The sequence below is a fragment of the Podarcis filfolensis genome (genome assembly GCF_964270895.1).
Source record: "Podarcis filfolensis genome assembly, chromosome: 11".
Taxonomy (NCBI): domain Eukaryota; kingdom Metazoa; phylum Chordata; class Lepidosauria; order Squamata; family Lacertidae; genus Podarcis; species Podarcis filfolensis.
This window is the reverse complement of record NC_139613.1, coordinates 28,739,936-28,879,046: the sequence shown is the minus strand read 5'-3', so window position 1 is coordinate 28,879,046 and position 139,111 is coordinate 28,739,936. Positions and strand designations below refer to the sequence as shown.

At 42.0% G+C, this 139,111-nt stretch overlaps 3 protein-coding genes and 3 long non-coding RNA genes across 22 annotated transcripts; 3 read left to right on the top strand and 3 right to left on the bottom strand.

Moving 5' to 3' along the window:
- Positions 1-28,440: 28,440 nt before the first annotated feature.
- Positions 28,441-30,961, bottom strand: LOC310745268. Its single transcript, XR_014540051.1, has 2 exons — positions 29,222-30,961; positions 28,441-29,191 (listed from the first exon to the last, which is right to left on the bottom strand). It is a non-coding gene; the product is annotated as an uncharacterized lncRNA (long non-coding RNA).
- A 1,124-nt stretch (positions 30,962-32,085) lies between these two features.
- GCNT4 (glucosaminyl (N-acetyl) transferase 4) lies at positions 32,086-52,877 on the bottom strand. 3 transcript variants are annotated; one of them, XM_083577416.1, is made up of 3 exons: positions 52,591-52,877; positions 40,730-40,915; positions 32,086-34,786 (listed from the first exon to the last, which is right to left on the bottom strand). In XM_083577416.1, the coding sequence occupies exon 3, from the start codon at positions 34,783-34,785 to the stop codon at positions 33,430-33,432; it is 1,356 nt and encodes a 451-aa protein (XP_083433542.1). In that variant the 5' UTR covers position 34,786; positions 40,730-40,915; positions 52,591-52,877; the 3' UTR covers positions 32,086-33,429. The 3 variants fall into 3 exon arrangements, with proteins under 3 accessions (XP_083433542.1, XP_083433541.1, XP_083433540.1); XM_083577415.1 differs by lacking the exon at positions 52,591-52,877 and adding an exon at positions 51,540-51,676; XM_083577414.1 differs by lacking the exons at positions 40,730-40,915; positions 52,591-52,877 and adding an exon at positions 51,540-51,662.
- Positions 51,461-55,145, top strand: LOC310745260. 2 transcript variants are annotated; one of them, XR_014540042.1, is made up of 2 exons: positions 51,461-51,600; positions 52,874-55,145. It is a non-coding gene; the product is annotated as an uncharacterized lncRNA (long non-coding RNA). The 2 variants fall into 2 exon arrangements; XR_014540043.1 differs by lacking the exon at positions 51,461-51,600 and adding an exon at positions 51,708-51,784.
- A 975-nt stretch (positions 55,146-56,120) lies between these two features.
- ANKRD31 (ankyrin repeat domain 31) lies at positions 56,121-105,679 on the bottom strand. Of its 10 annotated transcripts, XM_083577315.1 has the most exons (25): positions 105,353-105,679; positions 96,603-96,634; positions 94,716-94,759; positions 93,269-93,320; positions 92,760-93,160; positions 88,192-88,457; positions 87,760-87,887; positions 85,051-85,233; positions 83,706-83,848; positions 82,049-82,193; positions 80,221-80,279; positions 76,189-77,518; positions 74,626-74,862; positions 72,955-73,146; positions 72,052-72,194; positions 69,698-69,857; positions 69,295-69,407; positions 68,309-68,396; positions 67,155-67,251; positions 65,853-66,288; positions 65,273-65,587; positions 64,243-64,383; positions 63,619-63,712; positions 61,776-61,964; positions 56,121-59,017 (listed from the first exon to the last, which is right to left on the bottom strand). In XM_083577315.1, the coding sequence occupies exons 1-25, from the start codon at positions 105,454-105,456 to the stop codon at positions 58,866-58,868; spliced, it is 5,244 nt and encodes a 1,747-aa protein (XP_083433441.1). In that variant the 5' UTR covers positions 105,457-105,679; the 3' UTR covers positions 56,121-58,865. The 10 variants fall into 10 exon arrangements, 9 of the variants coding, with proteins under 9 accessions (XP_083433441.1, XP_083433437.1, XP_083433439.1 ...); XM_083577311.1 differs by having other exon boundaries at positions 92,760-93,320; XM_083577313.1 differs by lacking the exon at positions 105,353-105,679 and adding an exon at positions 104,877-104,954 and having other exon boundaries at positions 92,760-93,320.
- LOC310745261 lies at positions 105,320-109,983 on the top strand. 2 transcript variants are annotated; one of them, XR_014540044.1, is made up of 3 exons: positions 105,320-105,436; positions 105,802-106,099; positions 109,969-109,983. It is a non-coding gene; the product is annotated as an uncharacterized lncRNA (long non-coding RNA). The 2 variants fall into 2 exon arrangements; XR_014540045.1 differs by lacking the exon at positions 109,969-109,983 and having other exon boundaries at positions 105,802-108,397.
- Positions 109,984-116,421: 6,438 nt separating this feature from the next.
- HMGCR (3-hydroxy-3-methylglutaryl-CoA reductase) lies at positions 116,422-138,823 on the top strand. 4 transcript variants are annotated; one of them, XM_083576380.1, is made up of 20 exons: positions 116,422-116,760; positions 120,684-120,871; positions 121,600-121,711; positions 123,141-123,228; positions 123,893-123,977; positions 124,523-124,628; positions 126,602-126,708; positions 128,252-128,368; positions 129,158-129,309; positions 129,891-130,135; positions 130,229-130,401; positions 132,216-132,410; positions 133,026-133,184; positions 133,319-133,476; positions 133,607-133,712; positions 134,625-134,795; positions 135,184-135,324; positions 135,414-135,572; positions 136,714-136,868; positions 136,956-138,823. In XM_083576380.1, the coding sequence occupies exons 1-20, from the start codon at positions 116,595-116,597 to the stop codon at positions 137,008-137,010; spliced, it is 2,838 nt and encodes a 945-aa protein (XP_083432506.1). In that variant the 5' UTR covers positions 116,422-116,594; the 3' UTR covers positions 137,011-138,823. The 4 variants fall into 4 exon arrangements, with proteins under 4 accessions (XP_083432506.1, XP_083432509.1, XP_083432508.1 ...); XM_083576383.1 differs by having other exon boundaries at positions 116,641-116,914; XM_083576382.1 differs by having other exon boundaries at positions 116,658-116,933.
- The last annotated feature ends 288 nt before the right edge of the window (positions 138,824-139,111 follow it).

Genomic DNA, 139,111 nt, shown 5'->3' with positions numbered 1-139,111 from the left:
TTTATGCTACCTTGTTCCTTATGATGTTGCCCTGATGAATATACATGCACACTCAGAGTTCATTCTCTATGAAGTGTGTATTCAGAATTTCTAAGCATTGTGAACAACTTTTTTCAGGACAGTGTTCTGCTGCCAAGCAGAAGTTTTTCCTAGCATTTAGCCAGTCCTCTTTCTTGTAATTTTGACCTTTGGTTCAGGCCCCACCATCTGGAACAACAAGACAAATTTGCCCCTTCAGCTACAGGCACGTACACAATGCTTGTGAGTTTGCTTCCCCCCCACTGCATTTCAAGTCATGTTTTACATTGCTATACACACCATTATCTGATTTGTTTCGCTGTACTTGCACATACACACACACAGACACCTCAACCGAACTCTAATTCAGTGAACCCATCACATGTTCATGCATTGACATGTAAAACAGATGTGTGAAATGCAAACACGTTAACTTCAGCTTGTGTTTTCAAATTGGATGAAAGCTGGTTTGAGGGGAAACGCATCAAACAATATTTCTTGAGAAATTGCAAGGATACATATGGTTGGTTGGTGGGTAACATCATGTGTACTTGGTTTCAAAGACCAGCAGAGGGAGCACACTGGAGCTGCAGCAATGGCAATGTGTACAGAACCTATGCCTCAGCCCTTCAAATATTTAAAGGTGGCGATCATCTTGACCAGACACCCCCAAACTTGGCCCTCCAGATGTTTTGGGACTACAATTCCCATCATCCCTGACCACTGGTCCTGTTAGCTAGGGATGATGGGAGTTGTAGTCCCAAAACATTTGGAGGGCTGAGTTTGGGGGTGCCTGATCTTGACTATTAAGTCTTCAGCAAGTGTTCATGGAAAATAAAGGAACTAGCACACAAATTAGCTGTCAAAATGATTTGAGCATCCACACATATACTAATCACATGGGTTTTGGTAATGGTGTGCCTTTTTAAAATTTCACTTTCCCAGAGATATGCTAGGCCTTCACACACATACCACATTCCATTCATACCTATACCATGCCACTTACTTTATCATTCTTTTGCAGCCATACACAAACACGACTCATTCACCTATACTCAGATTCCATTCCAAAGATCCAAACTGTTCTTCACGACTTGCTGTCTTTCTATTCAGAGGAAAATAGATAAACAGATGTGCTAGATGAGAACTCCATGCAGTCTTATACCTCAGGTTTGAAGAAAGACAATACCACCTGCTGTTTTTGTGTGTTTAAGGTGTGTGAAAGCTCATGTCTCGGGGCTGTTCATGATCCTGCTGCCAGCATGTGGCAATCACGGTCCTGAGTGTCGCCCCAGCTTCTTCTGAGGAGGAAAAAACTTAAACACGATGCAGAGTGCCCAAAAATGGACCAGAGGCAATTGTATTTCATCCAGCAGTGCTTTACTTGCTACTGAAGGCAAATAAGCATAATGGTCACAAATCCAGTTCATTCGGGATTGGCACAGTGCATAAGAATCCAGTCGCAGCACTTACAAAAACCTGTAAACTTATAACAAGACTAAACCTTAACACCAAGCATACTATGTACAGAATACCACACCAGAAGGAAGAGCGAGAGAAAGAGAAAGTAAAACCCAGGCTCCTTCTGGCCTATATTTATAGTCAGCATGACGTTAATTGGAAGAGATAAGAGAACCAGTTCAAGCCAGCTGTACTCAGCTTCTCTGAGGTTTAACCCAAACAATCATGAAGCATCTTTCATACAGAGCAGCTTTCAGAACCCTCTTGAATTAATCAGAATAGGAAAGATTTCTACACATCAGATCAATACTTTCTGTACTAAGAAATGCAAACTGACACTGAGTCAGTCCGTTCTAACTTCCAGCCTCATGAGCATCTACCAGCAAGACATTTCTATGCTTGCTGATCCCATATGTATAGCTTTCAGCCTGCCTAGGAAGGTCTGGGGTGGGGTGGGGAACCAAAGACCTCTATACAGTGGTACCTCTGGTTACGTACTTAATTCATTCTGGAGATCCGTTCTTACCTGAAACTGTTCTTAACCTGAAGCACCACTTAGCTAATGGGGCCTCCCGCTGCTGCTGCGCCGCCGCCAAAGCACAATTTCTGTTCTCATCCTGAAGCAAAGTTCTTAACCTGAAGCACTATTTCTGGGTTAGCGGAGTCTGTAACCTGAAGCATATGTAACCTGAAGCGTATGCAACCCGAGGTACCACTGTATATGTTTTTGGGTATGTTGGGAGCTGCCTTGAGAGGGGCAGGCAATTCTGAAAGGCAATCTATAAATGCAAAAAATCATCATCATCATCATCCCATCAGGGGTGATTTATAAAACCCAAAGTGAGATCTGAGCATGTTTTCAACAAACTCAGCAGTGGCTGACCAATTAAGCAATAGAGTAAGTGCTTTAAAATCAATGGTGTTAACTTCGTTGGCTTTGATGGGTCTGCTTTGAATATGACTTAATTGGATCTCACCCAATGAATGTTGAGGTGGGTCACATGATAAAATAAATGATATTCTGATTGCTCTGCTTGGCCATATCAATTTCTAGCCCATGTTAAGGTCAACAGGAAACAATTAATTCAATTCCGTGCTTAAAACTTCTGGCCACAAGGTGGAGCTATCAGCTTAACAACTCTTCTTCCCCGGCAGTATTAATGTGCATTGAACTTCCTGCCCATTAGGGTTAATTTTAGTTCACAGACCCTTATGAGTGGGGTATGCATCCATCAGAGGATTATCTGAAAGCCTATCCAAGAAGTGATCCAAGTGAACCACGCCAATGTGGTGTGGTTGCTGCTTCTGTTGGATCAAATGCCACACTACTAGCTTTTATATACAGATATATTGTGATATAAGCAAAGTGGGACTAGTTCCCACTTTGTTGGTTGCATGATATTGGCCTAAATTGGCATGGAGTGCATGTGAGCATGATCACCTACTAATACTGGTCTGATGTCCAGATATTAAAGAGACAGGAATGGGCCAGAATGCCTTCTTTCAAGTTAGCTGGCACCCTTATTCCTCCTCCTATTTATTTATTATAACCCATCTTTCATCTAAAAAGCTCAAGGCAGTTTTTGGTTCACTGTGCTTTTGGAAATTAGAACTTTAAAGAGAGCTTGAAGAAGACACCAGAACAGCAACAGTAACTTCCAGTCAACTGTCATAGCTCAGCTAAGCTACACGATCTTAGGCCATCATACTATGCACCACCATTCGAAAACTGAATTATTGTTTAACTAACAAAAATATATTAACTTACATTGATAAGGAAAATAATTGACATAAGGAAGGAGGAGTGCTTTGTCATGTAAGGCGCTCCATAGGATTTAGCATTTGGTTTTTGTGAATCACTTGCAATAATCAAGTTGGTCTGCAGATGGTGCACATGTCTTCTTTTCTACGATTACCAGTTAAAGCAGGATTCCTTAACCTCGGGCCCTCCAGATGTTTTGAGACTACAATTCCCATCATCCCTGACTCCCTGACCACTGGTCCTGCTAGCTAGGGATCATGAGAGTTGTAGGCCAAAAACATCTGGAGGGCCAAGGTTGAAGAAGCCTGAGTTAAAGCATTCTACTTCCTAATCCTTATATACAGTGCTATTTTTCTAGAAAAAGCACCCCCAACGCTTCCCTTGTTCTCTTATAATGGCAATGGTGCCCACCTGAAAGATGCCAGAACTGAGTTCCAGCTGGAAAAAAAAGCCTTGCTTATATATATTTTTAAAATGCACAGCCCCATTCTTAGGGTGCTTCCCAGACCGTCACTATTTTTGGATCGGATTCAGTCACCAGCAAATCCAATTGTACCATAAACAAGGCCCTCACGGCCCATGCATACCCAGTGCCAGTGGTCAGCCATGTCCTTGCCACCCTGGCTGGGTCGAAAATTTTTGGCAAGCTGGACTTGGCCCAAGCATATCAACTGCTGCCAGTAGATGAGGCCACAGCAGAGGCACAGACGATTGTGACGCACAGAGGAGCGTTCAGGGTAAAGCGGCTGCAATTCGGTGTCAGCGTGGCACCAGGCATATTCCAGAATCTAATGGACTCTCTCCTTAAAGGGATTCCTGGTGTCACCCCCTTCTTCGATGATGTGTTGATTGCCGGGCCCACACCAGAGGAGTTTGAGGACCGCCTCCGCACCGTTCTGCACCGTTTCCAGACGGCGGGTCTCAAGGTGAAGCGGGAAAAATGTCTACTAGGAGTGCCTCAGGTGGACTTTCTGGGATTTATGGTGGACGCAGAAGGGGTCCACCCGACTGGGGACAAGGTACGGGCCATTTGTGATGCCCCAGCGCCCAAGAACAAGACTGAACTTCAGGCCTTCTTGGGACTATTGAACTTTTACCATTCCTTCCTTCCCCACAAGGCAGCGGTAGCGGAGCCCCTACACAGACTCCTGGACAAGCGGGCCCCTTGGGTGTGGGGCCAGCGCCAGGAGGCCGCATTCCAGGCAGTCAAGGACTTGCTTGTCTCAAACTCGGTCTTGGCACACTTCGACGAGAGGCTGCCGGTGATGCTAGCATGTGACGCCTCGCCCTATGGCATTGGCGCTGTCCTGGGACACCAACTCCCGGGTGGAAGAGAGGTACCGGTGGCATACTTTTCCCAGACACTCAACGCAACCGAGCGGAACTACTCGCAAATCGACAAGGAGGGTCTGGCAATCGTGAAGGGAGTAAAAAAATTCCATGATTTCTTGTACGGGCGGCCCTTCACCGTGGTGACTGACCACAAGCCGTTGCTTGGCTTGTTTGCCCCCGAAAAGCAGACCCCCCAAGTGCTGTCTCCTCGCGTCCTCAGGTGGTCAATTTTCCTTGCCAGCTACCAGTATGCACTGATTCACCGCCCTGGGAAGGCGATGGGCCATGCGGACGCCCTCAGCAGGCTACCACTACCAGAAACAGGCCCTGACCCAGCACCTGCACAAGAGGTTATGAGCCTGGAGCTGCTTCCCGACCGCCCCATTCAGGCACAAGAAGTTGCACACCATTCCAAGAAAGATAGGGTCATCTCCCGGGTCCTGGACTGGGTGTGGAGGGGATGGCCCAGCAGCAGCCCCGGGCCAGAATTCGCCGGCTACACAACCTGCAAACATGAACTGTCGGCCCACAAGGGGTGCCTGTTATGGGGAAGCAGGGTCGTTGTTCCCCAGCCCCTCCGGAAAAGGGTCCTCACAGCCCTACATGAGACACACCCAGGGGTAGTAAGAATGAAGGCCCTTGCCAGGAGTTATGTGTGGTGGCCGGGGATCGACAGAGAGATAGAGGCCTGGGTCAAACACTGCCAGGCCTGCCAAGAATCCCGCCCAGATCCCCCAAGGGCCCCAGTCCAGTCCTGTGAGTCCGCCCGAGCACCATGGTCATGCCTGCATGTGGACTTCGCTGGCCCCTTTCAGGGGAAAACATTCTTCATAGTGGTGGACTCCTACACCAAATGGCTGGAAGTCGCACTGGTACCGTCCACTTCTACGTCCGCAGCCATCCGGGTACTACGCAGGCTGTTTGCAACCCACGGGCTCCCTGACACTCTCATCTCAGACAACGGGACTGCATTTACGTCAGGAGAATTCCAAACCTTCACAGCGCAGAACGTCATCCGCCACATCCGTTCGGCGCCATTCCACCCTGCCACCAATGGCCAAGCAGAACGCATGGTGCGGACCACCAAGGACACCCTTCGCCGCATGATGCAAGGGGATTGGGAGTACCGCCTTGCCACATTCCTTCTAGCACAGCACAGCACCCCCAGCTCAACGACTGGCCGGAGCCCCGCTGAACTACTAATGGGTCGGCGCCTTGCAATCAGATTGGACCGCCTTCACCCCGATAGAGCTCAGGATGAGGTAGTGGTGGGGGAAGGCAGGAACCCCCGGACCTTCGAGGCCCAGGACCCAGTGTACGCAAATAATTTTGGGGCAGGCCCTGCATGGGTACCCATCAGAGTCACCAGGGTCACTGGCCCCGTGTCGTACGAGGTGCTAACAGATGGGGGGCAATGCTGGCGCCGCCACTGCGACCAGATACGGTGACGATTCCCGGGAGAAAACCAGGAGGCAGAGGAGAGGTCAGGGAACAGTGGGGCAATGAGGCCCATAGAGCAGCAGGGGCAAGCAGGAGAGGCAGAATCAGTAAATACAGAGGGGACCCGTGAGGCCGAAAGGACACCGGAACCAGAACCACGACTGAGCGAGCCGGTTGCGCCAGACCAAACAGCCCTATCACAGCCAGCATCCTTGGAACACGAGCCAGAACCTGAACCCCGGACCAGGGAACACCCCAGGCCGCAATGCACACGTAGGCCGCCGGCGTACCTTGAGGACTATGAATGCGACCTCCCAGGCAGGACTGGAACTTAGAGGGGAGGGGTGTTATGTACTGAGTTGAATAGGATCCAAACTGCAGCAGTCTGATTGGTCCTAGAACAATAGGATTCAGAATGCAGCAGTCTGATTGGTCCTAGAACAATGCAGCAGTATGATTGGTTGGCAGGAACCACCCAATCATGCTCCAGATAGAAGTGAATCCACAACCTGATTGGCTTACAGTAGAATTCCGGAATTAGCCAATCATGTGCAGCCCATTGTGTAAATAATGTATATAAAGCAGATACTTTGAGGGGACATTCATTCATTCCTCCTCACCACTATGAGCTGAATAAAGAGCATGAAATCACTTTGCGACTCTGAGTATATTTCACCTTCCATCTTTCCCAACATCAGGGTCTTTTCCAGGGAGTCTTCTCTTCTCATGAGGTGGCCAAAGTATTGGAGTCTCAGCTTCACGATCTGTCCTTCCAGTGAGCACTCAGGACTGATTTCCTTAAGAATGGATAGGTTTGATCTTCTTGCAGTCCATGGGACTCTCAAGAGTCTCCTCCAGCACCATAATTCAAAAGCATCAATTCTTCGGCGATCAGCCTTCTTGATGGTCCAGCTCTCACTTCCATACATCACTACTGGGAAAACCATAGCTTTTACTATACGGACCTTTGTTGGCAAGGTGATGTCTCTACTTTTTAAGATGCTATCTAGGTTTGTCATTGCTTTTCTCCCAAGAAGCTGGCATCTTTTAATTTCGTGGCTGCTGTCACCATCTGCAGTGATCATGGAACCCAAGAAAGTAAAATCTCTCACTGCCTCCATTTCTTCCCCTTCTATTTGCCAGGAGGTGATGGGACCAGTGGCCATGTTCTTAGTTTTTTTGATGTTGAGCTTCAGACCATATTTTGCGCTCTCCTCTTTCACCCTCAATAAAAGGTTCTTTAATTCCTCCTCACTTTCTGCCATCATGGTTGTGTCATCTGCATATCTGCGGTTGTTGATATTTCTTCCGGCAATCTTAACTCCGGCTAGGGATTCATCCAGCCCAGCCTTTCGCATTCAGCCCAGCCTTTCGCAAGGCTGTAATGTACAATTGGGAATGTACCTTGTACCTAATCATAGCTCGCATCTTGGTAATTAAAGGGATGGAGGTAAATATAAAAGCAGTCTTTCTGTGATGTTTCTTGAGACACTGTCAGAGTGTACAAATTCCTCTGCTACCATACTTTAGATATTTAGGTCACCGTCCAGCTCATTTAATACCATGTTCTTGAACAACTCCTACTCATTTTGTGGAATAACTTTTCTAAGAACATGCCTGTGTCTTGCCAAATGCAAGGTGGTTCTTTTAAAAGAGATTCAGAAGCAATACAAAACACAAGTGAGTGAGAAAAAGAAGTCCATTTGACTTCTGAAAACGTTTGAAAATCAAGGCGCAGCTTCCAATTGGCTGCAGGAGCTTCCTGCACTCAATTGGAAGCCGCGTCGGACGTTCGGCTTCCAAAAAACGTTTGCAAACTAGAACACTCACTTCCGGGTTTGCAGTCTTCAGGAACCAAAACTTTCGAGAACCAAGGTACAACAGTATAAACATACTAAGCATGCACTTCTACCTGCCACTTGGAAGCCCTCAAGAAGTGGTGAAGTGACTCCCCCAGGTGGCCTCAGTTTGCATCAGTCCGTGCATGAGCTTCTGAAAAACTCTGCCCAAACCATCCAGATTTTCTAGGTAGCCACCTCCTCCCAGTGCCTCACTTTAACCATTTCCAACATCAAATAAGTTTTCCAGCACTATCCTCTCAGACTGATTAAGGCTATATTATTTATGTATTTATTTTTAATTTACCAGATTTTTAGACTGCTCTTCATCTCACACACACAGTGATCTCTGGGGTGGTTTCCAACGTAACAGATGCCTTTCAATAAAATTTTATTGAACGATGTGACCAAACCTTTTAGTTTATTTATGGCTTATTCCATTTTTTTGTGTTTTTTTACGCTGAACTAAAAGTTTCAATAAAAATATTTTGAATATATGACTATAATATAATATAATACAGCAATATAAAGCATTTTTAAGAACAGATAAATAAAATTCAGTGTGTAAACCAAGCATTAGGAAAACACAGCTAATTATAAACATTAGCTTAAAAATGACGAGAGCCCTAGAGCAATACTGGACAGTAGTGTAGCATGAGAACGCGGCCACAGGGGCAGTTGTCCTGGGTGCAAAAATTTGTTAGGGGCGCAAAAATTTGACACGTGGCACTGCTTCAATACAGCTGTGTGCTTCCGTTGCTGGGCTCCATTGAAAACAGCTTCTCCATGTGAACCAGGAAGTGACTTCTCCAGAATCACTCTTTTTATCTCTGCGGCTGTGATCTTCTGGGTGATGCGGACCTCATTTCCCTCCCTCTCTGCATGGCCCTGGGCGCTAGCAACCCACTCTACACCACTGACACTGGAAGATACATCTTTTGAGCTTCCACTTAGTGATTGGTCCAAACAATTGGGAGCAATTACAATAACAAATAAATTAGTGTTTTAAATACAGTATGTGAACCAGGCAATATGTCAGGTTCCTTACTATGTGGTTTGCAACATCAGTCATACTCAGATTTACCCAATTGAAAAAATAATGACAAGACCAAACTAGGCCCATTTATTCCAGTGTCAGTAAAACTTAGACCCAACCCTAGTGTAAAATAAACAGGTGTGTCAACTTAGCTGTTCCAAAAAAGGTGACAAAAATATTGTGTGTATTTGCTTAATTTATTATAAAAGAACTGCAAGATGGGAAGTGGGAGTGAACTGAGCAAGAAGAACAAATAGTCCTGCATTGTGGGGTTTCTATATTTACTGAGACATTTTTGCCAGCACCTGCTGACTGACACCTGCAGACACCCCAATAGCAACCCCTGCTTTAAGGGTTCAGTAGGCAAATACTGGGTTGTGTGAAAAACTGGATCAAGAGAGAGCTAGTTAAGGGTTATCTGCTACTACGCCCACACATCCCTCTCCCTAAATTTGTATTAGGGGCTAGTGGTTGTCTTCGGTTTTGCATCTCAGGGGCTGCCATTCCTAAGTCCAGGTGAATGACCGCAGAGAAGTGATTGCTGGGCTGAACTTCTTACTAAAGATCCTGAATGCACAGGGCGTTTTCTCCTTTAATCCATGGAAACTGATGGCAATCTCCTCACCTTCCCATCTAGGGAAGAGGCGAGTGTGGAAAGGAGAGGTGGAGCAGGCTGCTGAAGCAATTAGCTCTAATTATTTACATGCAGAGACACATCGATACAATGCTCCTATTAGGAATAGCCACTTTGCTTGATTGCAAACATGCATGGCCAGCGATTTCAATAACAGCTGAGTTTAGATCTCGAGATAGATTTCTGGGAGTGACACAGATTAAGCCCTGCCTAATTTCAAATAAACATGTGTAGGAATGCATTATAATAATTTCCTAATCATTATTAAATGTGTATCCATAGATAACCCTTTTCTGCAAGCGCAGCTTTTACTCAGTGCTAGATGTTATACAGTTTTCTCCCCTGCTTCCTGCATATTTCCTTTCCTTTGTGAAATAATGTGATCAATCCTCTTCTCAACTCTTTCCAAAGGTTTTTTATTTTCTCCAGCTATGATTTAAAAAAAAAACAACAACTCCAGCTTTGAATTAAATTTGCATTCAATGGTGTGATGCTCTCATTATCTTTACTAATATATAGATATCTGAAAAACCACACATCAACAATGCCAAACTGCGAGCAAGACAGCCGCACAAACCAACACCTGAATGTATCAGACAATAAATAATCTATTGCTGTTCTTGTTATCAGATATTAGGCTGAAACTCAGTAACGCTCATTTTCCACAACAACTGCTAAGCATTCTGCGTGTCCTCAAGAAAGGACACCAAAGGGTGCCAAGATCTCCCTGGAAATGTTCATTGCACTGTTTGTATATTGCTACTAAGGGCACTGGAAACAAATTCCATTATGAAACATACTGCAAATGAAATCTGTAGAAATATTGTCTCAAATTCTAAAACTATAATTCCCCCTTCATTCTAGGGCTTGTGCTGTAGTATTGCTTTATTTGTTATCTGCTCGCCTTTGGCAAAACTACAAATAACTTATGTTTGTATACAAGGAGGATATTTTTAAAAAAAAAAACCCAGGGTACACATTTGTTTTGCTGCACTGATATGACCTCCCAGCCAGAATACTGCATGACCCAGTGACCCTCTAACAATCTCCCCCACTGCTCTGACGGGTTCGAGTCGTAGCAGTTTCTCAAGAGCTCTTGGACAAGAACTCACTCATCTCAGGTTCTTATTTCTTCCATGACGGAGCCCTGCCTGAAAGCTTTTGCAGCTGTTTAGTTGAATGCTTCTGCTTACATTTGAAGGCCCAGGAATAGGGAGCCTCTGGTGCCCCAGGTTTTGGTCAAGTCTATACACAGTGGCGAAGCAAGCCAATCAAGAACCTGGGGTCGTGGCCAGCTGGGGCAGGATGCTCCGCAGGGCCTCCAAGGAGTCTGCCTGCCTCCTCCACCTCAGCCGCCCTACAGCTGTGGGGGAGGCAGTGGTGGAGCTTCATGCTCCGGCACCAGGGGGGGCGGAGAGCAGGCGGGGGCAGGGCTGGTGCATGTCCCGGGGGTGTGGCACGCCGTCCACAGGGGGGTCTGCCGCGATTGCACTCTGGGGATTGTGCTGCCGGGGACGGTGTGCTCCCCCCGCACTCCTCTTCCTCTGCCAGTGGGGGGAGGCGGAGGGTGGATCGTTTGGGGTAGCGCGGAGCCTGCGGGTGCCCAAGCCAGGAGAGACGTGTGGCTCTCAGGAGAGACGTGTGGCTCGGGCGCGCTGCAGGCCCCGCGGTGAGTGCCGCCCAGCATTTTGTCACACACACCCCAGTGGTGACGCCCATGGCAGCCTGCACCCACCACACACCCCTTCCTCTGCCCCTGTCCATATGACCTGTTTAGTGAGCATTCATCCTGAATTGTTTGAGGCGAGGTTATACAGCATTGTTCAAGAATTATGCTATTTCAGTGCAATTTCCAATTACTTGGCGCAAAATGTTCAATTCTTAGGGAAAGCTGGCTTCTGGCACACGACCTCCCCCTCAGCTTTAGGCTGCACACACACTATATCTTTAGAGCACATTAAAAGCACTCCCCCTCCTCAAAGAATTCTGGGCCCTGTAATTTAAGGGTCGCTGGGATCTGTAGGGGGTAAACTTCAGTGCCCAGAACTCTTTGAGGGGGTAAATGTGCTTTAAATATATAGTGTGTATCATGCCTTTAATATGCAGCCTGAATTTGCCAGGATGCGACTGAATCCCAAGCGAAATAGTGACAGTCTGGGCGTGTCCATTGCCGGTCGATAGCTCTCATCTTCCATGACCATTGGCCACACTGGCTGGGCTTAATGGAAATGGAGACCAACAAGCAGCTACCGGTACAGTGGTACCTCGGGTTAAGAACTTAATTCATTCCGGAGGTCCATTCTTAACCTGAAACTGTTCTTAACCTGAGGTACCACTTCAGCTATTGGGGCCTCCCGCTGCCGCCGCAGCACAATTTCTGTTCTCATCCTGAAGCAAAGTTTCTGGGTCAGCAGAGTCTGTAACCTGAAGCGTCTATAACCTGAAGCGTCTGTAACCCAAGGTACCACTGTACTTCATGGTTCCCGTGCCGCTATTGTGCCACAGGACACAAGTCTCTCCACCCACTCACATAACCTTAGAATATATTTTTCCCCTTATGATTTAAAATGCTTCCTAGAAATCCACACATACACCACTGAAGTGCAGCATGTTCATACAAGTTCATACAATGTAACTAGACAAAGGCAACCCCTTTTCTCTCAAGAAAGGGAAGAGACTGCGAGCCCGTGCACTAACCCCCCCCCCCCGGCCTGGGAGCCAACGCATAAATAATGAGACACGACAACAGATACAGATGTATGGGATAAAATGGGAGAGGTGGGTCGGCTGGAGCCCTGCAATACCTGGTCCTTGCTCCACCCCACAGCCGGCAGCCAATTGGGTACCAAGGGAGGGGGCGCAGCAACAGCCAGCAACCAAAAAGGGGGGGTCACCCTGGCACAGGAAGCCCAGGATTCCAAACCCCACCCACTGCCTTGATGAGTGAACAGTAATTATAGAGTTTTACTTATTTATTTATGCAGGGATGTGAGGGCATCTGGACTGGAGCCAAATGTGGCCTTATCCAGGCCTCTCTGCCCAGACCACACCCTTCCCCACCTATGCTCCGCACCTTCCTCAGGTGCTTTTGCCTGGCTAGATGTGTTATTAACTGTAATAATGAGTCTTGCTAATGCAGAACGTAGAAATCTCAAGCTTTTGCCTGGCTGGAATGTAGCCTGTTGGACAGTAAAAGTCATATCCTTTGCTACTCCCACTTTTGCCTCTGGCATGATATGGCTCTTGGAAGGCTGGTCCACAAGGGAATGTAGGCTCTCTGGCTGGGCGAGATTCCGTACCCCCCCTTTCAAAAGTTCAGTTCATTGAGAGGAGCACCTACACTTCCACTCCCTTCCAGTGTGGTGTAGTGGTTAAGAGCGGTAGACTCGTAATCTGGTGAACCGGGTTTGCGTCTCCACTCCTCCACATGCAGCTGCTGGATGACCTTGGGCCGGTCACACTTCTCTGAAGTGTCTTAGCCTCACTCACCTCACAGAGTGTTTGTTGTGGGGGAGGAAGGGAAAGGAGAATGTTAGCCACTTTGAGACTCCTTTGAGTAGTGATAAAGCGGGATATCAAATCCAAACTCTTCTTCTTCTTCTTTGAGGGCTGCACACTGGCGGCTCTTTTGAGCATGAGTGAGCAATTCCCACAGTCTTTTAAAGAAATTCCAGAAAGAAATGAACAAACAGATTATTTATTATCTTTTACCCAGCAAGGCAACTTCTCCCACCTGTTCCAAAGAAGAACACAAAGGGAGAAAACCTCTTTAAAACATAATATGAAAAGCCACACTCTTCAAACCACTTCTCTTGAAAAACAAAACAAAACACAGGCCTGCTCTGAAGTTAGACAATTAGGTGAAGCAGCCTACCTTCCTTATGTAAACCTGCAGGCCTGTGTCAACAGATGCATCCACATTAGCAAGAAAAGCTGCAGATTCTGCCAGGAGAATAATTCCCTCCCTTTAACGCTCACAAATTCAAATAGAAAGCTGTTCCTTCAGAAGCATGGCAGACTTTTTCTCAGTCTCTGTTGCCTACAAGGAAACCATTAATCTACACCAGCTTCCCACAAACTGCTGCTTTCCAGATATTTGAGACTTCCAACTCCCATCAGCCTCAGCCAGTGGATGGAGTCCTTATGCCTTCATTTGTACCCATTAGGACCCACAGTACAGAGTGAGCTTTCCTCAGAGCAATGAAAAAGAGTCAGAGAACATGTCCTCCAGAACTTCTCAAGAGCTTGCTCACTATTGTGTGACATTTTAGATGTTCACGCTAAAGCAAATTTTGGGTAATTTTTCTAACCACAGCTGCATTCCCATTTTTGTGCATCTCTGAAGAATAGAGGGTCATTGAGCAGTAGGGGGAAGAGCAGGACAATGTGGATTTTGTTCAGGGTTTGAGGGTGTCTGGGAGAAAAGTAGGAACTGTGAACCCTAAGCCCCTGAACTAGGGAGGGTAGCTCTAAGCCCCTAAAGTTTAGGAACCTGAAAGCCAAATCACCTAAGAACCCGCATTCCAATGCACAGCCTCCTAAACTTTGCTATATATGCTTGATTTGATTTGAAGAAATTCTGGCCTTCTTTTCAAAGCAGTATCACATGCAAAATATGATGAAAAGCGGTAGATATTGTTTGTTACTTCAGTTTCTTTGCTAATTAATTGCCTGTTGGTATAGCATAATTTTATACTTTACCCAAAGTGGTAGTAGCATGAACCAGCTCCCATCTAGTTTAAGACATTAAAACCCACATAAATTCATGTTACTTTTCTACACATTGTTGGTTAGGTAGAGCTTTCCACAAAACTACTTAGGATCAAAGAAACCACAATGGCACTGAATAGCAAGGAATAGCACTTTTAATCTCTTGCCCCACTCCCATTCCAATTAGCTGTTGCCTGCAGGTCCTTTCCTGGAGATTACAGTGGTACCTCGGGTTACATACGCTTCAGGTTACAGACGGTTTCAGGTTACAGACTCTGCTAACCCAGAAATAGTACCTCGGGTTAAGAACTTTGCTTCAGGATGAGAACAGAAATCTTGCTCCAGTGGCGCGGCAGCAGCAGGAGGCCCCATTGGCTAAAGTGGTGCTTCAGCTTAATAACAATTCAGGTTAAGAACAGACCTCCAGAATGAATTAAATTCTTAACCCAAGGTACCACTGTAGTTCAAGAAATTGCCTTAATCCCACCAGCTACAATGGGACTTAGTTTGGACCAAAAAACACATAGGATTGCACTCAGGTCTTTAAGGTTGGGCCTCTCCTTCTTTTGCATTTCTTGCTACAGACTAACAGGGTTATCCTGAAACAAATAAGTGAGTACTCTTAGGTAATTAGGTAAATGTTTGGAGGCTTTACAGTCTGTTAATCCAGGCTGTACATAGCATGTCTGAGGAAAAGATGAAGACCAAGGAAAGATCAATACCTTTTGAAAGTAAGTTAGCAAATATGTAGCCTTCTCAGGCTGTGTACACATTATAGTGTGGTCCCCACTGCTGGAGTTTGAAGCTGTGTACACGTGACATCAGCTGCAATCCATATTTGTGCTGTAGTTTCTCGAGAAATGCTGCTGTTTGATACCTTTTCCTTAAATCAGCTTACATCCAGTTTGAAAACGTGAGCCACATTCACGTCGCAGGTAAGCTGAAGTGTGTGCATTTGAGACAGCTGTTCCATATGCACATGCACAATGCACAGCTTCGTGAATAGGAGTTTTAGGGAGGGGTTGCAGGCAAAGAGAAACCACATGGGGGTAATACGTATGGGGTTAAGACATCACTGTCTTAATGGGGTAACTGTGCCCCTTAAGGACCAGGTGCACAGCCTGGGAGTCATTTAGACTCACAGCTGTCCATGGAGGCACAGGTCAATTCTGTGTCCAGGGTGGCTGTCTACCAGCTCCACCTGGTACGCAGGCTGAGACCCTACCTGCCCGCGGACTGTCTTGCCAGAGTGGTGCATGCTCTAGTTATCTCACGCTTGGACTACTGCAATGCGCTCTATGTGGGGCTACCTTTGAAGGTGACCTGGAAACTGCAATTAATCCAGAATGCGGCAGCTAGACTGGTGACTGCGAGTGGCCGCCGGGACCACATAACACTGGTCCTGAGAGATCTGCATTGGCTCCCAGTACGTTTCTGAGCACAATTCAAAGTGCTGGTGCTGACCTTTAAAGCCCTAAACGGCCTTGGTCCTGTATACCTGAAGGAGCATCTGCACCCCCATCGTTCTGCCCGGATGCTGAGATTCAGCGCCGAGGGCCTTCTGGCGATTCCCTCATTGCGAGAAGTGAGGTTACAGGGAACCAGGCAGAGGGCCTTCTCAGTAGTGGCGCCCGCCCTGTGGAACGCCCTCCCTTCAGATGTGAAGGAAATAAGCAGCTATCTTATCTTTAAAAGACATCTGAAGGCAGCCCTGTTTAGGGAAGTTTTTAATATTTAATGCTGTATTGTTTTTAACACTCGATTGGAAGCTGCCCAGAGTGGCTGGGGAAACTGAGCCAGATGGGCGGGGTATAAATAAATTATTATTGGTATTAGTATTAGTATTTTTATCACTGCCCCCTCTCTGGTTTGGACAGGAATATTCAAATGCAGCTTGAAACAATACGAGCGGTGGTGAGCGACTTCGCTGAGTTTTAAGCCACTAATGTATGTGAACATAGCCTTAGTGTTCATTAAAAAAAAGTTCAGAATGAAAACAAAAGTTAGACAGAATCTGTCAACACAATCACAGGACCTGTTTAGACACACTGAACCAATTATGTGCATAACAAAAAATATCTCAAGAGTTTTGAATTCAACTAGTTTTGAATTTCTAATGCAGTTTTCCACGAAGGAGTGAGGGATTCTGCTTGGAGCGTTTGTGTGCCAAACTCCAGAGCCATTAGCAGAATCATTAAATTGTTTTCTGGAAGCTGGCATTTGTCTTGAAGCTTGCCACTTCTCTTTCGCTTTTAAAAAATGTGTAATGATCAATGGACAATGCAACCATTCAAGTGTTTCCATTTGCTCATGAAAGCATGAATTGTACACAGTTTAATGCATGGAGGGACGGACATGCAGCCCATTATTACTAGATACACACACACACACACAAACACAAACAGCAGATTAGAGCTGGAAAGTCTCATCCTGCTACAATACAGTACCTATTTTCTCCCTGACTGTGATATTCTTCTGCAGTGCCCTTGCTTTATCTAATCCTGACATAATTTTGAAGGAACTGTCAATGCATTTGTATGTTAATATACAGTAAGCCCTCAACAGTTGGGACGCGGGTGGCGCTGTGGTCTAAACCACAGAGCCTAGGGCTTGCCGATCGGAAGTCAGCAGTTCAAATCCCCACGACGGGGTGAGCTCCCGTTGCTCAGTCCCAGCTCCTGCCAACCTAGCAGTTCGAAAGCACATCAAAGTGCAAGTAGATAAATAGGTACCACTCCAGCGGGAAGGTAAACGGCATTTCCATGCGCTGCTCTGGTTTCGCCAGAAGCAGCTTAGTCATGCTGGCCACATCACCCGGAAGCTGTCTGCGGACAAACGCCAGCTCCCTCAGCCAGTAAAGCGAGCTGAGCACCACAACCCCAGAGTCGTCCGCGACTGGACTTAACGGTCAGGGGTGTTGGATCAAGCCATATCTTCAGAGGAATTTGGCCACTCTCCGGGTGCCCGGCTTGATTCCATGTTGACCTCCCCGTCAGCGACTCCCGGCAAGACAAGGCGAGGTCTTTATCGGCCGATCCTTCTTCAAACGTGAAAGAAGAACACAGCCACTCTCCTCCTCCCTCACTCCCTGCCATCCCCAGGGAGGGGAAAGAGACAGACAGAAATGTATTTACATGCCTTTATTTCTGTCTTTCCTCAGTGCAGAGAACAACATGTCTGCACCCTCTGATACAGCAACCAGAGAGAGAATAACTCCACCCATGTACTTCCAGTACAGGGTCATGTGACACTCTGAGCTAACATCCGGTGCTCAGAGCACATAATAGACTGTCCCTGGTTCCCACGGTACAGTCCCATAACATAAACATCCTGTTTGGCTTTCCAGCCATCTGGAGCACTCAGCAGCATTGCTCCTTTTTCGTAACAACCTCCCCCAAAAGAATCAATGCGTGTTGCGGCATGCAAAGCGTGATCCAGAGAAGAAAACAAACAGTTGTTATACACATAACACTCCCCTGTTGTTTCAGTTCCACCCTTGGAACTCCCCGCCACTGGTTTCCCCAGTGTACCTCTCTGGTTGTCTGGTTTCCAAGGAACGAGTGCATCTGCACTCCCTTGGCTAGCAACTCTCTGTTGTGTCTTTGTCTCTGACTTAGACACAGCTCCAACCTGTCCTCGGTTGTTTACAACAGCAACACATGCAACAGCTAAGTTAGCATACTCTTCTGAGTACCTTTTGGGTGGTTCACCCTTTGAAACTCTCTCAGACCTGCGCAAGAGGTGCTGATCCTCTCTGCTCACTGGTTCAGTCTCAGGACTCTTAGGAGAACCAGTTCCAATAGCAAACAGTGGTTCATCCTTCACCTGTGAAGGTCTATCCAATGTGTGAGATTTCCTCTCAATGACTGTGACAACTGAGCTCTCTGAGCTATCACTGTCACTCTCAGTACCACTGTACTCTGTGAAATCATCATCATCATCTGAATCGTCCTCTGTGGGAAATGTGTGAACTATCACTCTCTCCTTTTCAGGAGCACTCTCTAGAAATTTTGTGAGAATCACCTGACCAGATTCAGACAAAATTACTCTGTAGAGACCCTTTTCATATCCCACAAAAATGCCTCTGGCATTCTTTACTCCACCTGGAGCATCTGTCCTCACATGAGACCCAAAAACCTTGAAATGGGCAACAGAAGGTTTTCTCTGGAACAGTTTCTCAAAAGGAGAACTTCCCAACTCTTTCGAAACCTTTCTCACCCATGCATGACAAAACGACATGAGTGACTCCGCCCAGAACTCATGTGGCAGATGTGAACTAAGCAATTGCGCATTCATTCCCTTTTGCAATTCTTTGTTCACTTTTACACAAACACCCCTGTTCCACGCTTCCGCTGAAACAGCAATCTTGTGTCTGATCCCCTTCTTCTGCAGGAACCTCTGGAAATCCTGTAAAAGAAAAATCTGCTTCTCATCTGTCAAAAGACAATCAATGTTAGCATCATGCATATCTTTAACTTTGTCACAAAACTCCTGAAACCTTTCTAAGGCTTCCTGTGGCCTCTTTAACACATAAACCCAGACAAAGTTAGAGAAATGATCCACACACACAAGATAATATCTTGCATTGCCTCTAGATGGTTCTAGAGGACCAATCACATCAGCATACACCCGCTGAAACGCTCTGTCGACCCTGGCCACCTTCTTGGCGCTCGTTTTGGTCACACCTGCAAGAGAAATCAAGTTAGACTCAGAATTACATTCCATGTAATCACTTTGGTCAAAGTCCAACAAATACAGTCCACCTTTCTGTCTGGCAGAAAGATATAACTCTCCATCTTTGAAGATCTCGCAGCTCCTATCATCATAGGACAGTCTCAGTCCTTTCTTTGCAATCTGCGAAACACTCAGCAGATTGAACTTCAATTCAGGAACCAAGTAAACATTGTGTGTTGTCAAGTTCAGACTCTTAAGATACACAGATCCAACCCCAGTCGCCTCCAGCTTCTGACCGTTGGCTTGTTCCACAGCGAAGCTTTGCTTCTTAAACGTCGAAAAGAGTCCTCTGTGTGGGGACATATGAACCGTCGCTGCAGTGTCGATAATAAACGCGTTCCCAACATCTGGCGTGGTTCCTTTCGCCATCAAAGCCCTTGCAGGTTCCACCATAGGCTTGGTATGACCTTTGCCTGCTGCCTCAGGCTTTGCTGAGCGGCCCTTCACTCCTTTTGGCTGACGTGGCTTCTTACAGTTCCGCTGAAGATGCCCAGCCTGTCCACAATTGTAGCACTGTACAACGTTCAAAGCTACAGCATCCTCTCCAGTAGCAACATCAGTGGGGGAATTAGAACTCCGTTCTTCCCTCCCCCTGTCCTTGGCATCCATTTTGAATCCAAGTCTCAGCTCTCTCACTCGAGCTAGTTAAAATCCAAAAGCTCCTTTTGAGCTGTTTTTCTGCCTCTTTCCCAGGCAGGCAATCTCCACAGTCTCACAGTCAAAACAACTTTCGCTTTCCCAGCTCTGACTGAGCCAGCCCCAGGTGTCAGTAGTTTTCCACTGCCGACTGTCGTTGCTTAGCAACCTTCCCCGGGACGGGAATCCTTATCTACCACAGGAATTTCTGGTATGTAAGCCTTTCTTTCAGAGCTTGTTTTTCCAAACGCAGCTCTCGTGAACCAGAGAATAAATCAATCTGCATTCACACTTTTAGCCCGATATTCAGCATACCTTTTTGGGGCTCCGTTGCCTGGAAAACACCCCCTCTTGGGGCCAGCCGTCTGTTCAGCTTCTGGCTGCAATTTCAGACGTTATCTTCTTTCCTTGGTGCAGAGGATGGCACACGATCCATCAACCTCTCACCTCTCATGCTGATTCCCATGGATCAGATAACCAGCAGCGTTTGCTACCATATGTTGGATCAAGCCATATCTTCAGAGGAATTTGGCCACTCTCCGGGTGCCCGGCTTGATTCCATGTTGACCTCCCCGTCAGCGACTCCCGGCAAGACAAGGCGAGGTCTTTATCGGCCGATCCTTCTTCAAACGTGAAAGAAGAACACAGCCACTCTCCTCCTCCCTCACTCCCTGCCATCCCCAGGGAGGGGAAAGAGACAGACAGAAATGTATTTACATGCCTTTATTTCTGTCTTTCCTCAGTGCAGAGAACAACATGTCTGCACCCTCTGATACAGCAACCAGAGAGAGAATAACTCCACCCATGTACTTCCAGTACAGGGTCATGTGACACTCTGAGCTAACATCCGGTGCTCAGAGCACATAATAGACTGTCCCTGGTTCCCACGGTACAGTCCCATAACATAAACATCCTGTTTGGCTTTCCAGCCATCTGGAGCACTCAGCAGCATTGCTCCTTTTTCGTAACAAGGGGTCCCTTTACCTTTAAGCCCTCAACATAACTTGCAGGCTTACTGTAAATCATTTTGAAATTTTCCCTCTGTAGCTCTTAACAAAGATTGGCTTTAAAAAAGGAAAGCTAACAACACAAAATGCAAAGATATGCAAACTATCAGTGTGTGCAGTTCATCCACCCATCTGTTCTAAGTTTTATAGCACACACAAAGCTGAGAATGCAAGGAGTGCCATTAACCCTTTCAAACTCACCACCCTACTGCAGCCATGATGGAACCCCCCCCCCCCCAATTCAAAGCTGCTATTTGCTTCCCTCCAGCACCAAGTAGCAGTTTTGAAGGGGAGCAGGATTTTCATGAGGACTACAACATGGAGAAAGGATTAGAGTGTCTGCCCTTCCTATGCCCATATGCCATAGCCCCAATCCTTATTAAACCCCTCACAAAATATTCTGCTAAAAAAAGACCAGGCATGTATTAAAGGCAACCACGCGTTTCATGCATCATGTAACTTGTGAGTTGCCTTTGGTTTGAAAGGGCAATTCCAGGCCAGCCTTGACATTTACAACCCTTCTGTGCACAGCTTATGTTTCTCCTACGTGGCCTGACAATCTGAGAGAAATTATTACCCTAGTTTAGCAGTGCGTAATAATCCTTCCAGACTGAAGGTGCCCTGAAAATGCCTCAGGCAACATTTTAATAAGCTTTTGCCGGATTTTCATACACATTAAAAGCAGAAGCCTAATGGATGTTTATTATACTTTCTCCAAATAAATGTATCTGTTGTGCCTTCTCTAATTTCAGCCTATCAGGCGCTTTGAAAGCAGTGATCCTCTAACCTTCTCTCCCTCTCCATATTTGCAAGCATTTTATGCAACACCAGCAGTGTAAAGGCCTTGAGGGGCTAAACAGACATGGGAGGGCATGAAGGCCAGGGGAAATTCTCCCCCTTGTTCTCATTCTGCTGCACCACTGAGTGCGACACTTCCTTCTTTTAACACAAACAGGGCCCAAAGGTGGCAGGGAGAGAGGTCAAAGGCTGCAATCCTCTATACACACTGTTGTACACACCAGGGAGGGGCCAGATATGTCTGCAGATTACCTGCTTGTTTCTCCACCCCTCACAATGTACAGAACTCCTGTTCATGATGCAGTCATCTGCGTATGCACAATGAATGTCTCAGAATGTACACACCTCAGATTAACTGCAGGGTGAATGTGGTTTAGGTTTTCCTTTCAGACTGAAGCTGGTTCGAGGCAAAATACACAGATCAGCAGTATTTCTTATGAAACAGCAGGATATCTCTGCATTGTGTGTAAAGTTGTGCACACAATGATTCAAATGTGTATGCAGCCTAATATATTCATTGTATATTTGTTTACCTAATTTCAGAAGGTATTGGTTTTCCCTTGGTTCCCATATCAAACATAGCCAAGGATGATTAATTGGTTGCAAGTCCTTTCAACATAAAAATGAAAAAAGAAATCAAATATTTACCTAATTGAGAGTTCTCACATATAACATGTAACATAGCCCTGCTTGTTACAACAAATGCAAAAAAATAGGGGGAATGGCTTGTGGAATCTTAAGAACCTTACTGCAACCGTATAATTTTAACCCTTTACTGGTTCCAGGAATTGTGGGGATTCTGCCCACAACCCACAAACTCATAACAATATAATGAGCAGCTGCCTTATATTTGTATTCCTCCTTTATTCTGTTATTGAACCCTAAGGAACATGCATGCAGTTCCCTCCCAGGCAGACGGCCATTCAGGTACTGACCACACCTGCTTAGTGTCTTGGGGGTGGCCTCATTCAGACCTTACTAAAGCATAAAACAGGTTTTTGCCTGGTCTAGTTCATCTTTGGGAAACAAGGGTCAATTCCCTCTCAAACAAGACAAGTAGCTGTGGGATCTCCTAAAGTCTTGCTTGAGAATAATCTTGGATAAATCATAAAAGGTGCTGTTGAGAGTGAATTAGTGTTGTCATGTCAAATCAGGACGAGAAGATCTTGCAGTAGGGCCATTCACAAAAGGGAAAACAATGTCCACATGAAGCACTGCAGTTGTAGAGTCCAAAATGGAATGAATAACACCACTTTGGATGCACTAAGAACAAGAGGAAAATATGGGGTGGGTGTTATTAAAGAGCACAGAAAGAACCTCATAGTGACACGGCAATGTGACAGGCTGGCTTTCCCAAGGCTGATGTCCAAAGATAATTCATTCACATACATTATTGAAGCAAGACAAACTTTTTGCTTCCCAAAATAAACATCCCATTAGCTGTTCCATTATGTACAAAGTGTGTGTCACTTGAGGAAGCGTGCATTAAAAAGAATGAATCAAGTCACAGAATCATAGAATCACAGAATGGTAGAGTTGGAAGGGACCCCAAGGGTAATCTAATCCGAAGTCCTGCAATGCAGGAATCAAGTGTTTATTCATGGAAAGCTATACATCCTGTGTGGGAGACGCAGGGACACGCAAAACATATGAGCTGCTGAGAGATCTTCATTTTGTTTTTGTTTTTTTATACAATATTTAGTGGTGAGAGCTTCCTTTGCCGACTTTTGTATACACCGCTCAAGATTTCATCACCTGATTGCCCAACACCCAGTGATTCACACAGCTGAATGTGTGAAATGTTGCTATTAAAAACCATGGAAGTGAGAGATTATTCATAGAAAGTTATTAATATATGTGATGCCAGGTTCCCTAGGTGCAGCAGTAGCACTAGGAATTTCAGTCACTGAGTGACAAGCATGTTTGTGTGAACTCACACTAAGAATCTTTTAATCTTTTAAATTTTTTTTATTTAATTAGCACAAGGCCAAACAATAGAACTCTGCCACGAACATTCCAGCACTTCAAGCTGTCATGAGCTCAGGGACTTGGCAAAACTTTGCTTGTTTTGTGTCATCTCTAACAAAACTGTTTCAAGGGTTTCCTGTTATGTTGGGCTAGGAACTCTGAGTCAGAGAAGCTCCACAGTCACAGAAGGTGGAAAGTAATTGGAGGGAGTGGTGGTCAGTGAGCACTATTGGCTCAGAAAAAAAGGATGCAAAGGCAACAAAAGGGTAAAAGGGTCAGGCTGCTGATCAGAAAGCATTGCTGGACCTTTAAACCCTCCCCAAAAGCAGGAAACCCAGCAGCCACAATTTCTCCCCCTATCCTCTCTTACCTGCTGCAGTGAGTAGGACCCTAGGTATGTCACATAGTAAGTATTTTGGTGGGAGTGAATGGACAGAAGCCGTTAATGAAAGGGGCAGTGGACGAAAGCCAGAGGTTAGCCAAGCCAAGGTTACAGCTGGGAAATCTGTTCAGAAGAGAAAGAAGCTTAGACTGGGAAATAGAGAAGATTATGAAACTAAAGGCAAGCAGATAGATCAAGAATGTAGAATGGGATGCACATAGCCAGTGTTTGACTGTCACAAAATTTTACAAAATACATGGAACATGCTTGGGTTTTGGTTTTTTTTTAATGTCAAATCTTCATCTCAGAATTGAAATGTTGAAACTGAAATTTCATGTCATACTTCAAAATCCAGCTCAGTAATCAATGAATGACATATGGAGCGTACCACATTCTAGCATACTGAGTTGTCAAATACTGATTGCTACTGCATTTCTGCTGTTAGATGCTGTCAGATACTGATGAATATCTTTGACTGCTACTGCATAGATGGTCAAAACCCAGAGGAGCTAAGCATGAGTAACATTCAAATCATTTTGTCTGGGTAGAGAAGTGCCCTCACAAAAAGTGTATGGGGGAGCAATGGAGACAAATCAGAGCTTTTTCAAAAAAAAATAGTGTTTATTAAAATGATATAATGAACAGCAATTTAAATGCTTAACTATGAAGCTCTATAAAGAGAGAGAGAGGAAAGAAGGGAAACAAGTAGGGTTGATATAGATGTATGGTTTGGCTTTTGACTTCAGAGAAAGTGAAGGACTTCTTGGACACTTTAAGTATCTATACGTTTTAATTAATTCACAAAACATGTCTGACTGATGACAAGCAGGATTCTGAATCCATTTGTTTCTGTGATGCTGCTGCTTAACTGTGTCAACTGTCAAATATTAAATGGCACTGTCAAACACTGTTCCTACATGTTAGTTATCAAATATTATATATACTGTATGTGTAAATAAAACCATATATCATAAATGGACCAGGGTCTCTAGGGACCGTCACTCCAAGGAAACCAACCCCAGAGGAACCTCTAAACTCCAAGTGCTTGGAAATTATTGTGTTTTTCGCTCCATAGGACGCATTTTTTTCCTCCTAAAAAGTAAGGGAAAATGTTAGTGTGTCTTATGGAGCGAATGGCACTGCGAAGAGAGAGGGAGAGCTGCGCAGCGCCCCTTCAGCGAAGTGGGAGGAGGAACGGAGCCCCTTCTGTTCCTCCTCCTGCTTCGCTGAAGGGGTGCTGCGCAGCTCTCCCTCTCTGCACAGTGCCTCTCCTGCGAAGCGGGAGGAGGAACAGAAGGGGCTCCTTCTGTTTCTCCTCCTGCTTGACTGAAGCGGCGCTGCGCAGCTCTCGCTCTCTGTGCAGTGCCCCTTCAGCGAAGCCCTCTCCTGGCTTCTGCCTTAGCCACACGCAGCCTCTTCGGGCAGGGGGAGCCTTCACCCCACTGCCCGGGAGAGGCTGCACGCGGCTGTCCCATAAGCCAGGACAGCAAGAGGGATCGCTGTGCAGCGATCCTGCTTGCTGTCCTGGCTTCTGCCTTAGCCCCTTCCGGGCAGAGGGAGCCTTCATCCCGCTGCCCTGAAGAGGCTTGGTGCGGCTATCCCAGAAGCCAGATCCCTCTTGCTGTTCTGGCTTCAGGGATTCAGAATTTTTTTTCTTGTTTTCCTCCTCCCAAAACTAGGTGCGCCTTATGGTCTGGTGCGTCTTATGGAGCGAAAAATACGGTATGTACCTGCAACAATATTATCCATAACGGGATTGAATTCTAGCCATCACAAGTATGGTTCCTCTCCCAGAATAGAGCTCATTCATCCCCTTCTTTCCACAGCACCGCAGCATCGCTCCACCAAAAAACAAAACAGTTTCTGAGGGATGGGGAACCTTCAGCAATGGTGTAGAGCAGGGTTTATCTTGCCTGGGTTTATCTTGCAGCAAGTTTATCTTGCCTGGGCTGGATCGGTCCCGCAGAGATTCCTCTGTGGGCTAGATTGTGTGCCACTTGTGATTTTTGGAGTGTCTGCATCTGCCCAGATGTGATTTCCGGTACCACGTAAGTGAGTCCCTGCGCCGCGCTGCGCCGGTTTAGCACAGCACACAATTGGGCACCTTGGTACGGGGGCGGCTCATGGACCGGTCAAACAACCTCCGTGGGCTGCTTCTGGCCCATGGGCCTTAGATTGGTGACCCCTGGTATAGAGGCCGTCATTGAAGGAAAGAACTAATGGAAATTAGACTTCCCACTCCCTACTCCTTTGTATTGAACTCAGATTTTGAAAGTTTGAGCCAAGCCTTCATCTCTCAAGATGAAAGAATTAACTCCAAATCTTTACAAGTTAGCTTTGCACAGGAGCAAAATCCAGTTATGAAAATTAGGAGTTATCAGCTCCATGAAACATAGTTTAAGAAGCCTGTCTTACTCTATTTTATACAGTTTGAAATAGTGGTGGAAGTTGCTATTTTCAGGGGCATTGTTTTGAATCTGGGAAGTCTGAAGTGAAAGTCAGGAAGAGGATGTTGGAAGGTTAGGAGCATATAAGTCTGTGGCACAAAAGAACAATGATTTAACTGAGCACTTCCTTTCCTAACAATAAACTGTCTTGTTTCAGAACCTTCAGTGGCAACTGTGTTTTCAAAGGTCTTCCCAAGCCACAAAACCTTAAATACCGCATAAGAAAGAAGAGGGTTAGATTGTCAGGTTTGCCTTACTAAAGTCTTAGCCATTTCATTTATGCTCTTAAAGACGTTGCAAAGCATCAATATTAATGTCATCATGGGATTAAAAAGCAAAGTTACACCATTAATGCACAAGAAATGCCTTTCATCTCATCAGACCAATTTTCTTATTCAAATAAAACACTCTAATACAGTAGTCTTCAATAGATTTTCTGAAACCAAGGTGACAATTCAATCCTAATATTTTCAGTGCTAATATTTGTGTAGTTCTCTTTTACTATCTGTTTAAAAACTCTTTCATTCCCAAAGCAAAGTAAATACTAAAATTCCATTTTCTTCTCCCTCACCACGCTAGGCATATTTTAGTTCCATTATAAAATATATGAAATCCTTTTTTCTGTCATAAGTGATACTTTGGTTGCCAAAAGCTTTCTTTCACTTCATGGAAAGGAAGTATGAATATCCCAATTTGTTTTCCATTTGGACTGAAGCTTTTAAGTACTAAATGTTGAATCTGATGGTGTTAATGAGAATTTGACATTAACTTTTGTGACACTCAGTTGGGTTGTAATCAGAGGATGGCAGCAGCCAGTGGGCAAAGTAAATGAAGGAGTGTTCCATACATCTGTTATTCAAGCTTCTGGATTCATTTCTAAAAAAGGGGAAGTTCCACGTTAGCCAAAAGTTGACCGTGGTTTCAATTGTGATATCGTAAGAACGTAAGGAGAGCCTGCTGGATCAGGCCAATGGCCCATCTAGTCAAGTATCCTGTTGGTCAACAGTGGTCAGGTACCTGTGGGAAGCTGGCAAGAAGGACCTGAGGACAACAGCTCTCTCCTCTCTTGTGGTTTCCAGCAACTGGTATTCAGAAGCATAGTGCTTCCATCCGCGAAGGCAGAAGATAACCACCCTGCTCAGCAGCCACTGATAGCCTTTACCTCCATGAATTTGTTGAATCATTTAAAGTTGGTGAGTTCCATAGTTTAACTAGGCACTGTGTGAATAAGTACAGTGGTACCTCGGGTTAAGAACTTAATTCATTCCGGAGGTCCGTTCTTAACCTGAAACTGTTCTTAACCTGAAGCACCACTTTAGATAATGGGGCCTCCCGCTGCCACTGCCGTGCGATTTCTGTTCTCATCCTGAAGCAAAGTTCTTAAACCGAGGTACTATTTCTGGGTTAGCGGAGTCTGTAACCTGAAGCGTCTGTAACCTGAAGCGTCTGTAACCTGAAGCGTCTGTAACCCAAGGTACCACTGTGCTTTCATCTGTCCTGAATCTTTCGTCTTCATTGGATGTTCACAAGCTCTAGCACCATAAGAGATAAAACCTTTTCTCTATCTATGCATTGCTTTATATACTTCTTTCAAGTTACTTCTTAATCACCTTTTCTGTTTAAACTAAAAAACCCCAAATGTTTGCAACCTTCCTTTTTACGGGACTGGCTCCATCTCCTTGACCTTTTCGGTTGCCCTTTTCTGAACCTTTTCACAACCTCACAATGTCCTTTTTGAGGCAAGGTGACCAGAGCTGTACACAGTATTCAAACTGTGCAGATCTGTTTAACGGCATTATCCTGTAATGAATGGCTGGCTTATAGAAGGACTGGCCACCAATGTGGCTGCAAGCCAGCTCAATCCAGGAATTTCCCCGACTGAATGAATTAATAGAGGTGGCGGCCAATGGACCCCACTGTGAGTTACCCCCTCTGAGTTAGCTCTCAGAGGCAACTAACAGAAAAATGCAAGGGAGAGCAAGGGGTGAATGGAGTGCTATCTACCCATTAGTTGTGTTTTTCACTTGTGCATTTAAAAGTGAAACAAAAAAGCTTAGAATTAGCATTATTTATAGGCCTTTGAGATTTCCAGTGTGATAGGAACCTTATGGGTGAGTATTTGAGTGTTAAGTAGTAGATTCTGGGAAAGCACAAAACACTGAGTTTGTGGGGGCTCCCATTATCTATGCCTGTATAAAGAGCCAAGAGGAGAAATCAACTCACATTTGTAGGCAACATCACATTCACATCAGATTTATTTTGGCATTTACAATTATTTCCCACAATAATATCCAGGTAAAATCCTGAACAAGGCCAATGTTCACCAAATGCTGCACAACAGCAAGATGTTCTCACCATAAAAATTCTCAGAAGCTTGACATTTTATCTTCACCTCACATACAAAAACACTCCTTAGAAAGAACTAGGTGTGTTATTTTCAAAGTTGCCACCATTTGTCACAATTCCTGCAGAATAGCCCTGATTGTCGTCATCTGCGCAATGAATAGCTTTCACCATCTCCTGAGCAATTCCTGAAAACTATACTGGTTGATTTATCCAATGTTTGAGTTAAAGTGAAAGTTGTGTTATGTCTATGCACCTGCTGCACTAAATTCTTTAGGGGACTCTCAGAAAACAAAGCATGGAAATAGAAGAGGGGCTATGGAATAAGTTTTGAGGGGTGCATACAATTTCCACTTAGCCTAGCAGGATTATTTGAGCAGAAGGCTTCACAAAGGTAAGACGGACCACTCTATAGAGGCAATGGCTTATAGGTGCAAATACACCTGCAGTGCATTTGCTGCATGAGCCACGCAGCAGACATCTAGCTCCATGTGTACAAAATAAGATGCCTTTTGTGGGCAACCCTCTGCGTTTATTTTGTTAGTTCTGGAGTTCAGGAAGGGACACAGAGGAGACAAAGGAATACTTTTTTATGAGGTCAATGATTTGTTTTATTTAAATAATCCAATAAACATGGTACTTTACCTGTTTTGTAGAGTGCACGACTAAAACCACCCTTACCCATTTTTCCCTCTGAAAGAGAGAAAATGACCTTTTCTGCTGCTCTCCATTTCCTCTTGATCTGTTTGTGCAAAGGGTAGGCACCATTACTTGGAGGCTGCTTGCTGCCTTTTCCCTCCAAGTAGGCTTAATAGTGCAAGGGATGTGCCTCAGACACAGGCAACTGCTCTGAGTGCAAAAGGTTATTCGTCTTCAAGAGAAATTAAAAGGGGGGAGGATTAAAAGTGCCCCCTTTCCCCAAATACAACCCCAGCAAGTCACTTGGCAGCTGGGTTCAACTCATGCCATGTGAATGGCTGAGATTTGGTGCATGGAGAAGGTACACCCAACCTCCTCCTCTTCAATTTATCATGAAAAACGCACACACAGAAATGTTTCTCAGATTCTAACCTATCAGTGCCACAGAAGGAGGGCAAGAGTGGCCCTGCAAAGAGCAGTGTGTAACAGGAGGCTTCTTGAAAACTGAAAGCTTCATACAGTGAGCTCATTGTGTGCAGTGGCAAACCGTTTGAATAAATTGCTGGCGTGGCATGTATTTCTCCACCCGGCTTATTATCCATATGAAGCATACCTAAGACACTGTAGCAGAAGTCGCTCCTGTGAAGGTACTCTCTCTCTCTCTTGTGTTATCCAGTAAGTAACACTATACATAGTTGTACTCTGCAAGATCCCTGCTGAATTAGCCCAAGTCATCTATTCCAGCACCTCATTTTCTACAATGACTAGGCTGAGGTGTCAAGCAAGAAACTGTCCTCTCCTGATTTTGCTTGAAGCACCTGGTATTCGTTGGCATACTTTATTTCCTCTTAAAAAGTGCACATAGCCATCATGGATCTTTATAGACACTGATAGACTTATGTTCATTTATCTGTCTAATCCCCTTTCAAAGGCAACTAAACTACTGACCATGACATCATATTGTGGCAGCAAGTTCCATAAATTAATTAGGTGCCATGTCAAAAACCTAATTTTCTTTGTCTATCCTGATTCTCCTGCCAATCGGTTTCAACCGGGTTCAAAATCTAGTATAGGAGAAAACTCTCACAGTTTCTCCACACCACACATAATTTTGCAAATCTTTTTCATGTACCTCTATAGTCGCTTTTCTTCTTCATAAGGAATATGTTCCAGCTCCTGGTGGTTTGGTTTCCATACCTTCCAAGGTTTACAAACACCCCAGTCTGTTGCAGTACAGCTCTGGATCTGTCTCAATCTCAGTAACAATATCATCATTGACTGTACTTTAATAGCTACCATATTCTACCTGGAGGGTTGGAAGAAGAGTGGATAGAATGAACCGTTACTCATTGAGTAACTGCTACACAAAATTATGGCACAAGCAGATGAAAACTGTATTAATTTGGCTTTTAAACCCTAATAATCACTCCAAAATAAAATTATGATAAAGAAAATACACAGAAAGGTTTCACCTTAAAGGGAAAACCCCAGTTCCAGCTAGGGGTCCATCTGATTTATTATTGCTCTCAGGCAAGCTATCTATCTCTCAAACACACTTTTTAAAATGTTGAGGGAACTCAGATTGTACACATTGTTCTGTAACATACACTGGTTCTTGGAGGCCTTATTTTCGAAGTGTCCACCAGACCATGCCTTATTTACCATTGATCCATAAATGGTATAATTTACTTGTATGACAACTTATTTTATTCCCTGTGCTGTAGATTTCATTTCCTGATTGTCTTATGCATATTTTTTTATTTTTGTCACTATCCATATTGGGTGGGGGTTTCAAAACATTTATGTGAACATTCATTTATATGTTCTTTACAAGTAAGTTTTAAAGAAAAACAAGAGGGTTTTTTGTAGGGAATCTAGATCAGGCATAAGCAAACTCAGCTCTCCAGATGTTTTGGGACTACAGCTCCCATCATCCCTAGCTAACAGGACCAGTGATCAGGGATGATGGGAATTGTAGTCTCAAAACATCTCGAGGGCCGAGTTTGCCTATGCCTGTTATAGATAAATTATTATTGCTGTTAAAAATGGGAGTAACTTCATCCTTATTGCTATGCTTTTTCTAGACCAGATCCTGCACCTACATTACAGGAAACATAGTGCAAGGCTATTAAGTTTATCCAAGAAACCTAAATGAACACAATGGAGAAAGAAGTAACTTTGATGGAGGGAGGATACTTTGATGAGACAGGTAAAATTGAGAGGGGAGTGTATATCTTTCAAAGAAACAAAGATAAAGCAGGGGAGAAGGAATCCTTGCTCCTGTTTGCAACTTTTGACTATATAAGCACTCTGTATAAAAACAGTACGCAAAAATAAAATAAACCCTAAGAACTCCTAACAAGATTTTCACAGGCTTGGCTAAGAAGTGAATCTTGTCATCAGCGATGCTCCCATGCACCGTCTTAATAGATGCCCATGACAGTGGTACCGTATCTCACGCATCGAATCTCAGTAACAGTAACAGTGCTAGTAAGGGAATTACCATATTTTTTGCTCTATAAGACTCACTTTTTCCCTCCTAAAAAGTAAAGGGAAATGTGTGTGCGTCTTATGGAGCAAATGCAGGCTGCGCAGCTATCCCAGAAGCCAGAACAGCAAGAGGGATTGCTGCTTTCACTGTGCAGCGATCCCTCTTGCTGTTCTGGCTTCTGAGATTCAGAATATTTTTTTTTTCTTGTTTTCCTCCTCCAAAAACTAGGTGCGTCTTGTGGTCTGGTGCGTCTTATAGAGCGAAAAATACGGTACATTTAAAAGTCAAACTGCAGCTTGCATGCTGGATTTCCAGCAATGGTGGCAGAAGCTAGAAGAGAGATACCTGTATCCCCCATACCTGAACAGTTACAAGTATATCATGTCATGAAATAAAACACGTGTACAAGTTCTGGGCAAGAATTATTATTGCACAGGGAAGATGCATGCTGAATTATATATATACAAGTTGGCTCAAAGAGATGCTCACCACAAGAGCCTCACTGCTAGACTACGATTTAAACATTTTACTGTACTATACAGTGGTAATGCAGGTTACAAACACCTCGGGTTACAAACACTTCGGGTTACAGACTCCGCTAACCCGGAAGTAGTACCTCGGGTTAAGAACTTTGCCCCAGGATGAGAACAGAAATTGTGTGGCGGCAGTGGGAGGCTCCATTCGCTAAAGTGGTACCTCAGGTTAAGAACGGACCTCCAGAACGAATTAAGTTCATAACCAGAGGTACCACTGTACTGTGGTGTGCATCTTTTTTGACCACCTTGTAGATAGCATGCTCACAAGGAGCACAAGCACCAGGAAACACTATTCCAAAGCTACTCAGCCGGCTTCGAAGGACATAACAGCTTAAATAATAACATTATCAATCAAAGGCATGGCACAGAAGTTTAACAATGAGGCAATTGATTTGGTAACATTTTACAATCACTTTGCATAGGAATAGTCAAATGACCACACAAAGTAAAAGATAATGAAGGCTCAGTATAGGCATAATCATGAGCAGAATCTGACACAGTGCCTTATATGGGTTGAGCCAGCATTTTTCAACCTATGAGGTGGGCTCCTCCTGGAGGGGGTGAATTTAAGAGAAAGATGTGGCGCTTATTCCTACAGTCAATAGCAAAGACCTGGGTGGGTTGAATGGCCTTAGCAGGCGACTGAGCTTCATTCAATTTGTGGATGTGACTGTTCTACTGTACATCACCATCCTAACCTGATTTGGAAATAGCGGTTGCTTTGTTTCACCTATGCATCCCTGCGCATAGTCTGGAGTAGGCGTGGTCAGAGTTGTCCTCTTCTTTTTTCTTCTAATGCTGGATTTGGATTGGTACTCCTTGTCTATAGATCCTTGTATGCAACATGCACACATATGACAACATGCAAGAACCATCTTGTGTTGGTCAACTGTTTGGGTTTCCCTGTGGCAGAAAGCAGAGTAAATTTGTAAAGGGGTGCCGAGTTCAAAAGTATTGAGAACCACCGGATTAAGCCAGGGCCCTTCATGGTCTTTTGAATTGCTGTAGAGTGCCTCTCACTTCCCACAATCCCACCTCTACTCCAAGGATCTAAACAAGCCTTGCATTTAATTGCACGTATTAGCAGTGTACTAGAATTCCACTGAGACAGATCAGAGAGATGCTTTCAGGAGGTATTCCAAGGAGTGATATGGCTCGATCCAGCAATTCCACATTTTAAAAAATGGCAGAAGTCCAACCATAGGTATGCTGTATTGCTATGAGACATCTGTAAATGTCCTGTGCATAAAAAGTTTTTCAGAAGACAACTCAACCCATTCTTTCTGCTGGTCTGCAAGCATTTCTGCCAAACATTTTATTAAAACCGGGTCCACTTTTGAGTCAAATTTGTTAGCAAACCAGTGCCCGTAGTTTATAAGCCACCTCAATTCTGCAGCTGCATAGATGCACACACTACGGAGATGTGTACCAGTACAGGGAGGATAGAGATGGTCTTCAAGGTAATTCCATTTTACTAAACGAGTTTTGCTCTGAAGATCTGAGATATCCTGAGCTGTCCTTGAAATCCCTCCAGGTGCTCCAGGAACACGAACAAGGGTTGCCCAGAAATGTTCATCGGGCGAATAAGTGTCCTTTGACCATTCAAAAAAATCTTGAGCAATGGAACTTTCTAGGACATGCTGTACAAAAGCTCGACATAACACAAAATAGGCACTGCCTACAAAAACTTCAATATTGTGGGGTGGTGGGTCCTTAGAGATATTGGTTTTCACAGGCATCTTCATGTCATAAGGCATTTTCTGAAGTTCGTAGTGATAGGTAAATCGTTCCTTTTTACTGCTACTGGGTTTGGTTGTCTCCAGCATGTTTCCTTCATTTAACTTCTTAAATTCAGACACCAGCTCGAAGTTTGATCTCAGAGGGAAATCTTGGCCACATAAATTGATTACATACTTCCATGGGATGGAGGACTTAAGCAAATCAGATAAGCAATTCAAATCTGCCTGGAGCCTTGAAATATGGGCATATTCCACCACCTCCAATCTGGACGCAATGAAAATATTGGGGAAACATTTGGCCAGATTATCCAAAGCATTCTTAAAAGTGCTAGAGGACTTTTTGTCATAATGGATACAGTAAACATTTTGACTGCTGTATATTGTATGGATGAGCCTCTCAACCATTATTGCATCTTTATGAACAACCAGAGAATAAGCTAATGGGAATTTTTCCTCTTCCAGAGAGACGGGCTTTAGGTGATATCCTCTAATTGCACGGTACAGCTGACAGTTACTAGTCATTGTTACAACATCTTCATCATCTAAATCGATAATGGATTGTCTCCTTATCTCTAAAGTTTTCCCAATCTCCACAGGATCCTGATTGTATATGGAGGAACAGTTAATCTCATACTGGGTGTCTTTTTGGGAAAATGTGTATTTGTTTTTCACAAATGATGAGGTGCTTAAAAAAGGTTCTACAAAATAAATATTTTTGTGAGGGAACAACTCAACTCTGAGAAGTTTCAGCAGCAAGAGCAGCCACGCTGTTAAAAACAAGATCAAGAGATGCCGTCTTGTTGGATAATTAGAGGAGCATTTATGTCTCTTCATCCTGTGAAAAGAAAGAAGATACAGGCAGGGAATTAAACACAATTCTATACTTTTCACATATGAGACAAACACTGACAAGACTGCAGCTCTAATGGGATGCTTCTACAGTTCCTTACGATCATCTCAAACCATCACCAATTAAATATGATTCATTAACTTTACACAAAACCAGTAAATGAAATGAAGTATCAGCTGTCATAATTACTGCTGGGGTTACTAAAAAGGTAAAAAGGTAAAGAACCCCTGGACAGTTAAGTCCAGTCAAAGGCAACTATGGGGTTGCAGCGCTCATCTCGCTTTCAGGCTAAGGGAGCCGGCGTTTGTCCACAGACAGCTTTCCAGGTTGTGTCACCAGCATGGCTAAACCACTTCTGGCACAACAGAACACCGTGATGAAAGCCGGAGTGCACGGAAACACCGTTTACCTTCCCACCACAGTGGTACCTATTTATCTACTTGCACTGGCATGCTTTCAAACTGCTAGGTTGGCAGGAGTTGGGACAGAGAAATGGGTGCTTACTCCATTGCGGGAATTCGAACCACCAACCTTCCGATCAGCAAGCCCAAGAGGCTCAGTGGTTTAGACCACAGCGCCACCCACATCTGCTGGGGCTATTATGCTGAACTAGTGAAGTGCTCACTGATTTGACAGACTGAAGCAGAAACCAGGCTGTCCTAAGTGTGAGGAACAGCCACACTCCATCCCTCACTGTGGCTCCTCCCTGCCCTGTCCTTCTCGGTGATGAAACAGCAAAGTTACACTTGACAGGGAGCCTCCTGTGACCCCTCTCAACAGTGATGCTGGTGCTATTGCTGGACAAGCAAGAAAGAGAATGAAATTTGGTACTCTGGAGGCTGAATGTCACAGTTAAAATTTTCCCAGTTTGGGGGAACATCTACATAGGTAGCACGAAGGATTTTGCTGATGCATTGAATAAAACTTCAAAAGAAATGGGTAAAATAGGCCAGCTCTTCACAAAGAAGAATGGTGAATAATCAAAATCCGTATTAGCGCAATACCCTTAGTAGGCCAACTAAAATGGCCACAATGCATTTCTCTTTCACAAGAGGCAACCTGAAATCTGCACAGCACCTCACAGGAACATCTGCCACCCCCCACACTGCATCTGAAGATGCTTTTAATGGCAAACACGTCTACCATTACTTTTTGTGGATACATCAGGGATGGCCCCCACAATCCCATCACTGCTGACCATGATGGCTGGGGCTGATGGGAGTTGGAATCCAACAGTTCCTGGAGGGGCTACAGGTTCTCCATCCCTGGTAGAAAAGCCAGTACATTGGCCATGCAGACTGGGGCTGGTGGTAGTCTAAAACATCGGGGGGGCACCACATTGGCTATTCCTGCTATATAAATTGATTAGTGAGGATTACAGTTGTTATTTGTTGTGTTTTCCCTCCACTGCAGTATTTTAAAACCCTGCGATTTTTAACATACTGTGCTTTTGTACAGTTTTGATCTGGGTTTACTTTTCTTCTCCATTTCCTTAATAATAAGACTTTTCCTTTTTATGTGCCAACGTGCATATTTCAAAAACAATTTTTGGTTGTTGTTGTTTTTAACAAATACAAGAACCATTAAACACTTAACCAGCAGCACATCTGCTGGTTTTTGTTTTATCCATTGTCTCTAGATATACACTTACATGCTCAACATCAAACATATTACTTAATGTAACCCGTCCACTGAGAAAACTGAGCAGTTGGTATAAGAAGGTTTTGATTTTTGACATTATCATCGTTAAAGAAAGGGGTCCATGTTTCTTGGAAGCTGTCTCTATTAATTATGCCTTTAATTGCCCTTCTGTGTCAGGTGAGACGCTCAGAAATTGCTGTATCCCATATATTATTTTTCTATAAGTTCAGGGGTATTTGTTGCTGAAGGACATCACAGCATTAACAGATAACTGCTTTGTAAAAACAGCCATGTGGGGCAACAGATGAATGGTATACTTGCAGGTATAGTGCGGTATATATGGTAAATTCAATAAATAAATAAAACAAAATTGTGCCAATATTTCAACTTCATGAAGTATTTGTGGGGTGGGGGACAACACAACACTGGGTGTTCCTAAAACTCAGTAATTTTGTTACTGTAAACAAGAAAACAAAGGCATGAAGTGATCCACACCCAAATATATTGCTTTTAGCAGCAACATTGCCGGGAAACATTTATTGTTAGATGAAACATACTGAGGATGCCAAACCCTCTGCTTTTAAATGGAACTATGCATAAAGGCTGAAGCCTCAAGAATTCCTTTTCTTGTGAAAAGGAGTCCTCTCACATCAAGTGCCTGGGCATGCAGTCAGCAGCAAGGGAAACACCAGGCAGCTGGGTTGGCTCCTCACAGATTTGTTGAAAGAGACAGTTCAGAAACACACCGTCAGCAGAGGATACACATGCACAGAGATTGGCAAGACGATGCCTTGTTCAGCAAATACTGTACAGTGGGTGCATTGTACAGTCTTTATTATGCAAAACCCATTACAAATTGAGAGCTCTGCCCTCAAACAGACCGATGAATACATAAACAGTGAACCAACATAATTTCTGAATAGCTCCAGAATAAGTGTTGGATATAGCCATATATTTGCTTGTAGCTAACATCATGTGGACTAGCAGGCCACCTCATTTTCTAAACCCCAGAAGGCTGAGTTTTAACTACGAGGCAAAATATTCTAAACACAGCACCATCTTCAGAAACCCTGGTGTACTGAAAAACCATAATGATTTAGCTGCAATTTCTCAAAAGGTTTTATGTGATGCATGAGATCATGCTAACTCCAAACGCACAATCTCTAATCAGCCACAGAATGAGGGTCTACACTGTTCTTGATCCTAGGGCTACTTTGCCTTTCAAAATGAGAGGCACTAGTTTTCTGGTTTGCATCAGAACCTTCTGTGTTTAGTACAGGAGTGAGGAACCTCAGGTGTGCAGGGGGGAGGCAAATATGGCCCTCTAGACCTCTCTGTCTGGCCTTTTGGACTCTCCCCCTCACTTGACCCCAAGTGTTTTTGCCTGACTAGAATGTGTCACTTGCCTCTTCTTTGGTGTGATTATGCATGTGGATAGAGATGAACGTTGATAGATTCAGGGCAGACAAAAGGAAGCACTTCTTCATAAATCACATAGTTAAACTATGGAATTTGCTACCACAAGATGTACTGATGGCCACCAACTTGGGTGGATCCATAGAAGGATAAAGCAAATTCATGGAAAATAAGACTACTAGCCACAATGACTATGTTCTACCTTGACTGTCAAGAGGCAGTGTGCCTCTGAATGCCATGTGCTGGGAATTAGAGGAAGGGAAGGGGCTGTTGCACTCAGGTCCTGCTTGTGGGTTTCCCATAGGCATCAAGTCAGCCATTGTGAGAATGGGATGCTGGACCAGATGGAGCAAGACTCTTCTTATCTTTTCCTCATTTGCAAAGTTGCCCCCAACTTGTGGAGGTCAATAGGAAAGAGATTTGGGAGGTGGACTAGCCCACCTTACATGTTGAATAAACTCAGAAGATGAATGTGTTCAATAGAGCTTATTCCCAGGTAAGGAAGGATAGGATTGAAGCCTAAGAATGCAATCCTACAGTCATACCTCATGTTACGTCTGCTTCATGTTACGTTCTTTCAGGTTACGTCCCGCGGCGACCCGGAAGTACTGGAAAGGGTTGCTTCCAGGTTTCACTGCTCGCGCATGCGCAGAAGCACAAAATGACGTCACGCACATGCGCAGAAGCAGTGAGACGTGCCACTGTGGGTTGTGTTCTTTTCATGTTGCGAACGGGCCTCCGGGATGGATCCTGTTCGCAACCAGAGGTACCACTGTATTCTCATTTACCTGTGAGTAAACCCCACCATGCACAGTAGACCATATTCTAAATAGACATTTGTAGGGTTGGGCTGAAAGCACGTTTACTTGTAAGTAATCCTCACTGAACAAAATAGGGCTTACTTTGAGTAGACCTACGTAGGGTTGGGCTATAAGATGGCTCTCATTCTTTGAAGGATTCCATCTGGTTTCTCACGTAAGTTTGAAACACACTGCATGATGTAAACAGGCATTTACACCTTAGATACTTTTCTGGGCAAGAGGTGCTAAGTGACATTAAAGTATTTTAATCAAATTATCACCTCAGCTGAGTCACAAATCTTTAAATAGCCCAACTGGTACCAGGCAAGATTTCTTGTAGTTGCACACCCCCACAAATGAAGCACCAAACATTTTGTGCAAATGTACAGGTTATCCGTGTGTGTGTGTGTGTGTGAGAGAGAGAGAGAGAGAGAGAGAGAGAGAGAGAGAGAGAGAGAGACAAGGCTTCATGAATCTCTTGTTTATAGAAACGAGCAATAATTAACTTGTCCTTATTTCAGGAAAAGGAGAGCATGAAATAACTACAATGATTAAAGCAAATCTACTGCAAATTTCATGTGGCTTGTGTCTATAGCAGTTTTATGGATTTCCATCATGCTTCCAAAAAAAAAAAAAGTTTCATGTCTTTTCTCCCTGCCACATTTAGAATGCAATTTATATGGGAGAGGAGAAGAAGTGCTAAAGGATTATCAAATCCTTGCTAAAAATTATAAATTTGTCTTGTTTATTCCAGGTCTACGGAGATACCTAATTACCTGGAGATGCTTCTGCATATATACAGTACATACACAAGGCCTTGTTTCAAGCTAGGACTGGGCTTATCTCACTTTTTACATTCTGTTGCCTACAAATCACCTTTAGCCCTTATAAGGTCTCAACACTGACACTCAGGGGTTGACAATACTAACAGGAAAGCCTCACAACTCTAGAGCTAAGCATGTCATCTTCCAATTTCATTATTACCATTATGGTTCTTTTGCTTCTTTGGCCTACCCAATTTTATTCATTTCAAGGGCATGACTAATATGCTTGTGCTGTAGTCGTGCAAGTTTACCAAGGACTGAGGAAGCCTATAGTTTGGCCTTTCCCTGTTAGGATTTATACAAAACAAAGGAAATTGAGTCATACACGCTTTCCTCCCTGCATGAATGGCTCACTGCACAGGCTGTAAGCATTCTGGAGTTCCCAATGCATAACTGGACACAGGAAACTTCCATGTAAAGGCAATATACCAGCACTATAAGGGGTTCTGCTTATAAAGCTAACTATCAGTTAACAAGAAGCCTCCGCATAGCTACTTTCCTCTCCTAATTGCGTGTTTACTCACAATGGGCCAACAAAATTCAAACCTGTTAGCTCGCCTTCCTGTTGTTTCCAAACATCTCTGAGTCACCCCCAAACAGGTTTATTCCTGCTGTCATGAATCTGGACATGCTGGTTTCATTTCAAGAAAAGCAACATGCAGCAGACAGAAGCAGTGTTAGAAACTCAGCTAGGTGCCAAATGGCTCCTTAAACCAGGGTTAACCTCACCAAAACATAATGCTTAGTTGCCATTTTGGGGCCAGACGACTTGAAAGTCATATTTTTCAATACAGCTTTTTGGTTCCTGAAATTCATTCTGATTGTGCACATAAAATATAACAGAGAGAATTCTATAGGATGTGTTGCTATCATGGGAAAACAGTCAAGATCCAAGGATCCCCAGGCATGCACCTCCAGATGGTGGAAACATCAGGTGCTATCCTGGCACCCAGGAATTTTTGTTCGAATCCATGTGACGGGGTGAGCTTCTGTTGCTCTGTCCCAGCTTATTCCAACCTTGCAGTTCAAAAGCATACCAGTTCAAGTAGATAAATAGGTACCGCTGCGGCGGGAAGGTAAACAGTCTTTCATGCGCGCTGGGCACTCGTCACAGTGACCCGTTGCACCAGAAGTGGTATAGTCATTCTGGCCACACGACCCGGAAAGCTGTCTGATGTTTGAATATCCCAACTTCAGTTTCAAAGAGGATTCTAGAGAGTTTAGACCCACCGCATTTGTAGACCTACCTTTTGTATCTCTCTGTATCCTGTTCCCTTTGTGCTGGGTTGTAGGATACTTTGCAGTCACCATGTAAACTGATGGGTTACATCCAAATAGTTCTTTCCCATATTTGTATCAGCTCTGCTCTAGACCAATCTCTCTTTTCAAGTATGCAGCCATTCTATGCAAGTATGAAGGAAAAACACTTCTTTCTGTCAAGGTCAAAGAAAAAGGGGGTTAAGATGTCTTAAAATAGTTTCCTGCACTGACATAACAATCTGAATTTTGAATGCCACTGTGAACTCTACTTTGGGAAATAGCTTTTAGACTTCAAATACATAAATACATCATGTGGACAATGGCTCTGGCCTACATTTTACTGTATGGTGCAACAAAGACATTTCTGTGTTTTTACATGAAGTAGCACACGGAATGTGATGAGGCAAGGTGTGCTTCGATTTCAAAAAGCTTTCAACAAGGAACTTCATCAAAGACTCCTGAGTAAGCTTAGCCATCATGGAATAATAGAAGTCCTTTTGTGAATCAGTTATTGGTTAAGTAGCAGGAAGCAGAGAGTAGGAACAAATGGACAGTTCTCCAAATGGAGAGATAGAGAGAGAGTCCTTCAAGGATTGGCATTGCAACTTTAACTTGTTCATAAATGATCTAGAGTTAGGAGTGCATAGTGAGGTCACCATATTTGCTGACAATACTAAATTGTTCAGGGTCATTAAAACAAAGGTAAAGGTAAAGGGACCCCTGACCGTTAGGTCCAGTCGTGACCGACTCTGGGGTGGCGGCACTCATCTCGCTTTATTGGCCGAGGGAGCCAGAGTACAGCTTCCGGGTCATGTGGCCAGCATGACTAAGCCACTTCTGGCGAACCAGAGCAGCACACGGAAACGCCGTTTACCTTCCCGCCAGAGCGGTACCTATTTATCTACTTGCACTTTGACGTGCTTTCGAACTGCTAGGTGGGCAGAAGCAGGGACCGAGCAATGGGAGCTCACCCCGTCGCGGGGATTTGAACCACCGACCTTCTGATCAGCAAGTCCTAGGCTCTGTGGTTTAACCAACAGCGCCACCCACGTCCCTTATCATTAAAACAAAAGGAGGTGGTAAAAAGAGCTTCAAAAGGACCTCTCCAAATTGAGTGAATGGGCAGTACAATGGCAAATGGAATTCAATGTAAACAGGTGTAAAGTGATGCATGTTGGGGCAAAAAACCTTAAGGTCACATGTTCATGGGGTCTGAACTGGCGATGACTGACCAGGAACGAGACCTTGAGGTCAGACTGGATAGCCGATGAAGATGTTGACCCAGTGTGTGGTAGCTGTGAAAAAGGCGAAGTCCATGCTAGGGATCATTAGGAAAGGAATTGACAATAAAACTGCCAATATCATAATGGCATTATACCAATCTATGGTGTGGCCCCATTTGGAGTTCTGTGTACAGTTCTGGTTGTCCAACATCAAAAAGCAGTACTGTGGAATTGGAAAGAGTTTGGAAAAGGGCAAACAAAATAATAAGATGGCGCAACTCTCCTATGAGGAAAGGCTGCAGGGTTGGGGCTTCTCAGTTTGAGAAAAGGTGAGGGAAAAGTGACATAACAGAAGTTTAGAAAATTATGAAGAAAGTGGGTAGAGTAACGTTTTTCTCCCTTTCGTAACGCTAGAAATCGTGGACATCCATGTTGGAAGATTCAGGATACAGTGGTACCTCAGGTTAAGTACTTAATTCGTTCCGGAGGTCTGTTCTTAACCTGAAACTGTTCTTAACCTGAAGCACCACTTTAGCTAATGGGGCCTCCTGCTGCCGCCAGAGCACAATTTCTGTTCTCATCCTGAAGCACTATTTCTGCGTTAGCGGAGTGTGTAACCTGAAGCGTATGTAACCCGAGGTACCACTGTATATAAAAGAAAGTACTTCTTCATGCACTGCAGCTAAACTATGGAACTCGCTCCCACAGTAGGTCAGCGATAACCAGCAACTTGGATGATTTAAAAAGGGATTGGACAAATTCATGGAAGTCAAAGCTATCTTTGAATACCAGTTGCTGGGAATGGCATGTGGTCAGAGTGCTGTTGCACTCATGTCCAGCTTGCAGGCTTTCCATGGGCATATGGTCAGCCATTGTGGGAACACTATGGATTGTAAAATCTCCAACTAATTATCAGCCAAGAAGGCTGCAACCCTAAACACACTTAACAGGGTCCAACTGAAGTCAGTGGGAGTCACTCCTTCTGAGTAAACATTCTTGGGGTGCTGCTGCGATGCTTTAGGCAATACCTCAGTGTTCTCTGTTTTCATTAGCTTTGTATAACAGTGTAGAACACGCTTCTAAAGTTTCCAGCAACTGTAACTTTTCATTCAGTCCAGTTTTCTACTTTCTGAATTGCGCACATCTACTCATAAGTCTCACTGAGTATAATGGAGCTTACTCTTAGGATAGCGTGTACACACTGCAGCCTTGAAAAATACTGCTTCCTCATCATTTGGTCAATACCACATAACATTTATGCCTTTTAAAAACAAGCATCTATTTTTTTGGATACTTCAACTTCTCTGCGACTCGCACTGGAATTTCAACCTGGCAGCCTATCATTAGTATCTTTGTTTTACTGTTCCAAGGAGCATGATGGATTATGTTGCATAAGACAGCTTTTAGAATTTTTTTCTTCACCCTTCCCTAGACAAATAAAAAAAAGTATCTGGCTTGTCTTAGACTAAAGTTTCCTTCTGTCACAGTTACTTGCACAAGCTGACACCATGCTAACATTAAATCTTAACTTTTAAATTTAACATTGTATTATTATTTTTTAAAAATGTTTATTATTTGTTTAGTGCTTAAAACACACAAAAAATAAAAAAGAAGAAGAGTAACAGAAAACGTAAGTTATGGGGGTATAAGAAAAGCAGGAAGAAACCATGTTGTGTGCCTATTTTATTTCAACAAACTTTATATGCCACTTGATTGTAATATAAAGCAGTTTACAAGAAATATTTTAAAATATCAGCAAAAAAATTTTATAAACATTTTAAAAATATCATCCTGGTTGCAAAATTTCTTTACTTCCTTTAAATTAAGAACTATAATTTACATCATTGCCTGAATTTGCTTTCCAGTTTTCAGCCTCCTTGAGACAAAATATGAATCTATTTTCTTGTTTCCACTACTCAAATCTAATTAAACCTTCATGATCATAAATCAATTTGCAATATTCAATTAACTATAGGAAAAGATTACTGTCATGGCTACAACAATCTCTTAGTTCATTTCCATTATTAATGATTAAGTTGTCCCTTGATTCCTTCAAATGATCAACTGGGCAATTTCATTCCGATAATCAACTAATTAACAGTTAAGAATTTCCTTCTGCAACATATCCCTTAATTCCTTCAGACAGCCAGTCATATATAGGAACAGTGAACTCTATTCTCCAAATGCCTTTTTTTTTACGTTGCCAAAATAGCAACATCCGCACACTTAAGGGAGGTTATTGAGAAATCCTAACATTTGCAAAAGTATTTTTTAAAATTGGGGAAGTGGCTCAAAATCAGCCTGATGAGGACTAAGAATACTTAATGGCCACAGAATGTTGGCAGATTCTTTGTGATGTGGAAAACCAGAGGGGGGTGGTAATGGAATGAAGTATCCTGAAAGGCAGTGTGGCTCTCTGGCTGCAACCCAAAGCAAGAGGATTCATTGAATCATAGAACTGGAGAGTTGGAAGGGATCCCAAGGGTGATCTAGTCCATCCCCCAACAATGCAGGAATCACAGCTAAAGAATCCCTGACAAATGGCCATCCAACATCTGTTTAAAAACTTCTCTAATGAAGGAGGCACTCCGTTCCCACTGTCGAACAGTTCTTACCATCATAAAGTTCTTCCCAATGTTTAGTTGGAACCTCCTTTCATTTGAATACATGAGTTTGGGTCCTACCCCCTAGATCATCAGAAAACAAGCTTGCTTGCTTCCCATGGGACAGCCCTTCAGATATTTGAAGATGCCACCCTGCAACATTTTATTGAAGGTCCTACATGTTCACTCGGTTTACAAACAGAAGGAAAGAAGGTTTTAAATATTTAGAATTGTCCCCCAATTATAAATTAAACAAACTGACAAAGGACCTGACAAATGGGCACAGAGAATGATCACAGGGCATACGGAAGACTGCATTTTTCTCTCACCCTCACCCAAATGCACACTTGAATCTTGGCAGAGTGATTAAAAGGAATAGGAGGCCTGTGGGCATATTCATATCCTTATCTAGCTCTCCACCCATGCTTAAAGCACTCTTGTACCACTTCATAGGCTTCCCCCAAAGAATCCTGGCAACTGCAGTTGGTTAAGGATGCTGGGAACAGTAGTTCTGCGAGAGGCCTCATAATAACTCTAGCAGCCTTAAGAAACTGCAGTTCCCATAATTCTTTGGGGGAAGCAAAGAATTGTTGAAAGTGGTGTTAACAGTGCTTTAAATACATGGTGTGGTCAGTCAATGGAAAGGAGCAGGCAAACACGCTGACGGTTCTGTTCCACCCTATGGATACTCTTTCACATGCAGGAGCTGCGCCCTTAAGGTTTGCACCCACATTACCATAACACAGTGTGTGTGTACTTTGGAGGTGGGGGGTGGGTGTATAATGCAGTCACACATGTACAGAGCAAATTGCCCATAAAACCCTCTCCTTAAGAGAGACAGACACACCTACAAGTTCATATCTGCCAAAAAAGGAGGGAGTCGTTTCTGTGGAAGGGTGGTTTATTTACAATCTAAAGATTCTCACAGTTGTAGCCAATGTTAGTCCTACTCAGAGCAGACCTATTGAAATTAACGGAAATGACTAACTCCATTAATCTCAATAGGTCTACTAGGAGTGGGAATTAGTTGGCTACATAATAAATAAAATTATTATTACTATTATTGTTATTATTAATTTATACCCCACCCATCTGGCTGGTCAGCTCCCAACAGAATATTAAAAACACAATAAAACATCAAACATTAAAAACTTCCCTAAACAAGGCTGCCTTCAGGTCAGATAGTTGTTTATATCCTTGACATCTGATGGGGTTCCACAGGGCAGGTACCAGTACCAAGAAGGCCCTCTGCCTGTTCTACAGCCCTTAATAAAGGTAAAGGTAAAGGGATCCCTGACCATTAGGTCCAGTTGTGGCCGACTCTGGGGTTGCGGCACTCATCTCGCTTTATTGGCCGAGGGATCCGGCATACAGCTTCCAGGTCATGTGGCCAGCATGACTAAGCCGCTTCTGGCGAACCAGAGCAGCGCACGGAAACGCCGTTTACCTTCCCGCCGGAGCGGTACCTATTTATCTACTTGCACTTAATACTTGCACTTAAGGGCAGTTGCTTTCGAACAGCCCTTAATACCATACATTTAAAGCACATAGCTTCCCAAAGAACCTTAGAAACCATAGTTTACTTCCCACAGAGCTACAGTTCCACACACCTTTAGCAAACTGCAGGATTCTTTGGGGGAAGTCACTGTGCTCTAAATATCTGGAGTGGATGTGAATCTGTACTCTCTTATACCTGCACAACCCCCACCACTGGCTGATTTCCCCCTCATCGGTCAGGTTTGTCTCTAGTTTTGGAATCCCAGCTTGAGAACAGGAGATTAAAAATTGCTTGGCAAGCATTCACAACATACAATCAGCAGATGGGGAAAGGATTAAGCACCCACCTCTTGCTTGCTCCACTTTTGGAATCCTGTTTCCCTTGCAATGTGTGGTTCCATCCTCACTCTCAACAGCCCTCCTGTTCAATGTGAGGCGTAATACCAGGGGTGAAACCAGACTTTATTTCACCCGGGTCGAAGACCCAGTTTGGCACACGCACCACACACATTTCCATACACACACACAAGTTGGGAGCCTCAATGGCACCCCTTTGGAGGCTTCACCCGGGGCAAAAAACCCGGATAGCCCTCCCACCCCTGTAGCTACAGCTCTGCGTAATACTATGTTACTCCCCCTCCTCCATTCACACACCACTATTTCAGAGAAATCTTCTGGTTCTAAAAAAGTGATAACTACATTAATGCCATCCCGGCAGTGCTATTCTATGCATGTCTACCCAGAAGTATATTCCACTGAGGTCACAGGGACTTACTCCTAGGGAAGTATGTACAGTGGTAACTTGATTTAAGAACAGTCCGGTTTAAGAACCATTCAGTTTACAAACCCTGTAAAACCGGAAATAGTGTCCCGGTTTGAGAACTTTACCTCAGTCTAAGAACAGAACCTGAACAGTGGAAGGGCACCGGCAGCGGGCGGACTCATTAGGGAAAGCACGCCTCGGTTTAAGAACAGACTTCCGGAACGGATTAAGTTTGTAAACCAAGGTACCACTGTACAGGACTGCAACCCTAGATTGTTAAGCATACAGATTTCAAATAGTGCAAAGCCAAAGAATACAGTTAAAATCTGCAAATGACAAATATGACTTTCCTGCAAATTCAGGTTCTTTGCTTACAAAAACTGTGTGCAACTTTATTCAGCTCAATTCTTACTTTGAAAAAAAAAAAGATTTGGCAATGGAAACTGAGTGTGTCAGTGCTGCAGGTCAGAACACAGGGATGTTAGCAGACAACAGCAAAAATGTAATTAGCACCTAGTTATGGGCTATAATAGCAGTTCTTTTTTAAGATGAGGTTTACAGTAATTAAGATTTACTTAAAGTTCAAATTATCATACAAGAAGTATCCAGTTACATCTTACCACTTACCACAATTGAACTGAAATCTTTTTCTACTTTTGTTCATAGCTAGGAATTGAGCAGCAGAAGAAAAACAACCTAATCTGCTCTTGTGTTTGATGTGCAAAATCATCAGGCAAAGCTTTTTAACAACATGGAGAAACTTTATCACCTGCTAATGTGTGCACATTAAGCTGCTATTAAAAGCACAGCTATAGGGGCATTAAGAAGCAATCCACAGCTCAGTGGTAGGACATGCTTTGAATGCAGAAGGATCCATGTTAAATCCCTGGCAATTCCTGTTAAAAAGATGTCAGGCTTCTGAGCTGAGATAGACCCTGGAGATTCAGTTACAAACAGATATTGCTGGACTAGCGACAGACCAGTGGAGAAGCTTCATGTACACAGTGGAGTCACTTGAAAATGAAAGAATGGGAGCAAAGCAAAGGTTTATAATTCAGTTACTCAGCTGAAGTCACTGAAATACTAATGATATACAGTGAACGAGTGTTGTTTTTTTAATTCCATGGTTCATCTTCTAGTGACAAAGTAAAGCTGGTAGTGTATATGAATTTGTATCTGTGTGAAAATTATTCTAACAAAGATTGCATGCATCCTTTCCAAGTGACAAGTTACAATTAAAATTCTGAAGTTTCAAAAGCCAGGAAGTGATTAATTGAATCAATTATGGTTAACAGCAGTAATTAATTAGACTTAGGTGACAGTCCTGGATGTTCAGTTCATGGTGCGTTAAAAAACACAACACCACCCGTGCCCTTTTATTATAGGGACCATTCATCAGAAAAGTTAACTTTAAGTTCCAGATAGGAAAAATATTTCAATGCCAAATCATTAATGTTGCAAAGTACTCTTGATATTCAAAAGCACATTGCAGTTGTTGACTTGTCTATGCTCTCAACATAGCAAAATTGTAGGTGGGAATCTGAAGCTGTCTAGGTAAAGACTACCTAATGAGTCCATGGTTCCCAAGTCTAAAATTCAATCCATTTAACCACACCAAGTTAAAAATGCCACTTGGGCAATAACTTGCAAGCACTGGAGAAGGACATAAACCAGTGTCGTTTTACAGGAAATGTAAAGCCTACTCTGTGTGATCCATTGTTGGTGGTGCAGTAGTGGAAAGTGTGAAGCAGGGCGGGGCACCCATTTTTTTGTTGCCAGTCCACCCACTTTGCCTACCTACTGCTGCCCTCTGCACAATACCGCATATACTGTTCCAAAGGGTTCCCCAACCCTTGTGGGCAGCTTTTGGGAGAAAAGAGGGGACTGCACTGGGTAGTGTGAGAGGGGGAGTGCTGTCCATTACAGCAAAGTCTCACTGTGCACAAACCTAAATAACGAACTCTTGCAATGTAGAGACAATGTAATGTTTGTTACATGTTTGTTGTTGCAATGTAAGTTTGTTCTTGGTATAAGCTTTCGTGTGCATACCAAGAACAAACATAGTTGGTCCCTAAGATGCTACTGGACATTTTTTATTTATTTTTATATATATTTCGACTGCGTCAGACCAACACAGTTACCTACCTGAATCTAACTCTTGCAATGGTAATCTTCTATGTTAGTGCTTTTAGGCAAGGGACAATATTTACTGCAATTCTGTGTAGCACCCTACCTGACGGCATGCTGCCGTTTCTTTTGCTGTTGTATTTGAGCATTACAGAACCTCAATGTCAGAAGGACCTCTCTAGCATAACTCTAACTGTGTTTACTCAGAAGTAAGCCCTGCTGTGCTCAGTGGGGGGTTTCTCCCACTTAAATATCCATAGGATTGCAGCTAAGTAACTAGCCCATACGCCTATCCTACACCAAGGCAGACTTTTGTTCTTTCCAACATGTCTTATAAATATCACACTAAAAGCCTCCAAAACCGTAATCTCACCATTTATCTAAGCAGTTTTTTCTGGCTTTTTCCTAATTCATTCTCACAATTAGGAGGCTTCTAATTCAACTCCATTGTGCAACTTGTCTACAACATCTTCCACTCGTTCAGAAAAAGCTTTTAAAAAGATGACACAGCAGCTGCCTTTTCTCAACAGCTAGGCATACCTTTTTTCTTTTCTTTATTTAGTTCCCCTGAACGTTACTTTACTCACAATACACTACGCAGAAAGCCCAGGGGTCAAGCTCTTTCAACAAGAAACGTCATTACCCTGTGCCTTTGATTATCCTACGACAAGGAGGACTTTGCCTTCAGAACTCCAGAACTCCTCTACTAAAACAACAACAAACTACTGCCGTGGGGCAGACAACTGCTACTTGGATCAAGAGGTCAAAAATCATGAAATTTATAAAAATGGAAAATGCAGATATGTACTTAGAAACGTGACCCATTCAGTGAAAATAGGTTTTCTTCCTAGCCAGTGTGCACATGATTATAGGATTACAGACTTAAACACAATAGTCTTTTCATATGTAATTAATGCACCAATGGATGGGAAGGGGTAGAAATGACAGCAGGGTCCACTCGCTCCCCATTTGTGTTTTCACTGAACTCCAGAACAGGCTCATTGTACATAAAGCAGCATGTGTGGAAGTCCTGTTCACACATTCAGTTAACAGGTGTAGACAGCGACCAGAACCTGCCCTTCTACATGTGCTCTTTAAACCTGTGGATCATAACATATGAAATGGGCCATCATCTTCTATGAGCCATAAACAAAAATCCTCACTATTTTTTCAGACTGTGAAGTTGAACTGATGAATTCGTCAACTTAAAAACTAAACAAAAAAGATGTCCCCAAATTAATCAGGCAACAGATTAAGTTTAAGTGAAATATATTTGAAACACAATCCATTTTGTGATGTTTTTGTGACCTTTTTGAGCCACTTCCAAGTTTGATGCAATGCATGTATGTGCGGTCGCACACATATTAAACATGCATAAATGGGGGGGGGCTTCCCCTGTATATATGTGCTGGAAGGTTATTTAATTTGGTGACACCTCTATTTATGACATTTTAAATAACAGTAACAATATTTAGCCTCTTCAGAAGACTTCACGTACATTATCTCAGTAATCCATACATCAATCCTGCAATACGATCACCATAATTTGGGGAGGGGGCTGAGGCTGAGAAACAATCTAGTGAGCTCATGGGCTGAGATTATAGACTTGAACCAGGGAGATCCTGACCCCATCCCAGCACCTTATGGTGGTAGCACAAAACTTCTAGTTTGTGACCCGATCTAGTGCAGAACTTTCACACAGGTTTTTTTTGGGGGGGCGGATAAAAACCGGGAATTCATTGTTACTGGAGTGCTCTCGTCCACTGTGCTATGCAGTATTAGCCCTTTGAGTTTTGTTCTCTTTATGGAGCACCTTTTGCAGGATTTGAGTGGTTACCTTTTCAACTGAGAAAACTGTTCAGTCTCCAAAGACACACATTAACAATATTTAGCTATAAGCAGCTGTAAGCCAATTCTCTAGGTTTTCCCCCTAGGTGAAATTTTAGACTGTGAACTCCTTGGGGCAGAGACCTGTCTTCTTATTGTCTGTTACTGCATGCACAATAAATGCAAAGTTGCCATCTTAGTAGCACATGGTCTGCAGTTTGTCAACACAATCCTCACACAGGTGGGCAGAGGATTGGTGTGACCGCGTTCAGGTGCTGGACAGTTTGAAGCATTGCACACTTGAGTTCAGTACACCCCCACCCAAAGTGCCAAGGGAACTCCCTTGAGTGACCCCTTAAAATTTAAGAGATTGACTCTTTATAAAGATTGAGGACTTGCACCTTTAGCAACCGCAGGAGAAACCAATAAAGAATCAGCAAGAACTGGAGTTCTTTTTCTAAGCACAAATATACAGTAGGAGCTGCACCTGTTGAATGTCTGCCCATCACTCGGTCAATAAAATCAAGGGCCTCTGGCCTTTGAACGGCAGCAAGCTTCCCTTCATCCCACATAGGACGACTCTACTCCAAGCAACCTCTCGGGTCTGGCCCTCCCAGGACGCCAAAGTTTCAGTTCGATGCTAGCCGGATGCTTGCACAATGCAAGATGGGAGTGACGCGAAACTTGTGCAGCGAGAGCAAGCTTCTGGAAGGGAAAGCAGCATCTCCTGCGGTCACGTGAAGCGCCCCAGCCTTACCTGTCTGCTCGCTCCTCTGCAAGAACTGAGCACCGCATGCCAAACTGAGAAAGGAAGGAATGTAAGCAACCATCCGAGCGAGATCTCAGGGAGGGGCTAGCAGGCCGGCCCTCGCTTTCTTTGCCAGAGCTCCGCCTCAACTCCACGCGGGGTTGTTGTTAGCCAGCGGGGGAAGCGAACGGCAGGCACGCGCGATCAACTGCACAGGCACTTGGCTGAAATTACTCGGAAGTCGACCTCCTCCTGTACGTGCCTGCTTGTCCCGAGGACATGGGGCTTCCCGGGCGTCGTCCCTGCACAAGTTGGCGGCGCCGAGCTCTGCCGCGGGAGGAATGAAGGGGCTGAGAGGAAGCGCCTTCTCCTGAGCCCCAAAGCCGACCGCGAGGACCTCGCGCGCGCGCTTCCTCGCCCGCCCTTTGCCGCTTCCTTCTTGAGGCAAATAGTTCCAGTTCCTCCCTCTGCCCTTCCCTCAGTGCCGCCGCCGCCGCCGCCCCGCACTCCGAGCGGCTTCCTCAGGGCACTCGCCTCCCGCTGCCTTACAGCAAGGCGAGAAAGGCGGGCAAACAACGACGACATCTAAAAGTTTCTTTCCCTCCTGAGCAGCGAACGCGCCACTTACGAGAGCGCACCGGCCCTGTCTGTCCCGGCGGTGCCAGCGGCTGCTGTGAAGTCAGGCAGATGTTTGCCTCTGGCTTAGTGGCCGCGCGCCCAGAGCCGTCGCCGCCGCCGCGCAGTTTTCCTTCTCCTCGCTGCCCACCCCCACCCACCCGGGCGCGAGCGAGCGAGCGTGTCTGTGGGAGACGGAGTGCGCGGGAACTGTTGCTCCCGCGAAGGAGAGGACCCCATGACGTGGTCGGAGGAGGAGGGGGCGCCGCCGCGCCCGGGACCTCCTTCCTCCTGAGCGTGGAAGAGCGACGCTGCCGCCCGCTCAGCCCAAGAGAAACCAAAACAACCGCAGCGTGACCCCTTTTTTCGAGCCAGGAAGACTCCGCCGCCAACAACACCCAACGGGCTCCTCGCCGTTTCTTCTCCCCACCCAGAGGCTCCTTACCGAGCTCGGACGGAGCCCTTACGGCGTCCCGCGAGCGCACACGGGCGCGCTGGAGAACTTTGTCGCGAACCTTTGCCCTCCCCTGTTTCTGTAACGGGGGAAATACGGGACGGGAAAGGCGGGAGGAGCCCTCTGGGCCTTCCCTGGCTGGCCCGGAGGCGGCGGGCTGTTCCAGTCCAACTCGAAATGGAAATGTCGAAATGAAGGAAACGTGTCGCAAGGATGAGCACAGTTCTCTTTTTATATATATATATTAAAGCCAGTCTTCCTCTTCCTCCTGCAGTGTTATAATCACAGAAGTTTAGAGCTGACCTGGAAGGGACCCCGAGGGTCGTTCAGTCCAACCCACAGCCTGGGTGGCATCGAACCCCTAAAGCTTCTGCTTCACCTCCAGGAACGTGTTTTCTGTTTGCTGTCTAGGCGACCTAGATAGGCAGAGACCGAGGTTGGGAACGAATCTCCATATCGAGCTCGTTCCCATCCCAACCAGCCTTGTTGTTTATGTGTTTGGAAAGGGCGGGGAAGAGCGCCGCGCCTCCTCTGGTGGGCGCGGAACATCCATCCTGCGCTGCTCCGGACCCATTGGGAAAGCAGAGCGCTAAGGCTGCTGAGGTTTCGGTTAGGCGACTTTGGGAGACTCCAAGGGGCCGCGCGCGGCGGCTGCGGAGTAGCAAGGAGGGTGAGGAAATCCAGCCCAGGCGCTGGCAGATCCCGAGGGCTGGCTGTGTCGCCTCAGCCACTTGATCCCCTTTCGCTCCTCCAACTTTTGCTCTGTGGCCGGGGGCGGGGGGAGCGCGCAGTAATTATTTGAGTGTTTTAATCAGCTTGCTTGTTTCCAATTCCACTAGTTGCAAATTTGGAAAGTTTCCAGTATTCCATTGCCCTCCGTGTGTGCGCGCACACACAAAGCTGGACTTTTTAATCTGTTCCTCCCAGAGGACGTCGTACTTCATAGGCAAATGTTGTTCGTCACGAAAAGTGGAACTTGGGATTTGTCCACATACCCATACAAATGATAAGGAGGCGTGTTATCGCTCCCTCTTTCCTTCCTGGGAGACCTTCCGCCCCCAGAGCTGATACTTTGTAAGCGCTTGGTAGCAAGTACAATGTTCCTTTTTTATTATTTCGGAAAGCTTTTGATGGCATGCAGCCTCAATCACGCATATTGTCTAGACTGGCAGCAACCGATAATTTGTTTTGATTGGGCTTGTGCTGAGGTTTTTAATTGCTGAAGGGGAGTGATAAAATGTGGTTTACTATGTCTGATAGGGATATGTCTACATTATAATATTTATTTAAAAAAACAATTTAATGGTCTTTTTATGCAGCTGGGAGAGCAGTGAAACACGTGAAAAATAAAATAAATCCTTGAATGGTTACCCATCATCTCTGTTGGGCATTTAAGCCTCTCATGAGCAGAAGTGCTTTTTCTCTTACCCAAGATGTAGTGCGTGTAACAGCATATGCCATGGGTAGGCAAACTAAGGCCCGGGGGCCAGATCCGGCCCAATCGCCTTCTAAATCCGGCCGGCGGATGGTCTGGGAATCAGCGTGCTTTTACATGAGTAGAATGTGTGCTTTTATTTAAAATGCATCTCTGGGTTGTTTGTGGGGCATAGGAATTCATTCATATATTTTTTTCAAAATATAGTTCGCCCCCCCCAAGGTCTGAGGGACAGTGGACCAGCCCCCTGCTGAAAGTTTGCTGACCCCTGGGCCATATGTTGTCTGTCAACTCAGAAGTTGGCAGCATCAGCATCACTTTGAAACTCCATAGCTCAGTGGTAAAGCATTTGCTTTGCATGCCAAAGGCCCCGGGTCCAATCCCTGGCATCTCCAGGTAAGGCTGGGAGAATAATAATAATAATTATTATTATTTATACCCCACCCATCCGGCTGGGGTGAGCTGCTGCCAGTCAGTGTGGGCACTATTGAGCTAGTTTAATAAGTCTGACTCAGTATAAGGCAGCTTCCTGTTCCCACTGCACTCAATGGTGCTTGTTCCCACAGTTAGATGTGTACATTTCTTCACGGTTGCTGTGAGGCTAAAATTAGATAATCCTATAAATGCCACTTTGCTAGGAGGCAGGATGCACATGCAGTGTAATGTCATTGAATCTCGCCCTTTCTGTATTCCCCCCCTTCAGTAAATGGGTAGAAGCTTGAAGGTGCATTGCATTGCATGCACAGAGACTGAGCATCAGCACACTGAAGCTCATAAAAGACAGCTTCTCACAGGCTTCAACATGAGATTTTTTGATGCAGAAATACTGGTATGTAAGATCAGGTCTTAAATTCAGGCTGCATTTGTATAACTGAAGTCAGACTCCCCACCTCCACCAATATCATGTCCAGGAGAAAATCAGGCCCTGGTGTCTCTGGCAAACAAGGGATTTAAGTAGTATGGCTGGCTCATCTCTTCTCTTCATCTCTTCTCTGAGTTTAAAGCTGTGTTTACACTGTGCACTTCCAGTGCTGGGTTTTGAATGTGTTCACATGACATTGTAAAAAATGCTTATGTATCCTGTACTTTTCAATAAAATAATACTGTTTGATGAGTTGTTTCTCAAACTAGCTTCACCATGGCTGCAGTTCTTAAACAGCTTCTAATTTGCCTCTAGCCAAGGTGTGAACAAACACCTTTGCATGAGGTAAAGACATCCCTGCCCATAAACACCCCCTGGTGTGTACACCAACAGAAATGAAATTGTCACCAATGAAGCCATGCTGATATGAACAGCTGGAGGCAGAGAGATGTGAAATGCACCAGAAAAGAAAGAAAAAACAATCTCACTGTGCTCCAAGACAGTAATGTGAGCACCACCCTTAGAGAGCTAGTTAAAGGATAGACAAGTGCAGGACTGGATAGACCAGCGACAAGCATTATTTAGATCTTGGCATAATTTAAAAAGTCATCTGTAAGCAATCAGTTCAAATCTCTTGCAAAGGTGATCTGTCCCTGGCTTGGAGAGCCTGACTGGACATGGAGAAAGGGGGATGTCAGAGAGAAAAAGTAGATGGCAGAAAAAGAGAGAAGAGGTGGCCCTGTTCACTTTTGGTTTTGGCCCTTCCTACCACTGGCTGTGGCCCAGTGGTGTAGCGTGGAGGGTGCAGGGGGGGCCGGCCACACCGGGCGCAACATCTGGGGGTTAGGGTTAGGGGGCACAAATCCACAGGTTAGGGGGCGCAAATTACTTGCCTTGCCCCGGGTGCTGACAACCAACGCTACGCCACTGCTGTGGCCCCCAACAGATTTCCCCTGAAAAATGTGGCCCTCAACAGAAAAAGCTTGCCCACGCAGTGGGCACTTTATACGTTCAGATATTTCATGAATAATTTTTAATAGTCAATATAGTACAGTAGAATAGTATGCCCAAATAGGCACTTTGGTTTTAAGGAAGTATTAGATACTGGCCTAGTTTTATTTGTTTCCAGTGTATCAGTTACAGGTAACAGAGTACTAGGTGATCAAGAAAGAGAGAACAATGTGTTCTGAATGACCAGCGATAATAAACTGATTACAAAAATGCTTTTTCAGTATTTATTATTTATTGCATTTTTGCACTAGGGTGTCTCAAAGCAGCTTACACAATAAAAATAGAAATCACAAAGACATTAAGTCAATTAGATTTTTCCCCCAATAAAGGAAATCTAGAACTTAGTGGATTTTGTGGTTACAGTGATACTGTTGAAAAACAGTCTCACTAATCAACACTGTCAGAGTTGTAACAACAAATCCTGGACCATGGTGCTAAGAGACTGCTACTCTACATACTAAGACACAGTCACATGTCTCCTATATTCTGAATATGAATTTTATCCCCCACCAGAACAGCAGCCACTCATACCATAAAATCTTGTACCGATCTACTAAATTTATACAATAAAGTTCCCCCTTTTCCATTCAAAAAGAAAAGAGAAGGTAAAGTAATTACATTTTAAACTTTAGTAAATCAAATACAGAAAAAACAATATATAACAAATGGTGTCTGTCTTTTTTAGTACCGAAAAGCCAGCTTACGAGCCAAAGCTTTTACTTCATACTCATCATGTCAAATTTTGATTTTATGTTCTCCTGTAGGAACAAAGCTAATCCCAAATGCAGCAACAAGGCCTTGCAGTTGGCATGTCCCTAATTTATTAGGTGCCTTACATCAAAGAAAACAACATAAACAACAAATTGAGTGAACAGTGAAGTAAATCTAATATTCAGATAAATCTTTTGTACATTTCATAGGCAGTACAATATTCTCCTGCAACAAAAGATAAATATGAATCACTGCTCTCTTTCAACCAGTAATGCAATATGTTTGTTATAACAAAAGAGTACAGTGTAATTAAAGTGCAACAGGAGCTGAATGGCCAAAAAAATAAGATTCAACTAAAATAGTTGAATAGTTTACTTTTTTGTTACATGACAGTTTTGGACACCTGAAACCTTAGACGTTCTAACAAAGTGTTGACTTTGTTAACTTTCCTTACCACAGACTTTGTTCTCTATTATCTCCAATATCTTTTTTGCCTAAGCCAGTCAACAGTCACTTCCGTACACCAGCTTATATGCCAATCAGATAATCAGTAGAGAAACTCTTCCATATGTGGCTGATAGCAATTCAGCAAAATGAGTTAACAAGGAATCTCATCTTGCATCTTTAAAATGTTGTTTAATCTGACATGAAAGAGCCCCAAAACATTTTCAACTCTGGCTATGGCAGCTGTATCTGCTACAGATACCCTAGCAAAAAAGTAGAAAATAATTCACATGTAAGACAAACACCATCCCTCCCCCAGAAGATACTGCACAGTATAAAGTAGCTCCCGGGTTTAAAAGCTCAAAGAGATTATAATCAAAATGATTAAAAAGTATTTTCGCCTTGTATTTGAATGCCCGTGGATATTTCTGAATGACACTGATAATTAAGCCTTCACCTCTCTGTATTTCAAAATACTGCATTTCATAAAATACTGATATTTTATGTAATCCAATAAGTGTGGGGGGGTTTATATCTCACTGGGCCAGTGCAAAGACTGCAATCACTTTATGGTGACAAGGATATTGGGAGGAGGTTGTGAAACACTTTCTTCTCTAAAGCCTCCCCTGCTCTCATACTAATTCTCCAACAGGCCTTAACCATGGCTATGTTACATGTCACCAACACTAATCACAGCTAATCCTAGCAACTTTCTGTAAGACACGGAAGGGGAGAGAGACCGCACAATACCATGAATAGCTTTACACTGGGACCAGCTCAATGTGAAAAATCCCCAAAGGAATTACTTCCTTTAAATTAAAAGAAAAAGAAAAAGAAAGCTCTCTAAATCTTCACTGTATGGTGTGTTCACACAGATGGGATTCAAATGGAGGTTCAAAATGTTGTAACTTAGTTGTGGAGCTCCATTGAAAGCTGTTTAAGATTTGTCCCCTTATAAAAGAGCTAAATATGGCCCCATGATAGGAAATGTAAATAAGACAGCTTCATCCTGCTACAAATGGAAGTTTGAGGGAAAATGAGATTTCAGGTTGCATTACAAAAACTTTCACTAACAGCAAACATTAGCCACAAAAGTAATTGAAACCAATTATCCTTTATTGGCTGTGTGGGTGTGTATAAACAGAGGTGAGCACAATTTTCAGGCCCGTATTGTAAGGTTTGCTTTCTTAGAATTAGATTCTGAGTCTGAAAGAGTCTTCCATTGAAAAACAACAACAGTGTAGGACTCTTTAGAGATAATCATTTGTTCCCTGTTCTTTAATTAGGGCTGACATATCAAAATTGGCAGATGCTGACAATTTGATTCAACCTTGCCTAAGATAACCAGACTAAACTTTCATTGGTGACCCAGAGGCTGGAGCTCAGGCCACAACTCAACACCTGTTTCACCTGAAATGCTCTTAATTTTCTGTCAGTCTGTGCTTCAGTAATAACAGGTGCCATCCTGACCATTTTTTTTATTTCAGCCATCTCATCCACATCAGACTTTTCCTTTCCATAATGAGGCATATCAAGGTCAAAGTGCATAGCAACTGTAACCACACAGCCGTTCGCAACCTTATCTATACCCATAATCTTTTTTCCCCCACCTGGTCTCCTACTAAAAGCTCTCAAACAGTTTACATCTGTTGGGACACAACAAGGTTCCCTTTGTATTTTAAAAGTGATGCTAACAAAGATTTGGTGCAATAATAAAACTCAAAAAACACAACGCAATCCTCTTCCCCAAGCTCATTAAATTTTACTAGATAGAGAAGGAAAACATTTTATCTATTTTTTTGTTTAAAATCCAAAACCCTCACAATGGACATAGAAGTTCCAGTACTGATCCATTATATGACCTGGCATAAATTCTTCATCCTTTATTAGCACTCTGCTGTTGAACTGTAGAAATCTCCTGGATGGTGTTGAGGAATCAAGGTGGTAGGGAACCTCTGTTAGAAAGATGAAATGCACTAAATTAAAATATCTAGCATGAAGTATAAGGAATGCTTTAAACCCCCAATTTCTTAAGTGGTGAGATATTTAAGACAACCAGTGCTAGCTCGCAACATTTTGACTGGGGGGGGGGGCTGCAATTTTTTACTTTGCCGTTTTCATGACAATAGGACTTGTACAGCACTTATTTAGGAAAGTGTGTCATAGCACATGTGCAGAGTGATATTTTCCTCCTCATCTCTTAAAAAAAATCAATTATTTTCTGCACATTTAAGGACAGTGAAAGAGCTTCCACGTAAGAGAATCCAAGTCTGATTTTCAGATCAGATTGACTCCATACCTCTTTATTTAGCAATAAAGCCATACCATGACATAATTGCTGAATTCATGTATTGTTTACACCTGCACATCCATCGACAAAAAACCAAACGCACAAAATATTTTAAACTGTAAGGAAAACTTTTTTTTACATTTGCATTTTGTTTTCCTACCCCCCAAAATCAATTTAACTATTCATTCCCCAAAACACATTTTTCTCTAAATTAAAAGGACAAAGTATTCAAACCAAGATACCAAAAAAATGATTTGTTTCATTTGAGTCATGGCACATCAGAACATAGCAGAACATATCTGCAATCCAGGATTCAGTCCTGAAAATGCGAAGTAATTGGAGGCTCCCAGCCTATGTGTGTGCGTGTGTGCAAATGCGCGTGGGTGGGTGTGCCAAACTGGGTCTTTGATCCAGGTGAAACAAAACCTAGTTTCACCTCTGCTTTCTGTGACAGTACTCATTGGCATGGAGTCCTGGCACCTCTTTTTTTGCTGCCCATGGCAGCCATTTTGTGTGGGCACCCATGACACTTTTATCAATTTAAGTACTGGCACCTCATTTTTTTAACCAAAAAAGCACTGTGCACCATTATGTATTATTTATTACTATATATTGTTATCAGTGCTTTTCCTCTAGAAAAAAGGGTGCTGGTACTCACCATGAAGTAGTTACAGTAAGAGCTGCACTTTTAACCAGTGCCCTTTCTTCTGGGGGTGGGGGGGAAGTACTGTGCACCCTTGAGTACCCCCAGAAAAAAAGCAGTAATTATTATTCTTGTATGGATATTATGTTCTGTTTTCATATATATAATTTATTATTGTATGTTCTATGTTGGAAATCTCCCTGTGGTCTTTCGATGAACGGTGGTATATAAATTTCAAAAAAGCAAACAAATAAATATCAAATAATATAAGCAGTCACCTAGTAAACAGGAATACAAATCTACACTGAAGTACCAACATAACTGAAGTCGAGTCATATAGCAAATTTTAAAGAGGTTTTTGTTATGAGTTTAGGGTGGGGGGAAGTAGTCTGTGTGCACTGTGCAGAGACCCTTCTAATCCCTGGATCCAGCAAATGTTAAAATATAAGCCAGCTTAGTTTCCTGTTGAGGTGATTGCCTAGTAGTTAGAAAAAGACAAAGGAGAGAGCTGAGAGTTTGCAGTGATGTAACTTAGAAGTAAAGCAGCAAACTGGAGAGAAAATCAGGGCAACACTTGAGAGCAATGTTTGAGTTATGTTTGAATCCAAGGCTGCAGGTATGGGAGAAATTAGACTCTTTTGGGGTGTTGATGCTGCGAACCCCTCCATCGCATGCTCAGGTTGTATATACAGTATGTGTAATAAACCATATATCATGAAGACACTGCTGTCTCCATTGTGCCTCATTTCCAAACAGAAATACAAACCCCGGATAAGTGCCTGAAACCCCTGGAATCTCCCACCAGTCAGGGATTTGGGTGGCATGCAACACTTAAAAAAATAATAAACACACATTCATCCACCACAATGGTTACAAGTTTTCTAAGATGGAAGACCTCTCTCTTCTAAGTAAAGAAATAGGATTGTCTGGATCTGCTTCTACAGTTCTTACAAAACAGCATCTTCTCTGGGAAAACTGAAACATACAGTTCTCATATTATGTTTGCACACTTCAGTTTACATGAGTGTGAGCACCTCTAGCTACAAAAAGCAACGTGGTAGGTTACCCTTAGGGAAGCTGCTTATGAGGAGGCCGAAAAACTCTGCTCAGACAGATGTTTTAAAATACAATAATGCCCTGAAGAAGATTCTCAGTTAAAACAGATATTGTATGTCACTATCCATATGCTCTCCCCATTTTAAGAACTAAATCCTGATTAAGTCTTTCAGTATCAAAAGCATTTAACACTCCATCAATAAATGCATATCCTTAGTATGGGTTATTTAAAGAGCAATAAGCTTTATTTTGGAAGATTCACTGCAGATGTGTTGTATATGTTCAGTATCTCTAAGAGGATGCAGGTTGCAACCATATGTTTAGATAATTAAATGTTCTATTTTGGCTTTGCTGTTCATTCCCGATTATCCAATATGTATGTGGATTCATAAGATATACAACGTCCTACATATATTTGTTATATTATACAGCAAATCAGATAAATGTAGAAGGCAGGGCTTTGTAAAGTGTCTTTCACAGTTAGACTACACTGAATTAGGAAAAACCACAGAATATTTAAAGACAACCATAGTCTAATAGGACAGGCTCTGAAGCAGTAAACAGAAAATGCACGCTTTGCAGAAAGAAAAAGGGTACAATTCAACAGCAAACTAATCTTATTTTTTGTGCCAAGACCAAGAGTTTGCAATAGTCCTACCACCAAAATTCTACTTGCGACAAACTTGTGACAAAACAGGATTGCATGTGGTCTTATTTCACTTACTTGTTTCACTGACTGCTGTCATTATTTCCTCAGCTTCTGTTTCAGAGGACAGAGAGATTTCCATTTCTTCCTGAGGAAAGGGTGCAGTTTCCTGCCTTATATTCTCTGCATTCTGAGAGGAAACAGCCTTATGACTAAAACAGCAGTACTCAGCACCTCGGCTGTGATTGCATCTTGTAGAGTTTCTCCCTGGTTTAAAAAGATCAAAATTATCTGTGTAACATGCCAGCCAAGGGAAGTCTTGAACCAGAGCCTCCAATACATTCCATTGTTCCTGTGCCACCAGCATTCTAGTTCCTCAGGGAAGGGCCAGGTTCTGTGAGTCAAGGGTGTCCTCTAGGTGACAGTGCTAGTCTGGATGCTATCAGTTGATCATACAGCCTGGTCAGCTGACCTCAAAAGCTAATGGAAACATAAAGGTAAAGGTAAAGGGACCCCTGACCATTAGGTCCAGTCGTGGCCGACTCTGGGGTTGCGGCGCTCATCTCACTTTATTGGCCGAGGGAGCCGGCGTACAGCTTCCGGGTCATGTGGCCAGCATGACTAAGCCGCTTCTGGCAGTGTACAAAAACACTGTTTACCTTCCCGCCGGAGCGGTACCTATTTATCTACTTGCACTTTGACGTGCTTTTGAACTGCTAGGTGGGCAGGAAATGGAAACATACCAGACCTTATAAACCTTTTCTTCCAAGCCAACTCCTCAGTCTGAGCAACTTGTTTGCTTTATCATGGATATCCCGGTACTTCTGTTCCCTGACTGATCCTGTATTTTGGTTATCTTTGGCATTCATTAACCATTTAATCATATCCTCTGGGCAGGATGTGACTTTCATCCTGTCCACAGTTACATCTTCCTGCCTCTGGTCCTTGGTTCTTGCTTGTCTCATCTGTTATCAAGCTCCCAGCCCTTCACATCTACCACAGGCTTATCATATCAGCACCTGCTTGTGTTGGACTTGTGTTTAGCCTATTAAAAAACTTAGGGCCAGGCCTGACAATTTGTTCCTAATTGGTGCATTAGGCAAGGGGTGGCTTTGTTCTTGTGTATGTCAAGAAGTCATGGGGAATATGCAAGCCAAGAGAAATATATCTGTCCAATAATACCATCTTTCCTCCCAGAAATTGCTGGGTGTGATATTCACTCCATATGGCAGAAATCCCCTCACTATTTTTGACATTTCTAGAAAATAGAGCACCACCATTTATTCATTTTGCTTAGCAATACTGGGATCATATATCACCTGGACATCATTTTAAAAGATTTCTTTCATATTATTGTTTAAAAATAGAAGTTATAACTTGGAGTTCATAAATAGTTACTAATTTGTATCAGAATATTCCCTTACCCAATGTTGATACCTCTAAGCACAAGTTGGTAATAGATATTTTAATCTGCAATAGTGCCTTCCTTGTGTGTACATGAACAGTTTTGACTGAAGCCAATATTTCTTATTCCCAAAAACAATTAGAGGACAGTACTTCTGCAGAATGCTGTTTCCTTCAGCCACACAAACACTGGATTAAATTCACAAAATTTCCAGCAAAGACAAGTTTAATTAAGCCATTAACTCTTAGCACTTATGGGTTCTCCAACCCATGTAGGTTAACTCACTAGCTTTGCTCAGGAGAGAATCACAGCAAACCATAACATTTCCAACAGAGAAAACTTGTCTTGTTAGCATTTCTGAGGCACATGCATGGATCTACTAAAAAATGCTGTTATGTCCATAATTTGTGATTAAAGATAGAAAAAGTGTGCAGTAGAAGTCTGAGGATTTATAAACCCTGTCCTTTTGGGGGCCATTTTCATCTAAATGGAATTCACATTTTAGTCAGCACATACCAAATAGCTTATTTTGTTGCACTGTTAACTCTGGTTCCTTAGAAACATGAACTTCAGCAATAATTTTTGATAACAGAGTTCCACAGTATGTGACCTGTATAAAGGCAAATATATGTCACTGAAGATGTTATTTACTTCATTTTAAAAAATGCATCAAGAAATATTGAGCCCATGTCAAAGTAATATATCTACTTTGTACATTTCCTGCAAGTCGAGTATGGAAAAACAAAAAGCCAAAGTCAAATGCAGAAGACTACACAGGACTATAATGTTTTGTGGCTTTCCCCCCTTCTTTTTCTTGCTTATTTTTTAAAAATACACTTTTTAGTTGATGACAGTTTTCCTTAAAAATAATAATGAATGAATTGTACAGAATGTGATAATTATGATAATAATAAACAACCAGTTGCTGTGCTCATTAGGCCTGGCCCACCTGAGCAGATCCTGCTTCTTCTAATAAAGAGTTAACTTCATTTACACCATGTGATTATTGCTGACTCACTCCTGACATTGCCTGCCTGCCTGTGCTCAGACAAACTACCACTACACTGCTCACTTTCATGCAACAAACTTCACACTAACATTAAATTTTCTGTCACCTATTAAAAACAACAATGAGCCTACCTTGTTGTATGCGTATTTCCAGCTTACAGAAATGTCACTTCCTAGTAGTGCTTTAATCCATTGAACTAGATTTTGGTAAACTGTGTTGTTGCCAGCTTTGACTTTACCATTTCCCAAAAGGCTGGCTTTATGTTTGGAATCCTAAATTAAAAACAAAAACAAGGAACACAAAACAATTAAAAATTATAATCCCCTACACTTTGAACCAATAGCACCTCTTAGAATATGTAATTGTCTGGGCTGAAGATCACCATGATGTGCTCCAACTATTTTGTCATTGGTAGCTGCTTGCTAATTCTATCATACCAGCCTTGCAATTTCCCCCTCGTCCACTTGCTTGCTGTAATAAGCAGAAATTGTCCCCAGCTAAGCAGCTGACTGGAAAAACTGCACTTTGCTGTACGTCTGCTGCCATCATAGTGCTGCAAGGGAAGGCCAGAGGATAGAGAAAATACAGGCACTACAGCACTGCATTTCTTTGCAAGCAATGCATGTTGGGACTTAGTTGCATCTGTGTATTGCCCCACACCCTCTTCTGACACTAAGCTAGGACACAGCACAATCAAATGGCATAGGCCAGCCTTTATTTGTGTTCCTGCTTATTTTTGATAATACAGGGCAAAAGAGCACTCTTAGCACCCAGCTGAATCAGGGTGGAGGGGAAGAGAAGCCAGAAAATAAACTCTGAATACTTATTTTTAATGCTAGAATTTGAACCAGGTCCTGATCGTATTATAGCATATATGTTACCTGAATGATGCGGTAATGGAGCAGGCAAAATCATTACAACGTTATTTAGGCATAATTTCCTCCTGACCTCACAATTCACCCCCAACCATATTTGTATACCTGCAATGTCAGATAACACTTCCTATATTAAACCTTATGCCATAATATATTTGTTAGCTTTAACATGTCACAGGATTATTTGTTGCTTCTAATGATCAATTAGCTTTTGCTAAGATTACTCTGCATTGTTTTAATACATTTTGCATTGATATTTACATTGCTTTGCAACTGAACAATCTACCTGTACTGTGAATTCTAGAACATCATCTCCAGACTTAATCTTTCCCAGTTTGAGCAGATCCAATAGCTGATTTTTCTTCCATCTGCTTGCTTTGAAGTTTAATTGTTTTTCAGAATTCTGACTGTTAGAACATTGAGAAGAACTTGGGCTGATTCTGCTTTGTGATAGCGCATGAGAAAATATCCCTGCAGGCTCTAAATTAGCATTAAGCGAGTGTCTGTTTTTTGGGATGTTTTTCTGATGAGTAGCGAGATAGCTGTGTGTAGATTCTAATTCTGGTTGCATCTGCAAATCCTCACTTACATTTGAGTATTGCTGTGAAGACACATTAGAGAAAACATGTTGACTTTCAGTGGTTTGCTGAATAATAATAATAATATTATTGACAACAGTACTTTTAGCAGCTGAACTATTTAGTGTACACATTCTTGGGAATTTGCTTCTCTGTAATGCCACTGATGTATGATCAGTATATTCTATGTGTGTTTGTTGAATAAGGCAAACTACATGTTCTGAAGGCAATGTTGGCTGATCTATAGTATGGTTTATAGTATGATCTAACATACTTCAAATGTGTTACCTTTGTTAACTCCTCAACGTTATATTCCTTGGGTTTGTTTTTAGATGCTGTTTTTTTGGGACCAAGTCCTTTTTGCCTTTTTTCTTTGCCATTCCCTCCTGACATATTCAGAGACATGTTTGGATACTGGCTGGATTCTTGATCTAAATAAATATTGTCTGTGACCCAACTGTTTTCAAGGCCTATAGCTATATCAGAGGAGGGTGCTCTTCTCCCAGATGGATCATCTTCTGTGTTGTTGCGTTCACAAGAGCCATGTGTGCTTGGGACACATTTTGCTGAATGTGAAGCCTCCTTTTTTGCATTCTTATAATTTTGTATTTTCTGGCCTAGTTCTTTCTGCTTCTGTGCCATGAGCAAAAGACTTTTTTGTCTGGAAACAAGCTTTGCTATCTGTTCCCTTAGGGCTCCCTGTTTAAAAGATTCTGCAGAAGCTCTGAAATCAAATTTAAAAACAATTGAACAGTCAATTGAACTTCCATGAAAAATACATATTGTTTAAAATGAACCACCCATTCCATTCAAGAATATGGCATGCCTCTAAGCATAATGATCAGATCTATCTATTTCCATTCCAGGTTAGTCTCATATGTGTTCATTCGTAAGCCCATCACATCTCTTTCTGCATTAATATGTAGATTTTTAAAAAATGCATATTTTTTTTAAAAAAGCAGATTTTTAAAAAAAAGAATCTGCATTAAAATGTGTATTCCAAAACATACTTTCTCATAAATATATATGCCAAAATGTATTCTATCCTAAAGTATACACATTTCGCATGCTTCTCCTTTTTGTTTTTAAAGCTGAGAACTGCACCACAATATTCAGAGATGTGCAAAATAAAAAAAAAGAGTAACAGAGTTCAGATTCATTCAAGTGGATCAGGTCAGTTTGTATCAAAATCTGCAAAGAACAAATTTCTCAAGCTTCCCTAATAATGAATAACAAAAGCCTTTTAAACTACCCTAAATGAAGGTAGCAAACATTTTTTAAAAGGCAGAATCCTATTCTGAAATATTTTAGTCATATTGATTTTTATTTAAAACAATACAAATAAATAAAAGCATAATTCTCACAACAGCTAAAAACAGATGCCAAAGCAGCACCAAATCTTTACTACTCTTTGTAGAACCACGATTGATTTAACTTAATGGGAAGTATACAAGGTTTAAAACTATGAAGGGTCTGAGAATGTTGGTAGCATACTACAATTTTGCTTTACTTCAAAGTAAAAAATAATAATTCCATGCTCTGTTTTGTAAAGAAAAGGGAAGAAAAACGTACAGTTTTTCTTCTGCCTACCTGTATTTCTTAGCAAGATCATCCCTTTCTGATTTCTGTTTGGCAAGTACAGCATTCAAAATGTTCTGTATCTGAGATAGATCTTGGATATATAGATCTGTTCAACATTTACAGATTTAATAAGTTAATATCCTTTTGATAATTTGCAAGAGGCAATAAAAATGTGGCAGTTAAAACAATGTGACAGAGAAATCAGCTAGTATTGTCTACTCTTGAGCTTTTTAAAGCAAATTTCATCCTACAAATTGCTTTACAACCCTATACAATTTTGTATGCAATACAAAATCCATGCCAATATCACAGAGAATATTAATTTATTTCTATTCTGTCCTCACACCCAAAGGAGCTGAGGACAGTAACTAATAAACTAGCAAAATGAAACAATTAAAAAAAAATTAACAATCCAATACAGTCGTACCTTGGATCCCAAATGCCTTGGTACTCGGACGTTTTGTGAACGTTCTTTGGAACCCGAACGTCCGATGGGGCTTCCATGGCTTCTGATTGGCTGCAGGAGCTTCCTGCAGCCAATCAGAAGCCACACTTTGGTTTCTGAATGTTTTAAAAGTCAAACAGACTTCCAGAATGGATTCCGTTCGACTTCCAAGGTAAGACTGTACCTTGACAGCTAACCATTTCAAGGCTGGCAGGAACAGCATCCTTCAGTAGCTTTCAGTCATTAAACATTTGAGTGAACAGGAATATTTTTAAATTCCTCCTAAATATTAAAATGAGGAAGGTAGATGGACCTCAATGAAGCAGGAACTGCCACCCTGTGCCAATGAGGCAGCACCCAATGGTGGCACCTCTTCTTAAGGAAAGCTGTCTTTAGGGACCATGCCCTTTGCTTCCTGTATCTCCATTAGAGTTATACACTGGATCCTGAACTGAATTGGGACAATTCAGGACAACACAGGATTGGGAATGGATCATATTGAGGCAGCCCCCAATTGCTCCAGTTCGAGTCCCAAGCTTCAGAAGTTTGCTCCTGTTCAATGTAGTAGGTTCACCAGTTTTTACAAGGGGTGTCTTTCCAGCATCTATGAACATGAATCCAAGACGCAGCTTTGGAGTTACAAAAAAATTGTTACTCCGACATAACAATGGAACACACATTTAGCCAATCTTTCATGGGTTATACAATTTATCCATACCTGCATCTCTTTGGCTTCTTAATTCAAAGAGCAAAAGTCTATCCTGTTTCTCTTCTATATTCTGCAATACTTCGTCGATGGACTCGTGCTGTCAAATGCAAATCATTGTTCGCTTTATTAAAGACAGGCAGTCTGGAACTGAACTAAAACATGAGAACTTGGAAAGTGGCCAGGTATTTTACCTGAGCCAGCTGTGTTGGATGGATAGGTGCACACAACTTACAAAGAGAGAAAGGTGTACAGTGATTTAATGTTATGAAGGTTTGTGCTGCTCCTGTCTGTAAAACATGTGGTCTGATCCAAAGAACCATCAGCAAAAAGCAGAAGTGCAAGCACCAGGCGAAGAGTTCATGACGTGCAATGATACATAGATTCTATAACAGTTATGCTGGCAAAAACAACACAACTACAAGTGGAAGAGTAGTTTTCGAATAAGTTCCACTTTTCCTGTGCAACACAGTAACATGAGGTGCAGGATATCCTTTGTGTAAGTGAAATACACCTTGTGCGTGCAGAAAGGCATTTTTTTTTATCAGCTTTGCCTGGAACTCTTATAAGCTGCTGCTGCCTAGGAAGTCCTGATGCAAGAAAAAGACTGTGCTCAGAACAGTCAGGGGCGAGCTGTTCTGCATCTCCCTGAGTGGGTAATGGCTGCCAAAGGGGAAAGAAGGAGTCAGGTTATTCCTGCTCTCTTTTGGCATGGGCAGGGGTTGCTTTCATGGAGTGGGAGATTTTTTGGGTTTTATTTCCTTTCTTTTAAATATGTTATTGAAATATTACTATTTAAATCTTGTGTAAGTTGTATCTTATTGTATTGTTTGGATTTTGTGTTTATAAGTTTTATGAGCTGCCTTTGGGGCCTTTTTGGCCAAAAGGTGTACAGAAACTTCACATAACACAAGCATAATTCACGATTCAGCAACTTCATACATGCCACATTTGATGCTAACGCATGGAAACAAAACTGCTCAACTATCTATACTCACTGTGTCACAGCTCTGTTTAGCTGAATTGAGCTGTGAAACCATGTTATCCTCTTCACAGCCACTGCAACTACTACGGATTTTTCTAGACCTCGAAGTGTGTAACTCTTTTTCGCCTAAATCAAGAAAGAATTATTATAGTTTCAAAATAAGTTATGAATGTACCAAATCAACATAGTATCAGCTTGAGTACACATATATTAAGTATGGAGGGGGGGAAATCTGGTTGTGCCATTTGATACCTTCTTCTGAAAATCAAATCCACTTAAGACACACTAAAATGGAGAATTAATTACAATAGGACCAGGGTGCTGGAAAACAAGTAACTTCAGGAAGCTTATCGTGCTATTGGATGCTTTTTAAAAGGATAAAGGAAGTTGCAGTTAATATGAAGGAAGGGACATACCAAGCACATCAGTCATCTGATGAGCCTCTTTGGTCTCAGTAGCACCATAAGATTTAAGGAGTTCTTTCATTTTGTCACAGGTGGCTTCATCCAGGGCATTGTTCCCACAGTCGTCCATCTCATTTGGGTTTGCACCATGAAGTAGTAGACACTGTGCTGCCTGCAACACATTTCTTAATTATTCACTCCTATGGTCTAGTTACTATTGTTTCGTGTTCTTCTGCTCTTACAATAGTCCAGAGACTGGCCAAATGTTAAGATCAGAAACAGACATTCAGCTTCCTTTTTCTGATTCATTTTAAAATTGTATTTATTTGATTTTACAACATTTATATACCACTTCAGGGTAATAAAACCTCAAAACAGTTTACGAAAAACCCCCCAGCAATAACATTATAGTAAAAAACCAGTTTAAAACAAGAATATACATTGTTGCATATATGTTGCTAACTGAAAAATGATGAGGAAATTAGAAGAAGAGGAAAGGATTTGTGATAGTCAATAAATTGGTACAAAGGGAGTAACTCCAAGAGATGCTGGGAAAATAAAAGAATCCAGAAGCAAAACCTAAGTTGGACTCTGTTTTGTCACTACCTACTCTATCAAAGGCTAAATGCAGAGACAGGCTTAGGGATGGATAAATCTGACAATTTCAGTTCTCCCATTTTCTCATTTTTTGAATTCTATAGTCCACACTCCACACTCAGTTCTGCAGCACTCCCCCCCCAAAAAAAAACTTCATGAAAACTAGTCATGTTAGTGCATATTTCTCCTGATAAACACATTTAAGTGTAGTATTGGCTTATACATATGCCAATACTATGCAAGCAGTTTCCTCAAGATAAAAATTTATATGAGGTGTTCACTAATATATGCAATTTATATATTGTTTTCACTAATACATGCATTTTAAACACACTTTCCACTAATATAAGCATTTATGTACACATTGTTTGGTTGGGCAACTGTCACAAAATTCAGAGAAGTGATGAATTTAAAACGATACTCATGTTTCAGTTTCTGTATCAGTTTGCAAATTAGATAGCTCTCATTGAAATGCAAAAATACCAAGCAAACCTAATTTCTTCCCCATCCCTACCCAGGCCATAGACATCAAAAGCCCTTCAAACAAGGTGCTTTCTATATCAGAGGCTGTTAATATTTTGGGGCCTGTGGGCGTACTTGTAAACCAGAGAAACTGATGTAGGCACTACACACAAACATCGCAACCAAGTGCATACCACAACCTTGTCTATGGACTGCAACAGAATGCTTCTGTCAAGGCGAGTTTCAGTGAGGTGGAGGAGGCACAGGGGGCTCTAATGAAGGCCTCTGCAGGAACATGTGAACCCTATGGTTGTTATGTTGGCAAACCCTTTATTAATTCAATTAGGTCCTTCTTAATTAGGATTTGTAGGGACGCAGGTGGCGCTGTGGGTAAAACCTCAGCGCCTAGGACTTGCCGATCGCATGGTCGGAGGTTCGAATCCCCACGGCGGGGTGCGCTCCCGTCATTCGGTCCTAGCGCCTGCCAACCTAGCAGTTCGAAAGCACCCTCAGGTGCAAGTAGATAAATAGGGACCGCTTACCAGCGGGAAGGTAAACGGCGTTCCGTGTGCTGCGCTGGCTCACCAGATGCAGCTTGTCACGCTGGCCACGTGACCCGGAAGTGTCTGCGGATAGCACTGGCTCCCGGCCTCTTAAGTGGGATGAGCGCACAACCCTAGAGTCTGGCAAGACTGGCCCGTACGGGCAGGGGTACCTTTACCTTTACCTTAATTAGGATTTGAAACACGCTTTGAAGCTGGTTGTGACGTTTGCCCTCCTAGGTGTGTGACATCATACTGGGTTCATAAGGAAAGGGTTAACTAAGTGTAAAATGACTAACCAATAGGAACCCAAGGGGAGGAGTTAGAGTTAGAGTTGTTGAGAAGTCAGTCTGGGGTTAGAGAAGAAAGAGGGAGGATAAGTCTGTGGGTTGGGCTAGTCTGATGTGAGAGAGTGAGAGAATCTGTTAAGAGGAGTCAGTCAAACAGTTGATATATATAATCAGTCAGAAGGTATTAGGAAGGTATAGGCTGGTAAAGAAACTAAAGTTAAGAAACTGACAAGAAAATTATCTGAGAAACCATAAACTTGTTAATACTTACAAAATAAACTTGTTTATTTGGTTTAATTTTAACAACTGTCTGGACTCAGTGTGTACCCGAGAGTAACGGGTTGGTGGCAGCGGGAAAGCGAGCACAGTGGTGGCACAGGGATCAATAGACTGTCAAACGTCCGGGGACCCTGTGTGATCGCCACACTGGTAAATAGAGGGTGGACGAGAGAGAGGCTGGTTAGCACTACATTACCTCAAAATGGTTGCCTGAAACAGCATCATGAATTGGAAAAACACCATCCAGGCTTTTAGAATTCACATCAGCACCAGCTTTGAGCAGCTCTTCGATAATCTCAGTAAAGCCCTTATTGGAAGCTTCATGAATTGCTGTCCAGCCTAGTAAAACCAGAGTTAGATATGAGTCTGTAAGATGCTTGAGCCTTTACCTAATGTTGCTGTTGTTGTTATCAAGATACCATTCATCATTCAAGGATCACAGGGTGGTTTATGTATAAAAACACAAAAATATGTACCATAATAACAAACTAAACAATGACCCTCATACACAGTTTAATTTTTTAATTAGTCAAAAGCCTGGGTGAAGTGGGAAGTTTGAACCTGGTGTCTAAAGCTATTTGCACCCCACAATTGGGGAGCTACTGAAGAAAAGCCCCATTATCATGTTGCCACATCTAATAATATGTAATAATTTTACTACATTGGCCTGGATCCAAATAACTGTACAGCTTGTTCCAGATGCCCGAGGACTTTGAATTTGAAAGGAGTTTTGAAGGCAGGTTATGATCTGTTGTTCATAGAAAGCAATTCAAAGTCCCACCCAAATTTCTTTTTTCCAACTATAAAAGCGCTTTAGATCCAGGCCACTTTACATATTTGCACACCTATTCATCTACTAGACATCAGTTCAAATACAGTGTGCGTGTGTCCATATGTATATATCAGTATATATATATATTTCCATGGAGCATAATATTAATCTTATATAACCATGAAGCATCCTTATTTGGATGTTGTTGTTGGCAGTGAAGAGATTTTGATAAGAGAGAGAGGGAGAGAGAAAGAGAGGGAGAGAGAGATGATTCTAGGGTCACAGCATAGCAGAAAACATTTAAACTATAAATTAAGAATACCACACCTGCATTATCTTTCTGATTTACACATGTTCCAGATGCTATTAAAGATTTCACTAAAGACAAATCTCCTTTTTTGGCAGCCAAATGCAAACAAGTTTCTCCTTTGGCATTTGTTTTGTTTATTCTTGGTTTTATGGTACACAGCAGCTGATTAGAAGAAGCTTGTTTCTCCTTTTCACTAGAATGTGAAGAGTCTAAAGACATATTTTGCACTCATTAATAATTACATAAGGTATTTTGAGGGGCGCTGCTACACCAAATGCTAGATGCTGGCCAATACTTTTTAAAGGAGTACCACTTGCCAAAACATGCTTTCAAAGACACTGGTATAAAATATTCACACATCAGTGTCAACATTAACAACCTTTTGAACTTCAGCTGTGTAAACCTAAAACAATTATGTCTCCTAAAGTTTACATAACATTAGTCTGTCTTCTTCAGTCTTCTGTTATCAGATAGCATCTATGCATATATGTGTGTGTGTGTGTGTATTTATATATATAGAATAACCATGAGTTCATATACAGTGGTACCTCGGGTTACATACGCTTCAGATTACAGACTCCGCTAACCCAGAAATAGTACCTCGGGTTAAGAACTTTGCTTCAGGATGAGAACAGAAATCGTGCTCTGGCGGTGCGGTGGCAGCAGCTAAAGTAGCTAATGTGGTGCTTCAGGTTAAGAACAGTTTCAGGTTAAGAACAGACCTTCGGAACGAATTAAGTACTTAACCCGAGGTACCACTGTAGCCTTATCATGTGTACCTTACAGATAAAAAAATTTGGGGAGAAAATGGAGACGAGCAACAATTTAAAAGAGAATGAATCCAAGCAAGGCACAAATGTAAATACTTCATACAACAAATGTGGAGAAGTAACTTTAGAAGACTTAACAGTACTGCAGAGTGATTTGTTTTATCCATTATAACTTATGATCCTTAGGACATTTAAGATAAAATGGAAACATCAAGAAAACTCCCACCCAACATACCTGTGCTTATATGTAAAAGGTCAAAGAGATTCCACTTTCAAATATATGTGGGACATTCCATTAACTTAGAATCTTAAACTAGTGAATGAAGGAAGGAAGGACTGTATGAGCTTTGAGTCAGGGCTGGCCCACCCCTGAGGCAAGCTGAGGCAGCCACTTCAGGCGGTGGAAGCCCAAGAGAAAGTGTCCCCATGGCTGCCCTCCCTTGGCAAGGATGCGGAGGCGGTGGCTTCCACTAAGATCTCATGAGATCTCATGCAGTCTGCAAGATTTTGTGAGAAGTTGCCGGAACCCACCACCATCATCTCCACTTCATGGGTGCCACTGCACGACCCAGGTAAATGAGGCTGTGATGGGAGTGACACCTTCCCATTTTGCCTTGATGAAATGGGACATGCTGCCCCTGCTTTTAGTCCTCTCCCAGCTGCGCCTCTGATGTTCTTTTGGAGGCCAAGATATGTCTGAAGAATCTCAAAGTGACAGGGGAAATCTGACTCAATTCAACCACAACATTCATATCGGCAATGTTATTAACTGCTTACCTGAGGGGTGGTTAACCTCTTCTTATTTAGATATTGCTGAACTACAATTCCCATCAACCCCAATCAGTACAGCCAATGGGAAGTTGGGAGTTGTAGTTCAGCAACATCGAGACGGCCACAGGTTAACCATACCTGTCTTACCTAATGAATGTGGGATTTGCTGCTCCTCAGTCGAATTAAACTGTAAAGGAGTTGCACTATTGCTAGAACACAAATGTGCATTTTGACAATCCTCAATGGATATATATTCCATTCTTTTACTTTGGATAGTTTCTAATTCATTTGACTGTAAAGATACATCTGGAGTATTGTTTGAATTTTCTTTATCATTCTTATCACTGTAACGTTTTCCAAGAATCTGAGTTTGTAGTGATTTATCTGTTGAATAAAAAAGTGCAGTGTCTCCATGAAGAATGTTAATGAAATACCATAAAGTATATTATTACAGACATGATTAGTATGAGCTGCCTGCTGCTCTTGAAATATTCACCAAACTTTTTAAGATTCCACAGAAAATTATTACAAAATGCTTCTATAAAAATCTATTTACATTTCTATTGCTTGCTCTGAAACAAAAGATTATGTAGCAATAGCTTGTTTCATGCATCACATTAAGCTGTAGTTAAAATAAACTATGGTTTATGTGGCTGAGCAACATACTGGTGCCTACTGCTGGAATTGTGGATGCTTTACTCCTCCCCTGCTCCTGCTGGGGAACAAGGCTTTTCATGCTACCCAAACCTGACCTCATGGCGTGTTTCTCTCCAAACTATGAGAAAAACTAAACCTTGTTCCTGGCTTACTGCTCATGCTTTGTTTTGGGGAAACAAACCACAAGCCTGAGTTGAAACGACGTGACAAATCAGACCATGGCTTGTTTCCAGAAAGCATGGAGGCACAGGAGTGAAGCACCTGCATGCTGTTTGTTCATGTTAAACCCGTTGATTTTAACAATGATTTAATGTGAGGTGTGAACCAGGCAAATGTTTCATTGTGCTAATTTAGAATGCCAAAATTTTGACTAAGGTGCTCAGTATTAAGCCATTTGGGGCCAACTGTTTTCACATGCAGTGGTAACCCTAATGTAGAGTAGGTTACTAATTTAACTCATTGCAGAAAATCATAAAAAAATTACTACCATATCTTACTACAAGGAATCTTATGAAGATGATCTGTGAAATGGACAGGAATTAGCCTCAGCATGCTCGCAAGACTAATTGCCTTCAGGTTGCACAGGGGAACTTTAAACTTTCTTTGAAAGTCATAAGTGCACCTATCAGCTATTTGGGGATGGTAACTGGGGTACCTTTTGCCCCACAATCCCTTCTTACCAGCCAACAGTACAATTTCTGCATTTTAAAGACTCTTTAAATACTCTTTTTCACTGTTGAATCAGGGATATATTTTAATTTCCTGCTTAGAAACTACTGTAATTTATGAATTATTAAAATAAATAAATGAAATAATTAGATTAATTTGAATCCTTTTTACATGGCCCTTCAATTAATAATGTCAAGGGTTCGGATTATCAACAAATGATAAAAATATAATAAAACTACCTCAATCAACAGTAAATAAAAAAGTTAATGCTGCACTAAAAATAATCACAATGGAAGTTAGACGTATGTCTATTTTTCTCTCTCCACCTCTCCTTTTGTATCATTGCATTTTCAGCAATCTCTCTGTCTTCTCTGAATGGATTACCTTGGAATGGGTCTTTGTCCAGCATCTGTAAAGGGAGAACTGTGTTGTTCTCAGTCCTACTACTATTTCCTGTTCTCTCAAAGCAACATTTCCCAGCATTTCCTTCTGCTCTTCCCATCATAATGCCCTCATGCACAGGAGGAGTTAAAAATCTTTGCTCACTGAAGCTGCAAGTGCCGGGACTTTCAGAAACACCAACTCTATTAATACTCGGTGAAATTGTTGAGGATAGCTCCATACAAACATGAACTGCTTGTTCATTACAGATTCCATCAGCTCTAGAGGTGTTTTCACCTGGGTTTTGGCCTACATTTAAACTGCATTCTTCAGAAAGGACTGTACAATCTGAATCACTGAGAAGTTCAATTTCTTGCAACATTGAGATGGTTGGGATTTTTGACTCAAATGGGTTTTCTTCTAAACAGGTAGATTCAGCTATAGATAAAGGCTCTTTCACACCCAGTTCATGCCCCAAACTATGGTTGTCCAGATTAATCTGATCTACAGAGTTTTCAGAATGCATATACTGGTCTAGTGATCTATTTTTCTCAGAAGCAAGAATAATGATGCTCTCTCTTACTGTCCAGACAAGCTTCTTTTCAGCAGTATGAAGGTTGTCCTCTAAAGTAACAACTTTAAGACTATTAGACCCTTTATTATGTTTCATTGCATACTGGCTGTCCTCCTGCAAAGGCAAACCGATGTCTTTGCATAAGAAGTGTGTAGAATCCAAATTAGGTTCATTTACTACCTCAGTTTCAGAAGCTAAAGCAGATTCTTCTTCAACAGGATTCAGTGATGTGACAGCATGGGAATTAGTTGCTTGATCTTTTGTTGCTCCTGCCAGTTCAGTGCTTTTAAGAGCCTCTTTTCTTTCTGATGGACAGTCATCAATACTATTATTAGAGTCACTCTCTTGCTGAATTTCTGACCCCATTGCCATGTTACAGTCTTCTTCAGCTTCACAACTTCTGTTCAAATTATACTGGTGATACTCTGAAGATCCAACTGTTCTTTTTGAGACCAATGTAAGATCAGCTGCAGGACCATTCTGAATGTCCTTCCTCTGGCCATTTATTCTTCTTTTGTCACCTGAGACTCCCAAAGATGGTGGTCTTCCCCTGACTGACTGCTCTGCCTTTGAAACCAGACATGTACCTTCAAATGTTGTAGCGTTCACTAGTGAACAACTATTGCACATTTTGGAAGCATAATTTCTTTGTGAAGTACTTTTTCTCTTACTTGGTTCTGATTTTACCCTCTGTTGCTTTAGTACCTTAGTATTTTCCTTAGATGTATGATGAACTCTTTCACCTGAGCATGTTTTTGCCTGGAAAAGCAAAACAGTGATAAGAGAAGAGAAACAGAAGTGATGGCCAGGATATATTTCCTAGTCCCCACCCAATATTTATTCACATGAATGGGTTTTGATAACAATAGGGAAAAGAAAAGATTGTGAGTTACCGCAGGACAATCAAAAATCAGTTCCACGCTATGTTAAATAAATGCCGTAGTGCCGCTGGATCAAGACAAAAGGGTTCAACTTTGTAGCCCTGTGGCAATTAGAGGACCCCAATGCAGCTAAGGGGACCCACAAGCAAGCTGAGGAGGCTTATTCCTTGGGAGAGGAGAGGAGAGGAAAGTGGGGCTATTGCTCACTTTAAATATACAGTGGTACCTCAGATTACAGACACTTCAGGTTACAGACACTTCAGGTTACAGACTCCGCTAACCCAGAAGTAGTTGGGTTAAGAGCTTTGGGTTAAGAACTTTGCTTCAGGATGAGAACAGAAATTGCGTGGTGGTGGCGCAGCGGCAGCGGGAGGCCCCATTTGCTAAAGTGGTGCTTCAGGTTAAGAACAGTTTCAGGTTAAGAACGGACCTCCAGAACAAATTAAGTTCTTAACCTGAGGTACCACTGATCTCAGAACCACTGGCAGTCATCTTTGAGAATTCCTGGAGAACAGGCGAAGTCCCGGCAGACTGGAGGAGGGCAAATGTTGTCCCTATTTTCAAAAAGGGGAAAAGAGAGGACCCAAATAATTACCGCCCAGTCAGTCTGACATCAATACCAGGGAAGATTCTGGAGCAGATCATTAAGCAAACAGTCTGTGAGCACCTAGAAACGAATGCTGTGATCACCAATAGTCAGCATGGATTTCTGAAAAATAAGTCATGTCAGACTAACCTGATCTCATTTTTTGACAGAATTACAAGCCTGGTAGATGAAGGGAACGCAGTGGATGTAGCCTACCTTGATTTCAGCAAGGCATTTGACAAGGTGCCCCATGATATTCTTGTAAAGAAGCTGGTAAAATGCGGTCTTGACTATGCTACCACTCAGTGGATTTGTAACTGGCTGACTGACCGAACCCAAAGGGTGCTCATCAATGGTTCCTCTTCATCCTGGAGAAGAGTGACTAGTGGGGTGCCACAGGGTTCTGTCTTGGGCCCGGTCTTATTCAACATCTTTATCAACGACTTGGATGATGGACTCAAGGGCATCCTGATCAAATTTGCAGATGACACCAAACTGGGAGGGGTGGCTAACACCCCAGAGGACAGGATCACACTTCAAAACGACTTTGACAGATTAGAGAACTGGGCCAAAACAAACAAGATGAATTTTAACAGGGAGAAATGTAAACTATTGTACTTGGGCAAAAAAAAAAATGAGAGGCACAAATACAAGATGGGAGACACCTGGCTTGAGAGCAGTACATGTGAAAAGGATCTAGGAGTCTTGGTTGACCACAAACTTGACATGAGCCAACAGTGTGACGCGGCAGCTAAAAAAGCCAATGCAATTCTGGGCTGCATCAATAGGAGTATAGCATCTAGATCAAGGGAAGTAATAGTGCCACTGTATTCTGCTCTGGTCAGACCTCACCTGGAGTACTGTGTCCAGTTCTGGGCACCACAGTTCAAGAAGGACACTGACAAACTGGAACGTGTCCAGAGGAGGGCAACCAAAATGGTCAAAGGCCTGGAAATGATGCCTTATGAGGAACGGCTAAGGGAGCTGGGCATGTTTAGCCTGGAGAAGAGGAGGTTAAGGGGTGATATGATAGCCATGTTCTAATATATAAAAGGATGTCACATAGAGGAGGGAGAAAGGTTGTTTTCTGCTGCTCCAGAGAAGCAGACACGGAGCAATGGATCCAAACTACAAGAAAGAAGATTCCACCTAAACATTAGGAAGAACTTCCTGACAGTAAGAGCTGTTCAACAGTGGAATTTGCTGCCAAGGAGTGTGGTGGAGTCCCCTTCTTTGGAGGTCTTTAAGCAGAGGCTTGACAACCATATGTCAGGAGTGCTCTGATGGTGTTTCCTGCTTGGCAGGGGGTTGGACTCGATGGCCCTTGTGGTCTCTTCCAATTCTATGATTCTATGATTCTATGATTCTATGATTCATTGTACAAGGTAGCCAAGGGTTCCCCCCGTATTTTTTTTATTTTTTTTAACCTTTTAAAGAGAGGCTTGCATAGCTCAACACAGTGCAGATCTCTTGATGCCCATTCCCTCTGCCTAAATTTTCTAAAAAGGCCTTCCTAGAAGGGCTTCAGCTCCAGAAACTGTGGTTGGCTGCTTCCTTCTAGCCATACTTCTGGAACGGCTTCAGCGCCATGCTGCCTCCAGAACTGAAGCTCTTCTAAGAAGTATAGGTAGGGGCAATGGGTGTAGAGACACTCACGCTGATTTAAGTGGTTAGAATCCTTCCTTTCAAAGAGTAATAATAAAGAATTAAACAACCTTTGGCTGCCTCATACATTTAAGGTAAATGGCATCCCCTTCTCCTTCCAAGGAGAGCAGAGCAGCCAGGTCAGGGGTTGGGGTGGAGTGACAGAAAATACCCTCCAATTTGGCAGTGTCTCTGGTTCAATGCATTTGATATTACTAGTTAGAAACTAATTATTATGGTTAGGACCTTGAAGAGCACTTCAGAAAACCTCTGCAATAAAATACCTTGACTATTACTTGACTATTATATTTCACTACTCACTTGTATTGAAAATTCATTTTAACTTTTACCTTAGGCTGGCTCTCAATTCTACTTTGGTCACTCACTGGGTCTTCTAGAACTCTTTCAGCTAAAAATACATTCAAGGAAGATATTTGGATCTGCTTTTTTAAGCCTGATTTTTAATGACACACAAAAACTGTTAGAAAAAGTCCTCTCCAAGTTTTCCTCTTAAAAAATACATTTATAAAATTATGAATTAATGAGTGTCTGGTATTTTTTATTTTTTTTAAATGTGAAACAGCTGATAGCTTGTCTGAAGTTGGGATAGAGATAGTAACTGACAGCTGAATGACCATGCAGGTCACTGATATGTGCTGTACACCAGTCATTTTCATTGCAAAAATGGAAGTAGACTGGTCTCTGAGCTTTGTTCTTAAATATTGCATCAGCTGTCACCCAAAGGTTCTGTCAAACCTCTTCTTAAACAACAATAATTTCATTGTGGAAGAACTAAGTAGCACATGCACAATCTGGGTTGGTTCTTACACAACCTCTGATCAAAGGAGGCAACACAGCAAGAAAGAGCAGAATGGGAAGAGACCCAGCAAATTAGTCTGGCTGAAAAATATAACTCTGTCCCACTGTAATTATCCTACCCCGGCTGAACTCTTCTGACATGGACATTTGTCATGCTCCCATAGCAGGAGGCTTCTGTGAAAGAGGACCCAGAGCCCTCTCTGAAGACTGTAACAGAGGAATAGACAGGATGTGATGACAGTGATGCTGAGCCCAGGTCCTTTGGCACTGGGGACCCCTGGACATTGGCACAGCAAGACCAGAACTCAGAAGTGGAGATTAAGAATGAGCCACCTCCAAATCCTGATGCTGCCTCATGAAGCTCCAAGACAGGGCAATGACTATATGGCACAGTACCCATCTGAGAGGCAGGCTGCTCCTCATGAGTAGACCTGAACTGTGTTAGCTCAGATGACCAACAGCTGTACAAAGGGTGGAGCTCAGGATGTTATTGAATTAAAGCCCTCAGTCTTAAATATTCCCATGGCTTTGTTAAATTGCTGGCTGCCCCACTTCATTGCTGTTGCACAATGACCCTCACCATGCAAGATGACCTTTGTGACTCTCAGGCTTGGAAACTGCCTATTGGTAACAATCCTATTTGTGGACATTCAAGACTCAGAAGGAGGGGAGTTTTGGGGGCTATTTGTTGAATGTGGATGCCATGTTTTGCTCTAGTGTTATCATTCTGCCAATCATTGCTGAGCTTTCAAAGAACAAATGAATCAAATGTGTCAGTTCTTCACATGTTACAAAATTGCACAGATAAAAAAAATGTTACAGCTGCTTCACACTTACAATGTATGATTCTAGCTACCTTCAATACACACACCAATTTCAGAACTTCATCATAGTTCAAGATTTGTTCAACAATTTTACATTAGTTTTTTTATTCCATGAATATGAATTTGAGATCAGATTTTTTTTTAATTTACCAAAAATTGGAAGTGCTACTCATATCTGGAGGAGCTGTGTGATACATCTTGATGCTTGCCATAGAGGAACAAAATTCAAAGAAAACATTACTAGATTTGTAACATTAAAAATGCTAAGAAAAAAATCTTGCTTCCACTGAAGTTTGCAAGAATGCATGCCCTATATATTGTAAAACTGACTGTGTCACTTGACAGCAATTCCTGTTTAATTAATCCAAAACACAAATACTGTATACATATGTCATTTTGTTATATTCCAGTGCTCTGGTGAAGCTATGTTGACAAAGTCCTATCTGCATACAGAACAAATCTCAAATTTGGAGTAAAAACGTTTATCGTAGTTCCTTTGTGAATGAGTGTCAGTCTAAATATAGCTCTTTCTTACCTGATGCTGACCTTCTTCTAGATTTAGCTATAAAACTTGCAAGTAGTTTCCTCATAGGCATGTCAGTTGCTTCTTCTAAAGCACTCTTCCCTCTCTCATTTTTGAACAGTGGATCAGCTCCATACCAAAGTAGTAACTCTGCCACCTAGAGGTAAAGATGCTTCGACATTTGTTCCTAACGCTTTCACACTTTCCGTATCTCACTCATCATACAGAACAGCCACAGGTGTCGCTCCACAGCAACTAAAAGTCAAAGTCGCTGATGCTCATTGCAATTTTATACAGTAGTTACAAATATAATATGAGCAAGTAGGACCCTGCAACAAAATGTTGCAGCTCATCCTCAGCCCCTAACGGAAATGGTTCTGTCTGGGGCTCAGACAGCCTGGAACAAGAGTGCTTATTAAACTTGATGAAGAGAGGAGGAAGTTTCAGCAAAAAAAACCACAGGCTTTTGTTTCATCTTCATGAAACCTTCCTGCACTGCACTTATAATGTGAAAGGAGTTGGTTTTAGAGCCTGAGCACTTTATTACTATGTACTTGGGAGGGGGGTGTCCCTGAAGACTGACATTCTCAACATTCCATGGCTCTGGACACCACTAAGCTTGTGCAGCATTCTGACTTGTTAGATCCCTAAAATCAAATTTAAACATCGTTGCCACTGTCAGCAAAAACCAAAAAAGGAGTGGTTACAACACTGTCATAAATAAACTCACACAACTTTTGTAAAATATGGTAGATTGTTTAAGAAATCTACAAATCAGAGGTGGTATTCCGAGTTTTACTCAGAGGACACCCACTGAAATTAATGAATATGACTAAGTTAGGTCAAGTAATTTCAGTGGGTTTACTCTGGGTGAAACTCAGTTGAATACCACCTCAGAAGACTAATGGAATATGTAAGCTCTTTTAGAAGAGACAAACAGGATCAACTTAGTCTATGTTTACATTCCACAGATGTCTTACTGAATGTCTAAAATAAATAACCCCCCAATCTTCTAAGTACAGTACAGTTAATTATAATAAAATTAGCAAAATACATGCAAAGAAGGAAGGAATGCCAATTGTGACAGGATAGGATAGGAAAGGAAAGGAAAGGGCATTTCTTAAATATAATGAAGCGAACTAAAGACTCCTAGTACTTGGGAACAGCTTTAGACAGATAAGGACTCTCCACAGCTAAACAGATCTTCAGACAGAAATGATGGCAAATCTTGCAAAAGTTTTATTGCATACGAGAACTCTTGGACCTTCTCAAGCATTTGAAAAATCAAGACAAACAGTTATTTCTTTCTTTTTTCCACTAGATGGTGCAAGACAAGAGCTCAAAACAGGAGATAACAAAGCTTCTTTATAACTACTTTCCATACCCAGAAATTATTTGGGGATGGGCTACCCTCTAATTTTTTTTTGCAGACAAACCAATACATATATAAAAACAAATGGACCAGACCAGGCCTCTAAATCTTTGTTTTCCCTATTTTAATCTCTGCCTCCTGGTCCTTGTCACATGGTTTTTCATGGTAGGCAGCTTCCACTGCAGCAGCACCCCAAAACAATAGCATCTGTGCCTTTAAGAAGGAAAAACAATGGCTTTCCTTGTGGCTTTTTGTAAAAGATAAATTGCAACGTATTTTCAAATACAGAAGCATTACCTTATAGTGACCACCTTTAACTGCATCATGTAATGGTGTTATTTTTTCACTTCCTTTACAGTTAACATCAGCTCCTGCTTTTAAAAGCTCATTTGTTGTCCACCAAAATCCAGCCAGACTGGCGTCATGCAGTGGAGTCCAACCTGTGGCATCAAAAAAATACTTATTTTTTGTGTTCCTTTCTTAGAATTTAGGCCATATATTTTATAGGATTATTTTCTAATGACTTACATTTCCCTCTGGCCAGAAAACATTCCCCTCCTGGAGACTACGACTGGTTTTTGAGGATTTAGGTAGTGGAAAGGGGAAGAATAGAACACTAGCAACCTATTGTATACCTTAGAACTGCTACGGTGGCTAAAGGTGCCAACAGACAGTTAATTCTGTGAGAGACATTCAAGCACAGACCAAAAGGTCTGTGCAAATAAAGTGAAGGAAGTTTTCTGGCCAGAGGGCCAAATCTTTATCTCCCCAATTGCGGACAGACTGAAGCTGACAGGTGGCTGGGGCCACCCAACGTCAATGACCTGATCTCATAGTGATATCAGGTGATGCTTCCCTTTAAAGCCCTGATTATTAGGACTTCAGAGCAAACCATGGTGCTTTCGAACGGTGCTTTGTAAACATCCTAGCATTCAGACACCCCCTCCCACATTTCTCCTTCAAATTCCGGAGGTTGAAGGATAGGCAGGAGCTGCTGAAGGCATATTTCCACATGCCCATCAGGAAAGTAATGAGAAAATTAACAGACCACACACTGTTAAGTAAGTTTAAAAGGTTTTACTTACAAAATCCAAAGGTATGATTCATGTGCTGATCCAAGCAGCAGCTAGGTGAACACAGGTAGAATACACTTAGGTACACAATACAGACTATAGTTTCAAGTATGAGATCTGAGATTGCAGCAAGCTCAGACATGTCCTTCCTGGTCTGGTACATGGCACAAAGAGGGTGAGGAAAGGAAAGAGAAGAAGCTTCATTTCCTCCCTCATCGGAGGTGGGGGCATGACCTAGTTGAGTCTAGGAACACAGCTCTCTGATCTGAACCCCTTCATGCACTAACCAGAACTCATGCACAGTTATGTTTGGTTTCAATTTCCCAGAGTTTCCCTCTTTTCTCCTGGAATGAGCAGGAGATGATTTGTGTTAACTACCATTTCACAAAATGGTAGTTAACACAAATTACAGGCCCAGCCCTAAGCACTTACTTATACTGTAAAACTAGCATATCACAGAACACATGATAAGTAAACATGCTTAGCATTAAGTTGTGCCTTGCTCAAGTTTATTATTACACATTATTATTTCATCATTGGATGAAATTAACATTGGAGATTCTGCTCACCTGCACAATCCTGAGTATTTACATTTCCACCAGCTTTTATCATTGCACGTAAACCATTTAGGTCATCTTCCACAGCAGCTCTGTGCAATAATGTCTGACCAAATCTGTCTCTTCTATTGATTTTGGATAGTGAAATGTAGTTATACGAGGAGTTAGAGGAACTGTTCCAAGTGGCTTGCCTCCCTGTGAAATATACACAAAACAAAAGGATGCAATAAGCAAAAAAAATTGCAGGTTGCTTATTGTTGTCTAATCTAATCGTATTAGTTTATTCCTGTCAATCACGGTTTAATGCAGAGCTTTCCAAACTGTAGGTTGTGACATGTTAGTGTGTTGGCTGCAGGGCGTAGATGTGCCATGCAAATGCTTACTGCACTCCTCCCAGGGCTGGAAAGGGGTTCGTTTAACCTCTAGTTTGCTAGTAAAACTGAATTACTGTGTCGCAAAATGATGCATGTCTAAAAAGTGTGTGACCAACATGAAAAGTTTGGAAAGCTCCGGTCTAATGTATCATTAATTACAGAAATATATCTGAAGTTGTAACAGAGCTGAATTCCATGTCCCTAATGCCATAGACAAAATATCTTAAGAGGGATTGTGAACAAACTGCATACAGTGTTATGGCTGCAAAAATAGCCTATACCAGACAATGGAGACATGCTGCAATCTACATAAATGTAAATTCCCTTGAGACCTTTGTGGTATAGTAGGAGTAATAAATAAAGGAATAAAAATGATTATTTTATACTCACTTACCCAAGGAGTATTTTTCTTATAAATATTATTTAAAGTGTTTCTGGTTATGAGTAAAACTCACTCAAGGTGGCTTACACGTAAATGATAAAAATACAATTTCCAATTAAAAAAATATATATAAAAAATACAGTGCAAAACCTTACCTCTCATTGGGGCTCAATTTTGATTAGACATGCCTAGAACTGAATTGTTAATAACATTCTGAATGGAAAGGAACAGTAAACAAACCCATTTTATTTTCTTGAATAAAAGTTGAAGGAAGGAAGACATTTACCTATTGGGGTTATTGTTATGGTTTATTATTACAGTATGCATTTTTGTGTTTTTATATTGCAAACTGCCCTGTGATCTTCAGATGAAGAGCAGTACAGAAATTTAATAAATAAATAATAATTTATTCAAAATACGAAAGTTAACTCATCAACTAATGTTACTCATGTATTTAATATCACATAACTGAGTTGCATATTTAACACAATATGCATATTAAACTCAATGTTTCAAACATTTGAAAGGCTATAATGAACAGCAGGCAACAAATTTAGCTTATTTGTTTTAGCAAATACATTGATTTTATTTATAAGCTGCCCCACACATTAAAAAAAATTACAAGCTGGCACATGCACATACATACTAAATAAATACATGTACGGAAATTAAAGCAAAACTTCCAATTGCCAATCCAAAGTTACTAAGTACTATAACCATTGCCCTCTGCTGGATAACAAGAAGTCATGTATCAGTGGATTGTGCTTTTAACTTGTAATTACTGCTTCCTGATACTTGCAGATTTATTGTACAAACCGAGACAGTAGTAGTATTTGCAGAACGGACTCATAATGCTGTTTTAGTATGTATGTGTATCCTACATGATAAATATGCAACTTTTAATATTTTAAAATGTGTGTGTGTGATATAAATGGATACAGTGGAGAATTCCCAACCAACTAAAGTTCCCCACAGCGCCAACTCATATAGGCAAACATGTTTCCCCCCCTCATTATGAATACTTCATGCCCAACCAAGTGATCATGGATTTCAAATGCTGATGCGGCTCCAATTAAAAAATGTCTTCTAAAACTAATAGGAACTGACTCTAATGGCCAAGAAGCAAACTGCATGCCCAAGCCCTAAAAGCTTTCTACTCAATAAGGATGATGTGGTGAAATTGAATCTGGCATAGGGATGGACAAATCAATCAATTTTGGTTTCTTTCAGTTTCTCATTTTTGTAGCCTTAAGTTCTTTTCTCCACATTTCCACATCAGTTTGCAAAACAAAATTTAAAATGTCCTCACCGAAATTCATTCACATTTAAGTGTGAATTTCTCTTAATATGCACAATTTTGCCCAATACACACAGTTTTGCAATTCGTTTTTGTACATTACTAACACCAATATACGGCTTTTTATGTACACTTTACCCTAGTAATAGCATTATTGTACACATAAAGTGGAGAACAACACTGCAAAATTAAGAGAAATGTGAATTTCGAAAGAAGGCGTTTTTGATCGCATATTGTTTTAAAAAGTGCAAATTAGGTAGGTTCACCTTTAACTGAATCAAATTTTATTCCCTACTCCAAACCTGAGGTAATATTGAGGAACATGACCTTAACACTGAGAACCAAACTAAACATTTGCTTGATGCAGAGCATAAACTGCATGTACTTTGGCCTTTAGATTTGAGTAAGGGGAAATGCCAGTGAAGCCTCCTTGCTTAGACTTAGAAAATGAAGGTGTCCCTTGCTCTAATTAAATTCCACTTTCGGTTGCAATAGTTTCTTCCAACCCAGTACAAGACAGAGAATTGATAGCGATGGACGCAGAGCTTCTGTTAATGCCCAGAAATGGTAACATGAACTGGGACACTTTGCCACAGTGACATATTTAGCGGGGGGGGAGGAGCATATGTCCTTCAGGCTACAGAAGATAAAAAAAAACCACTGCTTACTTCTTTTCTTGGCAATCCTCTGACTTTTCCTCACTTGCTCAACTTTAGTATTTGTATCTGTAGTTGAGAAGTGGCATAATACAGTTCCCATCTGTGAACAGTCATCTTCCTTATCTTTAGTGTCAGATCTGATGACAAACAAAACATTTTAAATTACCAAATGCATTTCTCTATACTCAGCATGATGTGCATATATATTTTAAAATATTTTTCTTGAAAAGGATAAGGAAAACTGTATATTTAGTCTCACCCAAACTTCACATGGAAACTTTTTTTTTAACCTCCTCAGGATATACTTATTTATTTTATTATTTCCATTTCCATAACACATTATATAAAATATCTCAAAGTGGTAAAAATGTTATATTTAATATAAGCTTTCCCATTAACCACTGTAAAAAATTTATATCATATTCAAAACCATTAGCTTACTCTCTTGTTTGAGCCTCAAAACTGTGCATATTCTGATGCATCCCTTCTAGAAACTGACAACTGGAAGTAGGATCAATATCATTTAGAGTAAGCTTATTCCTTTTTTGTGCTGAATTCTTTAATGTACGTGAAGCAACCTGGATAGTTTGTTCACATGAACTGCTATCATTTAAAATGGAATCTCCTTTTTCAGTTGGTCTGTCACGAGAGGAAATATTCTGGTGGTCTGAATGGACTAATTTGTGCATATTCTGACTAAAGCCAATCTGTGAAATAACAATTATAAAAGAGGTCAAAATTATTAGTAGAGCAGTAAAACATATTGGTACATCTTAGGGCTGCCATACATCCGGGATTTCCCAGACATATCTAGGATTCGTCCGTCGGAAATAGTGTCTGGGTGGAATTTTTGTAAATCAGAAAAATGTCCAGGAAAACCCACTGAAGTATGGCAACCCTGGGTACAGCTATGTGTATTTAAACTTCTGTTTTAAAAGTATGAACAATGAATTCACTGTGAAATTTAGAGAACTTCCAGGACAAGCAACATAAGTTTGGTCAAATTATAATGAGACAGCCTCTTACCGTAACCCCTATATTTTTCTGACAAAGGTTAGATGTCATTTCCTTCACAAGAAAAGAGATAACTGAGCTATACAATGTATGTGAAGAATGGTGCTTTTTCTAGTTACACAATCCTGTGTTTCTTCCTTGAGCTGGATGGGGCTTTTGGGGGGGGGGGGGGAGAATATCACATTGCATTTCCTTCACATACCCAATTACTTTAGAAGGTAAAATATTTTATAGAAAGAATCTTCTACTTCTCTGTATGCATATAGCTTCAGTGCAGATGATTATTTAATGCAAAAAACAGATGTTATGAACAATAACTTTTAAAACTGTGAAGAAGGTGTAGCAATTTTCAGTTATTTTTTATTCACATAACTATTTAACATGCGTAAGAATGATGCTATTATCTATAAGGAGTTTCTAGCACTGTGACTACATCTGCAAGATTTGACAACAGCTTTCCTGTTGAATCTTCTGAAGGTAAGAATCTCTTAGACATTAATGTTGATTGCAGTTAATGTGGTTACCCCATAATGTAGCTGCCAGGGGGTCAAAAGGCACACTCTCAATGCTACTTTCTGGATTCAGTCCTGAAGGTAAGTTTGGAATGACTGTAATACAGTGCCCCCAATTCCCATTTCCTGGAGCTGGACCAGGACGATTTCATGGTTGATGGTATCAAATGTCAATGAGAGATGAAGAAGTCGTACTCCCCTTGTCCCACTCTCTGCAAAGGTAATCCATACTGGTGACGAAGGGTGGACAGGAACAAAGCTGGTAGCCAGTGAAAATCTTTTAAAACAGGTCCAACATAGCTCTGACTATTAATTCCACTTAGAAGGTGAGCCACTGCATTTTACTGTTTCTGAGTTATCTTCTAGTATGACCAAATGGTGCTATGGCACCTTAGAACTACAGATGCAGTTGAGCTACAGTCACTTAAAAGAGCATGCTAATGAAACAGAAATGGGGAACCTGTACCCCTCCAGAGGTTGATGGATTCCAACATCCATTAGTCCCAGCTAGCAAGGGCAGTGGTTAGCGATGATCAGAGTCAAACAACATCTAAAGGGCCTGCCTTAGATGCAAGCACTCCTCCTATGGCATAAGCCTAGCAGTTCTGGCTGTTAAAATTGATTATCAATTATTACTAACTGGAAATGTTGTGCAACGTTGCATCCTCCTCCTAACCAGTGTTTGCTGATATATCCTACTGAATGTCATGCCACCAACCTTGGCCAATTCAAGCAACATAAATCAACAAGTTAAGCTTGTTTTAGAACTATTTAACAGAACTATGCAATGAAAATTAGCACAAACCAGTTATCAGACTTTCCATTTGTAAATGATGTAAGTTCCAGAAATCTGAGTGCTCTGCTGCTACTTATCTTCCTCATTCCCTGAAGCAACCAAGGGGAGAAAATCTCTGATGCTTCTTTCCTTGTTGATACCTATAGTCTGCGTAATTGCTGTTCCATTGAATGTAACCATGTAAGAAGAGCTCTGCTGGATCTGAACAAAGGCCCATCTAGCCCAGCATCCTGCTCTCAGAGTGGCCTATGGAAATCCCACAACCAGGACCTGGATGCAACAGCACTCTCTCCACTTGTGATTCCCAGCAACAGCTCTTCAGGGGGATAGTGTCTATGACAGTTGAGGCAAAACACAGCTATCATGCGTAGTAGTCACTGATAGTCTTACCCTCCATAAAAAAATGTCTAATCCACACAAGTGGGTGGCCATCACTGCCTCTTGCGGGAGCAAGTTTCATAGTTCAACTATGTGCGGTGTGAAAAAGTAGTTTCATCTGTCTGTTCTGGGGCTGTGTATACACACACCCTATGAAACACACAAGGGTTATTTTTTTTCACAGTGTACACAGCAGTTTGCAATTGTACAAACAAGGGACGCTGTGGGTTAAACCACAGAGCCTAGGACTTGCCAATCAGAAGGTCAGCGGTTCGAATCCCAGCGACGGGGTGAGCTTCTGTTGCTCGGTCCCAGCTCCTGCCAACCTGCAGTTTGAAAGCATGTCAAAGTGCAAGTAGATAAATGGGTACCGCTCCAGCGGGAAGGTAAACGGCGTTTCCGAGCGCTGCTCTGGTTCGCCAGAAGCGGCTTTGTCATGCTGGCCACATGACCCGGAAGCTGTACGCCGGCTTCCTCGGCCAGTAAAGCGAGATGAGCGCCGCAACCCCAGAGTCGGTCACTACTGGATCTAATGGTCAGGGGTCCCTTTACCTTTTATCACACAATAATATCATTTAACGCAGAAGCCATGCTGACTACATACACAAGGGGGCATGTTTTCAAACCAATGAGCAATGGTGTTCTCTATTCCTATTCCCTCAATTACTGTTTCAGTAGACCCTTAAAAATATTTTTACACTCTTTCAAAAGAGAGGGGTTGGAAATTGGTGTTTTGATATAAAGACAGCTCCCCATTTACACGGGGGTTGTGTTCCGAGGCACCACACGTTTAAGTGAAATTGCGTGAACACCATTGAAAAAGCCAGCAAACACCCTCCAAACCACCTTGCTCAAACTCCAACTCGCCACAGTTTGCACAAGGGCTTATGGGATTGCATTTGCAAAGGCTCATCAGATTGTTACACTGTTTTTATGCCCTTTTGTGCAACAGGAATGGTCACATATGCCTTGAATGCATGTAAATGGGAAGTTGTCGGGACTGATATACAGAGGAAATGTAATCAATCTATGGATTTGTTTAGTGACGATGCACAACCTACATTTCTTCATACACACATACATACCAGAAACAAACATGCAAAGGCAAATTATCAAGAAAGACGAAATGTCCTGGTCACCAAAGAACCCTCAGTTGCACTTGAGGTGGGTGGGGACTTCCTTGTAGTAGCTTCTGGGGAGGAAATGGGTCTGAAGGGCGCTTCATTTGGTAAGAGGGACTAAAATGTCTTGTTTTAAATGCAAAAAGTCCCAGGTTCAATATCTAGCATTTCCAAGTAGAGCTGGAAGACCCTCAGTCTGAAACACTGGAGCAATGCTGCCGATCAGTGTAGACAATACTGAGCTATATGGACCAATGGTATAAGCCATCCTCAGATACCCGCTGCCTTGTGGGGCATCTTAGGGAAATAAAAGGCTAAGGAGTAAACCCTAGACAAATTTGGAATTAAGTAAAATGGTTGAACCGTGTCTTGTATGCCACCTTCCTGCAACTCCAGCAGCCAAGCTGGTGCTAAATGTTCTGGTTACCATTCTTCAACCACAGCAGGTGCTGTGATTCTCCAGCAGTTTGACCTCACCCCTAGAGGCGCACTGTTGTCTCTCAATAGAGACGGATGCTAAGAAAAGATCTTCAGATGAATGGCAATATATAAATTTAATAAATAATAATTAAAAATAATAGTGGAAGGCAGCTGCTCTTCTGCTTCCTTCCTGCAGCTCCATGTACTGTACAAGTGTGGACCATGTCATATGAAGCTGCAGTGAGAGAGGGAATCACCTGAAAACCAGAGGACTCTTGTGTCAGCAAAGCTCTCACTTAAATAACATTCTTCCATCTGATTTGGGATTATTCTTCCTTCCCACTGCAGCCCCATACCCCATTGCTGTTCACTGTTCAGGAGCATGCACACACACACACACACACACACACACACCAGGGAGAGGGTTGTCAGGGGTACAGTGGATTGCAGAGGGAGAAACAGAAAGAGAAGGCTGGTTGAGCAAACTGTAAACTTATAATAAGAGGGCTTTACAATGCAGGTATCACTGTTGTACAAGACAGCAGGGAAGAAGCGAGGTTGCTTATCCTAACAATGGCAGTATGCATCTTTAATGAGAGGCAAGGTAATAAAAACATACACCACTTACCTAGGAATATTATACACAAACAACAGGCTTATTTGGGGTATAAGATGGTTTTGTGAATATAAACAGCAAGTTAACATTTCAATAAACATTAATGTGAATATAAATTGTAAACCAACATTTCAACTTTAAAGTATACATACTTGTTCCTCTGAAGGATATGGCAATGTGGTCACCATTAAAGCTTCTGTTTCTTCAAGGTGTTTTATATGAAGCTGAGATTTTATATTTATAGCTGTGATTTGTGTGCAATCACCATCTGTTTGGTCTGGTGTCGGTTGTTTGTCTGCGGTGATGAACCAACTTCCCTTGCCTTCTGGCTGACAGACAGATGCTGCTGCAGATTCTGACAAGGAGTTCAGTGCTGTGAGAAGCTCTACAGGCATGGCATTGCTCTCCTTATTTACAGACTTAGCCATAGAAATAGCACCATCCTGATTTTCCAATATGTCAAGCATTTTGAGGGTCTCAGAATCATCAAGTGGTTCCATCAAATCTTCAAATTCCACAGCCATTGTTTCATCTACACTTATACTTGATTGCACTGTTTCAAGAAATGGATGGTTTTCTGTCATATCTTCCTTACTGACAATTTGAAAAACCTCTGACATCTCTGTATCTTGTGGAATTGAATCCTCTATTCCATCCATACCAGAAAGAAGGCTTATTTCTGGAGACACTTCAACATTTAAAGTCTCTGGAAGCTAATGATAAAAACATATGCTAATTTAACACTCAAAAGCACACATTTGCAAAGCTTTCTTCAAAGAAAATGCTGCTTCCTCTTCATAGCTCTTTTTTAAATAGCTTTTTTAAATAGCTGTTTTTTTACCTTCCCCAGTTCTATTATATTTCTTTTAATCTGAGACAAAAGTGCACAATTTTCTAGACTGCATATTTACATAATAGTTTTAAGATACTTAAAGAAAAAGGGTTTACCCTGCTACACTTTGCTAAAAACTTTAATGGTTTCTTATGATCCCTCAGTCTGCTTCCAGGGAGCTTACAGCCAACTTTTACTTGTTATTAGTCTTTTACATTTAAATGTTTTTCTCAGTATCATTCATTCATTGTTATATTTTTTCTTATGACATGAAGGCATTTGATGCAGTTGTACTGCTGAAGCTATGTATATTCTCTGGCCTTTAGATGGCTTTGTGGGTTGATTTGTATTGCTTTAAAATTGGTTTTATTTTATTTTATTTTAAATTTCTCTGTCTTGTATTTTCTATTTTTCATAACGTTGAAAACTCCCCAGAGGAGTGAGTTAATGGGAAAGTATAAATGCAAAAAATAAATTGATTGATAAAAATATTTCTATATGCCCAATTACATAAAATATCAGAGTGCTCCACATCATAAAGTACCACAACACAATACCAAATAATAAATTTAAAGCCTGGTCCTGTTATTAGCCTGGGAACCCACCCAGAAAACATATATAACCCACTGTAAAAAAAGCTGAAGAAAAACTGTTTTCTTTAGTACAATTGGAGGTCTACTACTAGAGCATCAGCACAGGCAATATGGCGGGCTCCAATAATCTTCTTGCTTTCTCCAATGTGCTGCTGAACACATTAAACTTCCCTTCCCCAAGGTTCCAAGGCTGCTAGTTACATAAGAAAAATTGTGTGTGTTAATTTCATTCATGCAATTAATATCACATCTAGTTCAGTGCTCATAATAGAACCAATGGAGCTACTGCAGGAAAATTACAAAAGTGCATTTTCAATACTCAGCATACTATGTTGGCAAGTCTGACCTGTTACATTCTTTCACAATCTTGTATGGTGTAATAATTTGTATCACAATAACTTCTGCACTGTATCATTATACACATCCTATGGGCATGCTGGTTAATTTGCATAAAAACAGCAAGCTCAAGCTCAAGCTCAAAGTGAATGTTTGAAATGACATCTTTGTTAAGATTACAGTTATTTGTTTGTTTGTTTGTTTGTTTGTTTATGTAATAAATATCTGGAGAAAACATGTTCATAGGCTTTCACGGGGGAAGGGGGAATTCCATGAGGCATAAATTAATTGAAAAACAGAGATTATATAGTTACAATTGGGGGGGAGGGGGACACTAACAGACCTACATTTCTGTCTGTTTCCAGAAATCCAGCCACTTCAGAATCTAAACCTAAAACAACAGCAAATAAGTGAATTTTAAACTTTATTTTCAATGCATATCACTTTGAATATCCTTTAAAACATAGTATGGTCTTTGAGGGGAAACAGTAAATACCAAATTTAGCCATCCTGGAACTGAAGGGAAAAGAGCTTCTGACCACCTATGAGGAAAGCATAGCCTCCCTTCACAATAAAGCTTCTATTGACTTTATACCTAGTGTGTCATCTAAAATTAATCTGTAACTTAACAAGCAGAACTTGTATCCAGAAGCTTCCCCTTGCACCAGTGGAAGCATCCCTTGAAATACAAATAGCAGCTTCAGAGAGGTAACTGTCATCAGGACTATGGACTCTCTATGGCCCCAAGACTGCTCAAGCTTGCCTGTGGCTGCTATTTACATAACCAAAAAAATGTGTCTAGTTTGCCCTTTACAGGCACAATTTATGTGCCTCTACATTTCCCCCTCTATGACTAATAGCACCTTCTGGGGGGAGGGTGATTTGGATCTGACCACTGACAACAGGGGCAAAGGGTTAGACTTCCCCACAAGGACTGATCCCCAAGCAAACTGGGACTTTCATTTCTTAAGAAAGAAAAAGGCATGGAGAGTGTCAATCATGGAATTTCTATGTAACATCTAATTTGGACCTGATGGATGGCTTTTCTATTTTGAAAGGGATAACAACAGGAACCTTTCACAAGTTCGCTGGTGTCACTGGCATACCTTTAATGTGTGGTTGATATATTGTGTTTATTATATTTCTACTATTGTTGCTATTTTCTACATTGTGATTTTAATAGAAGTAATCAGTCTTGTGCAAAATATGTGTACTAAAAAGGCAGTGTGTACATTTTTATATAGCTATATGAAATAAGATCTTCCTGCAGCCAAAGATGGTTGAATCTCATTAAGTCTCGAAGTACTTTGTGAAATCCATTATAAAACTTACAAATTGCAGACTTTCCCATTTTATTCACCAACATTCTTTTGTATGTTATTTTGCTTAACATCTAACCTTGAATGAAAGTAATTATGAACTTGAAAGTATGTTCTCTTTGTCCTAAGGCAGCTACAGCACTATTTAGATGTTTGGCTCATGGCGCTCTCCCAATGTCCCCATATGCACCTGTTCCACTTCACAACTTCCCATGTTCGGCATGAAAGTCTGAAGGGGGAATGTTACGAGTGAGTGTGCTTACAATTCTTCTCTTGATTAGGAGCTCTGCATTATCAAGGGTCCTGATCGCAGGGAAGTTTGTAAGCACATTCACCCAAATGCACTTAGAATCCTCCTTCAAATGGTGCTAAATGGTGGGCCTGAAATGGATGTATATATTGGGGGTGGGTTGTGTATGTAACCCCTCCCTCGTTTAAGCCCTATTTAACCTGAATAGGGCTTATGGGAACAGGTACCTCCAGGTGATCTATATATGAGTCTTCTGCTCTGGCAATTTAGTTCAAATCCAGAATTATGGGATGCAATATGAGGGCAGGGTGGGAGGGAGGAAGAAATCATTTCACAATGGATTTAGGTAACCTTCCTCTTAATGGACTGCACTGCCTTGTGAAGTTCTAAGTGACCACGCTAATAGGCATTAGGTAAAACCACTGCACAGAAAGTAACAGTGGGAGGCCAATTACAAACTCCTTTCTGAGACTGAAACTCCAAAAGCCATTTAGTTCCTTACTGTGCTGTATATAGATACATCTGTTTGATATTTTCTGCAATAACTATTTTCTGTGTAATAACTATACTTAAACAAGTTACTCTCCATTACATAAACATGCAGATAAAAAGCTTGTATCATCCATGTACAGTAGCAGCTGGTGAATGATCAAGTTGGCAAATACCTGTAACACTGATGGGACAGTTTATCATAGCTCTAGAAAGGAAAAGAACAGATAACATTAATTAACTTTGCATGTTTGGGTGATTTAGGCTTGATTGTAATCTCTGTTTTACTCAGATCCTTCACACTTATTTGTAGGTGATATAATGATGAATGTATGGAAACAATTTGTTGCACACAAATGCATGAAATCATCAGGATTTCTAAAGTGCTTAAAAGGCACTATTTCTAAAACAAAACATACGTATGTTATCTAAAACTTTAAAAGTTGAAATCAGGGAGACTAAGGCTACAGTTGTAATCACATTTACTTGGGAGTAAGTCCCAATGAGTATAGTAGGCATTACTACCAAGCAAACATGCACAGTATTGGGCTGTAAAAAAATAATCAGTTCTAACTTTTTTCCATCCAATTCTGCACTTGGTGGTGCGTGACAGGTGGCTGATATAATGACACATGCAAATTACCAGTATGGCTTTAGAAAAATGATGTTATTTCTTACTCAAATAAAAAAACTAAAGCCTCAAATCTATCATTATCTTTTTATTGCTGATAACAAAACATTGCTCTGGCAGGGTCCGAGAGCCCTCCTTTGCCATCTCTCTGACTACAGTCCTGAAGCTTGGGCTGTTCAATGAAAGATGTAGATTGTCCAGTGCTTTTTTTCTAGAAAAAAGGTGCTAGTACTCAGCCTACAAGGGAGGGCTCTCAGACCCTGCCAGAGCATTGCACCTCCCTTCCTAAGCTGGCCAGAAGCTTCCCAGGCTTTGAGAAGGGGGGGTGTGAGGGATCCTGCAGCCCTCCTGCCTCCTTCCCAAAACTGGGCAAGCTTTAGGAAGGAGGTGGGAGGGCTCTCAGACCCTGCCAGAACATAATGCCTCCTTCCCTAAGCCAGGCAGAAGCTTCCTGGGCTTTGGGGGAAAGGTGCAAGGCTCTGAGGGGGATGGAGGTGCTGGTACTGCATATCAGTGCACACCACAAGACAAAAAGCACTGAGTTTGTCCGTATATTTTTCTCAGTATCTGAGAAACAGGTTAGCATGGTGAATTTCCTTCTGAATAAAATGTGTGTGATTAGGAATACAGAGGAAGAATACAGAAACAGTTAAAAAATAACAACCCACAAAGGGCACATGCTCAAGGCAAAACTGAAGGCAAAGTTGCAATCAAAAAGCCATCTAGCACTGAGATAGCTGTTAGAATTCCTGCTCCATGACCTAAACACATGACCTCTGAAAATGTAGCTTCTCTATTTCTAAATAGCCTGTTATGGTGATATCTAGAAATTAATTTGCAAGATTCAGACCTGATAAAGAAAAATAAGGCATTCTGGTTTTACTTACTCCTGCAAAGGAGTGAGGTACTTATTCATGTCCATTAAAATCATTTTATAAATATGAAGTGAACTGTTCTCTATCACTTCTGTAACAAGCATGTAAGGGCAAAATATAAAAAGAAACACAAAGCACTGTGGATGCATTTTGAGCTCTCTGTGTGTATGTGTGCCCACAGTATTCCAGCAAAGCAAATGCTAGAATATCATCCTGCTACTCCGTGCTGGCTTATGCTTTAACTACTGCTTCCTCCACCTGTTGGGGAATGAAGCAGCCCACAGCCAGTTGACTGAGGTGGGAGCATTATACTGTTTGCTTCCATCACAGGCATCCAGCTGCAAGCACTTTCTTTTTCAGGAAGATGTGGCGGTGGTAGTGAGTGGGCAGGTGATTGAGCAGGGAAAGAAACCACACCACAGTGGAGTACCAGAGATGGAAGAAATGCAACCACCTCTTGCGTCAGGCAACAAGCCATAGACAGCATCTATCAACGGGAGGAGGAGGGGACCGTGACAGCAGCAGCCAGAACATTCAGCGGGAAGAAGATAATATATAATCATAGAATTGTAGAGCTGGAAGGGTCATCTAGTACAACCCCCTGCAATGCAAGAATCTCAACTAAACAGTTCTTGGTTTCAACGGCAGATCTTTCTTTGTTATGTCTCTGCATGGTTGTTAATTCAGCCTTGGAAATAAACCCACAAAAGTCATCAGTCTGCTAAGAGGTTAGCACTGTGCATTTTCAGATGAATTTCCATAGGAAGGGGCTTTTCTTCTCTCATGGCTAGAACAGAAACAAAGTGGACTGACAGAGAAGGGCTCTCTCATGAGTTCCATCCATCCTCCACCAGCTTGCTCACTGGCCAACATGGAATTCTTGGGTGGATAAGGGCTACAACCAGGCAATTTGTTAAAGCCATGGTTCCCTTGATTCTATGAAGATCAGATTATATTGATGACTTGAAGAATACTTATTAGAGTTGTCAGTTAAGGAAACCAAGACAGAAAAATGAGAAAGCATCATCTTTAGACTGTAAGTCTAAGTGAAGCTTAGCAAGGTTTGAAGGAATCAGTAGCAACCAGGTGAGGAGACTGAAGGAACCAGGACAGATTGGAACAATGTACATTTTGTACTTAACAACCTGTAATTAAGATTAAGTAACATAATTATGCAACTGCAAAATCTAAAGGATTCCAACAGCCCAACACATTTGATGAGTTATATTGCATGAAAAATTGCAAAATTAGATGATCAGGTGATTTTTAGATGAAAGTTGTAATTATTGGATTAATGTCATAATTTTCTGATTTTAATTAAACCCTGCTTGTAAGTACATCCATTCATTCTGATGCAATTTCTGGCAGATGTAACGCAGAAAACATCTGCTTACACCCTTGAACACATTAACAGATGTCATACCATCTGATATTTAATACAGAACCTATAGTAATAAATCTTCCCTGTTCAATATTTCTATTATTAAAAGAAGCCACACCTGAGTGGTGAACACAATAACCTGCCCCAGCTTGGAACAAGAGATGCTATCTCTCTTGTATTTAAAAGGAATTTATCTTATCCTATATACCGTATATAATGTAGTATCTCCTGAATCTTGCTCTTTCAGATCCATTTCTCCACTGTGTCTTTTGCTACTATTTTCAGCTGTGGGGGAGGAGGTTCTTATTCTTCCGCTACAACACATTGATCACAGCTAACTTTTTTATGCATTAGATTAAAAAAACCCCAGCCCTACCATTAGATTGAGACAACCAACCATAGCTGTCAACATTTTCCTTTTTTAAAGGGAAATTCCCTTATTCCAAATAGGATTCCTCGCAAAAGGGAAAAGTTGACAGCTATACAACCAACCCAGGCAGGAGGTGCCATGGGTGTGAGTAGCCCCCACAACCACTCCCCAGGGTCCTCCCCCCTCCACCATTCCTATCCTACTGAGCCAGCAACCCACCAGTAGTGATGCTTGCTTGTTGCTGGACTGGGCAAGTGAGATGTTTCCCAACATATCAGAGGCAGCAATGATGGGAAATACCCATAATCATAGGAGCCAACTCCTTGGGGTCGATGTCCCTTTGCTCTTCGCAATAAAATATCGGGGGGGCTGCCCCACGTTGATGGACATTGGCATTCAAATGGTATGCATGTGCCACATATTACACTGGTCAACAACAAATTTGTTGTCTGCGTTTTTTCAGTTGATTTAGGACAAATCTGATGCGCTGAATCCAAAAAGCACATTGGTTTTGCTCAATCAGGTCAAGTTTTTGAGCTATGGCCACATGTCGTTTTTTTACATTTTTGTTCACATGTACGCTTGTGTGGAGCATTTTAGAAGAAGTTGGTGGGGGTAAAATGCCATGTCAAATAATTGTTTTGATTGGAAATGATTATTTTAATGACAAGAAGTATTCAGGTCTGATAGTTCTGGGTGATTATGTCGAAAAGGAATCAGTTTGAAGTCATAAAACCTCGAAATCTTCCATAAATTGGTGCAGCAAAGCATAAAGTTGGGGGATCAAAACTAAGTTAATGGGGCAGCCGTCCCACGAAGAATTGTCAAAGGACTCTGCCGAACTGTTGGCATCCAGATTGAAGGAAAAAACCCTCCTCTCTGACAGTGCTCGCTTCAGCTTCTTCCGCAACAGGCATCAAGAGTACCTCCGTTTTTTCTCAGAAGAGAAGGACTTGGTGTACTGTGCAGATATTGCTCAGCTTCTGCTCAAGCTTGGAGTGCCACAGTACGAACCCAAAGATTGGAGACTGTTCATTGACAGCAGCAAGCGATCACTGAAATGTGTTCTGCTACACAACGGCAACCAGTTTGCCTCTATACCCCTGGCTCACTCGAGTACACTGAAGGAGAACTATGAAGCGGTGAAGTATGTGCTGGAGAAAATTGGTTATGATCAGCATAAGTGGTTTATTTGTGTTGACCTGAAGATGGTGAACTTTTTGTTGGGACAACAATCTGACTTCACCAAGTACCCATGTTTTCTGTGCATGTGGGATAGTAGGGACCGTGCTCAGCATTACACGAAGGACTGGCCTGTGTGGGAGGAATTGGTGCCTTGCAAAGAAAGGAACGTCATCAACGACCCTCTGGTGGACAGAGACAGAATACTCTTCCCACCGCTGCACATCAAGCTCGGCTTAATCAAGCAGTTCACCAAGGCTCTGGACAAGGATGGTGACTGCTTCACTTACTTGTGCCAGGCTTTTCCAGGATTGATCATGGAGAAGTTGAAAGCTGGCATCTTTGACGGTCCTCAGATCTGTCAGCTCATCAGAGATCCAGAGTTCGGAAACTCAATGAACGAAGTGGAACTGGAAGCGTGGAAGGCATTTGTTCTGGCAGTGAAGAACTTTCTTGGCAACAATAAGGCCAGAAACTACGCAGAACTTGTCAACAACATGCTGACTGCTTTCAGAAACCTGGGCTGCAACATGAGCATCAAGATGCACTACCTATTTTCACATATGGACCGGTTTCCTGAGAACCTGGGTTCAATGAGTGACGAGCAGGGGGAGAGATTCCATCAGGACATGAAAGAGATGGAGACCAGGTATCAGGGTCACTGGGACGCAGTCATGATGGCTGACTACTGTTGGACTCTGAAGAAAGACCTTCCTGCCGCTGAGCATTCCAGGAGTTCCAAGAAACGGAAGTTCAAGCCCTGATGTTTGAAAAAAGGTGAAGCAACATGCAATTTACGTGTACTTACCTTTATCAATTCCCACCATTCAGTTTACAGTAATCGATGTTTCTATCAGGTAATCAATATATGTTGTTGGAAAAACATTTTTTTCTCTTAAAAACATATTTAGGATGATATGTGTTGACAAAAATCAGCTGATAATGCCACAAAAATGTAATTGATTTTGTCACAAGATTTGATTTTTTTCAAATCAACATAGCACAAAAACCTGACCTGATGGAGAGAAACGGATGCCATTTCCTGATTCAGCAGTGCAAAAATACCCTAAATCAGTTGTAGAAATCTAGACAACATTCAAAAAGTAAAAAAATTGTTGCCCAGTGTTATGATCAATTATGCAGGGCGCGGCTTACCTGCCCCCCCAATATTTTATTAAAGTTGGCACCCCTACCCCTAATGAGGTGAGCAGGCATTCCAGCAGGCATCACATATGTATTGCTCTGCTCACATGATACATGTTGGTGGTGGTAGTAGCTATGGTGCCGCTGTTGCTTTACAGCATTTGAGTGGGAAGTGAAAAGACACCAGGTGGAGCAGTGAGCAAGCGGCACCACAGTGTTGGAGGAAAGAGCTGCATGTGCCCCACATACTGCCCTGCACTCCCTATTGTAGCCTGCTGTCTTGTAGTGCAGTAAAACACGCACCTTGTTAGTTCATAATAAAGTAAGATTGAACTGCCTATCAATTGGTTTCTGCATGTAGAATGCAGAGGGCACTATCTTTAGCATTTGCCTCAAGAAGCAAGTTGCCTTGGGTTAGTCCTGATTAGGTGATGAAAGTAAAAAAAAAATCTAATTAAAATATTTTAATCATGAACCAATCTATGAATATGTGAATTTTAACACATATAGTAGCTCTGTTGATTACAGCGTGCTGCTGATAATGCCATGGTTGAAGGTTTGATCCCCATAAGGCACATCTGAATGTTCCTGCATTGCAGGGAGTTGGACTAGATGATCCTAAGGGTCCCTTGCAACTCTATGAATTTATGATTCAAGTCTATGATTCAAGGTATGCTATATTTATCATAAAACTATGCTATATTTATCCTAATAGCAGAATTTGGTCAAAATAAAGTTCTGCTGGATCTGGATTTGACATTAATAAACTAAATCTAGCTCAATATTCAAATAATGGATCAATGCCACTTCCAAATGGAATTATGACTCAGTTTTTTACATAAGAACAAACAAATGTCCACCTGCACACTGTCTTCAAACTCTGATATTTCCAAGAGTGTAATTTAATAAAAGGACATGCATAGATACAGTACCTAAACCAGGACAGCAGGCACTAGTCTACACAATTCCATGTTTTACAAGGCATACAGAAATGAAATATATATCTTTTCATGCAAAGCAGCAAATTTATTTGTTTGTTTCATATTTGCATGAAGTACATAACTTGTTTCTTTTTGAAAAAATGATGACCCCCCAGTGGTGCAATGGGTCAGTGCATCTGGCTGTTAACAAGAAAGTTGGTGGTTCAAGTCCACCCAGGGACGGGTGTGGGCAGGGTTTCTATATTGCAGGGGGTTGGACTAGATAACCCTCAGGTCCTTTCCAACGCTACAATTCTATGATTCTATGAAAATGGATAACATAGTTAATTACATTCCTCAGTTAACATAATCCAACATTCTTCAGTAACGACACCCTCAGGATTAGTAAAATTCATACTTATGTAACTGTTCTCACTATCCTATGCAAATATGTACTTCTTTAAAATAACCTGGAACATTCTCACATAAGTTACACTTAAAAATAAAACAAAAATTCCACCCCTTTACTACTTGTGCACAAACTAAAAGGTAATTTAGTTATTAATTGCCATTCACTGGTATTCTTAAAATACCACTATCCTAGTCTGAATCCCAGGAATCCTTGTTTGAAGAAAGCTCTTGTTTTTGAAATTATCATTTGGATATCTGACTGGATGCATTTTACATTCTACCTCAGGAGATTGGGAATGTAAGCAGACAACACAGGATAAATAATTTCTTCTATGTAACTGACAAACAGAAAATCATAAGTCCTTTATATTTTTTCTCTACTTTTTTCTTCTTCTTATACAGTGGTACCTCGGGTTACATACACTTCAGGTTACACACTCCGCTAACCTAGAAATAGTGCTTCAGGTTAAGAACTTTGTTTCAGGATAAGAACAGAAATTGGGCTCCAGCGGCGTGGCGGCAGCAGGAGGCCCCATTAGCTAAAGTGGTGCTTCAGGTTAAGAACAGTTTCAGGTTAAGTACGGACCTCCGGAATGAATTAAGTACTTAACCCGAGGTACCACTGTATACGTCTCTTCTTTTTTCTTCTCTCTCCCTCTCTTTACTATGATGTCCTCTGCTCTGGGCTGTTATTGGGGTTCAGGATTACACACACTTGAAGATTATGGATGGGTGGAAGGACCCTGGATAAGAGCCAGGGAAGGGAAGACCTCCCAGGGTGAGTGACTGGAAGAAGACAGGAGAGCTCCCAGGTGAGATAAGGGTTAAGAGCAATGATTTTTTTCCTAGATAAATAGGTGCTGGTACTCACCATGAAGATATTACAATAAGTGCCACACAACTAAAAAAGAGGTGCTGGTACTGTGTACCCTTGCACACCCCCTGAAAAAAGCACTGGTTAAGAGTCAGGACTCTGCATTTTCTTTTCTCTTTGTTTTTATCTAGGTTCATTCCTTTTGTTTTATTGTATCACAAAAAAAGTTTTAATAAAATCTTACGGGGGAAAAGAAAGAAAACTATGTTCCTGTTTCTTGAGAACCAAATATTTGTATATCATTTACTTATTTATTTAAAAGGGAGGATATGCTGGGTTTACTCCTGCCAAGAACTTACCAGTAGCTAGACTGATATGAAAGTTTTAAGGAAATGTGGTATTTAGAGCACATTTCCACTGCAGTGTGGTAAAGGTAAGAGAGAGGTTAGTAGCTCAGGCCTTGCCAAAAACCTCTGAGATTTTGCCACTCCATATAGATTCAGGAGCTTGATAAAGAAGCCCTGTTCACAAGACATACTGTTATTTGTGAAATAGTGACGTGTGGTGTTGGGAGAGGGATTGCACCGGCTGCCTGTGCCCCCAACACCATTGATCTCACAACCCCTTTCCTTCTTTTGTATTCGTTAACTGAACTTGAGGAGGCAAGGATTGCGAGACACACCTTCAGTGAACCTTAATTGCCATTTTTATAGTGAACCCTACCTGAACCGTTTGACTGAAGACTATGTTTCCAAATAAGGGACCTAAAAAAAGCACATTGAAATCCCAGGGGTGGGTGGTTGTATGCTTAGGACCTTAAGCGGCTTTTGTTTTCAGTTTGGGGTGTTATGTGGAGGAGAGAGTAGGCAGTCATTTAGCACGGTTATATGGGCGGAAGGGCCACACACACCATTAATTTTACCATGCATCTGAATGAGTAACAGAAGCAACTGGCATATCCTGGTCAACGGGAGGCCTTTATTACAGGACCAACTGTAATCCTATACCAGATGAGCAAGCCCCACTGAACTCAGAGCGGCTTACTTCTGAGTAGCCACACGCCCTTTGCCAGTATTCAAACACTTACAGGCAGCCCCAGAGGGTGACTTGTGACGCCTCTGTGAAGTGTTTGCACAACTAATTGTAACGTGTGTGTGTGTGTGTGTGTGTGTGTGTGTGTGTGTGTGTGTGTTTGTCACCTCCTGGCAAGCAGCTCCTCTTCGTCCCCGTCGCTCTCAGGGACAGAACCCTCCACTATCGTCTCATCGCTGTCGGTCTCGCAGGTGCCGCCTCCCTCCGACATGGCTGCTACTTACGCCCCTCACCCCCCCAACTCCCTCTCAGGGACTTTTGCTCTTTGCCCGAAGCCAATTCCCCCTCCTTGCAAACGACCACAGGGCCCCCGGCCCAACCGAAAGCCGCCTTCTCCTCAGGCAACACTTCCGCCCCTAGAAACTCTCTGAGGGGAGGCCCGGTGCATTTCGGGGGTCGTAGTCCTCCGCGCAAGATCCTGGTCCCTGACTAAGGCAAGGAGCGTGTATCGTGCGGGAATTGGGGGGCGGGTGGGCGGTGAGAGTGTCAAGCGAAAGGGCATCCGAAAACACGTATTTATTTAGTTACTTTACATGTCGTTGTTGCTGTTTTCCAGAGCACCTTACAGGAGGAAAGGACTTGGGATGATGATGATGATGATTTTATACCCCACTCATCTGGCTGAGTTTGCCCAGTCACTCTGCTCGGCTCCCAAAAGACTATTAAAAACACGATAAAGAGGTAGCTGTGCAAGGCGGCCGCTTATAACGAAAACAAATAAATTACAAACGAGTAAGAGATGAGAAAGTGCTACCCATTAGCTGGGCAGAACACGGGGACGATTGCCAGCCGAGAGAGATCACTTGGCAAGATTTCTGAATCTTAACTTCCGCTGCTGAAATACAATTAAAAAGGTATGCATTTAATAGGGAGTTAAATGCGTTCAGGGACACAGGGCTGATTTGCAGGTAAACTGGATGTAGGCCAGTACCTTGTATTTTAATTTCAAAAAAATCACTTCCACGCTTTCCTTTTCATTCACATCTTCTGTTCCCTGCGCATCAAACGTTGCCACAGTTTTGGAGCATAGCTTCTGTTCCTTGAACAGCTACATGACCTAAACAGGCAAAGCCTTTACCCCCACATCCCTCTTATTTATGCCCTGAAATCATTCCCCTGCTCAGTTTCTGCATAAAAGCACATAAGCTTTTTTATTCATAACTTTGCTGTAGCTACGGCAAACTGGTTATGTGAAGAGATGGTTTATGAATCATAAGTCATCTCTTCATGTGCCATGCATTTTTTTGAGAAAATGCAGTCAACAGCTTATATTTGCCGTAGCTGATTCACGCCACTAGTTTACCACACCTCAATTCAGTATGGGTGGATTACTGAAAAAGAAACTCAGAAACAGATTGTGTGCATTGGCCTAATGTCAGATTTTATTGCTAGAATCTGGATGCATAACAAAATACTTTGGACTTCAAGCATTTACCCTAATCCACTTAACCTGGAGCAATCATCATTTGTATTATTTGTAAAATATTTTATTTTCTTCAGTATAAAAAACAAATATACATGCAAACTTGTAGAAAAGTCCTTGCCTGGTAACCACACATGGACTTCCCTAGTATACTGTATGCAGATTGTGAACTTCAGCTTCCCTCAGGTTAACTCAGGGCTTTCTTTTTCCTACATTTGTTCCAGCTATATATAAAAATTAAAATAAAACCAGTTCCACACCTATAATCATCTCCCTGCCTTTAGATACTCTAGAGCACTTGGAAGGCAGAAACTTAGAAGGTAGAGCCTTTAGTGGCATGGAAATTAGACTAATTTTCTGTCTGCCAAACAACTATCAAACTGTTTGTTGTTGTTGTTTAGTCGTGTCCGACTCTTCGTGGACCAGAGCACGCCAGGCACTCCTGTCTTACACAGCCTCCCGCAGTTTGGTCAAACTCATGCTGGTAGCTTCGAGAACACTGTCCAACTATCTCGTCCTCTGTCGTCCCCTTCTCCTTGTGCCCTCCATCTTTTCCAGCATCAGGGTATTTTCCAGGGAGTCTTCTCTTCTCACGAGGTGGCTAAAGTATTGGAGCCTCAGCTTCACGATCTGTCCTTCCAGGGCTGATTTCCTTAAGAATGGATAGGTTTGATCTTCTTGCAGTACATGGGACTCTCAAGAGTCTCCTCCAGCACACCCTGCCAAACCAAAAAAAATCTCAAAACCAAAACGTTGGCAAAATGTTGAGCTCCATTTGAAATATTAGTTCTGTCCTAAGTATTTCTTCAAATGGTTGAAATGATTTCAACTCTAGCAGCACAATTCAAGTTTTCTCAAAATACTCTGTGACAGAGAACATATAATCAAATCCCGCAGGTGCAATGCAATTTCTGTCGGGGTTGTTTTTTTTAAATTAACCATATTTAAGTATGACCACTGTGGCCAGAGGAAATAGCTTCTCTGACTGCCTTTCACCACCCAGGCTAGAGGGTTTTACCCTGTTTCTGTATCTTCAGATCTGCCTTTTATTGTGCTTTGTTGAACTACTTTGAGTGTAATGTATACGGAAAAGTGGCATACAACTACTAACCAAGCTGCAGTCTTAAGCACACTTACCTGGGAGTCAGTCCCTTGAATTCAATAGGACTTATTTCTGTGACAGACATGACTAGGATTGCACTATTATTTATTTCCTTAAACAAAGCCCAAGTAACTACCATTTTGAGGTCACAGGGTAGGTTACAACAATTTTAAAATGCAGTAGTAAAATCAGTTAACACTGTTGGTAACTACTCTGTTTTTCTATAGGTGATATATAATTATAATAATTGCTATTTGATTGCAATTCTATTTCATTACCATGTTATTATTATATTTATATGTCACAATAGTGACACAGCAGATGTGTGAATAACTTGCAGTATGTGTGTACTACAGAATGGCTTGCTGAAAAATATTAGGGAGGCATTGACCCCCTCACTAAGTAGTATACTATAGTGGCATGTTCTGAAATGACAAGCCTCGTAGCCACATCCTTCTGAGTCTACATAACAAAAATGAAGTTTTGACCAATGTAGGCTATGGTTTCAATACTAAGCCACCTTTTCTCTCCCCTGACCCCCAGCCTAAGACTGCATGCAAAAGGTTGCTTAATATTGTGTAACATTTTGATCAGAATGAAGGCATTTTGGAATTTCTCAAAATAAAAGTAGCAGCACCTTTTTCTGCTTAGCTTACAGGTATTTGGTGGGTTTCTCTCTGAGAAAAACTTGCTTATTTGACATGCAAAATATTGGCACAAAGCACCCCAGGAAATCAGTGTCAGTGCTTCATCCCTGCTCCACTGCACTGCTGTATAAAAACTTCAAGCTGTAAATAATAAAGCAAACAACTGACACAGAGGGCAGCTATATCAGAGGCATAGTGGGGGGCAGCACTTAACAAGGGGCCTACAGAGCGCCCAAGCCATGTGTCTCTCCTGGGAGTGAGGTGGTGGCTCAGGCATCTACAGGCTCTGAGTCTGCGCTGTTCGAAAGGGCAGTGCGGGGTTTGCATCCACCAGTTGCCTCCCTCTCAGCCGCCCTACAGCTGATGTGGAGGTGGCAAGTAGACTTCCTGAAGGCTGTATGCTGCTCGAAAAAGCAACGCGGACCTGCAGGGTGCCAGAGAGGAACGTGGCTCGGACACTGGGATTCTAGCATGCCCTGCCCCGCGCTGTGGGCGCCTCACCCTGCGGCGCCTCACCCCACCCCCACGGGCGCCCTGCCCCACCCCCATGCACACCCTGCACCCCAGGTGCCCAAGCGGCTAGCTACACAAGTACAGTGGTACCTCGGGTTACAAATGCTTCGGGTTACAAATGCTTCAGGTTACAGACTCCGCTAACCCGGTAGTAGTACCTCGGGTTAAGAACGTTACTTCAGGATGAGAACAGAAATCGTGTGGCAGTGGGAGGCTAAAGTGGTTAAGAACAGTTTCAGGTTAAGAACGGAGCTCTGAAACAAAGTAAGTTCTTAACCAGAGGTACCACTGTATTACAAGTGAAATTAGGTCCACTTCCCATGTCCCCAACTAATATTTGTGGTCCTTAATAGCAAATGCCCCTCTGTCTTTCACATCTGTTGTGTGTAACTAGAGAAGTCTGCTTGAAAGTGATTGCCCGAGAGAAGGGCTGTAGCTCAGTGGGTAGAGCATTTGCTTTGCCTGCAGAAAGCCCCGGGTTCAATTCCTGACAGCATCTCCAGGTAGGGGCTGGAGAAGAGAGTCCCTGCATGAAAGCTTGGAGAGCCATTGCTGCCAGTTAGTGTAGAGTCTAGACGGACCCAATGGTCTGATTCAGTATAAGGCAGCTCCCTATGCTCCTGCTTGAAAGATAGTATCCAACAGAGTTAGAACAGATGTAAGTTAGTCATTTCCATTATTATTTTTATTAATGGGCGTATTCTGAGAAGGACTAAGAGTATGTTGTCACCCTGGGCTCCCTTGGGAGGAAGGGCAAGACACGTATGCACTAGAATTTGAAACACACAGGACTCATTTTCCCACAGGCTTTTTTGGTACATGGTGCTTCGCAATTGTACATACCTTCATATGATAATGTTGCCTGAAGTAAGAGTTACCTATCTGTGCAGTCTATTAATTAGTCCATTAATTAGTGTGTCCATGCCCCCTAAGCACTGGCGGAAACACACATGCGCGCGCGCACAGTTCCTCGCTTTTAAAAAGTATTTTTTCACACATTTTTTTTTTTAATATACTGGAAGTCTGGTAGGAATATAGTTGCAGTCTGGTAGGAGATGAGGAATGGTACAGCTCTGCAGCATCACTTGGTGACCTATAGGACACTCTCTGTGGCAACAGCAAACCCTTGAGAAGCGCACTCTCAGCACAAAATGGATTAAAACAGCCCCTGCAGAATGCACTTTGGATGACATAGGAATGATGTCATGTGTACAGCACCCACAAAAGTGTTTGTATCCAGCACTGAATGCAAATGATCACACAGTGTATACACACCCAAGCATTGGATACATCCCAATTTAGCTAGATTTAAAGAGCAAAACATCAACCCAGCCAATGCTTTGTTCCCTTAGCAAGTGTGCTTGGGATCAAATTTCAGTTAGGACAAGGGCAGGGTTACACACCTGATTTGACATGGGTTAATCCTAATGTGGCATGGGCTCTTCTGTGCAGGTTATTTAATTTTTAAAGCTATGCAGTGACAAACTTAAGCAAGTCTTGAAAGATATGTGGAAGGTGGAGTTGTAGAACTACAAAGCATGCTCGTGTGTGTATGTGTGTACACACACACACACAGTGCTTTTTTCTAAAAAAATGTTTAAGGGTACTCTCATTTTCCTACTCACATTGAAATACTGCCCCTCAATGAGGCCAAACTTAGATTCACAAAATGTTTAAGGGTATGCGTACCCTTGCGTCCCCCCCGGGGGAAAAAGCAGTATGTGTGTGTGTGTTCATTTAAACAGCCTTAAAATATCAATGACTTCCCTTCTCTTTCCATGGTTCAGTTTGCATAGCATAAATCCCTGCATATTTTATATAAACTAAACCACTCCGTATTCCATTATTACATCCATCAAAACTTACTTACACTGTTGAATTTAACTGAATGCTGCCAACGTTTTCAAGTGTACACAATTTCCCCCCATATATTCAAGAAACATTTTAAAATCTTCTTTAAATGTATGTTCTTCTTGTTCTCCTGTTTTATACGTTAGGTCCGCAAGCTGCGCATATTCCATCAGTTTAAGTTGCCATTCATCTTTAGTTGAGACCTTGCTCGTTTTCCATTTTTGGGCTAACAAAACACAGGCCGCAGTAGTGGCATACATAAATAACCTTTTCTGACACCTGGGAATTTCCATCTGAATTATCCCCAACAAAAAGGACTCTGTTTTTGTTGTTGTTGTTGTTTTGAAAAAGTGCTTTTAAACATTTTTCCCCAGTTCATTATAAATTATTTCCCAGTACTCTTTTACACTTTTACAAAGCATGTTCCCACCAGCCTCCAATGCTCATCTGTGTGGGCTGACATGTCCTTGCCATCCTAGTTACAGCAGCAGAACTTGTAAGTGGACCTTTGTGACTCAAGCACTGAGGAAAGACATTTGTAAGGGGTTCTGCAAAGACATTGATCTGCACTCTTATTGCTGTTAGTAATGGCTGTTTGTGTAAAGATCCATTTTCTCAGAGTTCCCATCAACAAGCTCTCCCTTGTTTGCTTTAGAGGCAGGAGTGGAGAACTTTGGACTCCCGTTTCCAATGGCCAGTGGTAATGGAGTTGCAGTCTATCGACACATGGAGGGCCCCTGTTCTAGAGACATCATTGTGCCTAGTGATTTCTAAACACAAGCGGTTAGGCCCATGCCCTGAGGGGTCAACACAGGGAGCAAAATGGAGCTAGAGTGCACAAGGAAATAAAATGTGAAATGTGAACACCTTGATATGAGATAGGTGTTTCCAGACTGTGGCAACTGTATGGCTATCTGCCACGATTGGCTGTAGAATTGAGTCCTCTGCCTGAGGTGGGCATGTAAGCATGTTCACAAGCTTCCCTTTGAGCAGGAACTTTGATTGCCTTGTGTTCCTGATCAGGGGAGGCTTGTAATCGTGTTCAGGTGAACAGACTTACAACTCCCTCTTCAGACCTTTCTACTTATTTTTAATATTACATTTGTATACTGACCTTCATCCGTACATCTCAGGGCAGTTCCCAGCATAAAAATGGAATATAAAAACACAAAATACATAATGAAAACAAGAAACCCCCCCACAAACCAATAAGATGAGTCTGGCATGCATAGCCTCACATCATCACAGTGCCCCCCCATTTAACACCTGAAGAGGTCTTTAGTCAGTATCCTGTTATTCTCTTTTGAAGCTATGGGGACAGTGAGGAAGAAGATGGGGTTAGTCGTCAGATGCTTCAACTGGAATTTTAAAATGCAAACAACCTCTTGCTAACGTAACATTATGGCAATTTGGGGGGTAGGAGGCCCTTCTGAGCAGACAGGATTTTTGCATGTTCACACCAGTGGTGTCACACCAATATAACTTCCAGATGGCCTGTTTAACAAGCATTCATTGGAGCGATTAGATGGTACTGACTCTTTAATTAGCATTTTTTATTTAATATTGTGAAGATTAGATGTCTTTGTGTAAAGCAAATGTTCTCCCACACTTTCCAGTGCATTTCCTCCACCACTTTCCTTATTGCAAAAGGTCTGATGGGTGGAGATGGGACAGGTGTGTTCTGCAAGAGCTCCAAGTCAGCTTTAATTGTGCAGCCTGAATTTACCACACCAAGAGCCTTTGTGTTCCATCAGTGCAAAGAGATTTAGCGGTGATTTGGTCTTTGTCCACCAGGTGTAACTGTAGGATAGCATTGCAAGGTGAGTCCAACATCAGATGCTTGATGTAAAGAAACCGAGAAAAATAGCATTAACCTCAGAAAGAACTGGCCACAGGGCAGCAGCAACAATTATTATTATTGTAGGTGTATGCAGCAATAAGGCATGGATGTAATTAAAGTATGTTGTAGTAGACCTCCTCTCACTTCAGAAATTGCTTAGCAATGCTCCTCCATTATTGCCACCACACAAGCGTTGCTTAAGCGTTGCTTAACTCCAACTTACTTCCTGCTGCAACTGATGTTTAAGGGAATTCATGTGGATGACAGGCATACTTTGTTCATTGACTATACCTGGAACTCAACTCAACTAATACAGAAAATGAGGAAGTTTAATTTTGCCCTGGTGTGTCCTGGTACTTGCATTTATTCCCCACAAAGTCCACTGCTTACAAATGCCTCTCCACTACTTACAATCATGTGTTTGACAAATTGGGCTCTAGTACACCAAGCCTTATGCTATAATAAAATGAGCTGGTTTTTAAAGTGCCACAAGGCTTTTGTTTTTTTACTGCAACGGACTGATAAACTACCTTTCTAGAAATGGGTAGACATGAGGGAAGGAATCAGAATGGGTGGCCTGAGGGAAGATTGCAGTTGTCTTGGCAAGAGATCATCAGCCAGCCAATGGGCAACATGTTTTGCAATGTGTAAAGAGGATATGGGGCATGACTGAATACCTGGAACAAAGGAGACAGTAATAGCAGGTAATCAAGAGATCAATGGCAAGCAACAGTGGACACCTTTGGTACAGTTGGGTGTGTTGATTACAACATATATTTATCTTCTGCAAATTATAGGGTTGTTGCTGCTGCTTCTTCTTAAGCATTCAGTCGGTAAAGATAAAGGACCCCTGGACAGTTAAGTCCAGTCAAAGGCAACTATGGGGGTGCGGCTCATCTCGCTTTTAGGCCAAGGGAGCCAGCATCTGTCCACAGACAGCTTTCCAGGTCATGTGGCCAGCATGACAAAACCACTTCTGGCACAACGGAAGACCGTGATGGTGTTACTGGGAAATTGGAAAGGGGGGGGTGAGAGACCTCCCCTGCCCAGCCCTGCCTCTCCACACCACAAGGCAAAGACAAAGAGCCTCTGCTGCACATTATCAAGTCTAGCAATTCACTGATAAATGTATCAATGTACTGGCTCAATGTGATAACTTTAGAAATTCATAAGAAATCACATTGTTGTATCAGTCTTCTCAGTTCTAATTTAGGGCATTTAGGACCCAGGGAAGTGATGTTTAAGAGGAGAGGTTAGTGAGTTCACCTTAATCCCCGAGATAGATGTACAGCCCTGCGTCCGCAGGACCTTCCCAAAGATTCATGACCGGTGATATCCTCCAAGAGTCTCACGACAATAACCATCTCAATCACAATGCCTACCTGCCCCATAGTGGGATGAAACCCAGACAAGACAAAGTGGTGACTTGACTCAGGGACCAGGGAACTGTAAATGCTTTCCTTTGTACAGTGGTACCTCGAGTTACAGACACTTCAGGTTACAGACACTTCAGGTTACAGACTCTGCTAACCCAGAAATAGTACCTCAGGTTAAGAACTTTGCTTCAGGATGAGAACAGAAATTGTCCGGTGGTGCAGCAGCAGTGGGAGGCCCCATTAGCTAAAGTGGTGCTTCAGGTTAAGAACAGTTTTTTTTCTTTTTTAAAAATAATTTTTATTAAATTTTCCATTTCAACAATCCAATCAAATCACATTAAATATTCCAAATTATACAAATACATATTATATAGTCCAAATATTCCGCCAAATTATAATTTTTTATTGGGACTTCCCATGCTTCAAGTTCAGTGGGGCTCTGATCATCTTATATCTCTACTGCCTTGAGTTTCCAATAGTTCCTTTAAATCTTCCTGTTGTTACCCTCCCTCCCTTCTTTCATGCCCTCTGAGTTGTTTCCACAGGCGAGTTGAAGTAAACAATGATATGCTTCTGTGTGAAATTAGTATGCTTGACTCTCCCACTATTGCAGCTGGTAAGCAATAGTTTGCAGTATATCCTCACATGCTGGTGTTTATGCCAAATCAATCCAAAAGTCCATTTTGCCACTGGCAGACACCATCTTCTCTCACAGACCAATTGCATCAAACATTAGCCTTTCCAGGGGAGATTTGCCAAGTCAGACTTGAAATGCAGATATATTAACAAATTAAGAGCTCACCTCCCCCTATGACTATTTATCTCTGCAGCCCGGTCTTTCCAAAGTTTTTTGAAGTCCTTCCAGCGGCTAGCGAGATCCGGCTCCTTTCTAATATCCATATTTGGAGAGTCTTTTATCGTCTTTCAAGCGTTTCAAAAAACAAAAGCCTTGGTTATATAGTATTGTTATTTTCACAGTTTATTTTTTCCCATCTCACTTGCTATAAATAATGTAAACGGTTCTTCTGGGTGGCAGAGGTTGTCAAGTATTGTAATAAATCGTGGTAAAAAAAAACCCTTTACCCCCCCTCCTTTTCCATTCCGTTCCAACGTACCGGCTTAGATGTTATTCTTAGATGTTATTCTTTCTTCCTCTCCGTCACTCTTGGCACCTCAGTGGCTGGCTTAATTGGCAGATTAATTTTCCCCTCTTCGCTTGAAGCACGTCCAAAACTTATCTAATTTTTCATCTTAAAAAATGGAACTTGGTGCGCTCGCGGGGACAGCGTCCAGAAGATCGGAACTCCCTTGGGGGCTTTCCATCCAGTGCCCCCCCTCCTTCTTTACGAACTTGGGGGTGGTTTATTGGGCATCCGCGGATGAGACTGCATCTTCCCTTACACCGGGAAGAATTTGGGAGGCTGATTACTCCCATCTCAGCCTCTAAATTGCCTCGTGGGAGCTGTAGAGATGGTATTGTCGGCCATCTTCCGTGGAACCTCAAGCGGAAGTCCCCAAGAACAGTTTCAGGTTAAGAACGGACCTCCAGAACGAATTAAGTTCTTAACCTGAGGTACCACTGTACTGCGAAGGAGTACATGTGAAAGCCTATACAGTCGTACCTTGGTTTTTGAACTGCTTAGTTCTCAAACATTTTGGCTCCCGAACACTGCAAACCCGGAAGTGACTGTTCCAGTTTGCAAACTATTTATGGAAGCCGAACGTCTGATGGGGCTTCCTCAGCTTCTGATTGGCTGCAGGGACATGCCTGAATCTCAGGTTCTACCTAAGACCACACCTTTTCTGTGAAATATCTATGATGTCTTGATGATGCATCATGAGATGTATTATGGGAAAGCATTGTTCGGGGCTTCTGGCTGCTTCCTCTTTGTGGTAGTGGGAAGTCTTGTTGCAACAATGAAGATCAGGCCTACAGGCCACTGTTTTGCTTCTATCTCCTGGCTGAAGTCTCTTGCTTGCCAGGCCCCCATCTGAACCTATCAGAGCCAAGGTTAGGCAATTGTGGGGTGCTCCAATGACTCCCTTACACAAGGGAAACCAGAGCTCACAGAAACGCTATTTACTTTCCCGTTGCAGCAGCACCTATTTATCTACTTGCACTGGCATGCTTTCGAACTGCTAGGTTAGCAGGAGCTGGGACAGAACAACGGGAGCTCGCCCCATTGCGCGGATTTAAACCGCCGACCATCCGATCGGCAAGCCCAAGAGGCTCAGTGCTTTACAACACAGCGCCACCAATGGGATAAGCGCTCAGAACAGCAGCGAAGGCGGGTCGGAAATATGTGCAGAGCCCTGCGAGCTTTCTTCTCTCCCGCTGACCAGCGCAAAGCCAATTGGCTCGCGGAAGCCCAAATGCGAAAGAAGGCCAGCGGCCGCGAGCCACTCAGGAGGCGGCGAGGAGATTTGGGCGGCGCCTCATTGGCCGCTGTCCCCGTGGCGAGATGGCGCGTGGCCCCCTCCTGATCAGTCGGGCGCTGCGCCGCTTCCCTTTCGCCGGTTGCCAAGACGACGGAGCGGGGTGACGTGCACTTGGGCTGGGCGTGGCGAGCGCTCGCGATTGGCTACGCGATCGGGCGATGGCCGCTGGCCGGGGTGTCGCGAGCCGGGTGTCCTTGCGTAGCTGGGAGAGCGGGCGCTTCAGTCTGCGGCAAAGGAGTAAGGGAGAGGAAGAGGTGCTGACTAGGCCGACTACGGAGAGAGGAGGCTGCCGGTCTTGCCAACCCCAGCCGTTGCCTGAAGGAGGTACTTGGCCGCTACACGGGGGAGCGTCGCCGCGCCGCGGGCAGAATTCTAGACAGGCGCGCCGCGGGCAGCCTCTCCTTCCGCGCGGAGGGGACCTTGTCCGCCTCCTTTCCTCCTTCATGAGGGGACGCCGAGGCCTCCGAAACCGGCTGAGGTGCCCGCCGTCTCTCGGGGTACCGTCGGCCGAACGATGGCAGGGCGCGCGCGGGGGGTGGGGGAGGGGAAGCCGAGGGTGTTGGCGCCGCCGACGATTGCCCACCGGTCCAAGGCTGGGATTTGGCGGTTTCCTCAAGAGGCTCCCTGGGCGGGGGAACGGGGAACAAAAGGACACGACACGACTAACCGACCCCACCCCGGCCTTGGACTCCGCGCAGGTGCTCGCCGGTGTTTCCGCCGGCCTCCCTGCCCCGTCCTTCGGTTCCTTGTGGGCAGCCGTCAGCATCTCTTGACGGTGGCCCTGGGAAGGAGGCTGGTTCCTCGGCTACGGCAAGTAGCATCGCGGAGCGGCATTCGGTCCAGCGTTACACATTCAGGCTGAGGAGAGATTACGATAACAAGCCGAAACCTCCCCCAAGAGATACGAGGAGCATCCTGAAACTGTGATCTTTGCTCAGGAGGATGGGGTAGAGCGTAGCTGTTTGGGGGGGGCGGTAGAAATCAGCTGCAGAGTTAATATGAAGACCCCCATTAGCAACTATGGTTCAGATCATTGCTGATCGCTTCCCCACCCTCTCTATATTCAGCTTGCATTTTTGCGTCAGGAAGGATGCCTTTGGGGTGTGGTTGGTGGCAGCATATTTGCAGAGCAGTCGTGCTCATGGTTATCTGATTATTGCTTTTAAGAATTTAGTTATTTTTCACTGATTATTATTGCATCACATTTAAAATGACCAGGTTCTTTCCATCAAGGACTGGCTTGGTTGAATTTCCTTGATAATGAATACTATGTACAGTGGTACCTCGGTTTACATACGCTTCAGGTTACAGACGCTTCAGGTTACAGACTCTGCTAACCCAGAAATGTTACCTCGGGTTAAGAAGTTTGCTTCAGGATGAGAACAGAAATCGTGCTCCGGCGGCACAGCAGCAGCAGCAGCAGGAGGCCCCATTAGCTAAAGTGGTGCTTCAGGTTAACTACAGTTTCAGGTTAAGAACGGACCTCCGGAACGAATTAAGTACTTAACCCGAGGTACCACTGTGGTTGGTTGGATTTCCTTGATAATTAAATAATTCACTACTTCCTAGCAGGTTTCCAAGCACTGTATTGCTTTAATTTAGGAACAAGTGGTGATAATTCCAATGCAATCATAACTTTGGCCAACTTCATAAGTGACTATTATTTTGGAATTTCCATTTTTCCATAATCATACTGAGTTTCTTGTGCTTAAGGAAAGTAGGAGACGGGAATGGCTGCCGGGAGATACAAAAATGTACCGGTATCTATGAATTTCTATACAAACTGCTTGGTCAGAATAAGTTGGTTTAAGTGACTTACTGAAAGGTAAAAGTGCTCAATAAATGGTACTCAAGGGACGTTACTTTGTAAAGTGTAATATCTGCATGTGGATTTATAAAGCTAAGTTAAATCTAAAATGCTTAGTCATATTCAGGGTATTATACAAATTAAATGAATAAACCAGTCACGTTCCTGGTTTCTTAAAGTTAAAGCCTTCTAGAAGGCTTGAAGCTTTTGTCCCACAACATATCACATTCTTTATTTGGAGACTTTGTCTTTATTGAAGAGAGGATATATTTATCTTTGTGATTATGAAGTGCAATCTTTGCAAAATTATGTTCAGTAGCAGAACCTCTCATAAAGGGTCCAACGATAATTGCTTAAGGGAGATGAAGATCCTGTTTAATAGTCTGAGTGGGAGACTGTGTGCACTAAAATAAAACCTTTCTGACTCATCAACTGACCACTATTTCAAACGCTACTTCAAACTACAGTTATACCTCATGTTGTGTCAGCTTCAGGTTGCGTTTTTTCGGGTTGTGGACTGCCGAAACCCAGAAGTACGGGAATTGGTTACTTCCGGGTTTCAGCAGTCGCGCATGCGCAGAAGCGCTAAATCACGTTTGGATCACATTCGCAACCCGAGCATCCACTGTAATCATATCTTAGAGTGTGACTTGTTAGCATTCATACTTCACAGGAGACTTTAGGCAGTTATAATGAAAATGTCCAATTTTGTACCACCTTTCTGAAAGATTAATGAAGATGTTATGCGATTGGTGATTCATATTTTTGAGAAAAGTTTATAGCGGCTAGTCTGGTTGATGGAAAATAAACCCAGATTGCTTCTAAATTATTTGTTGTGGCATTACGGTAATAGAGCAGAACTCCCACTTTGTCTTGAAATATTTTGTGTATGTTAGCTTAAAATAGATTTCAAAGTAAATTTAATAAGGACTGAAACAAAGTAATGAAAAAGTTCTATATGTTTCATATTTAAGTGCACTTGATATGTACAGCAACCTATTTACATGTAGCATTATCTGTAGCGAATCTGTAGATCTGTTAACAGTATATTTGACAGGGCCAACACACTAATAGTTACAGAAATTAGGTTTGTTTTTATGAGGGAAAAGATCATATTTAAGATTCAGTGGGAATTTGTATTTTAATTTTGCCTATAAAGCCTAATGTTGAAATAGACACAGCATTGTGTTTTATATAAGTTAACCTGTAAACTTTATGAAAATAGTTTTGAAACCCAGCATCATTTGAAAACTCTGCATAATAATTCATCCTTGTAAATGAATTTGTTGGCCCATCCACCCACACATCTCTGTCAGTCATATGTGGCTTAAAGAAAATAACAACTGCTTTATATTGACCTCCTGAAGAGTTTAATTTGCTTCAGGTAGCCAGTTGAATGACTGGTTCATATTTTTATTTCTTTATGAGGATGCAGTGAAAGTAGATTAGCAGCTGGATGCTGTTGACTGCATATTACTTGAGTGTGATCAATACATAGTGGAGTTCCTTACTATATGATTAAGTGGCAGTCTACCTTTTGTATTGAATGGTGCTTACATGTGATAACAACTTCAAGTAGTCATGGTATGCACTCAGTCCTGCTTTAAGAGTACGCCCTGCCCAACTCTCCAGAGAGTTTTTGCCGTGCTCCTTAGCTGGAGCCCTGGATGCTGTTAGGTGCTGTATGTCTTTACTTATCTTTTACTGGTTGTGTGCTGTAATTGTAGCCATCTCTAATAGGGAAAATGGACATAGAGTCTAGGAAGGCAGTATAAAGTAAATGCATGCAAGCGGTTATCAGAAAACTAGTGTAGTCAGTTAGTGTGGCCTGCTCAGTAGTTTATCCTCTAGGTGGCATTAAAATTGGGGGTGTAAAAGGAGAAACAGTACGTACTAGCCATGCAGTTGTGTACAACTAAGATTTCACAGAGGTATTTCAACTGAATTAATAGTGCAATACCCTGCTGTGCTTTGTGAAAGCTTTGTGTCTTGTTCCTTATAAGAGAACAAAAGAGTGTCTTGGCACCACTTTGAAGGGTACATTTAGCAAGACTGTGTGCTGGCCTCCCACATATATTACAGGTGAACTAGCAAACCAGGCTGAAACCCTAGACTCTTTCCCTCATTTGATGAAGTGACTATGTAAGGCTGAGGAGTTTTGCCCACTATTGCATCAATTGCACTTGCTGGGTGGAGGAAGAGCCTCCGTGTGACGTAGCAGGATGCTGCTTAAAGCTTCTTGAAGGGAAAGTGTTCTCAAGTCTTTTAGAAGGCAGACGTTTCTGTAGTTATTTTTCATGGAGCTATTTTTCATGGATTAATGCTTTAAATATGATGGGTATGATGGCTGAGCCATTGCGGAATTCCTTAAAACTTTGACTTTTACCTGAGCAAAAAAATTTACTATACGGTATTTTTATTTCCTTGCATTTTGTCTTAGATTTGGAAAAAGAACTTTTGAAAATGCTGTCCAGACTCTTTCGAATGCACGGCCTTTTTGTGGCCTCACACCCATGGGAGGTCATAGTGGGAACTGTAACTCTTACCATCTGTATGATGTCCATGAAGATGTTCACTGGTAACGACAAGATCTGTGGCTGGAATTATGAATGCCCCAAATTTGAAGAAGTAAGAAGTTAAATTTATTCTTTTAAATACTACTTGTCCGTATAATCATCTTATTTGAAATTCATAATTAAATGTTGCTTCACTGAAGCTATCCATTGACTAATTTACATAGATTGCATTCTCTTCTGTTTCAGAGGTCTAAATATATCAGTAGATTGCAGTATAGGAAGCAGGTGGCGCTGTGATCCAAACCTCTGAGCCTCTAGGGCTTGCTGATCAGAAGGTCAGTGGTTTGAATCCATGCGACGGGGTGAGCTCCCATTGCTCTGTCCCAGTACCTGCAAACCTAGCAGTTTGAAAGCATACCAGTGTGAGTAGATACATAGGTACCACAGCGGCAGGAAGGTAAACAGCATTTCCGTTCGCTACCGTACTTGTCGTGGTGTCCCGTTATACCAGAAGCGATTTAGTCATTCTGGCCACATGATACAGAAAGCTGTCTGTGGATAAATGCTGGCTCTCTTGGCCTGAAGTGAGATGAACACCGCACCCCAAAGTCGCCTTTGAGTGGATTTAACTGCCCAGGGGTCCTTTACCTTTTTTACCTTTAGACTGCAGTTTTTAATGTAGTAAGTTGTAAGTTGTAGCGATTAGTGAAATGCAGTATACTAACTTCTCAGATAAACCTAAAATACTGATATGAGTTCTCTGAAACTGCTCCAGAAATGCAGTTTACTCACAATTTTTTTATATTAAAAATGCATTTAGATTATATTTCTTTCTTTCAGGACGTTTTGAGCAGTGATATCATAATCCTGACAATCACACGCTGTATAGCAATCCTTTATATATACTTCCAGTTTCAGAATCTGAGGCAGCTTGGTTCAAAATATATTTTAGGTAAGATACATTGATTTATATAATTATTAATGTATGTCAGTAAAAACAAACAAACAAGCACCCAAGTAAATGAAGGATAATAACTTACTCCCAAACATATGTGCCCTGATCTGTCAATTGTGAACAACACATAAAAACAAGTTTGTGTATGGGGATTTCCCAAATTGGTGCCAACATAAGTAACATTTGGGCCATGAACACACAGTGGAACAAGAAAATTGCCAGTGCTAGAAGGACTTCTTTCTTGTTTATGACCTGGGGCAGGTCCTGTCTGGGGCTCAGCACCAATCTAATGGAGAAACGTGCAGCATACAGCACACAACTGGGTTGAATTCATATTTGCTTTTAGCCAACTTTCACTCATGTAGGAGGAAGGGGGTTATGGGAGGCAATTTTTGCAGATTGTTCCTTCCCTTTGCAGCTCCTTGGAAATATGTCATAGGGTTGGAGGACTCTTCAAAACAGCATGAGAGGCAGTGCAGAGGTTATTGGTGAAAACTGCTTGAGCCCCATTCTCCAGCAGGGGGCCTCCATAGGCTCTTTGTGTCTTCTGTAAATTGAAGGAACCTTGTTCCCAGATGGGAAACTGGATCCATTCAGTTATATTTTACAGCAGCTATTCAAGATAATAAATGTTGAAATAACTGAGGAGAACCTGAGGACTTCCATTCCTGCCAACTGGAAAAATCGTGCAAGTGCAATTTAGCATTGCTGAGAGCTGTGGAAGGTGCATGTAAATGTTCTACTGATTAACTGTACTTTCCATAATACTACTGATCTAGCCAACAGGACCCATTTGCAATGGAAAGGGAACCCACCGTCTACTTGTAAATGAGAAAATGTAAGGGACAGATGGCAGAGGACCACTGGTGGTTTGGCAGTTCTAGCTGAACAAGGATAAAAATGCATCTTAATGTCCCAGCGTTTTAGTCAGCAGGATAGTATCCTTGTACCAGATTTGACCCCCAACAGGTCAGGAACTCAATCTTATAATCTAAAGAGACTGGCCTAAATTTCCAAGAGCACAATGCATATGGGCAGTTCCTACTGGCCACAAGGCAAATTCAGTGCTATGTCCTCCTTCACAGCTCTGTCATTGACTAGACAGTTTGCCCCAAATATATTTTATTTGAAATTAAGGAAACAGAGATAAAGTATTCTATACTCTGGATTCTTCCTTAGAATTACTAATATAAGACCAGAATGACAGAAGCACATGGATAAATAGAACATTATCTATTTGCCCATATCTGTCCTAAAAGTAACACGAAGCAAAATGGTGTAGCAGTTTCACAACAGAATCCATTGTATCTATGCTTTCTGCAAAGGGAAGGATTTGGATTAGGTTTAAAATATTATTTTGCAAGGAAGTGTGTTTGTATTTGTTTAATGCCTTTTTACATAGACCTTTCCTTTCTCATTTTGGTAGGTATTGCTGGGCTCTTCACAATCTTCTCGAGTTTTGTCTTCAGTACAGTAGTGATTCATTTCCTTGATAAAGAATTGACGGGCCTGAAGTACGTATTACTCATTGCTATGTTTTTTTGAAAATATACCATCATCTATTCAGGAGCTGTTTTTTTGACAGTTGACCACCCTAGTCTTGAAATTAAGAATTGGAGAGGTGAAACAAAATAGGAGGGCACTCCAGAAGTTTTCAGGCTAGCCTCATCTCATTCACAGGAAGAAATTGTACATGCATCTTTTTATGCTGCTTCTGGCATGACCATCCTTTCCTGTGAAATTATACAACAGAGGTCTTCGGGATTTAATTCCCCTTCTGTGTGTTTTCCTTTCAAATGTTGAATGCTAGGCCCAAAAAATCTGATTGGCAGGCTTCCACAGAGATTTCCTCTTATTTCACTTTCAGTGCTGAAAGAGAGCTTTTCTCCCTCTTCAGTATTCTTGCTGTTACTCTGTGATCTCCAGGCAGCCTTAGCTTTGCCTACATTATCCATTCTTCATCTATCCAATATAGACAAGTGGAAGATCAAGTATGTTGAGTGTATCCAAACAAATACATGCCACATAAAACTGTTTAATGGGTATTTGAAGTTTAAGGAATAAATCATAACTAATTCTGGTATAGGTTTTGGGCTTGTGTAATTGGGATTGTTTCTTAAGATGTGGGTTTTTTTGTTTCTGTTTTGCATGTCGATAATAATTTTTGTATCTTTTCAGTGAAGCTCTGCCATTCTTCTTGCTTCTGGTTGACCTCTCCAGGGCCAGCGCATTAGCCAAATTCGCGCTCAGTTCCAACTCGCAGGTCAGCCAACTTATCCATTTGATAAAGAACATTTTGAAATAGGGTTTACAAACAATGATATTCTGAGAGCAAAGTCTTAGGGACAATTTGGAAGCAAATCTTCGCACCTCTGCTTAAACATGAGCTTGTATAAATTTACATTAGGTATTTTGTTTATATGATATTTAATCTCTAACGTAAAAGTATGCTGTTGCAGCAACTGTCTGAAAGGGAGAAGGCATGGGTTTTCCCTTAGGTCTAATCCTTTTCTTGCTACTTAAATAAATTCAGTTTTGAGGGAACTTGGGATACAAAACAATCTTTCTATTTTGCTTGCTGCTTAATTACTATCCACCAATCCAGTTAACAAACACAATTTTTTCAACCTGTAGTCCAGCAACATCTTGAGGTCCGCAGGTTCCCCAGATCAGATTTACAATTCCCATATTCCCTTATGATTGGTCATGTTTACTGGGGCTGATGGGAGTTTGAGTCCAACATTTGTAGTACCCAGTTTACCCAGCACTGTTGTACATTAACTAACTTATTTTTTTCTATTTGTATAGGATGAAGTACGAGAAAATATTTCACGTGGCATGGCTATCCTGGGCCCTACATTTACACTTGATGCTCTTGTTGAATGTCTTGTCATTGGCGTTGGTACCATGTCTGGTAAGCTGAGGAATTTTGAGGAGCACAACCAAAAGCTTAACAAGTTTCAGGAACAAACAAATTAGCATCTCATAGGCAGCTGTGTGTCTTACTACTTCTTGTGCTAATTGTGTTGATTGAACTGGAGTCTTTATTATGATTATTACTGTTTTTGTGGCTTTGGAAGGTTCCTGCTTTGAGAACACAAAGGAATTCATAATTTTAGTTCTGTTTTATACTAGAGGGTAGGGGGAATGAGATATGCAACTTTCTTTTGTTCTCCTGTCATATATCTGTTATGAATGGCAAGTGAAATTGTGTGCAGAACATAAGCACTCTTGATTCATTCCTTTCTCTTCCCTTAACGCGGAGGTACCAGGCCTGAATTAAACAGCTGGTCACAGCTGCAACGAAGCTGTTTAACAGCTGTTAAACAGCTGTAACGAAGTCTATTATCATCTTAAGGAAAATATTTGGCACACGTTATTTGTAACCATTGCATGTGCCAAGGTGTTGCATATGAATTTTGCATAGTTAATAATTAAATATTGCATAGTTACATAGTAACTGTAGGCTAATTATTCTTGGTTTGTTTGTTTGTTTTGTTCCCCATAAGATGGGATTTGTTAGTTTATGCTGCCCATGTTTCTATACATGTTAACTGCCAAGCTCATGCTCATAAATTTGTAATATGTTTGGGTGAATGAAGAGCCTGCTTGCATGAGCAGAAAGGCACTTCTGCTTAGAGAAGATGTGCGATTTTCAGCTTGGCTCTCCCCTCCCATGCCATATAACACCCTATCAACAGAAGCATAGTATCCAGGTCAAGGGAAGTAACAGTACCACTTTATTGAGGGCACAAGGAGAAGGGGACGACAGAGGACGAGATGGTTGGACAGTGTTCTCAAAGCCACAAACATGAGTCTGACCAAACTGCGGGAGGCAGTGGAAGATAGGAGTGCCTGGCGTGCTCTGGTCCATGGGGTCACGAAGAGTCGGACACGACTAAATGACTAAACAACAACATTGTGCCTTGGTCAGAATCAAACTAGAGTACTGTGTCCAGTTTTGGGCACCACTGTTCAAGAACGAAATTGAAAAGCTGGAATTTGTGCAGAAGATGACAAAGATTGATAAAAAAAGATTGAAACCAGGCTTTATGAGGAACAGTTCAGGGAGTTGGGTATGCTTAGCATGGAGAATAGAAGATGGAGTGTTAATATGGCAGCCATCTTCAAATATCTGAAGGCCTGTCACATGGAAGATGGAGCAAGCTTGTTTTCTCCTGCTCCAGAGGGTAGGACCTGAACTATTGGATTGAAATGACAAGAAAGCAGATTCCAACTAAACGTTAGGTAGAACTTTCTGCTGCTAAGAACTATTTCAAAATGGAACAGACTGCCTTGGAAGGTGGTGAGCTCTCCTTCATTGGAGGTTTTTAAGCAGAGGTTGTATGGCCATCTTTCAGGGATTCTTTAGCCTTGATTCCTTCATTGCAGGGGGGGTTGAACTAGGTGACCCCCTCCCTCTAGTCCAGGCATGGCCAAACTTGGCCCTCCAGCTGTTTTGGGACTACAGTTCCCATCATTCCTGACCACTGGTCCTGTTAGCTAGGGATGATGGGAGTTGTAGTTCCAAAACAGCTGGAGGGCCAAGTCTGGCCATGCCTTGGCTAGTCCCTTGCAACTGTACAATTCTGCAAAGGCAAATATGGTGTATATAAACATACAACTAAATGTGGTTTGGGATTATTCTAGCTTCACATTTACTTATGCCAGCAGACTTTTAGAAATTGCTGGTCATGAGTAGCAAGCTGTGTGTTATTTCCAGTAGGAAGAGGGATTACAAGGAAGTTCTTCTCACTTCTGTCCATTTTGTATTGAGTGCATGTGCCACAGTGTCTAGAGGTGTGCTTGTATGCCTTTTAAAATCCATATGAAAACACAGTGGTGGGAAACAGGGATTCTAATGCTTGGTATTTGTCTCTCTAACAGGAGTAAGACAGCTTGAAATCATGTGCTGTTTTGGCTGTATGTCTGTCCTGGCCAACTATTTTGTCTTCATGACATTCTTTCCTGCATGTGTGTCACTGGTATTGGAGGTAAGAGTATGTCAAAATCATCACTGATATAACCACCAGCAATAACTATCTACTTTCTAGGACTGATGTTTTATTGTTCAAGTGTAATTGGGAGCCAGAAAATGAAATACTTTATAATTAAACGGGCTTAAACTATTGGAGAAAATAAGCCTATGGGGATCTGGGAAAAACTGGAATAAAAATAAAACATTTTCTTTAAATTTGGCATTGAGAGAACTGTTAAAATTTTGACAGGATGGTATATGTCTCCAGTTTTGATCAGTAAGAATTAATGTTTTCTGGAAATGCCCCAATTCCACCCACCCCACAATAATTCTCCATGTACTGTATGATGTTTTAGCAGAAAAGTTTCTAGGATTTAGGTCAGGACTGTGGAACTATTGTCCCTCCAGCTGATGGGAATTGTATTTCAGCAACATCTGTTAGGTGAAATGCTCCCCATAACTGATCGAAGTTATTCAATTCCATTATTGTGCTATATAATATTATATATATAAATATGTAGGTAATGCCTCATACTGTTCTCTTTATTGTTTAGGCGGGGGTTGAGTAACTTTTTAAAAAATTAAAATTATATTGAAAATGGTTTTTGTTCCAAGAACATTTATTAAAAACAAGGGGAAATCATTTGTATATGTGCCAGTCAAAGGATTTCCCCTAGCAATTGAAATTTATGGAAATTGCACAAGAGCATTTCGTAGCTGTTGCTCCTGATTATTTTAAAGAGCCTTGTGCAAGAAAACTTAACAGAGGAAACAGTCTAATATGGGCTAATAAAATGCTGTAATTTATTTTGAAGACTCTGTGATCTGCAAAGAGTTAAGGTTATAACCACAGGCATTAATAAACTCCTAGCTTTGATATAATTATGATTCATACTGCAGTTGTCAGACTGTATGTTTGCAGCATAGTTAGAATGCAACAACTGTAATATTTTGTTACCCTGTTACAGATTTGTTTTTTTTTTGGAAAAACAATATGTAAACTCTGTTTTGTCTTCCTTATTTCATATGTTATATATAGTTAGAGGATAAATGCTTCTTTATTTTGGTCTCACCTCCATAAGCATATCTAATCTTCACTAGCAGAGGAAGGGGGAGTGGAGGGGGCGGAGCGCCACAGGCAGCACTGGGGTTGCAGGGTGCCCTCCAGCATGGGACGCGGAGCAGGACGCTTGTGGTGCGTGGCCTGCAGGGCACCCCAGCCGCCGCCTCCCTCCTGGCTGCCCTCCAGCTGAGGGGAAGGCGGTGGGTGGACTCTGTGCAGGCTCCGATCAGCACGCCCTGCCCCTCCTGCGCAGCACGTGCTTGCTGCCCCGGCACTCGAGTGGCTAGCTACATCACTGCTAATCTTTATAATATTTAGGAGAGCTAAAAGCCAGTTACACAAGCATCTTTACCATTGTTTCTATTTTGAAAGGTTAATCTTACGTTCCACACAGAAATATACACAGTTGTATACCTTGTCATATGGTCCTGTGCAAAAGACTTCTGGAAACTTGTTTTTCAAATCTATGTTGTATATATACTATTGATTTCTGCAGCTTTCCCGAGAAAGCCGTGAAGGACGTCCCATATGGCAGCTTAGTCACTTTGCTCGTGTTCTTGAAGAAGAAGAAAACAAACCTAATCCTGTAACGCAGAGAGTCAAAATGATTATGGTAGGTTGTTGCTTTTAATGGACTCTTATTTTGAGCACTCTGAGTCAGTAAAACAGATTTGGTTTGATTTATTAATTTTAAAAGTGTTTACCACTTAATATAATAAATAAATTAAGTGGATTACAATAAAAATTCAATAAAGTTGAATTTATCCAAACTGGATAAAGACAAAATTAAAGAGTCCAGGAAAACTTGAGTATAAAATGTTAAGAGGTATTTAAAGTGCATTGAGTTCCCCAAAATGTAACAGATTCAGTTGCCATGTAATTTGACTATTAGCAGCCTGAGTATGACATGCAAGTTGAAAAGAAAAAAGAAACATGACCATTTGGGCTCAAAGCCTGGTAGGAGACCAAACTCCAGTGATTTCCATTCCTCCTCCCTACACTTGGAATGTGTTACCAGAATTAAGACTGTGTGTTGCATTAATTAGGAGGGCACTAGCCATGCTGACTACAGCTTTTTAAAATGAACATTATTTCTGTTGACTTCATTTTTTTAATCTTACAAATTTTCAACTTCAGCAAAGAAATAATAATAAGTAACAGGACACAAATGCCTTGCAGTAAGCTACACCTTTCAGTAGACTCACTGAAATCAGTGGACTTAGGTTCCTGAGGATGACTAACATTGGATATCACCCTCCCCAAATACACTATAAAGGAGGACCATGCATGAATATTTATTTGGAAGTGGTATCTACCATTTTCTCATCTTTGTGTTTAATGTTGGCTTTGGTGCAAAGCCCTTGGTGAGCTAATCAATAACAACTGACTTCTTAACTTTAAGTCTCTAGGTTTGGTTCTTGTTCATGCTCACAGTCGTTGGATAGCAGAGCCATCTGTTCAGAACAGCACAGCAGAAATTTCTATGGGACTGGATGAAAGTGCACCAAAGAGAATTGAACCTAATGTTTCTCTATGGCAATTCTATCTTTCCAGGTATGTTTTCGCATAATGTTGCTAATCAGCATTCCATTGCATTTGCCATAAATGTTAGATTCCGTCTAGTAGATAGGTGTTTGTTTGTTTGTTTGTTTGTTGCTTTTCCAAGTAATATAGACCAGTGCATTTTAATTATTTAAATAGTAGAATTCTCCTATCACAGAGCTTGAATTTCTGTGCAGGTCTTTTTTTAATCACGTAAGAGTCATTGGAGGATGGCACACACGTTGAGTTTAAAGGATTTGGACAGTTACATTTTTTCCTGGGTCTAGTCCCAATGTGAATAATTCTGAGTGTTGAAATTATTTATATGCTAGCTATGCTATTCAAATAAGTGTCACACTTTACCTATGGCTGATATATATGCTACTATTGCAGCATGATAGCTGCTTGAGTGGTAGTTTCCCATGTTGCTGACAATTGCTCTCAGGGTTCACGTGATTTGATATGCTTGCTTCCCATGACACTACTGCATGCCTACAGGAAAGGATAGACAGTAACCTTGACTTAAAGCATTGTCATGCATGCCTTCTTAACAGTGAAGTAGGTAATGTAGTCAACTTCTCTAATCTTTCTAGGATGGCCAGTATGGACATTGAGCAAGTTATTACACTTGGGTTAGCTTTCCTCCTTGCTGTCAAATACATCTTCTTTGAGCAAACAGAGATGGAATCTACACTGTCATTGAAGAACCCTATAACATCCCCACTAGTGGTCCAGAAAAAAAATCCTGAACACTGCTGCATAAAGCAATCTGTGCCTTTAAAATCTAATCCTAGTCCCAGAAAAGTAGAAAATCTTCCACTTGCCAAAGACAGAAAAGGTAACCTTTTAGTATTATCTTTTTTAGCAATACAAACAAGTTGTTGATGAAACTGCCCACTCTTCAAATTTCCAATGTTGGTGTTCTCTGCAGATGAAGTTAAAATGCCTGTCGTACAAGAATCTCCATCGAAGGCCACATTTGTGGTTGGCAATTGTACTTCTTCAGAAACTTCCCCAGTTAGTGACAGCAAATATCCTGGAATTGAATTGCCTAAAGAGATACGCTCTATTGAAGAATGTCTGAGTATATTTAAGAATGACAAGGTATGAAAGGAGAACTATGGAATCATCTAGTACTTTAAAGTTGTTCAGGATCTTTATGCAAAAACTATTAATTGGGTTATTCACAACATCTATTGAGTGGAGTGCACTGTGTTTATACGTGTCAACTTTGTGAACGTGACATGCAGAGTAAATTTGGAAACATTCTGCTTTTTCTTTTTACTCATGCTGATTTATAGTCATTGAAATTCTCAAGAATGGGTAAAAAAATGGATTGGCTTCAGAATGGATCCAGTCTTACTCTATCACGAAGGGAAGGGTGGCGCTCTAGCAGAAAATGCCTGCTGAAGGTGAATTTTGCAGATTTCCTCTTCCCCACTGCCACTTCCCATGCTGTTGTGTGGGATTCTTCTGACCCCCCCCCCAAAACAGCTTTTAGGGGGACATAGTGGGAATTGGGGAAAACTGCCCCTTTTTTGGTATGTTTTGGTAACTTGCGCCCAAAATTACACCAGTGGTGGGAAACCTGATGCCTGGGTGCAGAATGTGGCTTTCCAGGTCTCTCCTTCCAGCCCTCAGGGCTCTCCATTGACTGCTCTGTGCCTTCCTCAAGCCCTTTTGCCTGGCTGGAATGTGGCACTGCATTATGATCATGCCTGTTGCTTGCCTCGGTGGAGTATGGAGAGAGGTGTTTGTGGTGGTGTGTAAAAACATCTTGACTCATTTGCATGGCTCGAATGTAGCCCAGTGTCCAAAGCTCAGAGTCACACCTGTTGCTCCATTCATTTTAGCCAATGGCCCCACCTGCCACTGGCATGTGCCCCCCCCCCATTGCCTCAGGGAGAAGGTAACCTTTGAGCTGGAAAAGGGTTGCCTTAACATTTTTCAAAGGCTGGGTATGAGCAATACAAATGGTCTGCTCCCCAGAATAATATTTTTCCAAATTTATTTTACACTTGAGCTGTTACACTTCAAATGTCCATCTCTTCCCCTGTGACCTACCCCACCAAATCAATGGCAATCTTTTTAAATAGTGGTTAAGAGCCTCTAAGCTTACACTCGGTGCCTTCTCGGTAGTGGCACCTGCCCTGTGGAACACCCTCCCACCAGATGTCAAAGAGAAAAACGACTACCAGACTTTTAGAAGACATCTGAAGGCAGCCCTGTTTAGGGAAGCTTTTAATGTTTAATAGATTATTGTATTTTAATATTCTGTTGAAAGCCACCCAGAGTGGCTAGGGAAACCCAGCCAGATGGGCGGGGTATACATAATAAATTATTATTATTACTGGCTGTATAAAAGTGTTCATATTGAACCTTGGAAAGTGTAAGTTTCCATTGTGGTTCCACTGTTAAGATCATTAGATTGACTGTAGCTGAGTGTGTTGCAGATAAAACCATTCTATATGTTCCTCCTTGTTGTTTGAAATCTGGAAGAGAGGCTTTGCTCTGGTTTCTATCTTGTCAGAAGTTAAATCCCTCCTTAAAAGGTCAAGAAGTAAGAGTCTATATTGCCACCCACACTTTGGAATTTATGGCATGCTGACAAGTTAAAGTTCTTGTTTTCCCAGTCTTTACTAGCAGCTAAAATTCTAGCTGTTACATGGCTTGATACATATAGACTTACAGACTCAAATGTTTTGTGGAAGAAACATTGCCTTTGCCTGGTCCCAAAAGACCAACAAAGATGAAGTCAAGAGCAAATTTTCCTGGAGGAGTGAATCTCTTTTGCTGGACTTTCAACTAATTCTCTGCTTAATTGTAGTTCTGTATGTAATGCTTTGTTGCCTCAAGCAAAGAGGCAACCTGTAAATACTTTTTAAAAATAAAGTTACCAAATTATTTCTTTTCTCTAGATGGGTGCAAAGTTCCTTTCTGATGCTGAGGTCGTTAGTTTAGTCAATGCAAAATATATTCCTGCCTATAAGCTGGAAACTTTGATGGAAACTCAGGAACGTGGTGTGTCGATTCGCAGACAAATGTTATCCCAGAAGCTTCCTGAACCTTCCTCCCTACAGCGTCTTCCTTATAAGAACTACGATTATTCTTTGGTGAGCACAAGTGGGCGAATGTAACTGTGTATAAACATTTTTTCTTTTAACAGAGGAATTCAGTGTTCCAAACTTCTTGATTTGGAGTCTGGCATAATGAGTTTCATCAGTAATAGCTATGAGTTCTCAGCCTGTGGTAAATGAGAAAGGAGAGCATCGGGTATAGCTAGTGGTGGACGTTTTGTAAAGTCAGTGAGGTGGCATCTCCTTGGGTTTTTTGTTGCTTCTGTAACCTTCCCAGCTTACAGAGGGACAGCCTTTTTCAGGATTACACAAATGCCTCTTCCCTGTTTGTAACAAGTTGTGATGATATACATTGTTAATTTTCTTGTGTCATAGAACAAGAGAACTTGTTAAACTTGTTCTGCCCGCACCTTATTACCAAGATGATAGAGGAGAGTATGCAGAGTGTGTTGTTACTGATGTTGGAAAACTGCCTAAGTTACTTGACAGTCACATTGAATGAGAGTGGAAAGAAATTGTTTTACTCTTTGTAACAAGTTACTTTAAATATCAAACGTTTGAGTTTTAAAAATATTTTTTATAACTATGAAATTTGTAATTTTTGAAAAATGTGGTGATGGTTACATCTTAATTGTTGGCTTTTTTGTTAAGGTGCTGGGTGCCTGTTGCGAAAATGTGATTGGATACATGCCAATCCCTGTGGGAGTGGCAGGCCCCCTTCTTCTGGATAAGAAAGAGTTTCAAGTTCCAATGGCAACAACAGAAGGCTGTCTGGTGGCAAGCACAAATAGAGGGTGCAGAGCAATATGTGTAAGTATTAATTACACAAGCTGTGATGGCCGGGCACTATTTAAGCAGCTACTATGAAACAATAGTTACTTGTTTGTTGAACCTGCACATTAACCAGCCACTCACCCTACCATTTGGCGGTTTTTTGCTTTCAGCTTGGTGGAGGTGCCAGTAGTCGCATTCTGGCAGATGGAATGACACGAGGGCCTGTTGTAAGGCTGCCTACTGCCTGCCAGGCTGCCGAAGTGAAGGCTTGGCTGGAAACCCCAGAAGGATTCAAGATAACTAAAGATGCGTTTGATAGCACAAGCAGGTTAGCATTTTCTATAGCTCGCAAGAGGGAGGCAGGAGGGAACCTTAATGTTGTTGTCGACAGTTGAAAGTCATGCACCCAAAATGTATTATGAGATGGGATGTAATCTAATAAACTTTCTTCTTTATAGATTTGCCCGTCTGCAAAGGCTTCAAATTGGTTTGGCTGGCCGCAACCTTTATATTCGCTTCTCGTCTAGAACTGGTGATGCAATGGGAATGAACATGATTTCGAAAGTAAGCTCTAGAATTTGTTCTGTGTATTTAAACAATTATTTCAAAATTCACTAATTAGTCAAGGCTTTTCTAGGAAACTGTGAGGGATAAGAGAAAATCAATACTGTATAAAGAGTCAGGATTCTTGTCCCTTATGCGTGTGCATACACATCTTTCTTGTGTGTGAAAGTGTTACACTAATAGAAAATAGTATTGTAGTCCAATTAAATGAAATATCTCTGATCGGAGAATCTCCCTCAGGACATAAAGGATTATCTGGAACAAATTGCTTTGTATTATCTTCAGTTCCTAGTTGATAAAATGAAGAGGGGTCACAGTTCTCTTACAGGGCAAATGAAATGTGTGGTCTTTGAACACTTGTTCTATATAGTTCAAAATGAACTGTTCTTGAAATGTGTAGTGGTATGATATCCAGAGTGCAATCAGTATAGATATTGTTTCATTATGGTGGCTGATTTTCCATTGCTCACTTTGCTCTGCCTCCTCCTCTTCTGTTCTTTCAAACACTCACAATTGCTATCAGGATGGAAGGGGGATGGGTGCAGAGAGAAAAGCACAGTCAGAAAGGAGCTAGGCCTAAGGAGGCATCTGATGTTCCCTACAGAGGCTATTTAGGTCCACAGCTGGCCATGGAAGCAAGCTGATAACCTGATAGGTTCCCAGGCATTGCCCTGATGCCCATGGGGACAGTACTGGTGACTCTGGAATGATGTGCCTTGCACATGGCCTCTCGAGTTCAGTTCAAATGTTACTTAAATGGTTAATAAAAATTCTGTGTATATTTTCCCAGTTCCACTGTCAAATTTCAGCAGCAATTCTTTTGAGACGAGATCAATGAGAATTACAGTGCTTCATGGCTGGTGTTCAGTAAATACATTTTCTCTCTCTTTCCCTTTCCCTTTTTCCAAACAGGGCACTGAGAAAGCGCTTGGAAGGCTACAAGAAGAGTTTCCTGATCTCCACATTGTAGCTGTTAGTGGGAATTACTGTACAGATAAAAAACCAGCTGCAATAAACTGGATAGAGGGGAGAGGGAAGTCTGTGGTCTGTGAGGCAATCATTCCTGCAAAGGTTGTAAAAGAGGTGAGTACATGCTCTGTGAGCCAACACTCTTGGATTCAACATGTTTGTTAAATGGCTTGTGTTGAATTCATTTTCAGATTATCACTACTTTCAATCTTCTGTCCTGTTCAGAGTAGCTTGCCAGACTGCCTGGCTATAGGTCTGTGTCATGTGATGAAGAAGGGTGGGGTAGAAGTTTTAAAGATTAGTAATAACGTAGTAGGCACATTAGATCTCCCTAGGAATTCTTAGCACCCTGTGATGATGATATTTCAGGTGGGGTGGAGAATTTAGGGTTTGTTTTCCCCCACAGCAATTGCATCTACATAATGAGTTTTATCCCTGAGTAGCAGAGAATTACTGCTTCAGCTTCTGAGAAGTATAACAGTATTTTGTGGGCTTCTTCTAGGTACTGAAATCTACCACAGAAGCCATGATTGAAGTCAATATAAACAAGAATTTGGTTGGTTCCGCAATGGCTGGCAGCATCGGTGGCTATAATGCTCACGCAGCAAACATTGTCACTGCAATATATATTGCATGTGGGCAGGTATGTTAGCCCTTGACTTATTGTATGCTAGAGATTATGTAGCTGAAACATGCCTATGCTAAAACTGAAATTTTCTGTACTGACTGTAGGATGCAGCACAGAATATTAGCAGCTCAAACTGCATCACACTGATGGAATCAACTGGCCCTACCAATGAAGATCTATATATCAGTTGCACAATGCCCTCAATCGAAATTGGAACCGTGGGTGGAGGAACCAATCTTTTACCACAGCAGGCTTGTTTGCAGGTATGAAGTAGCAAAAGACAGAAAGCTGCTAACCCAGAACCATACTCAGATCTGTATTGTAACTGCATAGCCCTATTTAGGGAAGTTTTTAATGTTTGTTATTTTATCGTGTTTTTAATATTCTGTTGGGAACTGCCCAGAGTGGTTGGGGAAACTCAGCCAGATGGGCGGTATGTAAAAATTAATAATAATAATAATAATAATAATAATAATAATAATAATAATATAAGAAACAACAACAAATTGCAGGGTGAAAAATCTATTTTGCTGCATTGGCATTGGGTGGGCACTCAGGACCTTCATGTCAGTATCAAGAATACAAACACCCATTCACACCACACCTCTTGTCTCCAATCTCACACTTTCCTGGTGCTCAGCTGTCCAGAGTGGCAAGAAAAATCAAGGTCCTTGTGCTGCTATCAAAGAGAACTATCTTAGCTGCATTGGAGGATGAATAATTTTCCTGCCAGCCAACTAATAGCTTCCCCCAATTCTCAGCTAAGTGCAGCTCTCCTGGGTTCATTGGGCTGCACAAAGAGCAACTGATAGCCACATGTGGACTGCAGGTTGCCACCTCTGTTCAGAGGCTATAGTTAAATTTGTTCATGTTTTGCAATTTGGAACCCATGTACTATGCCTGCAAACCCACATTTATCCCACCATTTCCTGATTATTACTGTTCTTTTCAAGGATAAACTTCTCATGTGTACCAATGGAAAAAACATGTATGCCTGTCACTCGCGTGCCTGAATTTAAAGCAGAGCATGTATGAGAAGAACACTTGTAATCACAGAGCCCATGACCTTTGGGAGTGATGAAATGTTTCACTAGTTTGTGAAATGTAACATAAAGCATGCATAGTTTTTCTTCTTTCCCTCTCTCCCACCCATTTTTTTTTAAAATCAGTTTAGGTTCTACAGGTCAGACACTGATACCAAGCTCAGTGTGACAACATTGGCTCTCCAAGATCCCATGCAGATGAACCTGGGACTTGCTGAGTGCAAAGCCTGTATTCTACCACTGAGTTGTCAACTCTGCATTATGCTTTCTGTGTTTTTGAGAGAACCTTAGGTTGTTCATGCCTTGAATATAACCTGTTTCTGCCTAGCTTCTAAAGTAGAGTGTCTCCTCTTGCTTACAGGTGCTGGGGGTTCAGGGAGCAAGTACAGAGAGCCCTGGAGAAAATGCTCGCCAGCTTGCCAGAATTGTGTGTGGCACAGTAATGGCAGGAGAACTCTCTCTAATGGCTGCTTTAGCTGCCGGGCATTTGGTCAAAAGCCACATGATCCACAACAGGTGAGAAAGAAATTATGCCCCACCAACTAACAAAATACAATGTGGAAATCAGGACATACCTGAATTTGTTTCTATTGTTTTTAATAGGTCGAAAATTAACCTGCAAGATCTCCAAGGAACTTGTACCAAGAAAGCTGTTTGAGTATTGGCAAACTTGGAGCAAAGCATTGCTGTGGCTGTTTGACCAGTGAGAAGAAATAACACATCTGTGAATTTTGGAAGGAAGATAAATCTTCAGTGCAGTGAATTCTTGGAAATACACTTGAAAGAGGATCAGTGGACATATAGGCAGCCCACAGCTTCCTGAATCCTTAGCCCCTTTGTCTGCCATAAAAGGATGCTTCTCTGTGGGAAATGCTCCAGATAGTTCTTACATGGGACTATGAATAAGCTAGAGTCATATACTTTATAGAGTGAGGCTCCTTGTAGTCTACTCAAGTTATTCAAAAGTGTCTGCCTTTGTCATTTTTGAGGTGAACATATTTTGACTAGTGTACTACTGAGAAATAAGTTCAGTAACTTTGTTTTAAACCAGTCTACTCCATTAGTTGCTTTGCAGTGTCCATTGTGATCACTGTTTTCAGGTTAACCTGGAGTGTCATGCATCTGCAGCAAGAACTAGCCACCAGTAAAACTCCTTTGGGGCAAGAGAATAGCCAACTCCACCAAATTAATCACTTTTCAGCAAATTGGGGGATGGAGAGGGGTTTCAGAACGGCTTGTTGGCGTTTTCATATGTTGTAACTGCTTTCAGGTCTCATCTAATTGCTTCTCACAAAATCCTTACTTTAGTTTTATTCAAAATTTTAAGCCTAGAATTTGGGTGTTGGGATAATTTCACTGAGTCACAATAGTTTTCAGAAGTCTCGATTTCAGAGTGCTTCGCATTCTGTTGTGTATTAATACAGTTTTTTAACGTTCATGAAAGTATGTGACATTTCTGTAATACAGACATGTGAAGTTAACAGGCATGTTGTTCAGAGGCTCTTACCTTGCACTGGGGTGAGAAACTGCAGAACAAGCCACTGGGAAGTTCTCTTGGGCTAGCCCTGTGGAAATGATGGGCAGCTGCTCTAGACACTGGTTCCTGTTAAGTTCAGTGGTGCTTTCCCCAGGAGAATGTCATAGTGAACAGCATCCCTGGTAAAGTTTAAAAGGAATGGTTTCAAGCAAGTCAAAAACATGTTTACACTATTTCTTAATCATCACTTTTGAATATGATGTGCACTTCTGCAGGAATAGGTGTGTATCTCAAGATGAGAGAGCGGTTAAATTAATACTACTTGATTACTTATTTAATATTTCTTTTCCTGAAGAAATTGTAAGGATTTTTTTTTTAAGCAAGTTCTAAATGTGTTTTTTTTAGCAAGTTAAGTTGCTTATCACTTCTTGAAGACTAACTACAGGATTTAAGATGAGAGAAGAAAAGCAATTCCATCCAAGGTAGCTGCATACCAGGGAAGTGCACTCAAAGCTACACAGGAAAACTTGTTGGAAGACTATAGATGGAATGATGGCTCACTGTTCCAAGTTGGCTCAAAGGACAATTTGAGGGCTGAGGTCCTTAAGCTTCTCATTGGAACTCATTGTGAGTGTCCCTTTTTGTGTGGTACTCTTGTTTGTAGTACTTTGTTAATAGGTTATAGAGCTAATGCAAATCAACACCTATTGCTAGGTATGTGCTACGGCTACTTGTAAATAGCATCATGAATGTCCATATCCTTACAGTATTGTTGTCCAGAAGTTACTGTTTTTTCTTATTTATGCAGAGTTTGACCTTGCTTTGATTATTTAATATGACACTGAGCTAGCAATAAATGGTTTGTTCAGTGCTTATTTGGGTGAATGTAACTGATGTTCTGTCTTTTAAAAAACAAACCATTTTGTACTATTACAAAATTGTGTACATTTTGGTACAGATACTTTTTCAGTTTCAGTAAAACAATGCAAAAACACCTAAGGGAAGTTGTGTTTCTAAAAACATCTAATTGCAGACGTCAGTAGCACAGTATGTTGACTCCAGTTTTTTGCACTACAAGGTTTTTAGAGAACCCTGGTTCCCAACATGATTTGGGGTGGCAGGAGAATATATATTAATTTTTGTATTATAGCCCACCTGTTGAAGTTTTCAAGGTGCCTTACAGTATATTTAAAATAAAATAAAACAGACAGCATTAAGCAATTACTTGGGTGGGACAAAGGCACGTATAGTGCACTTGTGTGTGCACGTGCATACACGTGCA

Bases quoted from the DNA above. Each gene is read 5' to 3' on its own strand.
- GCNT4 (XM_083577414.1), bottom strand. From the start codon at position 51,577: ATGCGGTGCTCAGTTCTTGCAGAGGAGCGAGCAGACAG. The intron at 34,787-51,539 runs GTAAGGCTGGGG...TTCTTTTCACAG, and splicing joins GCAGAGGAGCGAGCAGACAG to GATGAAGAGACATAAATGCT.
- ANKRD31 (XM_083577311.1), bottom strand. From the start codon at position 105,456: ATGTCGGAGGGAGGCGGCACCTGCGAGACCGACAGCGATGAGACGATA. The intron at 68,397-69,294 runs GTGAGTATAGAT...TGCATTTGACAG, and splicing joins CTAAACAGAGCTGTGACACA to CACGAGTCCATCGACGAAGT. The intron at 65,588-65,852 runs GTAACACATTTG...GTGTCTTCACAG, and splicing joins ACGTTGAGGAGTTAACAAAG to CAATACTCAAATGTAAGTGA.
- HMGCR (XM_083576380.1), top strand. From the start codon at position 116,595: ATGGCCGCTGGCCGGGGTGTCGCGAGCCGGGTGTCCTTGCGTAGCTGG. The intron at 130,136-130,228 runs GTAACCTTTTAG...TGTTCTCTGCAG, and splicing joins ACTTGCCAAAGACAGAAAAG to ATGAAGTTAAAATGCCTGTC. The intron at 130,402-132,215 runs GTATGAAAGGAG...TCTTTTCTCTAG, and splicing joins GTATATTTAAGAATGACAAG to ATGGGTGCAAAGTTCCTTTC.